The sequence below is a fragment of the Gobius niger genome (genome assembly GCF_951799975.1).
Source record: "Gobius niger genome assembly, chromosome: 24".
Classification (NCBI taxonomy): Eukaryota; Metazoa; Chordata; class Actinopteri; order Gobiiformes; family Gobiidae; genus Gobius; species Gobius niger.
The window spans coordinates 9,563,032-9,707,210 of NC_136875.1; the positions used below are offsets into that span (position 1 = coordinate 9,563,032).

Genomic DNA, 144,179 nt, shown 5'->3' on the forward strand with positions numbered 1-144,179 from the left:
CCGATCCACACACACCTCCTCCAGCTGTTCTGGGGGGACCCCGAGGCGACACCAGGCCAGCTCTGAGACATAGTCCCACCACCGTGTCCTGGGTCTTCCACGAGGCCTTGTCCCACTAGGACATGCCTGGAACACCTCCCGCGGGAGGCGACCAGGAGGCATCCGGAACAGATGCCCGAGCCACCTCAGCTGCTCCTTTCGACGTGAAGGAGCAGCAACTCTACTCCGAGCTCCTCCCGGGTAACTGAGCTCCTCACCCGATCTCGAAGGGTGCGCCCAGCCACCCTGCGAAGGAAACTCATTTCGGCCGCTTGTATTCGCGATCTTGTCCTTTCGGTCATGACCCAAATCTCATGACCATAGGTGAGAGCGGGAACGTAGATCGATCGGTAAATCTGTTCATTTCAAAACCAAATCTCCTCCTCAGTGTCTCTGCCGATGGATAGAAGGATTTTTATTTAGTATTTTGAATTTCATTTTTTTGTTTGTTTTTTTACTTTGAAGTAGTTTTGCTATTCTATTATTGTTAAATTTTATCTTCCTATCATATTATATTTTTCTTATTATTTGATTTTATTATCATTAACAGTATAGTGAGTTTTACTTTTAGTCACTATCGTAGTGTAGTATAGGCTACATTCGATCAATTTCAGACTGCCTTTACAGGGATTAAAGCGCCCACACTTTTTTTTTTTTTTTTGGTTACAGCTTGTCGCTGCGTCAGCTGCGTCACTCCCACTTCTCCTTCTCCACGAGGGCGCACAGTCCGAGCCTAAACACAAACACACGCGCTCCATTCTCTCTCTTCACCCGGTCTCTCTCTCTCTCTCCTCGTCCACGCACAACATGACAATGGCGTCTGTGAGCGTGCAGGTGGGACAGCAGCCCCCGGACACGCAGCTCCACTTCGGCGTGAAGAAAGCCCCGCTGCCCAGGAAGACGTCGTGGGAGAAGATGGTTTTCAGACGGAGCTCGGTCGGCGACAGCAATGCGAAATCCCAGTCAGCAGCAGCAGCAGCAGCAGCAGCAGCCGCCGCGGTGCGTAAAGGGGGAGTGTCGCCGAGCGAGGGATGCAGGACGCCGGGTAGTGTCGCGGAAGGCGCACGGCGGAGTCAAATCGCCTCCAAATCTGCGGAGCAAGCACTTACCGCCAACGGACACGCCACCGGGGCATGTGGGAGGAAAGCGTCCCCACAAAAGGTCTCCTCAAACGGGCAAGCCGAGAGCACAGGCGTCGATGGTGGAAGAAGAATGCCGATTTTGGAGAGGCTGACCCAGGGGAAGACCGGGGTGGTGAGGCTGGCGCGCACGGAGCCTCACCGGAGAGAGGCTTGGGCTATTTTCCCCTCTGCTCCCGGCGCTGGCGCTGGCGGTGGCGGTGGCGCGGCGACGGACCCGAGGGTGCGGGCGGAGCGCGGAGAGGGGCATCGGTTCGAGGCCAAAGCCGTGAAGCAGGACTGGTGTGACGCGTGCAGCCGCCAGGTGAAGACGCAGGCGCTCAAGTGTCGGAGTAAGTTCGAACATTCTTGACGAAATTCGTTTACGACAAGTAGGCCTGATAACAAGGTGAAGTTCCAGAACATCGTTTATTTGATCGCAGCCCAGGGGCGGACTGGCCATGTGTCCATTCTGGAAGAGCACAGAGGGGCCACTGGCTCTAGGGCCACCGGTCCCGCCTCAACCGAGCTTTACCCAAATCTAAAAGCTAAAAAGAAAAGCATCAAAATAGCGACAAAAAGAGGATGAAAAGTCAACAATAACGTGAGAAAAACACAACAAAAAATGATAGAAAAAATCTTTAAAAAAAACCCAACAAAAATATGACAAAAAAATGCAGCGACGAAAAGTTTCCATCACTTTTGTAGGCCTTAGCTTTCAAATGAGGCGTTACATTGTTGATCTCCAGTTGAGAAGCTTTTAGATTTGGGTAAAGCCCAGTATAAAAAAAAACATGAATCTAAAAGGAATTCCGTGGAGTATGGTGTACCACAAGGCTCAATTTTGGGACCGTTATTATTTATTATTTATATTAATGATTTTGCTTCAGTTTCTACGACCACCTTTCCCGTTCTTTTTGCTGATGATACCAATCAAAATAAAATAAAAATAAAAAGCCGAACTGGGGAAAATGCACTTGTTAATGTTAAGGCGGGTGGTAAAAGGTTAAAACATGTATTCGTGGAAGTGCACAATTACGCTAATTTGGGCCAGGCTGGTCAGAGTCCAGGGCTGTTTTTCAGTCCCAGTCCGCCCCTGATCGCAGCTCTATATCTCATCTGTAATTAACACAATGAGCTTCACTGTTTTCTTCAAAACATGGTATTCAAAGGTAATAACATACTGCTTTGAAAGTGATCTAAACAAACGGTTGTAGCTACTGGCCTATTACCAGAGGTTGGCTAGTTCGCTTTGTGGGGGGTTTGGGAGGTGTCCCTTTGGAAATGTTATTGGAATTGACAGTATTATAAACATATTATACTTTGACAAGCATTTGATCTCACAGCGAAAATTTAATTAAGATAAATCATTTTGTGGGCCAGATGTTTTTGAAGACTGGATTTTGCACCTGAGCCTGACGTTGCCGTTCCCTGCTATAGGCAGCAGATGGACAATTTATTATTATTCTCTCTTAATTTCACAGTAGCTTCAAAGATGCCTTTGTGCTCAGATTTTCCAAATGTCCCTAATGCATCTATTTCTATTCTTTTGTGGATCTCAATAATTATTAGCTGTTCAATGAAACTATTAAGTATCTATACGAGGTACTCTACTGCAGGGGTGGACTGGGACTGAAAAACAACCCTGGACTCTGACCAACCTGGCCCAAATTAGCGTAAATGTGCACTTCCACAAATACATATTTTAACCTCTTACCACCCGCCTTAACAATAACGAGTGCATTTTCCCCAGTTCGGCTTTTTATTATTATTTTTTTGACTGGTATCATCAGCAAAAAGAACGGGAATGGTGGTCGCAGAAACAGAAGCAAAATAACGGTCCCAAAACTGAACCTTGTGGTACACCATACTCCACGGAATTCCTTTTAGATTAATGTTTTTTTTATACTGGGTTTTACCCAAATCTAAAAGCTTCTCGACTGGAGATCAACAATGTAACGCCTCATTTGAAAGCTAAGGCCTCCAAAAGTGATGGAAACTTTTCGTCACGTCGCCACATTTATGTCATATTTTTGTTGTTTTTTAAATCATTTTTTCTATCATTTTTTGTTGTGTTTTTCTCATGTTTTTGTTGACTTTTCATCCTCTTTTTCTCGCTAATTTGATGATTTTCTTTTTAGCTTTTAGATTTGGGTAAAGCTCGGTTGAGGCGGGACCGGTGGCCCTTCTGTGCTCCTCCAGAATGGACATGTGGCCAGTCCGCCCCTGCTCTACTGCTGTTCTACGCTGTGGTTTCTGGTCTCTTGTTTGCACTTTAGTCTCCCATAATCGAGGTCCTAGTGGTTCTCAACTGGTGGCTCGGGACGCAAGACTCTTTTCATTAGATCCCGGGTCAAAGTTGACTATTGTTGAATCGTTTTTCATAGAAAGCTTTAAGATCAATGCTGGAATCGACAGTATTTTGTGGAAATACCCTGCTACAAAAATAGGGCAAAATTGTATCTCTTTAATTGAAATTCATTTATAGACAGTATATCATTTATTTATTTAGTGCTGGTCGCGATATGTTGAAGCAGAACCAAGCAAATCACAGTGTCGGCACTCACCTTCTGTTGCCATGCAGTGACATCATCTACATACCCTCTATTAAAGGCTGTTCCTTGTGGGTTTTCTCCCCTGAAAAGGAAATTCTAAATGCTTTGAGTCAACTTAAATAAGCGCCACACCCTGATATTGTAACCTTCAGGCCTGTATCTTCTTTTTCTCCTGCGTGTAAGCGAACCCAGGTCACCCATTGTTCCTTTTGCCGGGTTGTACGATTGTTTCTTCTCTAAACACCCCATTTACATAACGCAATAAGGGCATATTAAGTCTATCGATGTCTGGGGGGCCGTGTGTAAACACCAGCAGAGTGACTTTCAAGCATCCTCTATGGAAAAAGACCGATATCCTGTGCTCCCAGATTTGCTGAAGCTGTCTGCACCTCTTTGGGTGTGTTGAGAATTGGCTTTTAGTTGGGAAACCAAAGTAAAGCCTGAATTACTGAATACTTTTCAGGCTCGCATTTATGTAAACCTTTATATTGCCAGTAGAGAGTTCGTGGATTGGAACGAGTCTACACAATACATGGCTAAGTCTCATGATGATGACAATGACCTCACGCTTTATGCTACAATAATTGATCTATTGCACATATAAACCTTCAAAACATCACTATTAAAAACACTTTAAAAACCACTACACGCTCAAAATGATTATGATTTGCTTTTGCTTTCAAGTGCATTGTTCCCCTTTTTCTTTAAATAGGCCAAGTAAATCAATAACACTGAAAATGTAGAACTTATTGTTGTTGCCACTTTCTTAGTCTCTCATAAAGGAGGAAAGGAACAACAGGATTTATAGTGCCGTGTTTATCTGCTGCATCTGAAACCACTAAAAGGCTGTGTTTAAAAATGCATAGAGATAAACAGGCAGTGACGGCCAATAAAGATCCGCTGCTGCCTAATAATGGGCGCAGCATCGAGGCGTTTTTTTTTGCGTACTCTTTATTTGGCTTTGTTTTGAGCTACAATGAGGTCATTTGCACCTGCGCTACAGGCGAAAGATGACTGAATGGTTAGGTCATGGCATGTTAACTAGATCATGATGAAAGTCAGAATTTACTAACTAAACCACAGAATCAGGCAATGGTGATCAAGTGCTTAATATTATATAGCTTCAAAAATGTCGTATAATAAAGTCGTGCCCGAATTCAGCACCTGTGTACAGCATATAGATGATGGTTAGTGGTCATTGGATGCGCATCTGACCCGCAAAAGCAGAAAGTCAACTGAGCATGATTTAGCATTTAGCTCAGAGGACACTTTTAGACGCTAATCATTATCCAAAGTAAAATGTTAATAAACCCATTCATTGATTAATGATTTGTGACCAAGCTTTGACATAAAAGTTAATGGTTAATAACACTTAATAACACTTTATAAATTGGGATGTTTGATGACTAATGCTAACGGCTATAGGAAAATACACTGAGCATGCTAACAAACTCCCGGCTCATGCTAACGAGCTGGCTTGCTATCTGTCTGCATATGGTAGGGTCAGTGTTGGGGGTAACGTATAACAAAAATTATATATATATAACTTTTTTTTCAGTAATTTAGGAATATAACATATTCCTTAAACAAAATGTGACAATATATTATCATTATCATTGTCATGACAATTCAATTTACTCGAGTTTCAAGTGCATTTAAATGTATAAATGGAAAAAAATTAGAAACTCCCTCCAAATAAATTGCAGCACCAAATCAAGTTGGAAGTTCTGCAGTTGCCTGTAGCTAACAGTGTAGCTAACAGCGTAGCTAACGGTGTAGCTTACGGTGTAGCTTACGGTGTAGCTAACAGCGTAGCTAACGGTTTAGCTAACGATGTAGCTAACAGCGTAGCTAACGGTGTAGCCAACGTCGTCAAAACAAAACACAAGAGAATGGAAGGAGAAGGAAATGAAATCTTGGACTGCACTTTCGCTCGGTGGGATTTTTATTATTTTCCATTTATAATTTGCCAAAAGTAACTCAGAAGTAACTCAAAGTAGTGTAACACATTTTGAAAACATAATATGTAATACAAATTATACTTTTTAAAACTGTAACTACTAATATAGTATATATTAATATTCTAAAGTAACTTGCCCAACACTGGTGAGGAATGACCGCCATTTCTGCTTTTGAGTTCAATGAACTCGATGGGGGAAAATCTTCTTCCCTGTCATGAGTCACATGAGTCACCACATTTCAAACTCATTCAACAGAAAGGTACAAAACGTGACGCTTGATATGATTTCGATACCAAATTCCACTTTTAAGCTGAACTAGAATTTGGTACCTAGATGTAGTCCTATTGAGTGACCCCCGTCCCTGAGCATCTACACAGTGTTATCCTGGTTATTAAAATATATTATGTCCATTTTAATGGTCACAAATCTAACTGTTGACCACAACCCGGCTAGAGAACAAAGACCAGGGCTGAATCAGGACTAAAGGATCGATGACATCACCCCCACCTGCTCTGTGTTAAAGATGACCTAAGTCTTAGGTGATGACGGCGCCCCCTGTTTGACAACTACACAAATCAGGCCTAAATCTTGACTGAAAAACCTGATCAAAAACATAATCTTTTTTAACAAACTGACCAATCTGTCTTACCCACAGATAAGATTGGAACTTGAACAGGACACTCCTCGTATGGAGCCGGTTTAGCGGTAAACAGTGCTGCCTTTCGAGTGAACAGCCCGTGGTGCATTGAGAGGTGCTGAGCTGGCACTCTGTCACTGGGAGACTGGCCCTGCAGAGGAGAGGAGGAGATAAGGGGAGGGAGAAAGGGGAGGTATGAGGAAAGGGAGATAAACGGAAAGATAAAGGGACAAAAGAGAAGATGAGAAACGAGTGGAGAGGACAAGTTGGATCAGACCTTTAAGTCAGTGCAGGGACCTTTTTCCTCGCGTTGTTGCTGTGTTGTGTCACCTTTTGTATGTTTTTATTTTTTTCATTTTTGTCACATTTTTGTTTAATTTTTGTCACTTTTTGGTTGAGTTTTTGTCGCATTTTTGTTGAGTTTTTGTCACATTTTTGTTGAGTTTTTGTCACATTTTTGTTGAATTTTTGTCACTTTTTGGTTGAGTTTTTGTCACATTTTTGTTACATTTTTGTTGAATTTTTCCTCATTTTTGTTGAGTTTTTGTAACATTTTTGTTGAGTTTTTTTTACATTTTTGTTGAATTTTTGTCACATCTTTGTATTTTTTCTATCATTTTTTGTTGTGTTTTTTTGTCCGTGTTTTTCTCATGTTTTTATCCTTATTTTTCTCGCTATTTTGATGCTTTTCTTTTAGCTTTTAGATTTGGGTAAAGCTCGGTTGAGGCAGGACTGGTTTCATTAGTGCAATTCTCAATCTTCCATAATTGTCACATACATAAAAATGTAAATAAATTGCCTTTACTGGAATAACTGAATAACTGACTTCTTTTTAGTTTATGCTTCTCAATAATGTTGGAATGGAAAAAATGGATGATTCGGGAACCAGTATCGTAAACCAGGTACCATGAACTGAGCACATTTTCTCCAGTTTGGCTTTACCCCAGTCCAAGAGCTTCTGGAAAAAAAAGCTGTGAAAATAGCAACAAAACTGAGACGAAAACAATGCTGGAAATGTGACAAAAAAGTGAGAAAACATTGACAAAAAATGTGACAAAAAAATACAAAAATGTGAAAAAAAAATGTGACAAAAAATGACAAAAATGTGACAAAAAATGACAAAAAAATGACAAAAATGTGATTAAAATTTGACAAAAAAAATTACAAAAAATTGACCAAAAATTGACCAAAAATTGACAAAAAAATACAAAAAATGTGACAAAAATGTGACAAAAAATACAAAAATGTGACCAAAAAATGACATAAATGTGACAAAAATGACCCAAAACAATGACAAAAATGTGATTAAAATTTGACAAAAAAAATTACAAAAAATTGACATAAAAATACAAAAATGTGAGAAAAATGTGAGAAAAATGTGACAAAAAAAAGACCAAAAATGACCAAAAAAAATGACAAAAATGTGATTAAAATTTGACAAAAAAAATTACAAAAAATGGACAAAAAATTGACAAAAAATTGACAAAAAAATACAAAAATGTGACAAAAATGTGACAAAAAATACAAAAATGTGACCAAAAAAATGACAAAAATGTGACAAAAAAAATGACCAAAATGTGACAAAAATGACCCAAAACAATGACAAAAATGTGATTAAAATTTGACAAAAAATTGACATAAAAATACAAAAATGTGAGAAAAATGTGACTAAAAAAAAGACCAAAAATGACCACATGACAAATCACATGACAAAAATGTGATTAAAATTTGACAAAAAAAATACAAAAAATGGACAAAAAATGGACAAATAATACAAAAATGTGACAAAAATGTGACAAAAAATGACTAAAATGTGATTAAAATTTGACAAAAAAAATTACAAAAAATGGACAAAAAATGGACAAAAAAATGACAAAAAAAAATTACAAAAAGTTACAAAAATGAGTTGAATACCCAACAAAAAAATTATGGAAAAAAATCTGATAACGTGAGGAAAAAGATCCTCTCGGTTCAGGCGGGAGTTAAGAGGTTAAAGTATCGTGCCTGAGACCCTTTTGAATAACACCATGCAGGCCAGGGGAAAGTTTTTTTGGGAGTACGGAAAGGTAGTGGTTGTAATTCGTTATTTTTCTAAAGTGACGCAAAGTCTGCAATGTGGGAAATGAACTGAAAGCGAATGTTGGTTCTGCTAACTTGTCTTTGTTGAACCCGTATCGTTCTGCTCCAGTGAAGGCCTTATCTCGGCCCCAGTGCCGTGAGAACAAGCATCTCCGGGCATCTCACTCTTTGTCCGTCTGATTTCGGAAACCAATCTCAAACAGACTTTAGGAGAGGCTTTGCTACACGCACAATAGGCTAATCCTGAACCTAATTTGAGAGAACTTAGCAAACCTTAATGTTAGATAAAGGTTTTCTGAAGGCAGCGCTAAACGTCAGGTTAGGAGAACGTTAATAAAACAACCAAACCTAACCATTAGATGAAGATTTTTGGAAGCTACCTGCTAGGGAATCTGAGTATAACCAGAATATAACGTTAGTAACATGTTTCCGGAAGGTTGTTATCAATAATGTTAGGAGAATGTCCTAAAGTTGACGTCGTTTAAACGTACAGAAAACTTTCCCTAATAACCAAGAAATAACCAAATACAGCATAACCTCCAGGCAACGTTCACGTAACTTAAAAAAAAAAAACATAAAATGGGACTACTGTACTTCAAAGGAACAGACCATACTGTGATATGTTCTTACCTGAGCTTAGACGAGTTGATGTGTACCTGTCTGGTCTTTGTGCCTGTGGAAGAGCGTGGTCGCTTCCAACTTTACCCCCGTTTGTTTTTGCTTTTTGTTTGTATACTTTATTGTCCCCGTAGGGAAATTTCTTCCTCTGCATTTAACCGGTCCTTCGATGCCGCTGGGGCGACCCGTAAGGAGCAGTGGTCGACGGCAGTGCCCATCTCCATGATGTGGAGCCAGGCTGATGGTCAGAATCACCTGGCTGGTACATGTTTTTAGCGGTAGGGGAAACCGGAGTACCCGGAGGAACCCTACGCAGACACGGGGAGAACATGCAAACTCCACACAGAAAGGCCCCGTCCTGGTGGGAATTGAACCCGGGACCTTCTAGCTTTGAAGCGGAGGCGCTAACCGCTGCGCCACCGTGCGCTACCGTGCCGCCCGTTTGGAGCCATAGGAATATGCTGGGAAAGGCCAAATGAAACATCTTTAGTCACCAAAGAGCTTTTTTTCTTCTTTTTTTAGCTCTTTCCACAAAACAGCAGGAGGAATTACCTCTGATAAAAAACAACATACAAGCCACTATTTTTAGCTAACAGCATGCAAACACATTGATGGTGCTGTGATAAATGGGTAGAACCGCCCAAAACAGACCAGGTGATGCTTTGTGGACTAAAGAAGAAGAAATGAACCAAAGTATACTTGAATATTTAAAACTGCGTGAATGAAACAAAATACATCTGTATGTTTTTGACATGGGAACAATGTTATAACAAGCTGGAAACTGCAATAACTAGGTACAGTGAGCACTGCAGACCGACGTGAGTGCGGGAGGGCAGACAGATTGCAGTTCATCAGCGCGCTCAGTCAGGCGAAAACGACTATTACTGCAGCGCTCTTCACACTCCATCCAGCACACGTAGTCAAGGAGGTGCCAGGCCCGCAATTACTCAGACTTAATTAGTCAAAAAAAAAAAAGTCCATTTCCATTTCCGTTAACTTCGCAGCAAACATCAAAGTGACTACGCGAGGAGAGGAGCCCAGATTTCGCTTTTCTAACCAACCCCCAAAACTGCAGAAATAGCACGGGGAGCGCTCACAGTGGCATTCTTTTCCCAGAAAATGACAGAGCATGAAGGGAAGGCTCAAAGCAACTATAAACAGACATTATTTTAGGCTTTTGTCTCGTGCAACAACACATAGTTTTCTCTGTGTGGCTGGTTGTGGAGGATAGAGGGTTCCTATTGCTATGAATCTGGAGACTTTCGGGAACTAAAGTTAAGGCTAGGTTATACTTAGAAGCATGGCATGATGTTTATATCTTTTATCTTGTTTCTCCGTCATGGACACAAGAAATTGACCAAAAATTGAAGAAAAAATGACAAAAATATGACAAAAAATGACAAAAATGTGACCAAAAAATGACAAAAATTTGATAAAAAATTGATGAAAAAATGACAAAAATGTGACAAAAAATGACAAAAATGTGACCAAAAAATGACAGAAATTTGATAAAAAATTGACGAAAAAATGACAAAAATGTGACAAAAAATGACAAAAATGTGACCAAAAAATGACAAAAAATTGACCAAAAAATGACAAAAATTTGATAAAAAATTGACGAAAAAATGACAAAAATGTGAAAAAATGACAACAATTTGACAAAAAATGGACAAAAAAACAAACAAAAAATTGACACAAAAATGACAAAAAAATGACAAAAATTGACGAAAAAATTGACGAAAAAATGACAAAAATATGACAAAAAATGACAAAAATGTGACCAAAAAAGGACAAAAATTGGATAAAAAATTGACGAAAAAATGACAAAAATGTGACAAAAAATGACAACAATGTGACCAAAAAATGACAAAAAATTGATAAAAAATGGACGAAAAAATGACAAAAATGTGACAAAAAATGACAACAATTTGACAAAAAATGGACAAAAAAACAAACAAAAAATGGACACAAAAATGACCAAAAAAAATGACAAAAATTTGATAAAAAATTGACGAAAAGACGAGCCTGAGATGCTTTTACTTTGAGTATTTAAATGTTTTCCACAGCTAATACTTAAGCACTTTTGACTCAGGTGCTAGTTCCAAAACTCTTTGTCACAGACCGGACACGCTTGCCATTCACAGCATCATTATACGTATTGCAAAAGCAGTCAATATGAAAACTTATGGAAAATATTGCAGTGTATAGAGAAATGTGTGTTCTGTGTCAGGTGGTGCAACATCTACTGTATTTTTCTGTCTCTCTCTCTGTCTCATGTGTGTCTAGTCCTCGTGCGCCTCTGTTTTATGAGTTCAAGGCCGTGGGAACCCAGGGTGCTGAGGGCGCTGCAGCCCCCCCCCCCCCCCCCCCTGGTGGATAGTTTGTGAACTGCAGGCAATATTAACCTCTTAACTCCAACCTGAACCGAGCACATTTTCTCCAGCTTTACCCCCAGTCCACAAGCTTCTGGAAAAAAGGTGTGAAAATAGCGACAAAACAATGATGGAAATGTGAAAAAAGTGAGGAAACATTGACAAAAAAAAGACAAAAAAGACAAAAAAAATTACAAAAAAATTACAAAAAAAGACAAAAAAAATAACAAAAACATTACAAAAAAATGACAAAAAAAAGACAAAAAAAGAACAAAAAAATAAAAAAAAGACAAAAAAATAACAAAAAAAGACAAAAAAATTACAAAAAATAACAAAAAAAATTACAAAAAAAATGACCAAAAAAGACAAAAAAAAAAAAAAAATGACAAAAAATGACAAAAAATTACAAAAAAAGACAAAAAAATTACTAAAAATGAGTTGAATACCCCCCCCCCCCAAAAAAAAAGATGGAAAAAAATCTGATGACGTGAGGAAAAGATGAGTTTTGTAGATCTTAGCTTTCAAATGAGGCGTTACACTGGCCTACAGGATTTGGGTAAAGCTGAACTGGAGAAAATGCTCTCGGTTCAGGTGGGAGTTAAGAGGTTAATAAATAGGATTTATGCACAGAACAAGTATTTTGGGGGTAAATTTTGTCCCTCAGCGCCCCCTAACTACAATATCTTCCCACGGCTCTGTATGAATATGGCTCTATTTATCGTGTCCCCCAGACCCGAGGAGAGGGTTTGATGTATGGCCTCTCTGTGCTGCGGTCTGTCTTATGATAAATAAGCTTTAAGCCCCCAGCGGCCCCCTCCTTTCTAATGAGGCGTCCCGTCCACAGCACATGACCCAGTGTGACAGTCTGGACTGCGATTATGTAATGATACGGGCGTCTTCATTTCACAAACTGCACTATGGCTTAGATTTATACTGTTGTCTGTAGGGCTGTGCGATTAATCAAAATTCGATCACGATTTCGATTATTACACTAAACGATTACAAAATTAGCATAATCGAATTTTCTTTTTTTTGTTTTTTTTCAAAAAAAAAATTCAATTTTTTTTTTCTTTTTCATTTTCTTTTTTGCAAAGCAGACTTGCATTATTTCACGGCGCTGGGATTATTTTCCCTTCACATTTCACGTGCCGAGGCTCACGCTTTTGCCGAACATAAAAACATGTGTGATGATGTCATCAGGCCGCGCTGCTCAGTTTGCTTGCACAGGTGTGAGGGCTGGCCAGCAGGGGGCAGGTGTGAAGCAGGGACCTCTCTTTAATCGAGGCAAACATGAAATCAAGGCAACATATAAAGGATAAATAAGGAATAAAGGCAACAAATAATCGTTTGAATAATCGTGATTTCAATTATGACAAAAATAATCATGATTATTATTTTTTCAATAATCGAGCAGCCCTAGTTGTCTGCTGCTTTACTGCCAAAAATGCAGTTTCAGATAGATGTCAGCAGTGTTCAGTTCGTCGACTAAAATATTTAGTCTTAATTTTAGTCAAAGTGTTATTTGTGACAACTAAAATTGGACTAAAACTAAATTAAAAGTTTCTCATGAGACTAAAACTATGACTAAAATGTCCAGATGTTTTAGTCGACTAAAATAAGACTAAGTAAAAATGAAAAGGAGAGACTAAAATCATCCAAACTTCTATTGACCGTCTGAAAGAGCCTCAGATCATGTAAATTCTCTGCCAAAGGATCAGCTCTGAGCTTTGTTCATGTGGAGCAGCTCCATGAAGCAGAGGAACAAGATTAAATATGATTATAATGAATATTATCAATGCAAAGTCGACTAAATTCGTCTTAAATTCAGTCGACTAAATTTACATGCAATTTTAGTCGACTAAAACTAGACTAAAATTGAAGATATTTTTTTGACTAAAACTAGACTAAAATCAAATTACATTTACATTACAAGACTAAAACTAAATTAAAATATGTTGTCAAAATTAACACTGGATGTCAGGTTCAATTCCCTCAACCACACATTTTGACAACGCTGTGAGCACAGAACGTTTTAAAAAACATGGACAGTTTCATGTTTCACCTATGACAAAATCCAGGGAATACAGATTGGAGCGCTTCAGCAGAAGAAGAAACTACTGATCGATTTAGCATGTCTCCTTTAAAGTTACTCTTACTCATCTATGGAACGTTTTGCGGCGTAGAGACGAAATAAAAAGATCTTCGAGTAAGTGTGGACGTCCTTAATCCCGCTCGTGCGGCGGCGGCGTCTCAGAGCCCGGATTATAAACATGAAGCAGCAGAGACGAGGATTAGCGCTCGCAGACAGAGTTGGACAGATTAACCTTTAATTAAACCTCCAGGGAATCACCGAGTCGGGCGCGAGAGCAACTCCGTTATTGTTACAGTAGGTTTATGCTAGGATTTGACTTTAGGAGGGTTGGACACAATGTAAACAAGTAATATGGCTTTCTATTGTTCGATGGCGTCCATTTGCTGCTATATCTGAACAGAGTAAAGTGCTGTAACTCCGGCTTGCATCAATACACATACAGCTTTCATCGAGAGCTCCTTATCATGATGATTGAAGTACATTAGTCGTGTTCCTTCCTATAGACGCCCATTTGTGTCAATATCTTTCCTTCATTCTGTTTAGAAGTGTTTTATGAAGCTACTTCCTCAGACCGATCCTTTTGACTCCACTGAATAAAGTCCTCTAGAAATAAGTCAAATGTTCTTAAAATTTCCCCATGATCTGAGTTACTAATTTCAAGAAATCTGTCATTGACCACGTTTTTGAAGTTTTTTCTTTCTCCTCTTTATCTTCTTTCTTAACTTCTTTTTTAAAGTGATAGTTTGGAAGTCTAAGGGCCCGATCTTGTGTCTCAAAACGCAGATGATAGCGTGACATTTTGCGCTCAGTAGGAGCACTTTGTGATCTTGCCACTCCAGACTTGGCGCATTTAAGTGGGTGGAGACGCACACATTTTCCTCCAACCAGATCGACTCCGCGTCCAGGAGAGTGGTTGTGTGGGAGTGTGGGGTGAACATGTGCTTTTGTTTTGCTTCGCGTTCACGCCAAGCGCGGCCGATCCGCGCCACAGCGGACGCTGTAGCTCTTTTTCTCTCGAGACGTGAACATGGTTTAGCTCACGATGGGGTAAATAAAGTTTTTAGTTTGACCTGTGAGAGCCTCAGGCTTAAGAAAGAACGCAAGACAGCGCAATGTAAACGAGGAAGTGAATGTCAGCCGTGTTTCCATCAGTGCAGTCACCTCCTCTTGTGACGCCCCCTCACAGGTGGCGGAGGCGAATGGCTCATATAGCGCCGCCACTCGGAAAATAATTCGCCAAGAGCCTGCGCCGCCCCGTGCACCGCCACAAGATCTGGCCCACTATGTTTTACACATTTTATAAATTGCGCTTAATTGACCACCTGGTCTTGCATTTTAATGTAAAGTAAGTAATAATAATATGTATATTTTTTTTTTTGTAAAGTCCCTCCTTCCCGGATCTCAGCAACTAATCAGAGTCTAGCATCCTCCCACGTCGACCAATGAGAGGAGCTTTTCCTGTGAACCCGCCTGTCAGGTCCAATCAGGAGGGGAGGGAGAGGAGCTTAATTTCATTAACGTCACTCTATCTCTCCTCACTTTGCAAACTTACAGACCATCACTTTAATCTAAGTGTAAAAAACCTGGACAGATTTCTTGACTAGTTACTCAAATCAAGGCCCAGATTTACTTATTTCACAAACGTTTTACTTATTCCTCGACAGTGCACAGATCCAGCTAGATATTTAAAGATTCTCATTCTTTGACCATAATTTGGCTCTGATTGCCGGTTTGACTGGTTTTAAAACATCTGTGCATTACGTCAGCTGTCTGTTCGAGACATGAACATCCTGAATTATTATTATTTGACTATCTCTACACGACGTTGGAAAATAGCTGGTCGACAGAGAGCTTTTACAAACACAGGGTCAAGTAGAGCAGACAAAATTCCCTAAGTCTATAACTGCATATCGTTGCCAATGGAGAGATTCCTGTGCCTATTTTCTTATTCTCCCCCCACCGTGCTTTTGGGCAGCTGTTTGCTTTTGCTGTCAATGACCGTTTGAAGGTGAATGACCCGCAGCACAGCTCAGACTCCATCACTGCTTCTACATCAAACTCTGCACTATACGATCGATTTTTCTCTCAGGATTTTGGCGAGAAGTTGTTTCAGTTTCCACCAGCTCCTCCTCTGTGACCCCGCTCATACATACTCCTAGTGCATTCCCCCCTCCTCCCCTGGGAACAGCTTTTCCCCCCTAAAACCGCATTTGCTTTATTTTCTTGCCCCCCCCATCCCTCACAGTGCAAGCCTTGTATTGCAATAGCGCATAAAGCTCCATTCACACGGCGAGCGGAAAGACGTGTATTTTTAGCGGCTCGTGATCCTCGCGTTCCAACTTTGCTTTTCACAGACACGTTTGTTTTTTTATTTAGCGAAAACGTTCTTGTTATAGTCTGCAGAAAGTTGAATTCCAATCACGCCGCTGTTTTGTTTTCCGTAGTAGTGGGTCAGAAAGAGACATTATTCTGGAAAGTTTCTATCTGTACATGTACACTGCGGCATTTCAGGGGCGTCCGGCCTCGTGTGCTGCTTTTCCACTGGAAAAACTTGCCTGGAACGAACAGCGCTCCATCGACGCTTGTTTAGCTGCGTTTCTACTGGGTCCAACTGGGTCAGGACTAGGGATGTCACGGTTACCGGTGTAGCGGTAAACCCCGGTTAAAATGTTGACAATAATAATTACCGTCTTGTTTTTGAAAAAATATTTTACCGCGGTGGATTAAAGTGAGCCTCATGAGCTGGAATCATGTCCGACACGACAGCGCCATAGACTGTAGAAAAATGGACGTCTTATGCTCACTCCTCCCCGTTTACCAGAATGACCACGGCCGTGGGGGAATTCATGGAGGATTTACAGACTCCCCCTCCCCAGCTCTGACGAAGCATGTTCCTAAAAAGGACATACGGGCGGGATTTTCACCGTAGACTCGGCCCTTGCGTGACGTGTAGCTCGCGCTGCTCCAATGCTAACAGTCCGAGCCTCATTAAATAGAGATTTCAAAAATTCATATTACGAAAACCAGCCTGGTTTCATATATTGTTATTAACCCAGCGTGATCTCAGGAGGAAGATCTAGCCTAGTCTAATGTTGAAACAATTGAAACCAGGCTTTAAAGTAGTTTTTAACGTGTCTAAAGTCCAATGCTTTTCAATGGGGGCCTAGTGGCGATATGGAGGTACTGCAGCAACGGCGGAGCAATGGCGGCCCCCACGTTTGTGGTCAAAAAGCAGGGCAGCCAGCGGCCATTGGACAGCGCGCAGGATCTTTCAGCCTTCAGAGACCAAGCCTGAAGTCTAGGCATATCTTGGGTATTTTAAGAAAGCTGAAGGACAGTTGATAGAGACAGTTTTCCTGTTAGTGGAACGTGCAGGAAAAAATGTCTCCAAATGCAGCAATACTTCGAACCTCTGACTCTCCTGCGTGACCGTCTCCCACAGCTCTATAGCAGTAAGCTAATGTTAGCGTTTTAGCTGAAATGCTGATGTGGGACTTTGTGTTGAGGGAGAATGTAACGAGTCGCCTCATAGTGCGGCTGCAGCGCCACCGCCAGCATAAGCCGTGTCCGGATACCTCCGCACGATGGCACAATGCATTACGAGGCTCCCGGTGGCAGATTGCAATAGATTCACTCTCGCCGCAGTTTTATGAATTTAATAATGATGGTATTTCCCCAAATCTGCAAAGTGAAAGCTCACTGGACGGACAACAACAATTTTCCTGATATAGAGTTATAGTATAGATATAGTTTATCTTCGTTTCTGACGCTATAAATAGTACATGTAACACCCTCGAAACATCAACAACACATCGTTATAGTTCCTTTACTTTGATGAGAAAAGGCTTTGTCTGTATTTTTTTTATGTAACAAGCACACACAACGATTTCAGTTTGTGTAGGACTATCAATGCTTTCTGAACATAGTAACACACATTTAAAAAAATACCGCGATAATACCGAAAACCGTGATAATTTTGGTCACAATAACCGTGAGGTAAAATTTTCATACCGTGACAGCCCTAGTCAGGACCCAGGATCTTCCACCTCTGGCAAAAACCCACAGTTGTAAAGGTGATTTTGCCGATCGTAGCATTTAGCCGCTGTTAGCATAACATCTGCACGTAGCTTCTTTGTTTGTCATTTTGCTGCTTCTTCTTTCTTCTAGTTTTTGTCTTATCACCTCTGAACAATGTAGTAAACTCCATCAAAAGGTGGCATTTGTCCACAATGTCCATCCCGCGGCCCTTGGATTTATTTTAATTGTCTTCAATTGTCTTAAGCGTAATTCACAAACCTGCCAAATTCCTCTTATGGCTGAAAGATCTGTCATCAAATCACATCATTTTTTTCACAATAATGTGACCTTAGTTCATGCTGATCCAACAGAGATATTAACCATAAACCAAGTCCAAAAATCTGTATTTTGATGGTTACCATAGTTACCACAATAGAATTCTTTGCTGCACCAACCATAGACTCCTCACTCCTCCCCGTTTGCCACAATGACCATGTTCGAGGGGGAAATCATGGCGGATTTACAGACTCCTCGTCCCCAGCTCTGATGAAGCCTGTTCCTTAAAAGGTCATAAGGGCGGGATCTTCACTGTAGACTCGGCCCTTGCGTGAAGTGTAGTTCGGTCATAGCTGCGCAGCTCCAATGCTAACAGTCCGGCCCTCATTAGTATAAAAGATTTCTACAATTTTTCTTACAAAACCCAGCCTGGTCCCTTTAATTGTGCCTAACCCAGCGTTTTCACAGGAGCAATCTCTAGCTGTAGAAAGTTTTTTTTAAAATAGGCACCAGGCTTTACAGTTGTTTAGAACGTGTCCAATGCTATGCAATGTAAAACTAGCTCATAGCTGCACTATATGGCGGTGCTACTGCAATGTCGGCCCCTAGCGTCGTCGTTGTGAATCTCTGCTACAAGCGGCCATTGGCACCAACTCACTGCTTAGAATGTTGTTGCAATCTATAGATACAGACGGCATCTCTGGAATCGCCCATATAGAGTTCGGGAATGTGACGTCATATCGCTAAGCATTATGGGATTAGCAGCAATTGTAAACTAATGGAGATTTTAAAAGTTAAAATACTGGAGTTATTGTTCACATTAAAACACTTAAGCACCACAGTGAGTTAGATGTATTTACCAGCAGTAACTCGGCAGCTAACGGAGTCGTTCCACTGGTCTTTTCTCCACTTTTTATACTGTTTTTAGCTAATGTTAGTCTATGGAAATGTATGCTAACAGCTGCAAAGATGGCGGATCTCCATGGTAACTGTGGACTTTCCCGAACTCTATACTGTATGGTCATGTTTGAAAACAGTTAAGTGGGAAAACAATTTTGAACAAATCTAAACTTTCTCTAATTATTCAAAAACTGCTGTAACAAATGCTGAAATATGAATATAGTTTTCTACTAAATAAAGATACAAAGACATGGGGAGGAGCAAAGTGGTTCCACAGACCATAAATACATGAATAACGGAGAATGCTAACTTGATGCTACATGTTAGCATCGGGCTAATGGTAACGGTTAGCTAGCGCTAGCTACAACTGCCGTTTTTTCACTTCTACAGAACAATCTGCTGAGAGAAAATATCCATATGGGCCCGATTGACAATGGACTGTATTTGTATGTGATAAATGAGTTGATATTGCACCAGAAAATGGCTAAAAAGAGTGGAAAATTGAGTTTCCCTAAAGATCCTATTTTCCCCCTCGACGAAGCCACGCCCCCTTCTATGACGAGATGCCGTCTGTATCTATTCAAACACATTCATGCCATTATCTAAGACGAGATGGCATTTTTTCCAGTGTAGGTCAAATGCAGAGAACTGTTCTGAACCTTATATAAGCTCTTTGAAAAAAACAAAAAAACATTGCACCAAATATCAGATAAGACATTTCTTTATGGTGGTGTTCTGTGCCCCGATATCCTCAACTTCTAATTTAGTCTTAACACTTTAATTTCCCAGTTTTGATCTGCCTCTTGGACAGAGCAGTGCGTCCCCATTGCCGTGGTTGTTGTGGTTTGCATCTTGGAAACGCGCTTCACAGTAAAAAAATCATTTTGACAGTCCCCCCGCAGATAACGGCGACTTCAAAGAGGAGCCGGGGTTTGTTTATCGGCCGAAGGCTTGACGCGGCGCGCTGAGGGCTCCCTGTACATCCAGTGCATTGACTCTGTATCGCCTGCATTGCCTGCATGTGCGGCAGAGCTGTGGGGACTCACACTGGGGCTATATTTAGGTCGCCCTTGCCTCGGTGAAGAGGGACTGCAGAAGAAGAGGAGGTAGAGGTGAAGGAAAGGACAAAGTATGTGCATGACGTCAATCTAAAACACTAAAGCCAAGTTGTGCCATGGAAAAGTGGTTTGCAAATTTAATCAAACTAAAATGACACAAGTGCTGTTAAAACTTCAAGGTAATTGGATTGAAGTTCTTTGTCTGCAATGACTGTATGTGCTCATAGTGGTTAAGTGAACTTGCCTTAAACTGCATGGACACTAGCACAATTTAAAAGCTAATAATTAGGCTCAGTGCACAAAATCTTTTTGGCTAACTTCCTGTTGGCCAGTGGAGGGTAAAGACCTGGCCTCCTTCCTGTCCTCATTTTAAAGCAAATGTAAAATGAAATAATATGACAAAACAGGAGAAAAGTTAAATAAACTGCAAGCTGATTTCAGATAGTGGCAATTTGAATCTTAAAGCAGTACTAAGCAACTCGTGCCCCTAGAGGCCATATGCGTCACTGCAGGTGTTGTAGCTACTACGTTGACAGAAAAGACAAAGGGTGAGAGGGATATTGTACATCCAATTACACGATGAAAATAATTGTTTTCACTCAAACTTGGCTGTAAATAAGTGGCGCTAGCCCACAGTTAGCTTTGCCCGTTAGCCTGTTAGCTTCTTCTTCATGATTCTATTAGTGTGTATTGGTGCCTCCGGTCTGGTGGCAGTTAAGTTACAAGTGTGGCTTTCACTTAACACACTACGGAAAGTATATATTAAGGTAAACAAGTTACTTAGTATTGCTTTAATTAGCATAGAATTGATGCTAGCCTTCAGGGGCGGACTGGGACTGGGGAACAGCCCTGGACTCTGGTCAGCCTGGCCCAAATTAGCGTAAATGTGACACTTCCACAAATACATATGTTAACCTCTTACCCCCCACCTTAAAGCATTTTCTCCAGTTTGGCTTTGCCCAAATCTAAAAGCTTCTTGACTGGAGAGCAACACTGTAACGCCTCATTTGAAAGCTAAAATCTAGAAAAGTGATGGTAACTTTTTGTCACGTTGTCGCTGCATTTTTGTCATGTTTTTGTTGCTTTTTCATTACTTTTTTGTGGTTTTATGGCGTGTTTTCGTCACTTTTTTGTCACTTTTTTGTTGCTTATCCAGCACAGCAGTCCGCCCCTGCTAGCCTTTAGCTTCAAGGCTAAAACGGCTACATTTATAAACAGAGACGTCTCCTCCAGTGAAGTATTTGCTTTCTGTGTAAAGTCTTTACCTTGTTGTAAGTCATTTTCCAACAGCTGCTGGTTTTCTGGCTGGTTTGTTAAAAAAATATTTAGCATTTATTTCAGCAAGACACGGCTAGGTCTCACTGGAACAAAACACAGACAGGAAATTAAATATATCGTGGTTTAAATATATATTTTAATCACTATATGGCAGCTTGGATAATCACTTATAACATGTTCAAAGCTTTTCTTAGGATTAAAAAGCTTCACCATAGAATACATCTGTGTTTTAGCCTTGACGCTAAGGGCTAACGTTAATTCAGCGCTAACAAAAGGTAAAATCTTTATCAAACACACTCTACTTGAAGTTTATTTAATTTTGTCCTATTTTGTAAATGTTATTTTATTTTCAATTTACATTAAAATGTGGGCACAGGAAGTCGTCTTTACCCTACATTGGCTGACAGGAAGTTAGCCAAAAACAGTCCTTGCACGGCGCCTATTATGACTTCACTGATGTATTCCTTGATCACATATTGTATTAAAAAGGGCATCTCTCTCTGAATCTCTAAGTCTTAGCACAAGTGGGACATAAGGAGTGTTCCCAGGCCCGTTTCTTATGTGTCTACATGCGAGTCGCTGCAGCACATACAGGAGTGGTGGTCACTAATGCAGGTTTAAGGTGATGCTGGTCATTCCTGATTTGTGAGTTACAGAGAAAGATGCTGAGTCTGTGTTTTTTAAATCAGGACCATGGCTTGACGTCAAAGGTGGAGAGAGAGAGGTTTACTTAAAGGGACATTGCCTCTCCCTGCTCATAGATATCTGTCTGTAATACAATATGGACAATATGGTTTCATACTCGATTAGTCATAGCACAATGCATTTAACATTACTGTACATCATACAAAGGTTATTGTGTCACATGTGCGTTTTGTGTTCGGACTGACCCAAACTCCAGGGCAAAACACATGACTGTAAGGGCTGGGGTATTGAACAGTTTGATAAACAACCAAGATATTGATTCATATATAGAAAAAGAAAAGTGATCTGTAATCTGCTTTTGTACTAAAATACATATACCAAGCACTTTTTTTTGGGTTAAAATATTGAAATTCCATCCCAGCCTTTTTCTTCCCATTTTCTAAAGATAAAGATGATCTACTTGGATAAAATGAATCCGCAGCATAGATATTTTGTATTGTGAACTTGCACAATCATTAGTGTATACCCAGTGTTTGAAAATCTTGCACACGTTTATGAATGTGTGACTTACCGTAAATGCTCTAATATAGGCCGGGGCCTTTATTTACTCAAGGACATCTAGGACCAGGCCTTTATTGGAACCTTTATTGCGCAAAACGGACGACGAAAAACGAGATTTGTGCCCAATTGCACCTAAAATATTAGGTTCATTTATTAATTAACGTTTCAAACCCTCTCCCAGCGGCTGGAACATTGACGCCGTTTATTTTGTCGGGACAACAGGAAGTGTTTCGTTGCTGTTAGCGGAGCTTTGACATCAATGTCACTGCAGGTTTCTGTTTCGTTTTTACCGCGGACCGGATTATTTGTTGTTTTCTTGTGTAAAAGGCGAGTTTAGACGGAGCGTTTGTGTTTGTGATCGATCATGAGACTGACCCGAGAGAAGACGAGACGCTCGCGCTGATGGGAGGAGTTATTTTGAGGCGTGGGACTGACCTGCACACGGAGCAGCTGGACGTGCTTTGAAGACACGATGGAGACTTTATTAAAACCCTGGAGGATCACACAACATTTGTTGCTTTCCCTGTTTCCACAAATAGTCACAGGAGGTTTGAAAAGTGGCTAAATCTGTGTCTTGGTTACACTCGGATCAGCTCCTCCGCAGCGTCCTCCTCGGCCTGGGTTCCCGTTTGTTTACTTCCTGCACGTGAGTTATCTTTTACACCAGTATGAGACAAATTCCTAACATGGGGAATATTTTTACCGCTATAGTTTCTAATAAAAGCCCCGGCCTGTTTTAGAGACCGGCTTTAATTTGCCTCCGCCAGCCGCAAACCCGGCCACTGTCAGAGATCCGGCCTCAGTCAGAGACCTGGCCTCTGTTAGAGACTCAGCCGCTAATGGAATACATGCCAGTATTAGAGAATTTACGGTATTTCTCATTTGGGCATGAGCTGTTTCCCGGATTGAGAGTTTACCCAAAAGAGGAGCAGAAACATGCAGAGGTTATATAAGAGACTTGAGAAGTGGACTGGTGTAGGTTCATAACCATGAGCCTTGAATATAATCCAGTGCCCAATTGAAAATTATAAATTCATGATAAAAGAACAACAACAAAGGTTTACCCTGTTTTTATGTATATGTCAAAATACAGCGTCAACTTTTTATGTTGAAAAAACCCTTGATATTTGTGAGTAATGACCTTTCTGTGACCCAATGGTTGTGTGGGCGGTTAACATGGCGCCTTTACTTTCCATCACGGTGGCCTCGACAACGCTCCAGGATCAACTGTTTCGTAGGTTTTCTGGCCAGAGGGTCGGTCAGCAGTGAAAACCTCCAGAAACTCTGAAAACAACTGACCCAGGAGCCACCGTGACGGAACGTAAAGGCGTCATGCTAACCACTCGTACAGCCACTGGGTCACTAAATACTCAAACAATAGAAAGGTGTTGCTTTTCTCACATAATAAGCTCCATAATGCACCTTTAAGGCCAACGATGTATATATATATTAAAAAAAAAAAAGAAAAACTATCAAAACAATTGCAATTTGAAGTCCTGTGGCCCACTGGAAATTGTCGCTTGACCCACCAGTTGAGGATTGTTCCTTGAAGACGTCCAAAGAGGAGATGTATGGGGTGTAGTAAACAATCGCAGTTTCAGCATCATACTGGCATGGGATAAATGTGAAGCGGTTTATAGGGGCGCCTGTCTCTTTAAGCCCTCTGTTTGCTGCTGCGGAGTGTGGGTGCTGCAGCAGACAGAGAGAGAGAGTGAGAGAGTGGGAAAGACGATGAGGTTCCATTGATTCAACACACAGCTCGATCCTGCTCCTATCCAAGCTCCATAAAACATCCCAGGACCTGATAACAGAGCCGGGGGGAAATCGCCGGGGTGCGTTTGATTTCCATCCGCCTGTAGCACCGGCAGACCCAGACACTTCCAGGTGGAGTGGGACAGGCTGTTTGTCCGGAGCGTCGCCCCCGTGGGAGAGTGGCTTCGCTGGGATGGCCACGGGGGGTTCTGGTGGGGCGGTGTCAGCGGCGTTGGCGGTAGCGGCGGCGTCGGCGGAGGAGGCGGAGGAAGCTGGAGATGGGGGAGCCCACAGAAGGCGGACCGGACGACGACGAGGAGGAGGCGAGCCAGCGAGGGGTACGCCAACGCCAACGCCAACAGGACCGTCCCGAGCGAAGAGTGGAGAGACTGTCAGAGAAGCGATGGCTCTTCGATGGACGAGGTAGCGCCGCTCGTGTCGGAGAAGGCGCCGGCGGACGGAGAGGGGTTCAGGGGGAGGTTCAGGGGCGAGGGCAGGGAGGAGGCGAGGGGGACGGCGGCGTGTTTCGGACAGGTGTCCAAGCGGCTGGGGCGGTTTCTCAAGAGGCTGCCCAAGTCCAAGTCGTGGAGCGAAAGTCTGAGGATTCTCAAGAGGTCTGCGTCCAACGGGTCACTCCTGCCCAGCTCAGGTAGGAGGGGACGGACATTTAAATTATTGTACAATGAATTAACATCCAGAATTTGACTTCTTATAAAACAGTAACAACCTTTACCTTTAAATCTGTGGGATTTGGTGGAACTTCTTCAATTGCACCAAACACATCCAAACTTTTCGCGAAGAGCCATGTGTGTTTCTGGGGCGGTGCTTCCAGATCGTCTTTGATATTGTAATTTATTGCCACTGTTAAACTGTTGAAACTCCGAAAACTCCTGCTGCGGAGTTCTTTAGCAGAACTGACAAAGTTTCTTGGATGAGATGCAAAAACTTCCAACACCTCAATTACAAACGACAACCCAAGAGCCTTTCTTTACAATCGACAACTCCTGCACAATTGAGAACTTGCAAAACTAGATCTTGAGTGTACTTGGAACAGTTTTCTAAAATCGGCAAACCCCAAAATAGCATCTACAGTATGAAACTATCAAAGTCATTTCAATATTTTCCACAGAACTGCACCCCAGACAGATTTAGCCAATTCGGATGGTTTGAAGCGTATCACAGTTCAACGTCATAGATGTTGAAAATCTTGATATGTTCTGGAGTAGTGTTCGATTAAAACCCTACTGGAACTATATTATATCATTGACTTCTTAGGTGTGTTGTGTAGTCTTGAATGCTGATCTTTGGATTTATTTGCTTGGAGATGTTGTTCCACTGAGGCCGACTTCTAATGGGAAGCATTTGATTTGGACAATACGGACAGTTAAAGGTGTTTCCAAGTTGCTTTTGCTGAAACGTCACCACGCAAACACCTTCCAAAATGACCGACTTGACAGATTCGCGCGGGCATAGAAACTCTGAGAACGCCAGTTATTTTGACCAATTTACCCGAGGCCCCTAGGTATTGCTTATCCCACGCGAAGGCAATTTAAAAATGGAGAATTAAGGAGTAAGTAATTTAGTCATGGAGCATCCGAGAAGAATCCGAGAAAGGGCTTTGGATCAGTTTGAGGGATGGGTGGGCTAGAGGTGCTATTGCCGGCTTCATAGCTTCCACTTCATATTTCATGGAAGAGCGAAGAAGTCCTGAAGAAGTAGAAGTTCTGGTTCAGGTGTGTTGTTTCAGTGAAATGAAACCGAAGCAGCATTACCTCAGCATGTCTAAAAGGTGTACAGATACATTATAAAACGGGACACCCCCTTAGATAAACGCCCAAAGCTGTCCGATAACTTTATGTTGCCAGGCCGTGGAGGGAGGGGAACACATTGTTTCGGCAGGGCGGATGACTGGACGATTTTGCTTGGTGTTGACCCCAGTGGCTGCTGTCAAATGCATTTTAGCAGCGTATGCAACTGTTGTCACTAACTCCAACACGCACTGCCTCCAAACCCCGCTTCACTGACTCTATGTGTCTCTCTTTGTCAACATCGTGCACCACACAGTTTTGTGGAGTTTTGAATAGTTTAAAAGGGTTGATTTGTAACGCTTTTATACAGTAGTTACGTGTTTTATGTGCAGGGTTAATCAATTTGAGGGTATTGGATATTGTAGACCATTTCCTCAAGAAGCATTTCACAATTTCATGTTTTTTATCCCAAAAACTAGACCAAATTGTTGTTGTTTTTTAAACTTTATTTCTCAAATACTAGTTTGCTCAATGAACAAGATATGTTCCTTTGGACTATTTGATCATTTACGTTATGTCAACAAAATAAACATATAATTTTCAAACCTGGCTCTTTCCAGTATTGTTTTTAAAGAAAAAGAGACAGTTTCAAATAGACAAAAGCAGCGATTAGAAAGATTCAATGACATAAAGGTTCTGGCGATCAGAAGAGCCGGTGAAGGGGTGGAGGTGGGTCGCAGCACGGCTGGGACGCTGACAAGCCATGATTGGCTGCGACAAATGTGTGGCTCTGCGCTGATAGGCTGAGGTGGAGGTGTGACCCTCGCAGACGTGAGGCGGTGCTTCCAGATCGTCTTTAATATTGTAATTTATTGCCACTGTTGAACTGTTGAAATTCAGAAAACTCCTGCTGCGGAGTTCTCTACAATCGACAACTCCTGCACAATTGAGAACTTGCAAAACTAGATGGAAATCCGATCCTGAGTGTACTTCGAACAGTTTTCTAAAATCGGCAAACCCCAAAATAGCATCTATGAAACTATCAAAGTCATTTCAATATTTTCCACAGAACTACACACCAGACAGATTTAGCAAACTCGGATGGTTTGAAGCATTGGTGAGCATTAGCTGGAGGTATAGGTGATGCTGAAATTAGTCTTTGCCTCGGCTTCATATCTCAAAACATTTTGTATAGTCCATATTTTAGTAAAGAAATGCTCTTGGGTTCTTTGGGAATGGCATGTTCTCGGTTGTCGCTCGTATCATTGTTTGAACGGGGCTGTAAACATTGTCATAAAATGCAGAGCAGACTCGTAAGCAGGACATCAAAGCACTGAGGTCAACCCAGTCTTTCCGCCAAACTAATAATTTAGGCTCGCATTGAAAAAAAAAAAGCCCTGTATTTTTAGACTGTCTGGGAAGCCTGCGTGAGTGGATTATAATATCGACTTTCATATTTGGAGCATGAATCTGAGAGCAGTGCGCTCGCTGCAGGCGCGACCGCATTGATTTTTCCCAAATAAACAGCGCGAGATGCAGCTTGTTTCGGAGGAGGGCATTAATATCTGCATGAAATTCTAATGAAGTCGTCTTGCATTTAAGGCGAGTTAACGGCTTCTTTATGGGACTCAGAGATGATCAGTAATGGAATTGAAATCGCAAATTGGTTAGAAAAGCACAAAGATTGAAATGTGTGATGTAATGTCACCAAACAACTCCGCTTGTCTTGGCTCCAACCATAAGTTTAGGGATGGGGTGAAATATTGTTTTGTAATATATATCACACTATGGCTTTGTAGCGATACATCTATCATATCGTAATACTTTTGATTCTCAACTCATAGGAAAAAAATGATTCAATTTTTTTGACTTAAAGACTGTTTTGTTAAAAAACAGATTTCATGGTGATAGGTTTAAACAAAAGAGCCAGACGTTGCAATTTTCAAAATGTTTGAATCACTATCAGACGGATCTTATTCAATTCATTTGGGGTAAAATATGGCAGTTTGTTACAATGAAAAATCATAAATGTAATACTTCGTGCGTAGGTTTGTATTGTATTGCAGTATGTATCGTTTTGGGACCTCACTATCGTGATGCGTATTTGATCATGACAAGAGTATAAAAGTATCATCCCAGCCCTAATAAAATGAGTGTCAATGTCCTCTGCATTTTCAATTAAAGTGCATTTATTTTGCCGCCATTGACGCGTTAGCTAAAAATACTTGTCTCAGGCCCCTTGTCACTCTTCCACAGTATGGACCCGATGAATTCTGGCATATTCATCTTGGAATAAGCTGTAGTTATCCAATGCCTTACACCTGTTTGCCGTTAAAACCAGGCTGTGTATTTTGGGCAGTGTCCCTTTAAGGAGCGTGTGGTTGGGATGGAAAAAGGCAGAGTTGAATATCTGCAGGAGTATTGATTTACTCACAACACTGGAGTGACGGGTGGAAAACAGCCACCATTGCGGCGGTTCACTCATGTGCACGGGCCATAGACTGTATAAAAAAATGGACGTCTTATGCTCACTTCTCCCCGTTTACTATAATGACTACAGTCGAAGGGGAATTCATGGCGGATTTACAGACTCCCCCTCCCCAGCTCTGACGAAGCATGTTCCTAAAAAGGACATACGGGCGGGATCTTCACTGTAGACTCGGCCCTTGCGTGACGTGTAGCTCGCGCTGCTCCAATGCTAACAGTCCGAGCCTCATTAAGTACGAGATTTCAAAAATTCATATTACGAAAACCAGCCTGGTTTCATATATTGTGATTAACCCAGCGTTTTCTCAGGAGGAATATCTAGCCTAGTCTAGTGTTGAAGTTGTTTTTAAGGTGTCTAAACTCCAATGCTTTTCAATGGGGGCCTAGTGGCGATATGGAGGTACTACAGCAATGGCGGAGCAATGGCGGCCCCCACGTTCGTGGTCAAAAAGCAGGGCAGCCAGCGGCCATTGGCACGGGCGTTATGGCGCGGACCGTATGGCAGGTACCTCCACCCTGCCGAAGTTTAAGTATCGGAAATACAATCGTACTATCATGAAATACAACATGAAATAACTTTATTGGCTTCATGCTATTTTTTTAAGCTTCCAGGTGTTCACCAGGTCTACTCTTCGTTTTGCTTCTGAATTTAGAAATGACTAACTCAGACACACAATAAATGTTTTTAAAGCAGTACTAAGTAACTCTTCCCCCTAGAGGCCATAAGCACAACTGCAGGTGTAGTAGCACGTTACGATTTTTTAACTTATTAATTGTCTTGGAGAGTAAATACTACGCTGACAGGAAAGGCGAAGGGAGAGAGGGTTACTGTGCATCCAATTATACAATGGAAATGACATTAGCCCGCAGTTAGCTTTGCCCGTTAGCATGTTAGCTTCTTCTTCGTGATTCCATTAGTGTGTATTGCTTTCTCCGCACCGGTGGGAGTGAAGTTGCAAACATGGTTTTCTGGTCAGAGACACCAGGGGGAGATGAAAGACCCTCCAATCATCCCATAAACACTTGTATTACCCCCACAGGGCCTACGAAAAGGATTTATTAAGGTAAACACGTTACTTAGTACTGCTTTAATAAATCTCATGTTTGCTAATAATGACTGTGTTTTAAATCAAGCCCACTTTATCTTTATTCTGTGACAGTGGTGGCTCACTGCAGCTGCTTTTAGATTCAGGATATCAATCAATAACCTTTCCTCCTCCTCAGGAGTCATCAGTGCATCCAAACAGCTTCTGTCTATTCTCAACATAACATTATGTGCTTCATGTAGTGAGCACTTAATGTGGCGCTGTGGGAGTGGGAGGAAGCTGAAGGGAGAGAAAAGGCCACAGCACTTAACTCCTCACTCCACTGTTGTGACATGACACTTTTCATCGCTGATGCTATGCTAGCTTTGCAGGGCCATGGGGTTGTAGCTTTTCCAGCACATGATTAGCTCACTACTTTCTGACAGTCTCCCACCTAAACTGTTTTGTCAAAGGGGGGGTATTATGCATAACTTTTTCAAGCTTTACATCATGTTATTATGTCATTCCCTCATTAAAACATGCCTGAAGTGTTGCCTTGGCACATTCACGTGTTTTTGAGTAATCTGTAAAAACTCTGATGGCGGCCATTTTAGGGATAGGTTTGCCTGAGTCCTCCTAGGAACGCCCCCACCTCCTGGAGACGCCTCCGAGCTTTCGTCACCAGCCGAGTAATGATGCCACACTGATGCCACAGACAGCGTGTGGAGGGGGCGTGTCTGAAAGGGTCAGAGGTTCTTAAAGAGACAGAGGCCTATTTCAAGACATTCACTACAGCCATTTTGAGAGAGCAATTTTATACAAGGCAGTTATTCTAATTTACTGCATTTACAGAAGGTTTGGTCATCATTGTAGTGTGATATAGACTGGTGCTATGTGATTGAAAAAAGCACAAGTTAATCATTTTATCGGCAGGCAGGTTATAAGTGAGAAATCATCACAGGGACCAACAAAATGGCCTCGTGGGTCGCCTTGGCCACAGTGATTCGGAGCGTGTAATTTATTGTTAAAATGCAGATAAAAGCCCTTACAAACGTGTGAGATGGGCTCAAATCCGAGGGGACTCCAAAGTAAGATTAAAAGTCGCCTTGACAGGATCTTCGTATAATTTATTGTATTTAAAGTGTCTCTTGTGTAGGTTGTGTTGAGGAGTTGGAAAGTCCTTGTTGCTGCGGTGGAGATCAGATGAGAAATGAGAGGTTGTTATTGTAAATACGGTCTAGTATACTTTAATTCATACTGATTTCTTTTCCAAATGTTGATTTATATTGTGTAATAATACTTTGATGGAGTGCACTCGGGACTAGACCGGTCTAGACAGGATCCCCTCCTCTCGTCACCTGAACAGACGCGCCGCCGTCTCCTCACATCAGGTTTATTCTGAGCCGGTTTACCTCGGTTTTCCCCGTAGGAGAAAAAAACCCTGCAAATCCTTTTCAACCACTAGCTTCAGACAAGCATTTGATCTATAATTACCTCCATGAATGTGACGTTTTCAGCCTGAGAATTCGGCCTGTAATCCTCAAAGACGTTAGGAAATGACAGAGATGAGAATAGGTTTAGCGTTCTGAGCGGAGAGGGAGGATATCACCGTGTGCAAAGACGGATCAGGAGGCAGGGGGTAATTGGATTGGAAATATAGTTATTCAGCTTCCTGTCATGTGTCTGTTTGTTCTGTTGAGATTATAGTTATTTTTATGCTCAGTGAGGGAAGTGAAGCCTGTCATAATAATAATATTAGATAACAATGGAGACCTGTTCAGAGTCGTATGTTTTGTAGGAGGTCGCCCCAGTTGACTCGACGTACATCGATCTACCCGGCCTGACATATTTATATATTTAGCCACATTATTGTAAGTAGAGTCATGGCGATGGAATTTTTTTTTATTTTTTTTTATCACCAACGTGTTTAGACTAGTTTTCATCAGGGCTAAAATGTGTTGGAGCTTCTGTGATTCATCTCTGCTACATTTGTCCTACAACCTGTTTTACTACAAGTTTTTTTTACAGCTTTTTCCCCCCTTCTTCCTTAATGTGGCTGCTTTTAGCTCTGTAATGTGCATTGAGTTATTCAAGTCAACAGTAACTTCACTTTCGATTCAATTCCTGTCGATGCCAAGACACAACTTTTTCTGTTGTTTTTGTCTTTCTGTTTTTCAATTATTCAAAAAAAAAGGATGCATGTTACAAAATATGGCAATTTTATGCCATTGGAGCAGCATATTATTGTCACATCGCCGTTTCCCAACCATGGGTAAGCAAGCACTTAAAGCTTGCATGGTAAGCTTTCTATTAGTAGAGTAAACTTATTTTTTCACCACATGTTGTAACTACATTGTAAAGCTAACATTTGTGGAGGGGGGAAGACCCTGTTTGTTGCTGTGAGTATAAATATCTCTACAACTATTGAAAAAGTAATTGAAGTCAAGTGTAAAGGATATTCAATACCTTAATTATACGGTACGTGCTTTCATATCACTCCGCACGTACGTAGTAGCAACACTATCTCTGTCCCCGTCACTGCGAGAGAAGTTGGGGGAATCGCTCGTGAAGTTAGCGGGAGTGACTTTCAACTTACCCAGAGATTCACCACCATTCCTCCTCCCGAACTGCGCCTTTATCTAAGTCGCTAGGCTAGCTACTAGCCTTGCTGCTTCTAGCCTAGCAACTTTTAGGAACTATTTGTCGCGGAAGTCATTAAATAAACCTTTCAGCCTTCATAACAGTGTATGAAGTTTATGTTGTGTGTGTTCAGTTGGCAAATGGCCTTCAGGGCGAACCGGACCCCGACGTGAAGCGGAGGGGTCCTGTCGGTGCTTATTTTCCCGATAATGACCAGCGTTCTATACATTATCCCTTACTTATTTAGGTCTGTTGGGTTTACATTGATTTACAAGGATGTTTTTATATGCCTTTATATTATTCAATGCCTGATGTAGCAAAAATATTTATTAATTAAAACATATGCAAATTTACTTTATTTTTATGTGTCAGTTGTTCAATAGACACTCCAGATGAAAAATAAATGAATAAATCTGGCAATCACTTCATGGTCTGGGCTCTACAAGGTCTATTGTTTCCCTGTTTCAAATAGTCACTGATATCAAAAGTATAGATTTCTTACTATCAGTCATTTTTCCCGGTCCTTGGTACTGTTGGTGGTGTTGACACTTCATCTTTCTCCTAAAGCTCCGGCCACACTTCCACACTCACATCACCAGAGTGACACAGGGATACAGAGGTGCCAACAGTAAACTCAGACAAACACAAATCTCTCGTGACACATTGCACAGCTGTCTTTATTTACAGCTCGGTGCTTTAATGTGAGCTTTTCAAACACGTCGGCCTCTGCTCCGGTTTATGCGGCCGCCTCAGACAGACAGGCCGACAGATGGAGAGGGTGAAGAACACGCTCGTTCATATTCTCCAGATGTCGCCGTAAATAAGGTCAGGTTATATTTGGGTTAGACGGGATTTAAACCTCCATGAGCTCTTGTGAATGTATACTGTACACTGACCCAGCCTCCACAAGCGGTCATTGTTTGTTTTATCACACAACAAACACACAATAAAATACATTGTGCAGGGAATATTTTTGGCTAACTTCCTGTGTAGGGTAAAGACTACTTCCTGTCCACAGTTTAACATAAATTAAAAATGTAATAATACTAAAAGAGAACTTAGATAAGCATCAAGCAGGTGTTTTTTGTAAACATTTGTTCAGATGGCAGTGCTATTTCACCATTTGTTAGCATGATATGAATGTTAGCCTTTAGCTTCAAGGCTAAAATATCACATAAGATTCCTCCGGTGAAGTATTTACATCCCGAGTGAAGTTTTATCATGTTGTACTGAGTAATTATTATGGATAATAACCACATCTTCACTGTATGGGTCTTTTTATTGTTTTACTGTAGCATTGGAGTCAGCGGCTAACGTTAATTTGATGCTAATAAATGTTAAGCTAGCACCACAATCTGAACAATTTATTTTTGAAACACACTCTGTTTGACATTTAAGTTTTCTTCTGTTTTATTTTAATCTAATTGTATTTAGAATTTACTTTAAAACATGGAAGTCTTCGTGCTACACTGGCTTTACAGGAAGTTAGCAAAAAACATTATGTGCACAAATCATTATGTGATTGTTGTTGTTCTTGTGATTTGCATATCGTATTTCATTTCATTTCATTTATTCTTTTTTCAAGGCAATGCAACCTAAAATATAGCAACAATCCAACAAAAAACAAACAACACATTCCATGAAAAAAAGAACAGGGGTTGGATGAAGAAAAAAAATCTTATAAACTCCTACCCCATTCTTGAAAATACACATATACACTCATATACATTTACATATACATACACACACACACACACACACACACACACACACACACACACACACACACACACACACACACACACACACACACACACACACACACACACACACACACACACACACACACACACCAGATGTAATCAACTTTCGATTTTAACTTTTTATTTATTTATTTATTTATTTATTATTATTATTATTATTATTATTATTATTAGCATGGAAAAGCATGTCGATTTTGATGGCATCATGCAGATTCATGAGGCATGTTTAAAGTCAGGACTGGACAGAAACAGAAAGAGCAGCAGCACTTTTAGTTACTCAGTGCTAGACAAAAAGATGCTAATGTGTTTCGCTAAAGTTGGTTTGTTAATTCCAGTTTAGGTACTGATTGGTCACCACAAAAGAGCCATAGTTGCTTCTTTACGTTGGAACATTTAAAACCTTCGTAAACTCAATCTAATCTAATCTTATCGAATTCATTTTCAGTTGCTTTTCTTGAACAAATGAATCATACTTTGCCCTGATGCCCCATTAACGCCCTCCTGTATCTGTTTTCTTTCCACTCAGGGATTTTTTTTAAAATTCATGAATCTTTCGCCCCTGTAATCTGAGAAGTTCCTGTTTGTTATCTAAACTAAACCAGAGACTCCTCTGTGTGAGAGCGAGGCAGGGTGGACCCGTCATTTCATGGGACAGCGGATGAGTCTGAGATTAGACATTTCTCGGTTTGAGAAACCACATGTCCCAGTTCAAAGCCATCTTTCTGCCGTTTTCAGTTGGGGGGGCTTTGGTTTAGGTGCCATGGATGGAGTTAACTGGGGGATGGATTGTTATAATTGGTGGCCGAGGATATTAGCACGGGGGCGCTAACGTGGCTAAAGGTCCGGACGGGGCTCGGGGGGATCAGGGCAGATTTAGGGGCTTAAAATGTCTGATCTCGTTTAAACTGTTATTCGTGATGTCCTTCTGTGAGGGGTGGGCTTAAAACAATAGGTCTGTCCACAGACTATTTTCAAACTATCTACAATGAAAAAGACTTTAAAAATACAATCATTATAAGGCATTATTAGGCCCTAGCGGCCTGCCGTCGTAAGGGCCTAAAGCGTTGTCCCCCAGTCAAATGTAAACTCACCGTGTAAAACAGTGACCTCTGGTATGGGCCCTTTAGACTTATTATTGCAGGAAAATGAATGGGGGCATATGGCCAACTGTCATATTGTTATTATGTTATTCTAATGGGAGGGACACATAAATCTCACATTAGACAAAATCCCAGCACGTTAGCGCCCTCTGTTAGGAGCGTTTGGACAGTGGTCAGTAAAACCATCTGCTCGGGACACGAGAGGGCAGCCTGGCCAGTCTGCCCTGGCCAGAGGGGAGAGGAGTTATAGGGTGAAGTCCGTCAAAACACCTTCAGGTGCATTAGACCTATACAGATCACGAGTAGACTGTCGTGCTCTAACACCTCTTGGTGTGTATTTGGGATTATTCTGCCCACACGCCAAGAGTTCCCTATGGTTCACATAGGAGAGGGCCTGCTGGCCAGTCTGCCCTGGCCACAGGGGGGAGGGGGTATGGATTGAAGTCCTTCAAAACACGTTCAGGTGCATTAGATCTATAAGGATCACGAGTAGACTATCGTGCCGTATCACCACTTGGTTTGTATTTGGGATTATTCTGCCCACACACCAAGAGTTCCCGCGGGTCATGGAGGCGAAGCAAACACTTTCCTGGAGGTGAGTTCCCTGGGCGTGGGAGACTCCTTCTCAGGTTTTGAGAAAATTATGTCAAATATCATTAAAACCCTCTTGTCGGGACACGAGAGGGCCTGTCTGCCCTGGCCAGAGGGAGTGGGGGGGCTTTTGAGTGAAGTTCGTCAAAATACCCCCAGGTGAATTAAATCAATCATCGGATCACGAGTGGACTATCGTGCCGTAACACCTCTGTATTGGTGTGTATTTGGGATTATTCTGCCCACACACCAAGAGTTCCCGCGGGGCCATGGAGGCGAACTGAACGCTCTCCTGGCGGTGAGTTCCCTGACGTGAGAGACTCAGCTTTTGAGAAAATATGTGAAATGTCATTAACACCCTCTGCTCGGAACACGAGATCTAATGCACCTCCAGGTGGATTAGATCTCACCAATTCTAAAAACAGCCCACAGCAAACATCTTTCAAAGAACTACAAGACAAAGTCAAACGCTCAACCAGACGAAAAACGTATACTCAGATCAATCCAGACCTGTCCCCGAATCCTGTCCTCGGCTCCAGTACCTAAAAATGAGAACAGGTGGATGGTCAAAGATGCCTCTGGACTGAAGAACTTGTCCATGCGGTCTGGACATCCAGAGTGAGATCATCTATCTGCCGTCTCACCAAACATTTGCGTGACCAACTGAACACACAAATCTGCTCTCCAGCTGACCTGTTCTGTACTCCTGCAGAAAACCTTTGTACTGCAGACAAATCCTCGTGCTCATCTGGACTGGTACATTTCTGGACGTATCTTCAGTTATTATATGGATCTTCTGTTGTTGTTTTAACTATAAATGAGAGTGTGAATGGGTTCCTTGCTGTAAAGCGCTTTGGGCCTGATGAAGGTAGAAAAGCACTATATGAGTTCAGACCATTTACCAATCACCCACCCCCCTCTGGCCAGGGCAGAGGGGGGTGGGGGGATTGTAGGTTATAGGGTGAAGTCCGTCAAAACACCATGGGGCCATGGAGTCGAGACAAATGCCCTCCCATCGATGAAGTCCCTTGGCATTCTGACAGTCTTGCGATCCTATGAGGCTCGGAATGACCACTTTGCCGTTGCTCTTGGCAACACTGCCAGAAAGCAGGAAGTAAACTCTGTGCACGGAACGTTGCAGCAAGGCGAATGCGTTTAAGTGATGATGTCATCGCTCTGAATAGATACAGAGGCATCTCGTCATAAAAGGGGACGTGGCTTCGCCGAGGGGGAAAATAGAATCTTTTGGGAAACACAATTTTCCCCTCTTTTTAGCCATTTTCTGGTTGAATATGAACTTATTTATCACATACAAATCAAGTCAAGTGTAAATCGGGTCCATATGGATATTTTCTCACAGAAGATTGTTCTGTAGAAGTGAAAAAACGGCAGTTGTAGCAAGCGCTAGCTAACCGTTAGCATTAGCCCGATTCTAACATGTAGCATTCTCCGTTATTTATGTATTTATGGGCTGTTGAACCACTTTGCTCCTCCCCATGTCTTTGTATCTTTGTTTAGTAGAAAACTATATTCATAATTCAGCATTTGTTAAAGTAGTTTTTCAATAATTAGAGAAAGTTTAGATTTTTTCAAAATTGTTTTCCCCCTTAACTGTTTTCAAACATGACCATATATGGACGATTCCAGAGATGCCGTCTGTATCTATGCATATTTTCTGCTAAATAAAGATACAGAGACAATGGAGGGGGCAACGAGGTGGTCAAATATTAGCCTAATGATTCTGGTAAAGTGAGAGAAATGTTTATTGGATGTTTTTATGACAACGGGAGGGCCGTTCGATGCCACTTGCGTCTTTAATTTACTGTTGATATTAAAAGGCTAATGAAATCGAAAGGCTAATGAAAAATGATATTTGCGTGAAGTGCACACACACACACGACTAGAAGCACTTTTTCTCAGTGGCATTTCTTATTCATTTGAGTTATTTTTATGACCATCACCGCCGGTAAGCGCAACAAACTGTGGGGAACAAAAAATAGACCAGAAGTCTAAAATATAGGCCAGTTTATAGATTACTAACACATATTTCTGCAGTGGTGTAATTTATGGAGCACATGACTCTACTCAGACATCAAATTGAGGGCTTTGGACTTGGCAGTGGCTCATCATGAGGCTCAGGATGGAGGACTTAGGACTTTGACTGGCAGTACAAACCTCCTACACATTTTTATTAACAAGCTTTTGAACGATGCATGTAAGTTCAAACGTAAGTGCTGTCATAATTCATATAAAGCTCCATTGAGAGGACACTGCTTGGAAAATGATCAAAAGTAAAACTCTTCTTAATTGCATGGGCTGGACTTCTGACCCGGGCTGGGACTTTATTTTTCACATTCAGAATTTTGACTTGGAGGTGAATCTAACTAGTTCTTAGAGACCTGAGACTGGACTAGTTGTGGTCTTGTACTTTTAAATATGCTTGTTTTGTGTTATAAGAATGTCCTGACGTCCCCCCCTCATATTTAGTGATCAGTGTTGTGGTGTGTTCCGGTACACTGGCCTTTCCGCCCTCCCTCTCTTTCGTCCCGCATGAGTCTTTACAGTTCACCGCTCGGGGACGCTTTGTACCAGCATCGCCCGGGTGGACACAGTTACAGGGCGCAGTAGAAAAAGAGTTGGAGCGACTTACACATACAGATCTATACGCGGGGAGTGCTTTCACTTCCACTACAGCAGCAGGTCAATACTACAGGCGGCACTGGCTTCGGTCACACCGGAACCTGACGCTTAGATTCAAAATACATTTGTAAGATCTAATGGCCATGCTGCAATAAAGGCCTTTTACCAGCACCTTTTCTTTGAGTGCCTCAGTTTTGTATCTTTTTAAAGACATTTGTAAGATGGCTTGAAGTAGGGCTGTGCAATTAATCGAAATTCGATTACAATTTCGATTGTTACACTTAACGATTACAAAATTAGCATAATCTAAAATAAAAGATTTTAATTTTTTTCCATTTTTAATTTTTAAATTTTTAATTTTTTTGCACTATTTCATGGCGCTGGAATTATTTTCCCTTCGCATTTCACGTGCCATGGCTCATGCTTTTGCCTGACATAAAAACAAACAGCGCTGTGTGATGATGTCATCAGGCCGCGCTGCTCAGTTTGCTTGCGCAGGTGTGAGGGCTGGCCAGGAGGGGGCAGGTGTGAAACAGAGACCTCTCCTTAATCGAGGCAAACCTGAAATCATTTGTACTTTTATGACTGTTCAGAAAATAGAAAATATTTAGCATAGTTTTTTTTATTAATAAATATATAAATAAAATAAAGGCTTTTTAAAGACAACAAATAATCGTTTGAATAATCGTGATTTCAATTACGACAAAAATAATCGTCATTATTATTTTGTCAATAATCGAGCAGCCCTAGCTTGAAGCTGAACCTGTCCAGGATCTGTTGGTAGAAATTCACATTTTTTCCTATAAATCATGAGTTCCTGGACCTTATCTTTTTATGCATAGGTATTGACTCTTTCCACAAGCACTGTCTGTCTGCAGGATAGAAGCTACCTGTCATGATTGCTGTTCATTATGAAATACCTCCATCTTATTTTGAAGGACAAAACCACAGCAACAGCACATCAAGACAACACGAGCCAAAACCGAAAGCATACTTCATTCCCATCATAGCGTTTTCTTTGCGAATAGGGAAGTGTGTTTTCAATCTAATGTCAGTTTCCTCTTTGTGTTGTTTCGTATTCCGTGTAGCGTAACGGGATCCCCCTCAGATTTCCACCCTTTTATTTCAGCTTATCTTTCATTTTCAGTGCAGCGTCAGCAGACAGCCTGACCTTCAGAAACCTCTTTGTCTCCTTTATTATGGCTGAGACACTAACTATAGGCCAAAGGAAGACTGCACATATGAGTCACATGCATTTGTAGCTATATTTAACTGAAAGTGAAGCCGGCTGAACATGAAGTTGCGTTATTAGATCCTGTGTAAAATAGTCAGCAAAATGCACAGCTGTTTATGACATTGATTTTCTATACGTGCAATAGATCCAGTGTCGGAGTCAGTGTGGGAAATAAGTTTGCAAGAGGAGTCATGAATCAATTTATAGTCACATTCCAGGTTTCAACTAAGGGGCAACAGGCCAATAGCCTCCAGTCTTGACCTGCTTTTTACACGAACATGACGAAACAAACACATTTTGGAACTTTGCCCAACTCTTTTCCACACGCCGCGGGGGGAAAACATGTCAGCTTTATCTTAGATCAGTGTTTCTCAACCTCTGGATACTTTTCCGTGGGCCACGAGCATTTCCCAGAAAGACTTCTTTCAATATCCCGTACTGGCTCCCGATCCGTTTTCCGATTGATTTCAAAATTTTAATGTTTGTTTTTAAAGCCCTCCATGGTCTCGCTCCGTCGTATCTGACTGAGTTGGTGACCGTACATCGCCCCAGCAGAGCTCTCCGGTCTGCCGATCAAATGGTTCTGGACGTGCCCAGGTCCCGGTACAAACAGTGGGGCGACCCTTCTTTCAGGGTTGTAGCGCCAAAACTGTGGAACAGCCGCCCCTCTATCTGCGTGTTCTCACAGAGCTGTCCCACACATACAGCTCTGCCCAAAAGGTATGCAGAAGACCAAACCGGACAGCCCGTGCGTGGAGTGCTGCTAACCGGTAGCATGCTAACGTCTTGAGCAGCTTACACACTGACTCACTGGTTTCTTCACATAAACATATTTCACTGTTATCTTCTTGAGCAATGATTAATCAGTTGTCTTTCATTTTAATCCTGAGAAGAGATATTGTTGCATGTTGCAGTACTGCATAATTCTACTTTGGTATTCAAACTGGCCGCCATAACAACAAAGTCACATGACTGAAAGGCATGTATAGTATCTCCAGCAACATTAAACTGAATAGACGTAGCGAATGTTTCATTTACAGTGATTTGGTCAAACTTTCCTACGACCAAACCAACTATCCATCTGCTGCTTCACTGCTGACTGTTTATTTGGACTCTTCATCTGTGTGTACGTTTCATTGTTTGATAGTTGCCTCACATTTGAGTGATTCTCGTGACGCCCTTCGAGACGACTGCTACGATATTGGACGGTACAATAATAGGCTGGTTGCTTGACAGTTGATCTCTCACTTTGGCGAAATCCATTATTCTTGTCTTATTCAGGGACACTCTGGTCTCCATCTCTTTGACTTGGACATGAAACTTGCTCTGCCTCCCCCCTGGCAGGACACAAAGGTTATAGACAGATAGCACTGGACAACACCAAAGTAAACACTCCTCATCGTCAAGTCAGGGCGGCGCAGGAAAGGAGGAGTCCGTGACCTCTGGCATCATATCGCAATAACCTGTCACACTCTTCCCCCACAGGAAAAAGATGCTCTTCGTAGCATGAGCCAACCCTCGAACACAGGTCTGAAATGTCACAATCTCTCCTGTTAACTTGGAACGGGACAGTCCTGTTCAGGGGCGGACTGGCCATATGTCCATTCTGGAAGAGCACAGAAGGGCCACTGGCTCTAGAGCCACCGGTCTGGCCTCTTTACCTTACCCTTACCCCTGGGCGTAACCGAGCTTTACCCAAATCTAAAAGCTTAACCTCTAAACTCCCGCCTGAACCGAGAGGATCTTTTTCCTCACGTCATCAGATTTCTTTTCCCATCATTTTTTTGTTGGGTATTCAACTCATTTTTTTTTTTTTTTGGTTGGTCATTTTTTGGTCAAATTTTTATCACATTTTTGTTATTTTTTTGTCACTTTTTTTGGTCTTTTTTTTTGTCATTTCTTTTGTCATTTTTGTAACATTTTTGCCACTTTTTCATCAATTTTTCGTCACTTTCTTGTCAAACTTTTCTCACTCTTTTGCCACATTTCCATCATTGTTTTCGTCTCAGTTTTGTTGCTTTTTCAGCGCATTTTTTTCCCAGAAGCTTTTGGATTGGGGTAAAGCCAAACTGGAGAAAATGTGCTCGGTTCAGGTGGGAGTTAAGGGGTAAAAAGAAAAGCATCCAAAAACAAAAATGCGCTGAAAAAGCAACAAAAAAGTGACAAAAAAGTGACAAAAACACAACGAAAATGTGACGAAAACGTGACGACAAAGCAATGAAAAAACAACAATAACATGAAAAAAAAAAAACGAAAAACAAGAGACGAAAACACAACGAAAAAGTGATGAAAACACGCCAAAAAGCCACAAAAAAGTAATGAAAAAGCAACAGAAACATGACAAAAATGCAGCGACAACGTGACAAAAAGTTACCATCACTTTTCTAGATTTTAGCTTTCAAATGAGGCGTTAAAGCGTTGCTCTCCAGTCAAGAAGCTTTTACTGGAGAAAATGCTCTCGGTTAAGGCTTAACACCCTGGTATGGTCCCTTAACACCCTGGTATAGTCCCTTAACACCCTGGTATAGTCCCTTAACACCCTGGTATAGTCCCTTAACACCCTGGTATAGTCCCTTAACACCCTGGTATAGTCCCTTAACACCCTGGTATAGTCCCTTAACACCCTGGTATAGTCCCTTAACACCCTGGTATAGTCCCTTAGCACCCTGGTATAGTCCCTTGACACCCTGGTATAGTCCCTTAACACCCTGGTATAGTCCCTTAACACCCTGGTATGGTCCCTTAACACCCTGGTATAGTCCCTTAACACCTGGTATAGTCCCGCAGCACCTTGGTATAGTCCCTTAACACCCTGGTATAGTCCCTTAGCACCCTGGGTCTGAGGTTAACATATGTATTTGTGGAAGTGTCACATTTATGCTAATTTGGGCCAGGCTGACCAGAGTCCAGGGCTGTTTTTCGGTCCCAGTCCGCCCCTGGTTCTGTTGTTCTGGAGATTCTGGCGAAGCTGTTGCTGCTTTTGTCTCTGGATCTGGCACTTTATCTGGGTTTGGAAAGTTTAAGCGTCGAGTTTTATGACGGATTCGTTGCTGCCGGGCAAAACAGAACTTGGAATGTTCCACAGTGCGGCGGGTTTAACTAGTCTCGGTCATCACAACAAGACATTTCACAGTAAAAGTATGAAAATATGGCGATTCACACTACTGCCCTCAACATTCTGCCTGTGGTTTTTTCCCTGTCTCTTGTATGGGCCGGTTCCATCCACAAAAGCACGAGTCATCCTCTCCCTCCGTCTTCTGTCTTTAATGTGGCGATGTCCCGAGAGCGGAGCAGCTGCCTCAGACCACAGTGAAAGTTTCAGACAGGGCTGTCCTCTGTCACAGCAGCGCAGCAGAGAGTATTCTGGGACGTTTTGGGGGGAAGTACCTAAAGCTATTCTTTTCTCCCCGTGTGCTCTTTTTAAAGTCTGCATAATGGATGCAGCCGGTACTTTTGGTTTTGGATCGTGGACGTTACCTAAGACGACACATGCAGTTTGGACTTTGGGTATGAGTGCAGTGTAGGGGAGCAGTATAAGAACACTAAAGGGTAGATTTTATTGGACATTCCTTTTGGGTTGATTGGATGACTGTGGCGAGTGCAGTGTGGGCTTCTTCAGGTGGTTCTCCATTTTAGATTTGATTCATTTTTTGTTACTATTCTTTCACTATTCTCAGAGCCGTGGGAAGATATTTTAGTTAGGGGGCGCTGAGGGACAACATTTACCCCCAAAATACTTTTTCTGTGCGTAAATCCTATTTATTAACCTCTGAACTCCCGCCTGAACCGAGAGCATTTTCTCCAGTTCAGCTTAACCCAAATCCTGTAGGCCAGTGTAGCACCTCATTTGAAAGCTAAGATCTACAAAACTCATCTAAATCTTTTTCCTCACGTCATCACATTTTTTTCCATCTTTTTTGGGGAGGGTATTCAACTCATTTTCTTTTTTTGTCTTTTTTGTCATTTTTTTGTCATTTTTTTTGTCTTTTTTGTCTTTTTTTTTGGTCATTTTTTTGTCTTTTTTTGTCTTTTTTTTTGGTCATTTTTTTGTCATTTTTTTGTCATTTTTTCGTCACTTTTTTGTCACATTTCCATCATTGTTTTCGTCTCAGTTTTGTTGCTATTTTCACACCTTTTTTCCAGAAGCTTTTGGACTGGGGTAAAGCCCCTGACTATATTGATGTGACTCCACACAGGCAGATAGAGCTGAATTTACACTGGAAACCGTGTGTGTGCACGTCTGAACATGACCACTAGATGGAGCTGCTGCACAGCACGTTGTGAAGGCTGTGTTTGATCAAATGAATGGATTCAGCAAATCATGACAAAGAGCAGCATGTGATTATTAGAACAAAAATAGTTCAATAATAAAATAAAAATTCCGCTTGCTATAAATAAAACAAAAATATATTTTGAATTTTTTTCCACACATTTAATCCTGAAGAATACTGGCTCCAAAAACAACACAGAAAGAATTGAATTGTCTATTTGCATCAGCTGCACCAGACAGAAACAAGCCACTTTGAGAAGCAGGAAACAGGAAGTGGTTTCAATTCAGTCCAATCACAGACGAGCGCCACAATCCTCCTGTTTTGTTTACGAGTCGATTTGAAACAGAAACTGTGCTTTGTGAGTTGTACTTAAAGTGATGGTCTGTAAGATTGCAAAGGGAGGAAAGACAGGGTGACATTTGATCAAGTAAACAACCAACCCAAAAGACCATTGACCTCTTAACCCTCACATTATCTCCAGTTTGGCTTTACCCAAATCTAGAAGCTTCTCGACTGGAGCTCACAGCCTACAGGCCAGTTTAACGCCGCATTTGAAAGCTAAGACCCACATCATCACTTATTGTCACCTTTCTTGCTGCACTTCTGTGGCCTTTTTTGGTTGAGTTTTCACCACATTTTCATCATTTTTTCATAATTTTTGTCACTTTTTTCGACTTTTTTCCAAGAGGCTTTTATATTTGGGTAAAGCTGAACTGGAGTGTATGTGCTTGGTTAAGGCGGGGGATAAAAAGGTTGACCAAAGAGACCTATAGTCAAATGCAGGGGCCAGACTTTCCTATATTTGGACAACCTCCTTAACTGTAACGTCTTTTCTCTTCCAGACTGCAGCTACACCTGCCACCCGGAGTGCGAGAGCCAAGTGCAGCTCGACTGCAACCAGAAAGACAGGAAGCATGAACGGACTCCACCTCCCAGAATCCCCTGCTCCACGCCGCCACAGACGAAGGTAATGCAGTCTGTAGTCGCACGCTCGGCTTATTGTGGACGAAATCTAGAAACTGTGTATTATCGGCTCGTGTGGCCTCTGATTGGCTAAATCCAGAGTTGTGAATGATGAGGTCCATGCTGAGGTGTGCATGAGTCACGCCTGCTATGTTTGGTTCATTCAGTCGCTCCTCCACTCTTTATATATATATATTTATATATATATATACCCTCTGACGCTCGACCTGTGAGTGAGTTTGCAGGCTCCGTGTTTGGAGACAAAATGTTCCTAGATCTTTGAAGTTGTCACGTCAGCACTCGCCACTTTTCCGAGTCTTTTTGAAAGCATTGTTACGTAAAGAACACAGCTCAGAAAGAGATCATTTCTGAACTCTCAACTTACCTTTTTTTTTTAAAGATATTTTTAAATGTAGACATGGTTTTAAATGTTTGGATTTTGGGTGAGTTAGCTTTCTTAACATACACGTTCACTTGGACACAAACAGGGGTGGACTGGGACTGAAAAACAGCCCTGGACTCTGACCAGCCTGGCCCAAATTAGCGTAATTGTGACACTTCCACAAATACATATTTTAACCTCTTACCGCCCGCCTTAACATTAACGAGTGCATTTTCCACAGTTCGGCTTTTTATTATAATTTTTTTGATTGGTATCATCAGCAAAAAGAACAGGAAAGGTGGTCGTGGAAACAGAAGCAAAATCATTCATATAAATAATAATGGTCCCAAAATTGAACCTTGTGGTACACCATACTCCACGGAATTCCTTTTAGATTCATGTTTTTTTATACTGGGCTTTCCCCAAATCTAAAAGCTTCTCGACTGGAGATCAACAATGTAACGCCTCATTTGAAAGCTAAGACCTACAAAAGTGATGGAAACTTTTCGTCACGTCGCCACATTTTGGTCACATTTTTGTTGTTTTTTCAAATTATTTTTTCTATCATTTTTTGTTGCGTTTTCTTGTCCGTGTTTTTCTCATGTTTTCATCCTCTTTTTCTCGCTGTTTTGATGCTTTTCTTTTAACTTTTAGATGTGGGTAAAGCTTGGTTGAGGCGGGACCGGTGGCCCCAGAGCCAGTGGCCCTTCTGTGCTCTTCCAGAATGGACATATGGCCAGTCCGTTGCCCCTGGACACAAAGAAAGGCCGAATTTTACAATAAAGTGAGATCTTTAAAACATTTCCCCCCCTATTTACCAGCACTGTCTTGGCTTAAATCAGTTACACAAGTTGCAGGGCATGACTCGTTTCGCTTCAAAACAATGTAAACGATCAGGTAGCGCCCGCCTTGTGCCTTTGGTCTCTGTAATGACGGCGTTGCAGAGGAAGAGGTCACGCTAAAAATGCTACCTACTCATTTACGTCAAAGACAATAACTCCAAAGCATGCTGGGTTATACTGCCTCACATTCACAGCCTGTTTCAATGCTGTCAACGCAAAGACAAAGGCTCAAGCAGTCAATACTAAAGAACTAAAGGTTTAAAAATGCTTCCGTCTGTTTTCTGTCAACGTGATTAGAAATTCTCCTGACCAAAGTGCGGCGTTGTTATTGCCAGATAAGGCTGTGCAGAACCCAGTGTGCAGACGAGAGCGGAGCTGACAGCGTTTCCTCGAGTCACTGTTGTCTCCTCTGTGTCCTCCTCTCTTCTTTTCAACAACCTCAGAGCTCAGTGTCTACCAGCACAAACAGATTGTCTCCTTTTCCCAATTTCCCGGTGTGTTTTTTTGAGACTTGAGTGTGATTGGCTAAAACGAGGTGCACTTGATCCAATTGGTTTGCTGACTGAACGAAACGACCCAGTGCCAGGTAGATTCCTGTTCATTTTTATCATCAGATTAGTGTGACTTTCATCTTCATCCCCACTGCTGTCAGACTGTACAATAAGACTGTAAAGTAACATGTGCAATAATCTCTGTATCAGCTGCACTTTATTAACTCTGAGTGATCTTCTTGAACGCCGACTGTAACAAGTGAATTTCTCCTTTGTGAGTTCAATAAAGGATTATCTTATCTTACTTTACTGTAGCATTAAGGCTCATCCGCTGAGGTCAAAAACATATCATTGTAAAAATAAATGTGCTTAAACCACAATTCAAACACTACTTATTCTTCTAATACAGTATAATGCAGTGGATTTGACAGTACAGCTTTGTGTTCTGGAATGTCAAATTGAATTAAACTTTTTTACTTTTCCTTCATTACTTTCCATCACTGATTCACAAAGGCCTCTGCGGCAGATTAGAGCCGAGTTGACAGTATTCCCTCGAGTCACCTCTGTCCTCTCTCCTCGTTTTCACTACCTCAGAGCTGCTTGTTTCCTATTTTCTCCATCTTTACAGGCCACCTTCATATTGTGTCTACATCAGCACACATTGATTGCCTTCTTCTCCCGATGCAGCCGTAGCCTATACAAACATTGACTTAATAAGGCTGGAGTGCTACATGCTTCCATTCTGACTAATTATATTGATGGATGTTTGCAGTTGAACTGTTGGCAAACACAAACCAATAGATGGATAAGCAATTAGCAACCAATGGTAAATGTGGTGGTTATGGCTAATGCTAACTGACTGAATACATTACGACAGCGTTTGGTTAATGAACAAGTGGCTCAACTATTTGCTTAATTAATCTTTCCAATGACCGCTAGTTAAGCTAGCAGCTATCTCTAGTTTGTCTGAAAACTCCTAAGAGTGAAACATTCCGCTCTCTATAGAATCTGCCTTCCCCCTTGGCCAGGCCACGCCCTCTAGTGTGACACATTGCCGTCTGTATCTATAACTTATAAAATATTGACCAAGTTGATCAAATATAATGGCATGGTAGAAGGTGTTGCATTGAGGTTTTATCCGATTATAATGTTAAACTCTCATCAAAAACACATATTTTGCATCATCCGTTCATGTTTCCTTAAGTAAAGCACGATACAGGACCTTTAAGATACAAAACGGTTAATAAACCCATAAAACAATTCACTTTATTACCTTCTTTAGTTTCCTCAAAAGAAAAAAGGCCTCTGCTTTCAAATTGCACTGCGATTGTTCCTCAAATAGCATCATTGTTGTTGAGGTTTTCGCCTCTTTTTGGACAGAGGTCAGTGTCGAGGTCAGGAGGCAGGTGGTCGGGGTCAAAGATCACGGTGATCTCCATCTGAAGCCGATCGCTCATTATTTTCTCACCTCCGGCGCTGCCTGATCCCCCCATAGGCCATGACATGTGTCCTTGTTCTGTTGCGGACGGTGCTTTCGATTCACTGGCAAAATACGATAACAAAACATTCAGACAGGGGCGGACTGGGACTGAAAAACAGCCCTGGACTCTGACCAGCCTGGCCCAAATTAGCGTAATTGTGACTTCCACAAATACATATGTTAACCTCTTACCACCCGCCTGAACCGAGTGCATTTTCCCCAGTTCGGCTTTTTTTTGTTTTTTGATTGGTATCATCAGCAAAAAGAACTGGAAAGGTGGTCATTAATATAAATAATAAATAATAATGGCCCCAAAATTGAACCTTGTGGTACACCATACATTCCTTTTAGATTCATATTTTTTTTATACCGGGCTTTACCCAAATCTAAAAGCTTCTTAACTGGAGAGCAACAATGTAACGCCTCATTTGAAAGCTAAGACCTACAAAAGTGATGGAAACTTTTCGTCACGTCGCCACATTTTTGTCATATTTTTGTTTTCTTTCCATTATTTTTTGTATCAGGTTTTTTTTCTGTCCGTGTTTTTCTCATGTTTTTGTTGCCTTTTCATTACATTTTTTGTCACTTTTTCGTTGCTTTTCCAGCACATTTTTGCTTTGTTTTCATCCTCTTTTTCTCGCTATTCTTTTTAGCTTTTAGATTTGGGTAAAGCTCGGTTGAGGCGGGACCGGTGGCCCTAGAGCCAGTCCACCCCTGCATTCAGATGTTCAAAACTATCACCACAAATTTTTTCTTTTCTATTGCCTTAACAATGATTATTAATTATTATTTTGCAAAACTGTTTGTAGTTAGGGTAATGACTGTTTCCTGTCTGCGTTTTATTCCGTGTCACGCTGACATAAGTATATATAAACAGTATGTGGCAGAAAACATGTTGAAGTTGGATAATTACTTAACATATTAGAGACTTTACTCATGATGTAAATAAACCACTGGAGGAGACTTCTGTGTTTATAACTAAGTGATTTAGCCTTGAGGTTAGCATTAGCATTCAGCTAGCTAAGTGAGCTTACTTATTCTGATGTGTTGATAAGATATGTAGACCAACTATCAATGCTTTTTTTTTGGGTTCCTTTTTAATCCGAAGCAAATGTATGGAAATATGTGCAGATTTTTACATACATCTTTACACTGGACACCGCTCTCGATCATGTATTTGTTTTATAATATTTCATTTCATCAGGAATGCTTTAATCAGAAATCAGCAACAGTTTGAAACAAAATGAAGCTCAAATTATGAAAGGAAATACATGAGTTCTATAGATACAGACGGCATCTCTGAAATCGCCCATATATGGTCATTTTTGAAAACAGTTAAGGGGGAAAACAATTTTGAAAAAATGTATATTTTCTCTAATTATTAAAAAACGACTGTAACAAATGCTGAAATATGAACATAGTTTCTACTAAATAAAGATACAAAGACAGGGGGAGGAGCAAAGTGGTTCAACATCCCATAAATACATGAAAAAGCATCGGGCTAATGCTAACGGTTAGCTAGCGCTTGCTATGACTGCCGTTTTTTCACTTCTACTGAACAATCTGCTGTGAGAAAATATCCATATTGGCCCGATTTACACCTGACTTTATTTATGTGATAAATAAGTTGATATTCCACCAGAAAATGGCTAAAAAGAGTGAAAAATTGTGTTTCTCTAAAGATTCTATTTTCCCCCTCGGCGAAGCCACGCCTTCTATGACGAGATGCCGTCTGTATCTATGGGCTCAGACGGTTGAGGTCCTGTATTAATCAGGCGTTATTTGACCATGTCTTTTCCCCGTGTGTGTGTGTGTTCTGTTTACCATAAATCAATACGGTGCCTGCGATTCATTAGTGACAGAGAGAGAAAAGGCTCGACACTGGGACGGGCCCGCTGTGGGGGTCAGGCATTCTGAGACCGACCGCCATGTTCGTCCTGTTTAGGGTTTAGATTTTATTTAGTGCTGGATTTACACCCGGTCTGTACTTGTTCGGTCAAGGGTGGATTTAAAGTGAAGGATTAGTCCTGCTTTAATACGAGACACTGCAGGTGAACAGGAAATCGCAGGAGTAGAATACTGTATGAATATAAGTGTGTGAAAATCATGTTTTAGACTTGACCAAAATGGATAGAGCCAGGTTTGAATGTATTGTTTTCTTTGTTGTTGGCACAGCATTTTCAAAGCTACCTATGTCCGGTTATGAATTCTATGTCTCTGGAAAATGTGTTGTCAGTAGGAATTTGTTGCTTTAATGTGAGATAATGAAGTTGTGTAAATGTAGTGAAACCCTGAATCAGCGCAAACACAAATTGGCAATTTCTTTGTTTCCAGGTGAAAGCTTGTGTGTGAAAATTGAAATTTAGTCGATTATCCACTTTTAGTTTAAGTTTCAACAGAGAGGAGTTAGTCCTGATTTCGTCCTATGGATTCCCGTCATAATTATTATTCATTTATGAAACAACGAATCGATTAATCGACGTCTAATTGATTATTGAAATAGTCGACGACTATTTTAGTAATCGATAAATCGTTTTCTGGTTCACACAAACGCACATAGAGCAAAAATGACATGAAAATATAGTGTTTTTGATGAAAACCTACTTTGTTTTTAAAGTTAGGGTCTGCAGTGTTTTGTACATAATACATTTCATGAATATACAAACATTTACTTTAAGTTTACTCCGTCAACATATCTTCAAACGGTCATGTGATAAAATTTTCCTACACCATTCACGTACCAACCTCAGAGCAGACCATTAATCACGAATCGATTAATCGTAAAAATAATCGAGTACAAAATAAAAGAGTGGTGCGCACTGAATGGGTGCTGCTGTAATTTCTCCATCTGTGAGATCAATAAAGTATCATCTATCTATCTATCTATCTATCTATCTATCTATCTATCTATCTATCTATCTATCTATCTATCTATCTATCTATCTATCTATCTATCTATCTATCTATCTATCTATCTATCTATCTATCTATCTATCTATCTAATTGTTGCAGCCCTAGAAAAGACTTGTGTCAAACATTGAAAAGTCAAAAACTGTGAGAAATGCAGCCCTTTTGACATTTCAAAAATATTGGAGACAAATCAAACCTTTTGTTACCAATAACCAACAAGGCCGTAAGAGGCAAATTTACAGACTGAAGATTAAAGCGTGGAGCCAACAGGAATCTATTGTCTATAATGCAACCATTTTCAGCAGCTGTAACCGAGTGAAGTGTCCAGAAGGTGTTCAGAGAGATGTTTGCCAAAGCCCGACCACTGTTGAACAAAATAACAATAACAATATGGAAAAAAGAAAGCCTCACTTGTGTGATAATTATGTCACAACAATCAATTCCTAAGATTACAGTGCGAGCTTGCGGCAAACATTTTCTTGGCTGGTATTTTGGACGTATATAACTCACTTTAAAGAACACTAAAGTTGCTTGACGAAGACCACCGCAAATTCATCGTGTTTTTGTTTTTTGTTGTTTTTCAATGACGTCGCCTCAAACCTTTGCCACCCTCAGCCCCACTTGTGCCTACTTCCTGTCAGTTTGATGCACATGCAAAACAAGCCTCCATATCTTTTTGAATCATCTCTCACTCCCCCCCCCCCCCCCCCCCCCCCCTCGCCCTGTCTCTCGCGTTTGTGCTGGGGAGGAAGTCGCTGCCGGTGCTTTCATTGCGGCATTGCTTCAGCTCACAGGAAGAGCGTGCGAAAAGGATAGGGAGGGGGCGGGGGGAGAGTTAGTGTGTGCGTTTGTGTGTGTGAAGGGGGGGGGGGGCACACAGATGGGCGATCAAGCCTGCAGCAATTAGACAGGAGAGAGAGAGAGAGAGAGAGAGAGGAGGAAAGAGTCTGTGTGTAGGAGGCATCACTCTACGCTTACGCCGCTACATGAGCACAGCAAAGAGGGGAGCTAGCTGGATTGATACATTGTTTTTTTTTTGCTACCGGAATGGGAGTCAAGGTCGAGACATCTGAAAATTGTAGGATTTGCGGATACGCTTTTGGAAGCTAGTGCGATGGGGAAACGACGAGGGCAAGCTGGATGCTGCTAGCGAGACGAGATGCAAATTGTGTTTTTTCGAATAGAGAGAGAGCCAGGTGCCGGTTTTGACTGGCAAAGTTTGAACCAGGAACAAAAGTACTGAACCAGGACTGAAGCAGGTCTGCATTTTGTGGTCTAAAAACGGCTTTTTAGCTACTGGATGTAAACAAAAGCAAGATCAAGGACTAAGCCAAGTTCTGGGACTGTTCATGACCAAGATCTAGAAAGGATCTTTTTCTATGTTTTACATTTTGGAAACTAAAGAAATTGACATCATTTGGCACAAAACTTGACCCTTAAGCCCTTTTAATCAGGTGTATGTTTGGCGAAACAAAAGCGGCATTTCTTTTTCATTCAGCTGGATGTAAACCAAGGACTAAAGCCAAGAAACCAGAAGTCTCAAGTAAGACCACAACAGAAAGGTTCTCTTCCATGTTCCACGTGTTTTGAAATTGCCACAAAGCTTGACCTTAAACCCAGAACTTAGCCTTTCTACATATTTTCAGTCTCCAACTCCGTCTCAGTCTCCCCAATTTCTGCTCCATTGACTTCTCTTTGACATTTCTTTGCTGCAGCCGTGAATCCTCCATCGATTGCGTGATTCCCGGTTCGTTTTACCTGCTCGTGGCTATAGCAGGTGCCTCTCAAGTTCCACTGTAACGCGACCCGACGCCCGCCGCTATGCTCCGTCCTGACGAGGTGGATCACATGACTGACTTCTTGCATGTTTTGTACCGTCGCATGCAATCTTTCTCCGTCTAACCAGCGGCGCTACACGTCAAGAGGAAGTCGAGGACACTGCTCGCGTTTCCGTGTTTCCGATGGCACGTTGAAGAGAATGCAATGCAAAGATAACTTCACCTGTGCTGGATGACAAGGCGCCGCTAAGGTGCTCGGATGTTGAGGCAAAAGAAACCATCGGTAGTTTGTAAGACGAGGATTCGACCTGGACGTAGGGTAAGTCGCAAAAGTGGCTTTGTCTGAAGTGAGTTTTTGACGCAACTTCCTGGTTCATTTTGACCTTTTGGAGATCTGAAATGATGGCGAACGTGAGAAGAAAACTAGCGATGGATTAAAGAAGCTCTTTGGAGAAACTCTTCCTGGTGGCTTCTGTTTGAAGAGTGTTCATTTTGGGCAGAACTATCTGTAATCATCAACTAGCAAAGGATTCCAGTTGGAGACCATAGCCTTTCAAACGTCTAAAAACGGGACATCTTTATATTTGGGCAACTTTTTAACTGGTTGAAACTAAATACCAGTGAACTTTGGTGCTACCAGAACTAGAGGGTGAACTTTTTGAAGAGTTGTTTTCTTTCGTGGCCTGATAAAGTGATAAAGAGCCTATGCTATACAAGAACAGCATATTGCTAAACCTGGACTCTCATAAAGTTGGCTATTCTGGAGTTTTTTGGATGCATTTTCCAGCGATGTTTTGACCCAGAATTGGTTTCAAAGAAGACCTTCAATCAACAACCGAGAACTCTGAAGTGCTTGACCTTCAGATTCTTCAACCCTGGTCTATTTCACTGCTGGAGATACATTTCTTGGACAGTTTTTTTGGAGCCACTTTCAGAGTCTAAATGACGGTGAACTCGGTGCTGACGCCCTGCATGAGCACCAGTAACAGCATGAGCAGCGGGTACTGCAGTCTGGACGACGAGAGCGAAGACTTCACCTTCTTCACAGCAAAGACCTCGTTCTTCCACAGACCGAAGCATGGTCCCAAGGTACAATAACTCACGCTTTCTCACAGAGTTGAAGCTGCGGATTGATGTTTTTGTGTGTGTTATTTTGTGTGTCTATTATTACTCTTTGTATGACGTGCGGAACAGCATCTACATACTTTTGAATTTCAATGTTTAGATGTGAGTCCTAATGGAAGATCTATATTCTAGAACAAAAATGGCAGAAAGCTACTTATGCTTCGAAGACACTTGTGTAATAATGCGACTTCGCTAGCCTGGTAAACATCCACTTCTTTACTGCGTGAAAGAAGACGGGTCTAGACTCACACGGTAAACAAGTGACTGAGGCCGAACCAATCACAGCCATCACCGAGAAGGTTACGTCACTCGCTGCGCCGCTATGTCGTAGTTCAATCAACAGTGACATGCGCAGAAGCTATTCGCCAAAGCTAATCATGGGTGAAGGAGTCGAGGGTTTTGCCTCCGAGCTCTCGTCAGTTTATACTCAGTTCATATTTTGTGAATTGTCCTCCTGCTGTCGTCAGGTCCGCTAATTGCTGATTGGTTTATTTCACCGTGTGCGTTAGGCCCGCCCGTTCAAACCGCTCCAAGTGCTCCGTTACCAAACTAGCTTCCCTGTGTGGAACAGTGTTAATTTCGTCGACTAAAGTCTTAATTTTAGTCAAAGTGATATTTTTGACGACTAAAATTGGACTAAAACTAAATTAAAAGTTTTTCATGAGACTAAAACTATGACTAAACTGTCCAGATATTTTAGTCGATTAAAATAAGACTAAATAAAAATGAAAAGGAGAGACTAAAATCATCCAAACTTCTATTGACAGTGAATTTACATGATATGAGGCTCTTTCAGACTGCCAAAGGATCAGCTCTGGATCAGCTCTGAGCTCTGGGAGAAGCTCCATGAAGCAGAGGACCTGATTAAATATGATTATCATGAATATTATAAATGCAAAGTCGACTAAATTAGTCGTAAATTTAGTCGACTATATTGACATGCAATTTTAGTCGACTAAAACTAGACTAAAATTTAAAAGATTTTTTTTGACTAAATCTCGACTAAAATCAAAAGACTTAGACTAAAACTAGATTAAAATATGTTGTCAAAATTAACACTGGTGTGGAATGAACAGGGAATAGTATGGCAACGACTTAGTATGAGTTGACAACAATTATGGAAGAAAATGACTTGAGCTTCCTCTTTATGCTTTATGGCAGGGGTAGGCAAGTTTGTGTCATGGAGGGCCGATTTTCTTCATTGCCAAAACACCAAGGGCCGAAACACACAATAGATACAGACGGCATTTCGTCATAGAAGGGGGCGTGGCTTCGCCGAGGGGGAAAATAGAATCTTTACAGAAACTACATTTTCCACTCTTTTTAGTCATTTTCTGGTGGAATATGAACTTATTTATCACATACAAATACAGTCCATTGTAAATCGGGCCCATACAGATGTTTTCTCACAGCAGATTGTTCAGTAGAAGTGAAAAAACGGCAGTTGTAGCTAGTGCTAGCTAACCGTTAGCACTAGCCAGATGCTAACATGTAGCATTATGTTAGCATTCTCCGTTATTTATGTATTTATGGGCTGTTGAGCCACTTTGCTCCTCCCCATGTCTTTGTATCTTTATTTAGTAGAAAACTATATTCACAATTCAGCATTTGTTAAAGTAGTTTTTGAGTAATTAGAGAAAGTTTAGCTTTTTTCAAAATTGTTTTCCCCCTTAACTGTTTTCAAACATAACCATATATGGGCGATTCCAGAGATGCCGTCTCTATCTATTGTAGTACCTATGACCTAATGGGTTGTTTTGCTGCGAAAAGTGAAAATACTGACAGGATTTTCCATATTTAGAGTCCTTTTCATTGGTCTCTGATTTATGAATAAATGTTTCTTAAAAATTCTCTTGGGGGCCAAAGGTTTTATACTGGAGGGCCGGTTTCCCCCCCCCCCCCCCCGGGCCTGACGTTGCCTACCCCTGCTTTATGGACACCACCATATACTTTATCTACCTAAAGGTTTATAGATTGTGCTCAACATGTTCAGGCTTACACAACATAGAAGGTGCAAAAACACATCTGTCGCACAATTCAGCAGTTCAAAAACAAGTTAAAAACAATCAAAAATGCTAAGCTGCGCAGTGGGGACAATTTGAACACTAACATAACCAGAGCCACTCTTTTCAACTGTACATATGACTACTTTAAAACCCCTTGAACACCACAATAGGAGATGGGATTACACAAGAAACCACAAATGAACACAAGTCTTTTTTGCATAATATTAGAAGCGTGAAATCCCCATCCCTGTGTGTCCGTGGGTTCTCTGGGATTCCCAAACCTTTTCTCTGTGTGGAATTTGCATGTTCTCAACGTATACTTTTACAGAGCACAGTTCAGCTCCACGGCAACGTCTGCGGGGCCATTATTTTAGCGTTTGCCTGCTGCAGCAAACACGTTACCTCTTTGGAAAGCAGAAGTGCGCAGAGGAAGTGGTTGCCGCGCGTATACGTTTACTGTGTGTGCGCGTCGTGGGGTTTCTTGTGTAACATTGATCCACTCCCGTCGGCTCCAGTTCAGAAAGCTCATTTGTCAAGAGCTCAGACAGTTTCAATCCCCGGCAAAGATACTCGAGAAGGTGACGGCCGATAAACGGTTAATGGGGGATAGTGAGTTAAAGCCACGTACGCACAACTGCACTGCCCGTGTTGCTGTGCTTTTAGGTCATGTTTGGTGTTGCGGTCTTGTTGTTTGTTTAGCGTTACTGCAGTTTAGCTGCTCTCGTGAAGGTAGTAGCAGCGTAGAACCCAATGGCCGCTGGCTGCTCTGCTTTATACCCACGGCACTGGAGGCCGTCATTGCTCCGCCATTGCTGTAGTACCTCCATAGTTCCCCATTGAAAAGCATTGGAGTTTAGACACCTTAAAGCAGTACTAAGTAACGTGTTTACCTTAAAAAAATCCTTTCCGTGGTCCCTGTGGGGGTAATACAAGTATTTATGGGATGATTGGAGGGTCTTTCATCTCCCCCTGGTGTCTCTGGACAGAAAACCACGTTTGCAACTTGACTGCCACCGGTCCGGACAAAGCAATACACACTAATGGAATCACGAAGAAGAAGCTAACAGGCTAACGGGTAAAGCTAACTGCGGGCTAACGTCACTTTAAACAGTATTAACAGCCAAGTTTGAGTGAAAAATAATATTTCCATTGTATAATTGGATGCACAGTAACCCTCTCTCCCTTCGCCTTTCCTGTCAGCGTAGTATTTACTCTCCAAGACAATTAATAAGTTAAAAAATCGTAACTTGCTACGACACCTGCAGTTGCACTAATGGCCTCTAGGGGGAAGAGTTACTTAGTTCTGCTTTAATAAATGGAATGCAAAACTGTCCTCTTATATTGACTTTAAAGTGTGGTCACCTCAGCCTCAGCGCCATCAATTTGTTTGGACGCTGTCAGCTAATATGCAAGCTTGTTTTTCCGGTTCTAGCACACGTCATTCCCACTGCCGTCAAATTGGAAACCCTGACCAGCCCAGCCTCGCACTCCTTACATGTTTTTATTCCCTACACAGACATTATTTCAATTTATAAAAGTCAAAAAGAACAATGTGATTATGGATGCCTGATTAAAATCTTAAACAGCAAAGGTGACTTATTTTAAAACATGCAATTGAAAACTCTGAAAACTCGCCGATCAAAGTGAAACCCTCCGTAGCGTTGATTGACCTTCCACCACTGAAGTCTCTCGTCCTGTCGTTGCGTGGGAGATGTTTTCGCCGATACTTTTGCTCCACTTCAGATACAGCAGTAGTCTTATGTGACTCTCTCCCTCTCCACGGCTGCCTGCTCCCGTTACCATGGAAACTGTGCTCTCGTTCTGATACATAACACTAATACTAGAGACTCGTTCAATGAACAGATATAGCCCGAGATAGCCCGAGTGTAGATTATCGGATGACAGATGCCAAAACCGTTTTTGATTATTCATATTTTTGGGGGGAATTAGAGGAAGAGCTCGGGATCGTCTCATCAAAACCGCGGCACATTCCATAAACCAACGAAGAGATAAAGAGAAGTGAAATGAGAGAGATTGTTGGGTTTGCTGCATTTGCTGTCAACAAAGAGGGAAAAGTCCAAATTGATTGACTTTCTATTCAGTTTGCTGATGAAATTCTAATTGCCAAACTGCAGCTAAGTTATGACACAACACACATATTTTTATTTTTATTATTATTTTTTTAATTTTAATTATTTAATTTTTTATTTTTTATTTATTTTTATTTTTTTCAAATTCATATATTTTTTTCTTATTCTAGAACCTGCAACCCAGCAATTGTTTTGGAATCTGATGATGAAACAAACTCCCCCTAAAAAGCCTACTAAACATAGATATATCAGCACTGACATTTTACAGTTTAGGACCATCATACACAGGATTATAGACAAAATATTTGGAAAAATCGGCCAAATAATATAATAGGCTAACAAACAAGGCCGTGGGAACCCAGGGTGCTGAGGGCGCTGCAGCACCCCCTGGTGGATAGTTTGTGAACTGCAGGCTATATTAACCCCTTAACTCCCACCTGAACCGAGCACATTTTCTCCAGCTTTACCCCCAGTCCAAAAGCTTCTGGAGAAAAGGTGTGAAAATAGCAACAAAACTGAGACGAAAACAAGGATGAAAATGTGAAAAAAGTGAGAAAACGTTGACGAAAAAGTGACAAAAAATGTACAAAAAATGACAAAAATTTGATAAAAAAGTGAGAAAAATTTGACGGAAAATTGCGAGAGAAAAAAAGGACGAAAAAGTGATAAGAATTTGCCAAAAAAATACAAATAACTTGTCGAAAAAGTGACAAAAAATTTACAAAAAATTTACAAAAAAGTTAGAAAAAATGGACAAAATAATGATAATAATTTGACAAAAAAATGCGAATAATTTGACAAAAAAGTGAAAAAAAAGTCAGACCACTGCCCAACAAAAAAAGTGAGGAAAAAAAATCTGATGTGAGGAAAAAGATCCATTTAGTTTTGTAGGTCTTTCAAATGAGGTGTTGCACTGGCCTACAGGATTTGGGTAAAGCTGAACTGGAGAAAATTATTTCGGTTCAGGCGGGAGTTAAGAGGTTAATAAATAGGATTTATGCACAGAAAAAGTATTTTGGGAGTAAATTTTGTCCCTCAGCGCCCCCTAACTAAAACATCTTCCCACGGCTCTGCTCGCAAACAAAGGTTTCACGGACTAGCCGGCTTTTTAACGGTCCGCATACGTTGCTTCCCCTTTTTATTCTTATGGTCATAGCAGCCATTTCCTTGTGCGTACGAGTCGAAAAGCTTAGCCCATTTTGCATTTGCGCCTTTGCTCTGCTTATGTCTTTGGTGTCTGATTTGCACATTGTAAATAATTGACCGCCTGCCAACCGTGATTTACTTCACGGAGAAGGAGAACGCTTTCCAAAACGAGGAAAAATACAGCCGGCGACAGTTCTGTGGTCCAAACAAAAGCCTCGCTGATGCCAATTGGTTTTCTTAAGCCTGTGGGCGCATTGCACGGTCAGCCTTTTGTAGCAATCAAGTAGATGGCTTTTCCTTGCACTGTAGCAAAAACACAAGACCGATAGTGTCCTGTCCTTTGGGCGCTCCTTTTCTTTGAATATGGAAATGTTCTATGCAAACTTACAATGCCTTGTTAAAGGAATAGGCCAGCGTTTTTTACATACTGAGATATGTTCTTACCTTAGCTTTGACGAGTTCTTTAGGACCTGTCTGATCTTCACCCGTGCCTTCAGTCACGTAAACACAGCGCAGACGGCGTTAGCATTTAGCCTCTCCCCCTCTCCTCTACCAAGCTCTTCCACGTTTTCCCTATTTAAACATGGTTAGATGAAGTGTTCCACTATAAAGTATAATTACACAAAATTAAACAATGTGGATTATCTAAGCGGATAAAAGGGGGAACTGTAATGTAAGGCGTAAAAATACCAGGAGTAGTTCGAAATCCGCGCAGTAATCTTCACTTTACTTTTCACTTTTTTGAGATACTAGTCAATGGCAGTTTTATTGTTACTACACTGCAAAAAGTAATGAAGTAGATTAGTATAAAAGTCTCAACTTGAGTATAATAATCCGAATTTGAGATGTTTTGACAATGAAAGATGTAGTTGGGCTCCTGACCCAGATTATTTCACTTGTTTTGAGACGTTTCTGACTCGTTTCAATACGTTTTGTCCTTATTTCAAGTAATTTTCTTTGCCATCTTCACTTTACTGTGCAGTAACCTTCACTTTACTGTGCGGATGCCAAATTACTCCTGGTATTATTACGCCTTACAATATAGTTCCCCCTTTTATCCGCTTAGAAAATCCACATTGTTTAATTTTGTTTAATTATACTTTGTAGTGTAACACTTCACGTAACCATATTTAAATAGGGAAAACGTGGAAGAGCTTGGTAGCTTCTATCTTGACCTGTTTTGGAGCTATAGTGGAGAGAGGGAGAGGCTAAATGCTAACGCCGTCTGCGCTGTGTTTACGTGGCTGAAGGCACGGGTGAAGATCAGACAGGTCCTAAAGAACTCGTCAAAGCTAAGGTAAGAACATATCTCAGTATGTAAAAACGGTGGCCTATTCCTTTAAAGTGTGGATTTTACGTTGTGGCTAAATGCGATTGTCTCTATGATGTTAGATGGAGAAACTAGACCTTATGAATAATTTCCACGGCCGGGTCTTTTGCTCCAGATAAGCCAGAGAGCCTTAATGTGACCAAGAGAGATGTGAAGTGAGCTGTGTTAGGTTTTGTCCACTTTTGCCTACAAGGGAAATGACTTGACTTGAGCCTGTAAGAAATAGTTATGGAGGTTCATTATGTTTCTTCGTCTTTGGTGGTCAACAAGGAGCCTCAAAAAGCAGTGAACTTTGACTAACCTTCTGCCTATTGTTTTGTAAGCTAACATTTTGATAGAAAGATGACAAGTTGGAGTTTTGAGATACTTGTCAATGGCAGTTTTATTGTTACTATTGGTCTATGACAGGCATCTGCAATGGTTTCAGAACTACTTTGCTCCTTTTGCCTTTCTCTTGCGCTGTTGAAGTCCTGTTTTGGACCTGCTCCTGGTCTAACCTTCAGTGCTTGCTCAGCCTCACGCTTACATTTGCAGTAAACATTAAGGAATACACTGCCCGATAGAAAACGATAAGATCACACTCTCTATTACTTGGTTGTAGCGCCTTTAGCTTTGATTACAGCACGCGTTTGTTGTGGCGTTATTTCAATTAGCTTCTGTAATGTCAGAAGATCCAGCTTCGCATTGATTTGTTTTGATGATGGGAGAGTGTGACCACTGCACAGAGCAAAGCCCTCTCCAGCACATCCCAAAGATTCTCAAAGGGGTTAAGATCTGGACACTGTGACGAAAGTGAAAAACTGAACCACTCTTTTACAATGACCATTACCATTATCGACCATAGTCTTTCAGAGACTTCAAGGAATAGGCCACCATTATTCCATACTGAGATACAGTTCTTGCCTGAGCTTAGACGACTTGATATGTAACTGTCTGGTCTTTTTACGTGCACTCGGTCACGCACAACGACCAAAGATGTTGTTAGCGTTTGGCCTCTCCCAGCATATTCCTATAGCTCCAAACAGGGGGGAAGTTGGAAGCTATCACGGTCTTCCACGGACCAGACCAGACAGGTACACATCAACTCGTCTAAGCTCAGGCAAGAACATATCTCAGTATGGAAAAACGGTGGCCTGTTCCTTTAAGGGGAGACACTACAGGCAAAACTCAATTTTTTCAGTTTTCAGGTTTTGGGCCAAATTGGTCTCTGAACATACAAGCTTTCACCCGGAAACAGAAAATATGCCTAATCTTCACAATAACATGTTTAAATATTGCGCTGATTCAATGTTCCCCCATAGACTTATATGGGACAATGCGATTTCAAGGGCCTTTTTCTCAAAACACATTTTTCTGTCATTGTGGCGACACTATGTCCACGTCAGTCGGACCTAAAGACTTCACATTTTCCAGCCTTGGACTGAACAATATTTGGAAGATTTTTTCAGAGGGATTTTTTATTATTTAATCCCTAAGCCCCATTTATTGAGTTTTGAATGTCAAAAAATAAGGCGAAAATTACATTTTTACATTTTTTTCCACTAAAAAACAGCTTATTTTAAAACTAAACAAGAAATCCTAAATCCCCTCTGAGAAAGTCTTGGAAACTCATTCATCAATAAAATGAAACCATAAATTTGAATGTAGCTCTATCCATTATTCAGATTTCGTCGCCGAAAAGATGGGAAATTTGGGGCATTTTTAGGCATAAAACACCTTGTTCTTATATGAAAAGATAAAATGACAGAAAACTTGCAATGTATTTTTCTCTCACATTTATGCCAGTAATCTACAGCAAACGTTTTAAATTGATATCTGTAAATATACATTTTTTCCCCTATTCACCTGCAGTGTCTCGCCTTAAGTCTCTGAAAGACTATGGTCGATCAGATCACTTCTCACAAAAGTATTTATCTTCCCTGAATTCCGAAAATTCGTTTTGCGTGCATCAAAATCAAGCGGCTGCACCATAGATTCACAGTTTCTTGGGATCGGCGTGCAAAACGTAGATGGCGTGTAGCTTGTTGATCACCATGTGCCTGCCATGTTTCGGTCGGCTAATGCTAATGTGTATAATTTGCTGTGGTGTTCTGGCTCTCTCTTTAAATTGCCTACAGTGGGTGTTAATGGAGTCGTCGCGCTCTGTGGGCTGACTCGCTGCAAAAGCTCATTTAGTGGATAATGATGTTTTGTGGAGGCACGTGTGCATCTTCCGCATCACTGTTTGACCCATTAACCCAGAGCTGTGACTGTAGTTCCCTGATGTAGAGGTAGAGAAGTCTAGTTTTGAAGTCCGTACTCAAACCTGGGTCATTTAGCTGCATATCATGACTTTTCGTAATGAGTATCAGTCTCTGGTTTTCTCGTGTCCTTGGATTTTGTGGAGCAGGCCCCCACCATTGTCCCATAGTATTGTTTCAAAATGTCCGGGAGCCCTGTCTCTCTCTCTCTCTCTGTCTATGGTATGTTGAAAAGGGAGGGTCCCGTCAAGAAACTCTCTCACAAATACAGGAAGTCCTCCAGTAAACTGCACTTTCGGCCGAAGTTCCGGCCCTACACCGACATCGAAAGGGAATGTCGGATCAAGGACAGAGTCGCGTATAGTGCAAGTGCATTTTCTGTGATCAAATAAAGAGTGAAAGGGGTCGGGCATGAAACCAAAACTAAATCACGGATTTCCTCAATATTTATCGTCTGTAGTTGCATTTTTCCCACATTTTTTATGAATTTGTTTTTAAATTGTGACAAAATTGAGGCCTTAATGGGACTTTACGGAGTTTAAAAATATTAAAACGATGTATTTTCATCCCCCTACATGTTCCAGCAATGTCCTATGTGTAGAATGAGCCCAGACCTGTTCACCACAACTGCCTCTATAATCCTGCACTGTCACTGTAAAAGTTGTTAAGGCGAGACACTGCAGGCGAATAGGGAAAAAATGTATATTTACAGATATCAATTTGAAACTGTTGCTGTAGATCACTGGCATAAATGTGAGAAAAAAATACATTGCAAGTTTTCTGTCATTTTATCTTTTCATATAAGAACAAGGTGTTTTATGCCTAAAAATGCCCCAAATTTCCGATCTTTTTGGCGACGAAATCTGAATAATGGATAGAGCTACATTCAAATTTATGGTTTCATTTTATTGATAAATGAGTTACCAAGACTTTTTCAGAGGGGATTGTGGATGTCTTGTTTAGTTTTAAAATAAGCAGTTTTTTAGTGGAAAAAAATTGTAAAAATTTAATTTTCGCCTCATTTTTTTAACATTCTAAACTCAATAAATGGGGCTAGGGATTAAATATTAGTCTTTAGGTCCTACTGACGTGGACATAGTGTCGCCACAATGACAGAAAAATGTGTTTGAGAAAATGGCCCTTGAAATTGCGTTCTCCCATATAAGTCTATGGGCAAACATTGAATCAGCGCAATATTTAAACATGTTATTGTGAAGATTAGGCATATTTTCTGTTTCCGAGTGAAAGCTTGTATGTTCAGAGACCAATTTGGCCCAAAACCTGAAAACTGAAAAAAATGAGTTTTGCCTGTAGTGTCTCCCCTTAAGTGCCGTCATGCAGCAGCTTAATATAGAACCTGCAGTCACGCGTACGACCTGAGGTGGCAGTAGTGAGTATAAAATGACCAACTTGCATCTAGTCCCTTTAAACGTCATTAAAAATAATTCAACTGGATTCAAACGGGCATTAAATCTAAATTTCTTGGGAAACTATGATATGGATCACCCATTTTTAAAGTTCATTGAATACACCGAACTTATGAAAACTTATAAACAGAGCTCTCCAACAAGTAACTCAGCTCCACATTTGTTTAACGAGTCCCATTTAAATACGTTTTATTTTTGTAACAAACATGTTGAACACAGTCAAGTGCAACCAGCCCTTCGCCACTTTTGTTATATGAAAGTAGTAGTTGTAAAAAATGTTGATACCCCTGATATTCATTTGTTTTGGCTGAAATTGACCACATTTTCTTTTGCTCTTAAAGCTGCACTATAAAACTTTTAAGTGTGTAAGAAAACAGTTAACATTAATACGTATTTGACCTTTCAGTGACCCAGCGGATGCTTGGGTAGTTAGCCTAGCGCCTTTACTTTCCATCCCGATGGCCTGTAGGACACTCCAGGATCCACTGTATTTTAGGTTTTACACTGCTGATTGAACTGTATCCATGGCTACGTATACATCCCATTCCGAAAACCCTAAAGAGCATGAAATATAATTGATCCTGAAGCATCACAGGAGCCACCGGAATGGAGAGTATAGGCGCTAATCTAACCACCCATGCAGCTACTGGGTCACTGAAAGGTCAAATACGTATTAATATTAACTGTTTTCTTACACAAAAAGTTTTATAGTGCAGGTTTAAGAGCAAAATAAAATGTGGACTGAAAAACAGCCCTGGACTCTGACATGTCTGGCCCAAATTAGCGTAATTGTGCACTTCCACAAATACATATTTTAACCCTTTACCTCCCACCTTAACATTAACGAGTGCATTTTCCCCAGTTTGGCTTTTTATTATTATTTTTTTATTGGCATCATCAGCAAAAATAACTGGAAGGGTGGTCGCAGAAACAGAAGCAAAATCATTAATATAAATAATAAATAATAACGGCCCCAAAATTGAACCTTGTGGCACACCATACTCCACGGAATTCCTTTTAGATTCATGTTTTTTTATACTGGGCTTTACCCAAATCTAAAAGCTTCTCGACTGGAGATCAACAATGCAACGCCTCATTTGAAAGCTAAGACCTACAAAAGTGACGGAAACTTTTCGTCACGTCGCCACATTTTTGTCATATTTTTGTTGTTTTTTTTAATCATTTTTTGTTGTGTTTTTCTCACGTTTTTGTTGACTTTTCATCCTCTTTTTCTCGCTATTTTGATGCTTTTCTTTTTAGCTTTTAGATTTGGGTAAAGCTCGGTTGTGGCGGGACCGGTGGCCCTAGAGCCAGTGGCCCTTCTGTGCTCTTCCAGAACGGACATATGGCCAGTTCGCCCCTGATTTTGTCCAATTCTCTCTCCTCTGTTTGGCGAAATGTTTGCAGATCTTAAGAAATGAAATATGCGATTGCGGCATAAAAATATAGTATGAGTAAAATGGCATTAAAAAGCATTACATTTGATTTGCTTCTGCCTTAATGTTCCATCGCAACAACAGAAGCATTTGATTTACACAGCGCTTTTTTAATGCAACCCCCGGGACTCCCTTGTACTGTATTACCTGTCCCCGGATTACTCTTTTTTGCCGAAACAGAGATTCTCCCACTGCCCCACATTCCCGCTCCCACTCTCCCTGGGAATAAAAAAAAAAAAAATTACTATTGTGAGGCCGCATCCCTCTGTACTATAAATAACTCGCTCAAACTGTGTGTTGCTAAGGCTGCGCGGCTCAGCTCTTTCATCGCCGCTGTAGCCCCTCGCTTCCTCTCTCAGCCTCCCCCCTTTTTCCTCCCTCCTCCGTTCCTCGCCTTATCCGCATCGCTCGTGTATGCAAGTCCCACTTTTGATTTTTCTATTTCCATGCCACGGCGGGCTCCATTGAGGAAAATTTCCGGTCGTGAGCCTGCTGTGCTCGGAGATTGGGCTGCGGCGCTGTACCGGCTCTCGCTCGGTGTGGGAAGCTTCCTCTCCCTCGCACAATAACGGGCAAATGTCACTCTGCAGAGATCTTGTAGCCATGTTCTTGCTGATGTTAAACGTACCCGAATATTAGTGCATTTAGTGTATTTTTGATATTCATTTTGAGATCACAGTACCAAGATGTAAGTGCAGTGCGCTCTTGTCTGCTCGCCTGTAGATTATCATCCTAATTGAGAAGATTTAGTTGAGATCAGCCCTTCCCCAAATGTCCAGCACGTCGCAGCCACAGCCAACAATACAACTTCAGTCTTTTCAAAGAATATGTCATGGTTTCTTCATAGCTTTACATGGCAGTTCACACATAACAGTGGCTGCTAACATGGCCGGATTTAACTAAAATGGGGCCCGGGGCTAACGTTTTTTTCAGGGCCCCCAATTATCAATCAATATTTATTTATATAGCTTAACAACATCTGTACTAGTATAAAAAATGACACATTTGTGAAAAAATTGAGCTCCGTGGCCCTCGTAGCAGTGTTAATTTTGACAACATATTTTAGTTTAGTTTTAGTCTTAGTCTTTTGACTAAAATGTAATTTAATTTTAGTCCATGGTTACGTATACATCCCATTCCGAAAACCTACCAGAAACCCTAAAGAGCATGAAATATAATTGATCCTGAAGCATCACAGGAGCCACCGGAATGGAGAGTACAGGCGCTAAGCTAACCACCCATACAGCCACTGGGTCACTGAAAGTCAAATAGATACAGACGGCATCTCGTCATAGAAGGGGGCGTGGCTTCGCCGAGGGTGAAAATAGAATCTTTAGAGAAACAGAATTTCCACTCTTTTTAGCCATTTTCTGGTGGAATATCAACTTATTCATCACACAAATAAAGTCCAGTGTAAATCGGGCCCATGTGGATATTTTCTCACAGCAGATTGTTCAGTAGAAGTGAAAAAACGTCAGTTGTAGCAAGCGCTAGCTAACCGTTAGCATTAGCCCGATGCTAACATGTAGCATCAAGTTTGCATTTTCCGTTATTCATGAATTTATGGGCTGTTGAACCACTTTGCTCCTCCCCATGTCTTTGTATCATTATTTAGTAGAAAACTATATTCATAATTCAGCATTATAATTCAACAAATGTAATTTAATTTTAGTCAAGATTTAGTCAAAAAAAATCTTTTCAATTTTAGACTAGTTTTAGTCGACTAAAATTGCAAGTAAATTTAGTCGACTAAATCTAAGATGAATTTAGTCGACTTTGCATTGATAATATTCATTATAATCATATTTAATAAAGCTCTTCTGCTTCATGGAGCTGCTTCACATGAACAAAGCTCAGAGCTGATCGTTTGGCAGAGAATTTACATGATATGAGGCTCTTTCAGACGGTCAATAGAAGTTTGGATGATTTCAGTCTCTCCTTTTCATTTTTATTTAGTCTTATTTTAGTCGACTAAAATATCTGGACATTTTAGTCACAGTTTTAGTCTCATGAAAAACTTTTAATTTAGTTTTAGTCCAATTTTAGTCGTTAAAAATAACACTTAAAATTAAAACTAAATATTTTAGTCGACTAAATTAACACTGCCTCGTAGAAGAACCTTTGCTACTGCCAGGTTGAAGGTGGGTCTGGGGTTCCTCCCACAGAGATCCTTTTTATGTTAATGGTGCATTTTGGTGCATTTTCATGCATTTTAACATACCAATAGGTACAAATTTTGGTTCCCAGTGTCAACTTTATGAAAATGGCTCAGACCTTTGACCTTTGACACACTGGTTTAGACCTGGTTTAGACCTGGTTTAGACCTGGTTTAGTCCTGCTTTTGTCCTGGCTTAGTCCTGGTTTAGACCTGGTTTATTCTTGAGTAAAAAAAAAAATCTGATAAATGTGAGTATGCAAAGAGAGAGGGAACTAGTTTACAGCCTGCACTGAGCACGCCCACGGGCCCTTCAACCTGCTGGGCCCCTTGGCTTAGCCCCTGTAAGCCCCTTCATAAATCCGGCCTTGGTTGCAAGCTAAATGCTGATTATAATTCATCGACTGCACCAGCCATTCACAAAGTCCGGGACATCGCGGCCCCTTTATCAATACGAAAATCTCTAGGGGGCCTCCCAATGATAATAATTCACTCTATTCAAAGGAATTTGTTATTATTTTACAGCAAAAAATACATGAAACAACCTGTAGCAATGACTATTTTTAAGCTGCTGACAGGAAGTAACATAAATAAAGGTAATGTTCCAAAGCAGATTAACTCATTTCTCATTGACATAGGTTAGTTTAGTTTACCTGGGCAGTTTACTTTCTTAATTCGTACAGAATTCACATTATACAGTACATTTACGGAAGCTGAAAAGGCCGGCGTGAGAAAGCTTATGTTCGCCTGCCCTGTAAACATGATTCAAAATGAGGCCCGTATTCACAGACGATGAAAAATTCAGAACAGAATATAAAATGGGCCCTGCACACAGAATGTTGCTTAGAAACAACTATGTTTCTGTCTGTGTTTTTTTCCTATGGAGAGTGGCTTTGTCTCGCTGAAATACATATATATTTAAACAGTACATAGCAGAAAACAAGCAGCTGTTTGACAATAACTTCACTCAGGACATAAACACTTCACTGGAGGAGACTTCTGAGTCTATAGCTGTTGTAGCATTGAAGCTAAAGGCTAACATTCATTTTAATGTATTTTTTTTTACAACCTTAGTTTTTCTACCAGTACTACCATTAGATGCGGCTTCTAATGTTCATGCTTGGTATTGTTACTGCTGCCTATCACTACTACAAAACACAATGAGCACAAAGGACACCCTGGACCTGAGACAGCCGGTCTTTACTGTCGTCTTATCTGCTTGGATTCAGGTGGATGTGACTGACACAAACATGTGAGAGAATGAATACATCACGAGTGAGAAACAGGAGTGCTGAGAGGAAATGCCCTCTTCTGCATGTGAGTGACATGCATGGGAATGATGGGCTATAGCAGGGTCCCAGACAGTTCTGATAGTATGAACAGAAAATAATAGTGTCTGCCGACTCAATGTGCACGTGGTACAACTGCATTAGGCTGTATGACTACTTTTAGAAGAAGTAGTTAATAAGGCAGCATTTACAACTGCGACTGCTAGTTATTTGTAAACCTGCACCTTCCACTGCTGTGCCTGAGCATCTTCTGTCTCTTTTCACAGTCACATTTTACCTTCATCAGGCAAATGCAAGTGTGAATTTATCATCACATTTAATTTACAAAATGAATTCATGTTTTGTTTATGTTATTTTTGGTCAAACCCGCGTGGCACATGGTTTATAAATGTTACTGTTAAAGCAAATAAAAGCAATCAAGTAAGAAGGACATTGAAACTGCAAGTGCACAACCCTTAAAAAGCAGGTTTTAAAATAAAAAATAAAGTAAAAAATCATGAAATCAGCTGGAGTTTCATATAGAGCTGGTCTGGATGAGTGGGGTGCTAAACTTAAACCTTGACAAAATAATGATCATCTATGTGCAGATATACCGTACCCTTGTTTTGTTGTATAAAACAAGAAACAGTGGGAATGTGTGTATATATATATATGTGTGGAAGCTTGTATGTGTGTGGTGTCTGCTTGTACAGGAGCCATTGATTTAACTATTTGTTTATCTGTTTTGCCGCTGTTTTCTCCTTCTTTGTTGTTAAGAAGAAGAAAAAAAGGTGAAAATAAAGCAGGTTTAAACCATTCCTTCAAGACAGTGGCCAAAGCTGCCCTCTGCTGGTGAGAATAGGAGTTGAATTGTTTGTGTTTGTGCCTTTCAGGTTGAAGCAAAAGAGCAAGAGGAGCGAGGCGCGAAGGATCTCTCTGAAGAAGAGGCGCGACAGAGGATCGAGGCGTACAACTCCCAGGTGTCTGAGAACGGCATGAAACTGGTGAGTGTCAGCGGTGCTTGTGCATGAGCCCAGGAGCCGTCATCAAAGCTTTATTAAAGGATCTATATCATGCTATTTTAGCCATTCCAAAGTGAAGTATAGGCATTTATATGAATGATTGTACCTCTACCACTATTGAGCACTCATTTTTGTGAAAAATATATGTGTTTTCTGGAAGTAGTTTTCAAACCCGGAAGACACAACACTTCGATTCAGTTAACTCCGCCCCCTCTCTCCGCTCATACAACTTTACCGTAATATAAATAAAGAGCAATAAGTGAAATTACTTCACGATGCAGTTATACGGAGTTGACATCTGCAACACAGCTTCATAAATGGCTAACACACATGCTAATATGCTAACACACAAGCTAACACGCGTTTGGACTGACTCACCACTCTGGTCCATCGCTGTTTACATAGTGGGACTTGCGTTGGTTATAAAAGTTAATCCACTTTGATTCTGGCGAAGGTTCACCAAACATCCATCAGAGACAGTCACAGAAAAACAATATTTTGGTGATAGTCGCTGAATCCCGGAGGAAAAAAACAACTTCGATTGGCCTCTTCTTGAAAAAGGTTGAATAAACTCCTCGTCCTCGTAGCCAAACGCGCTTCTTTCTCTCCGTCCGTGACGTTATCGTTAGGTAAGAATAAAGAACAGGTGTGTCCAGAATAGGTTATAACGAGCTCCATCTTCACAGCTGCAGCGCAAACATGACTGATCTGTTCAGACGCTCAGGGGTGTTTGTTTTGGCCACAGCTGACCTGGAAGCACCTCGGGCACATCCTTTCTTTTTTTTCTTCTTTTTTTTTCTCTTTGTTTCTCTCTTACGACAGAAATAATGAAAAAGCTGTTTTACAAATTAAAATCAGGCTGTAAGACATTACATTACAGACGTCGAGCACTTCCGTTCCGCTGTGACGACACAACTGAACACTCAGTCGTTCACCAGGAGAGGGAGGAGCAGCTGCTCAGAGAGCAGGATTCAGGAGGATTACTGAGAGCTGCGTGAATGAAGCCACAAACCACTCTGAGGGTGTTTTTGATAAGGAAATAGCATAACAACATGGCTAAAAGCTCTAAAAAGTCGATTTTGCATGATATAGGACCTTTAATGCTATTTTGTGACCGTACTAGAATACAATAGGACCTGATAAAAACGATCAAATGTCTCATCTTTCCAGGCTTCAGACGGCTCTTACACCGGATTCATCAAAGTCCACTTAAGACTGAGTCGACCCGTCACCGTCCCCGACCCCGACAGACAAACGGCCAATCAGAACGCTCGGCTCTGCCCGGAGGGAAGCGCGGAGGAGTCGAACGGCGTGGACGACGCGGAGAAGCGGACGTCCTTTTACCTGCCGTGCGACTGCGTGAAGCAGCTCCACATCAGCTCCCACACCACCACGCGGGAGGTCATCCAAGGACTGCTCAAGAAGTTCATGGTCCTCGACAACCCGCGCAAGTTCGCCCTCTACAGGCAGACGCACCGAGACGGGCAGGGTGAGGGCATGTCAGGGATTTTAGCGGCACCATGGTTTCGATGGGGAAACGGTGGACAGCTGAGGCGTCACATAGGCACAGGGTTTTTCATTAGAGCTTTACCATTACAGCTGCAGACTGTTGTTTTGCCCTTGGGTATTGTATGTCAGAGGACTTTTTAATGAAGAAGCAAATTTGCAGATAAAGGTTTTCATAAAATACGCAAGTGATGTATTCTTTACTTGCACTCTTTTGCCTTGACTCTTGGAATTTGTGGACAAAAAAGCCACTTCTCTTAGCACAAGGCATGTCAATATATTGTCAAGAAAACTTTAAGTATTTTTTATTTATTTATTTAGCACTTTAGCATAACTAGTTAAAAAGAAAAAAAAAACAACAATTAAATAAGGATCAGAGTAATGTAAACCCACGCTAAGTCACTACATAGTACAAAAATACAGAGTCAAATACAAATACAACGTGTCAAATATACAATACTCATACAATCATTTCCTTTATGAGTCTCTGCTCTATACTCAGCACAAATGCTCAGCCAATAATTTATGTTTTAGTTTGATTTTATACATGTATAATGAGGTGGATGAATCCAGAAGATGTTCCAGACTTTAACTCCATCATATCTGACTGACCGTTGATCATGAGATGTTTTATATAACGGCAGATGAAGGGGCCGTTTTACAGCCTGCCTTGTAGAATAACGATGAACCTGATGGTTATGCATAAAATAATGTTTTATATACGAAGGCCAGTCCTCATCATACAGTGATCGAAATACAAAAATACAAGTCATTAAAGTATTTATATCAGAAATGTTCAAGAGTTTCATTTCAAAAAACAAAGCTGCACTTGGAGCATCAGGTTTGGAAAGAGTAGCTCTACGGACAAACTTCTTTTGTAGAATGAACATTTTGTTGTGAAAAAAAGTGGTGAAAGTATTTCCCCAAACAATATTACCATCATTTAAATAGGGATAAATAAGACTGTAGTAAAGTGTTAACAGACATTTACAATTTACTAGGTTTCTAACTTTACTTATGATTCCAATAGACTTAGTTATCTTTTTGCAAACTTTTTCGACCTGTTCCTTCCAGCACAGAACTCCTAAAAAACATGTAGATGACACAAAATAAATTTAATCACTAAATAAATTTTGATTTGATCTCTATCATATGTTTTATTACGAGCAAACAACATAAAATTTGATTTATTAACATTTAATGACAATTTATGCCCTCTGAACCATTCTGAGTAGATGTTAATGGTTCTCAAAATGTAAGGGTGGACACAGGGGTGTGGACTCATCTCTTGTACCGTTTTTCATCTCCAGACCTGTTCCAGAAGCTGCCTCTGTCGGAGCGCCCCCTGCTGTTGAGGCTGATCACGGGTCCAGACACTGACCAGCTCAGCTTCGTCCTGAAGGAGAACGAGACGGGGGAGGTGGAGGTCAGTCTACATAACGGTGCACTGTGAATATGTTAATAGTTGGTAGTATAAGTCGCCCTGCTAAGAGAAAAATGCTACGAAAATGAGAATGCAGAGGTTTTAGGGCTGTGCAATTAATCGAAATTCGATTACGATTTCGATTACAACAGTAAACGATTACAAAATTAGCATAATCGCAAAAAAATGATTGGATTTTTGTCTTTTTTCTGCTGGATTTTTGTCACTTTTTTGCTGGATTTTTGTCTTTTTTCTGCTGGATTTTTGTCACTTTTTTGCTGGATTTTTGTCTTTTTTTTAATGGATTTTTGTCACTTTTTTGCTGGATTTTTGTCTTTTTTCTGCTGGATTTTTGTCTTTTTTTTGATGGATTTTTGTCACTTTTTTGATGGATTTTTGTCTTTTTTCTGCTGGATTTTTGTTACTTTTTTGATGGATTTTTGTCTTTTTTTTATGGATTTTTGTCACTTTTTTGATGGATTTTTGTCTTTTTTCTGCTGGATTTTTGTTACTTTTTTGCTGGATTTTTGTCTTTTCTGCTGGATTTTTGTCACTTTTTGCTGGATTTTTGTCTTTTTTCTGCTGGATTTTTGTCACTTTTTTGCTGGATTTTTGTCTTTTTTTTAATGGATTTTTGTCACTTTTTTGATGGATTTTTGTCTTTTTTCTGCTGGATTTTTGTCTTTTTTTTGATGGATTTTTGTCTTTTTTTGATGGATTTTTGTCACTTTTTTGATGGATTTTTGTCTTTTTTCTGCTGCATTTTTGTCTTTTTTTTGATGGATTTTTGTCACTTTTTTGATGGATTTTTGTCTTTTTTCTGCTGGATTTTTGTCATTTTTTTGCTGGATTTTTGTCACTTTTTTGATGTTTTTTTTTAAAGGCAACAAATAATCGTTTGAATAATCGTGATTTCAATTATGACAAAAATAATCGTGATTATTATTTTTTCAATAATCGAGCAGCCCTAGCTGGTTTTCTCTCTTTCACCTCTTTTACATATTTATCCTCATCTCATCTTTCCTGTCTTGCCAGTGGCACGCCTTCTCCGTCCCCGAGCTGCAAAACTTCCTGGTGATTTTGGAGAAGGAGGAGGCCGAGCGCGTCCGGACCGTGCAGCAGAAATACGCCGTTTACCGAAAGAAACTACAGCTGGCTCTCCAACAGCCCGACCCCCCCCAATGACCCCTGAACGCTCACCGCAATACGACCTTACCAGCCCAGAGGAACAGCCCGGCCAATCACATTTCCCCTCCACCTTGACACCAGGAAGTGAACGGACCAGTCAGCTTTCTCCACCCCTTACCCCTTGTTTCTACAGCCAATGGTTCGATTCTAGTTTCTACTTTCCAAACAGGCAATTTTCTCAGGCCCTCGGGGAACGTTAGCTTCATTTTGAAACGTCGACTGCAGAAAAAGAAAGTACCGCATGAGTTTGAAGTGTTTGAATTCACAATATGTGTCTTGATTTGAGTCGTTTTTTGCTGAAACCCAACAGCCGACACCTAGCTCAGGATTTGGAGATCAGTTTCTGCGCGCTGAAGCGAGACATGATCGCCCCACACACTACAAATAATCACGTCAAACACGTAGTAACTAGACAATCGACCACCTGGCACAAATAAATGTGTGCAGGACAAATCCGGGCTTCAAATGCGCCCGTAGAGTGGTTTGGACGCCACAACAAAATGGGGTTGTCTGCCCGAGCTTGAGGAGAGAAAATTTGGACTCAAAATTGCGTTCAAACGACCCCAGCTTTAGTGAGTCACAATAGTCCGTTTTTCTTATGTTTTACCAACAAATTGCTGAATATCTCTCCACCCTGTTTCCTGCTGTCCTTTCGAATACAGAAGAAAGAAAAAAAATCCTCATAGAAATAACAATTGACCTTCTTTTAACCGAGAAAGTCCCTCTGAGATTCTGAATCGCTAATGTGCCCTATTGTACATGTCAGGGGCGGACTGGCCATATGTCCGTTCTGGAAGAGCACAGAAGGGCCACTGGCTCTAGGGCCACCGGTCCCGCCTCAACCGAGCTTTACCCAAATCTAAAAGCTAAAAAGACAAGCGTCAAAATAGCGAGAAAGAGAGGATGAAAACAAAACAAAAATGTGCTGGAAAAGCAACAAAAAATTGACAAAAAATGTGATGAAAAGGCAAGGAAAAACATGAGAAAAACACGGACAAAAAAAACTACAAAGACGTGAGAAAAACACAACAAAAAATGATAGAAAAAATTATGAAAAAAAATAAAATAAATGACGTGACAAAAAGTTACCGTCACTTTTGTAGGTCTTAGCTTTCAAATGAGGCGTTACATTAAAAAAATGTGAATCTAAAAGGAATTCCGTGGAGTATGGCGTACCGCAAGGTTCAATTTTGGGACCGTTATTATTTATTATTTATATTAATGATTTTGCTTCTGTTTCTATGACCCCATTTCCAGTTCTTTTTGCTGATGATACCAATAAAAATAAAATAAAAATAAAAAGCCGAACTGGGGAAAAGGCACTCGGTTAAGGCGGGTGGTTAGAGGTTAAAATATGTATTTATGGAAGTGCACAATTACGCTAATTTGGGCCCGGCTGGTCAGAGTCCAGGGCTGTTTTTCAGTCCCAGTCCGCCCCTGGTACATGTTATGTATATGTACAGACAATGGGATAAGAACAAGAACCAAAAACAAAACAAAAACTCCAAACACGACACATATTGTCAATTCCAGGACTTGTAACTCATGAGTACGACCTTTTTGTCTGCAGTGTCCCTCTGTGAACGGACAGAGAAACGAAAGCAGGAGCTTAGGCACATGTAGAAATGGACACGCACAATACGAACTTGTAAAATGGCGATCGCATCGGGGGACTACTGATTTAGAGGCATTGGAGACATTTTGTTCTGCTGCTGCTACTGCAAGTGTTACTTACTGTATGCATGAGTCCCCCTCAGCTCATCCAGAGACGTTTAAGGAGACGGCATGTGGTTATTTTTCTTCTGCATCTTTTTTGGGATGAAACAAAGACAATCTTTTTTGTTTTTTTTTTGTTTTTACTTAGACATTACGTGATTCTTCGATGGACTTGTATAGGAATTGGCAAACGTTGAGATGAAAAGGATTGTACGGTTGCTTCAAAAGGGGCTTGACATTAATAAGGACTACATTATGTTTCGTTTTGGCCTTTCCTTTTTAGTTTGATGAGAAAAGGCCTGTTGTAAGTGTGAAAGTCATCGTTTTACACCAGCGCAGTGGCAATTTTATGAAGTAAAAGCAGAAACAGAGACGCACTGAGAGGAACAAAGTACAGTTGCGGAGAATGCTAATGAAGATGCTTACGTTAGCTGCATATATAGCCTACATATAGCATCGCGTCACTCTTTTTCCCACTCTTTATGAACGATTTCTACGAGCATATTTGGCTCACACAAATAAAGCTGAGTTAAAATTGGGTCCATATGAATGTTTTGACTCATTCTTATTACACAATTTCGCAGATATTCTAGTATTCCGTGTTAGCATCATGGTTAGCATCCTCCGTTAATTATGTATCGACAGACTGTTGAACCACTTTGCTTCTCTCCATGTCTCTGCATCTTTATTTGATAGAAAATACATCCATAATTCAGCAGTAGTTGTAGTAGTGGTGTCGTAGTAGGTGATTTCCCACTCTGCCAGCTTTGAAAGTGACCGTTTGTGCTACTCTTGACGCTAGCTCCAAATTGCTAGTTTTTGTTGTTGTTTTTTTTTTGCATTTACAGGACAATCGGTCTTTCAAAAACTGAAACAATTAACGCAGCTGAAATGCTACGCTAACGGCAGGACAGTCATGGACTCATCATAGGCAGAAACTGATCAATGTCTATCTTCAAAAATTCAAAATTATATAGTTAAAACAAATTGCCATTTGGGCAGCACCACTTCCACACACATAGATACAGACGGCATCTCTGGAATTGCCCATATATGGTCATGTTTGAAAACAGTTAAGGGGGAAAACAATTTTGAAAAAAATCTAAACTTTCTCTAATTATTGAAAAACTACTTTAACAAATGCTGAATTAAGAATATAGTTTTCTACTAAATAAAGATACAAAGTCATGGGGAGGAGCAAAGTGGTTCAACAGCCCATAAATACATAAAAAAAACGGAGAATGCTAACATGATGCTACATGTTAGCATCGGGCTAATGCTGACGGTTAGCTAGCGCTTGCTACAACTGCCGTTTTTTCACTTCTACTGAACAATCTGCTGTGAGAAAATATCCATATGGACCCGATTTACACTTGACCTGATTTGTGTGTGATAAATAAGTTCATATTCCACCAGAAAATGGCTAAAAAGAGGGAAAACTGTGTTTCCCAAAAGATTCTATTTTCCCCCTCGGCGAAGCCACGCCCCGCTCTATGACAAGATGCCGTCTGTATCTATGGAAAGTTTCAAACATTTACTCACTATCTTTCAGTTGCCATAAAACTAGCCTATTGTAAGCTAGCCACAGTTGCTAATCACTTGTTAGCATATTAGCTAGTACCGTACTTGGTAATTAGGCTCAGTGACATCATTCACATTCGCGATACTATCCGTACTCTCTATATGGATCGATTTTCTCACGTTACTCATAAACATTGGATGTTGGACACAATGTTGACTCACATTTGTTTGATTGGGCTTCATAAGCTAACGTTCCACCAGAAAACATGTAAAGAGAATGAAACATTTGTGGTTGAACATGCCACTGTACCTGCCATCGCATACTTCCAGGTTTATAATTAAAATATCTGCTTTCACCGTCAACTTCTGTTAGGAAAGGGTTTTCATCAAGAAAAACAAACCAATGTGTCCACCAAATATGTTAATGTCAAGCCCTGACGAGATGCAAAAGTGTGACTCGGTGTGAGAAAGGAAAGAGGAGCTGTACTTTTTATTTTCTCAGGGAGCAACATGGAGAAAGGAGACGTCTCTTCCACTGTTCACTTTTTATCTTTTTACGTCAAAATGATAACGGTCTGTTTGTGACGCTTAGTAACTGCGATTTTATTCCCAAAACTTCGGGATGTTATTTTTCTTTGCACAGCTTTTTAAAATGGAAAAAAAAGTAAATCAAGGAGAAAGTCACTCAACAAAATGTATAGAAGTTTGTTGTCACCAGTGGGCAGGTTTTGAATGTTTAAGGTTACTGCACCAAAGTTTTGAGAGCGATCACTGGCCGCGATTATTAGGAACGCCAAGCTCTTGTATGAATCCCGATTTAGTCCTGGTTTAAATAATAGCAACTCTACTAATGCTTTAAGTTGTTCCTAATAAACTGGCCCTTGATTTTATATATTGTGGGGTTTAGGCAAAGGATCTTATATGTATAAGAAATGTGTTGTTTTGACTTTTTGCACATTTAAGCAGCACAACGTCCTTCCTGGTTTCGCTTTTGCCCCAAAATAATCTAAAAATGTCCACATCTCTGTGAAGACCAGTGATGTTATATTGCCTGTAAAACTCTGTATACACTGAAGGCAAGGCATGGAAGACCCCAATGCTTTGGCATAAATGCATTAATTATCATAATGTGAACATGTTTTGATTTCATAATTAGCCCCCGTGCGTCATCCTTCCGGACTTTATGAAATTGGCGGTTCATTTTTAGAAGTTACAAATACTGGTGCTGTGGTGGAAGCCGGTGTTCTCTGACCAAAGTGCACGGGGATTTTTCTCTTTGGCTTTGGCTCAGTTTGTTAATATTTCACTCCATTGCAATCTAAGTGTGCACACCAATTATTTGTTTTAAATGAGTGCATTTGACAGGTTTTCGTAAAAATGATTTAGCTTAGCAATAAGTGCTAATAACACGTGCAAATTAGCAATTGTTTTGAAAAAAAGTTCATTAAAGTTTGTTTTTATGTTCTAGAACATAGTGAAATTGGAAGAGAGAAATTCCAACAAAACCCACTTTTTTTTTTTAGATTCTTGGATGAAATGGGAGCGATTGCTGTTGTTGACTTGTATCATTTCCAGATGTTTTGGTGAATGGCGGGCAAACAGCTGATGCAGCGCTGTTCATTAAAACAGATCTAATAAGCTAGTCTCTTAAAGGAATAGGCCACCGTTTCTACATACTGAGATATGTTCTTACCTTAGCTTTGACGAGTTCTTTAGGACCTGTCTGATCTTCACCCGTGCCTTCAGTCACGTAAACACAGCGCAGACGGCGTTAGCATTTAGCCTCTCCTGCTCTCCTCTATAGCTCCAAAACAGGTCAAGATAGAAGCTACCAAGCTCTTCCACGTTTTCCCTATTTAAATATGGTTACGTGAAGTGTTACACTACAAAGTATAATTACACAAAATTAAACAATGTGGATTTTCTAATCGGATAAAAGGGAGGACTATAATGTAAGGCGTAGTAATACCAGGAGTAGTTTGGCATCCGCACAGTAAAGTGAAGATTACTGCGCGGATTTCGAACTACTCCTGGTATTATTACGCCTTACAATATAGTCCCCCCTTTTATCCGCTTAGAAAATCCACATAGTTTAATTTTGTGTAATTATACTTTGTATTGGAACACTTCACGTAACCATATTTAAATAGGGAAAACGTGGAAGAGCTTGGTAGCTTCTATCTTGACCTGTTTTGGAGCTATAGAGGAGAGAGGGAGAGGCTAAATGCTAACGCCGTCTGCGCTGTGTTTACGTGACTGAAGGCACGGGTGAAGACCAGACAGGTCCTAAAGAACTCGTCAAAGCTAAGGTAAGAACATATCTCAGTATGTAAAAACGGTGGCCTATTCCTTTAACATTGTTTTTGACCATCATGGAGCTAGTTTTATTGATTTCTACATTCATGTTGCCCACCAAAGTCCATCGCTTTAGCTCACATGGCTCATCATGAGAATTATCATTGCTAGCTTAACCACTGTGCTAATTTAGTCTTGTTTAGCCTTTTGATGAAAATATAATTTAGTTTTAGTAAAGAGTGAGTCAGTGGAAGCAAAATGTGCATTTTTGTTTCGTTTAATGAACTTTACCTTCATATGTCCGACCGTGTTCAAACATTTAGTTCATTAGCCTCGTGGATCCTCTCTCACGAAATGACAATCTGAGTGGTCGCCAAATACAAATTGCACGGGCGTGTATTTAAGTAATGTAACCAACCATGTAGTTTGGTCGTCTAAAAACACGCTCAAGTCCATGTGAGTATAGCAGTTACTTTAGGCAAAAATATTTCAACACGTGAGCCAAAGCCACTGAGGGGAAAAAAACATTCTGTAGTCCATAAGCACATGTACTGTATGTCCCTAAGCTGTTCCTGCTGCAGTGCCTTTAGTTCCCCACGTTTCTGAATGGACTTGTTGTCTTTCTGCTGTTTGTCCTTGACTTTAATTTATTTTATTTTATTAAAAGAAAAAAACATTTTAGTCCTGTGTTGTCCTCCTTTGTCTGCGTCGCTGTGTGGATGTGGATAAAACGCACGGTATTTATTTATTGAACGGCGTCCTCTTCGCTCTGTTTGAGACTGAATGGCGAGGGCGCGGAGATCTACGCTTTTATTTTGAAAAAAAAGTTGTGTAAAATATAGAGTGTACAGAGTATTGAGCTGAAAAATAAAATGTCATCCCTTTATATTTGCCTGATTCTTATTGAGTAACTTCACGTTGTTTGTTATTACTTTTCTGCCGCCACATTTGAGCAGCATCAACGGAAAAAAGGGGAAAATAAGCTATGAAAGCCAACAACATCAAGGTGCAATGGTGTTAAAAGACAGACGTTAAAGTGATAGTATGGAAGTCTAAATGTTTCACAAATTGTATAAAAGTAAGTATAGAAGTTGACCACCTTGTCCTGCGTTTTGAGGCAAAGTAATAATAATATATTTCTTATTTTTTGTAAAGTCCCTCCTTCCCAGATCTCAGCAGCTAATCCGAGTCTAGTCTCCTCCTGCATCGACCAATGAGACGAGCTTTTCCTGTGAACCGGCCTGTCAGGTCCAATCAGGAGGAGGGGGGAGGAGCTTGTTCCAGCTCTCCTCGTTTTCAAAACTAAGAAGTGCTTTCTGATTAAAGAGGGAGGAGTCTGATTGTTTACTTTCAAATTTCACTCTCTCTTCTTCAAACTTACTTCTTACTTACTTACTTACTGACCAGTGGTTCTCAACCTGGGGGGCCGCGAGACAAATTTGGAGGGTCGCCAGATCATTTAGATAAAATATACATATTTTCACTAGTATATAATCTAATGTTTTATTGTAGCATGTGTTTGCTATTTTACCAGAGTGCCATTATTTTTCACGATAAGACCCGGGCTGGGGGTCACGAACCCCTTTACCTGTTATAATGGGGGTCGCGGCTCCAAAAGGTTGAGAACCACTGTAGGGTAAGCTATTGTTATTCATGAGGCCACTGTCCATAACGGCCCGCGTCCCGCCGTGGGGGCTGAATTTCGGCCCAAACGACTTCGACCCTGCTTTACAGTCTTGTTGTCTGACAACAGTGAGGATGAAGGACCTGCCACTGAAAGAGCAGAAACAAAGTAAGAGCAGTTTAAGTGTCTTTTAAGGCGAGACACTGCAGGTGAATAGGGGAAAAATGTATATTTACAGATATCAATTTGAAGCTGTTGCTGTAGATTAACTGGCATAAATGTGAGGAAAAAAATACATTGCAAGTTTTCTGTCATTTTATCTCTTCATATAAGAACAAGGTGTTTTATGCCTAAAAATGCCCCAAATTTCCCATCTTTTCGGCGACGAAATCTGAATAATGGATAGAGCTACATTCAAATGTATGGTTTAATTTTATTGATAAATGAGTTACCAAGACTTTCTCAGAGGGGATTTTGGATTTCTTGTTTAGTTTTAAAATAAGCTGTTTTTTAGTGGAACATTTTGTAAAAATGTAATTTTCGCCTTATTTTTTGACATTCAAAACTCAATAAATGGGGCTAGGGATTAAATAATAAAAAATCCCTCTGAAAAAATCTTCCAAGTATTGTTCAGTCCAAGGCTGGAAAATGTAAAGTCTTTAGGTCCGACTGACGTGGACATAGTGTCGCCACAATGACAGAAAAATGTGTTTTGAGAAAAAGGCCCTTGAAATTGCATTCTCCCATATAAGTCTATGGGGGAACATTGAATCAGCGCAATATTTAAACATGTTAGTGTGAAGATTAGGTATACTTTTGGTTTCCGGGTGAAAGCTTGTATGTTCAGAGACCAATTTGGCCCAAAACCTGAAAACTGAAAAATTGAGTTTTGCCTGTAGTGTCTCCCCTTAAGGTGAATAGCTTTGGGGTTTGAAGAGTATATATATATATAGCCTATGTAAAAAAAACTTGTATAATTTCTATCTCTCTAATGCGCTTACATCATACATATTCACATTCATGTGGGCTACAAGTTACAGACAGTCAAAAAGAACACATCACTTGTTTGCACATTTTTCTGTCTATCTTGCACCCCCTGAGTGTTTCTTGAGAACTAATATAATATACAAGTAACTTTCTCCATTGTGAGGTCAATAATGTCGTATGTATCTTATCTTATCGCATCTTATCTTATTTAACAATAGTTCTTTTTGTAGCAAACAATAAGGGGGTATGCTAACTCTGACAAACTCTTCAAGAAGCCTGATTGCTAGCTAGTTGATCTGAAATATATGTTTCTCTCTCTCTCTGTCTCTTGGCGCTGATGTTTGATTTTTTCCAGATATTTGTAAACACAGTAAACACAGCCAGTGTATTTACAAGTATACCCCAGCAGATGGCAGTGCATCCCTTTTTAACACAAAGTCATGGGCCTTTTTTGGAACCTGTCTTGAATTCAATGCAAACCTGTAGACAGGGGCGGACTGGGACTTAAAAACGGCCCTGGACTCTGACCAGTCTGGCCCAAATTAGCGTAAATGCGCACAGCACAAATACATATTGACATTACCCAAATCTAAAAGCTCCTGAAGAGCAACAGTCTAACGCCTCATTTGAAAGCTAAGACCTACAACTTTTTGTCATGATTTTGTTGTTTTTTCATTACTTTTGTGGCTTTGTCATTGTGTTTTATCACATTTTTGTGGCTTTTTCATTGCTTTGTTGCTGTGTTTTTGTCTCTTTTTTGTTGTTGTTTTTTTTGTCATGTTTTTGTTGGTTTTTGTCACGTTTATGCCACGTTTTTGTCACATTTTTTGTTGCTGTTACGGCACATTTTTGTCTCGTGTTCATCCTTGTTTCTGTTTTTCTGTTTTGGCGCTTTTCTTTTGAGCTTTTAGATTTGGGCAAAGCTCGGTTAAGGCGTAAAATTAGAGATTAAGGAGAACATTGAGAGGCCAAACCAGTGGCCCTAGAGCCAGTGGCCCTTCTGTGCTCTTCCAGAATGGACATATGGCCAGTCCGCCCCTGCCTGTAGGCTCACTGGTCTCTTTGAAGATTTTACTCTTTTTTTTCTTTTAACCTTTTATTGTTTTTGGCTCAGTTTCACTTACATAAATGTAAATTCTATAACCATAAACCACCCTTTGAATTCCTTGCAAAGAATCCGATATAGACTCTAAAACTGTCATACCATCCAATACATCAAAAGCTATAAAAACTGTATTTTTGAATTGTCATCTGCCGTATGTTGTGTTCACGTTATGGAATTTGATGATGTCACGGTCCCAGGTGGAGAGCAGGGGGTTATGTAACTCTGTGGTATGCAAGTCGTGAGGGAAATATTCAAAGAGAACATTGACATATGTTTAAATGGGTCGTTGTTTGGAGGTGGTTGGACTCTCAAGCCTGTCAAATTCAATCTTGCGGCTGAGGGTGTTTTCCACAGGAACACAAACGTTTTTGGACCCTTGTTTGTGCGTGCTGACAGAGAGGACCCTGTCACTCATGGATTGTCCTAGTAATGCCAGAGATGAGGGATCTGCATTTTCAGTCAGTCCATGGTGTGTTTGGAATTGCCCATATATGGTCATGTTCCAAGCAATCAGAGGGGGAAACGAAGAAGACCCACAAATATTTAAAAACGGACAATGCTAACCAGGAAGCTCATATTAGCTTCATGCGACATAAGCTAATATTAGCAACTAGTGCCATTTTCCGCGTCTACTGAGCAATTTTCTGTTAAAAAAACATCCAAATGGACCCGATTCTGGCTTGACTTTACTGGCTTGAGATAAATATGTTTATAGTCCGCCAGAAAACGTTTAAAAAGAGTGAAAAATTGTGATTCCCATGAGAGGTTCTCTCCCCCCTCAGCTAGGCCACACCCCCGTGTACGACGCGTTGCCGCCTGCAGTGTTTGTGTTTTTTTCTTTCTTTCTATTATCTTGTTTTTTTTTTTCCTGTGGTTATTTCATTTTGTATTATTAATTGCTATTACTGTCCTCTGTTCACTGTTACATGATGTGTTTCTGTTGTTTTTGTGTAGGCCTACTGGGAGATTTCTCTGCTTAATAACAAAACAGCTTCTCTTTGTAGAAGCGTGTCTACAATTACAAAAGTAAACACCTAAATAAATACATATTAACATAAACATAGTTCTATCCATTGTTCAGAGTTTGTTGTCAAAATGTGGTCATATGTTTTACCCATACAATGCATTTTGAGGGTGAGGAGCTCAGTTACCTGTGTGGAGCTCGGAGTAGAGTCGCTGCTCCTTCACTTCAAAAGGTGCCAGCTGAGGTGGCTATAGGGCATCTGTTCCGGATGCCTCCTGGTCGCCTCCCTCGGGAGGTGTTCCAGGCATGTCCTAGTGCAGGGGTCACCAACGTGGTGCCCGCGGGCACCCAGGGGCCCTTTGGGGCATGTCCAGTAGCCCTTGGGACTATTTCTAAAGTGTAAAACACATTTTCTTAAATCTATTTCTTAAAATTACAATTATTTCGGTTCTTGTGACTCGGTATGAGTTTAAAATAAAGCTATTTTAATATAATATGGGGTCAATATCCTATAAGTGAACAGTGTACGTTTAAGTCTTTAGGATTTGTTTTTAACTGGTAGCCCTCGAACAACTTAATGCTCTTAAAGTAGCCCTCAGCTGAAATAAGGATGGTGACCCCTGTCCTAGTGGGACAAGGCCTCGTGGAAGGCCCAGGACAAGCTGGTGGGACTATGTCTCCGAGCTGGCCTGGTGTCGCCTCGGGGTCCCCCCAGAACAGCTGGAGGAGGTGTGTGTGGATCGGGAGGTCTGGGCATGTCTGCTGAGACTGCTGCCCCCGCGACCCGGCCCCGGATAAAGCGGAAGAAAATGGATGGATTTATTTATTTTATTTGTTTATTTGTTTATTTGACAGGGACAGTACACATTAATGAACATTTCTGTAAATGTCAGCATTAGCAGCAAAGCTAGTTTTCAGCTGTTGTCCCTGGGAAAGGTGTATAATGCCAACAACAATTATAAAACATAAAACAGTTTAAAAGTTGAGGCTACACACTTACATAAGAAATGTTGATGCAATTCATACGTTGATAATATCAGAATGTTCGTTCTGTGATTTGCACAATAGAACGGAGATTTTTGTGCAAGGGCAGGTCATACAGTTCAAACATAGGACATTATAAGGATAAATATGTACTGTTATTATTTACAAGAAAACCCCTGTGCAGAGGATCCTGACACTTGGCTCAGTCCTGCACCAAGAGATCTGTACAGGGTCTAATGAACACATCACTGATTGGATTTCAAACCCTTTTTTAATTGAGTCCAATGGATGAAAATATTTAGCCTCATGTAATAAAACTTGCCAAATATTTACATCAGTAATCGACATTATATCTCATTTTCCTTGTGAGTCAACAATAACATTTATTCATTTAGCTCATTCCAGGCCAAAGTGCGGTCATTACCAGGTCAATGAACTCCAGGCGCGAGCGTCCGTCTGAAGGTCACGGTCCCAAAAGCCAAGACCAATACACACACAAAACTATTCAAATAATTTTAACAACTGTACAAGACAATTTATGTACATCACTGTATGTGTCTGTGAAGAGGATGGTAAGTCTGTGTACTACCTACTAATATACTGATGCTATTACTAATGCTCTTACCATGACACTAATATTAGACTACTACTGCCTTACTACTCATACTATCACTATCCCTACAACTACCAGAGGCCTTTCACAATCATCAGTATAAAAGACTACAATAACTCTACAATTGAACTTTGCCTTTAAAAGGCAATCAGTGGGGTGCGGAATTTCTATTTCTGTAAGTAAGGCAGCACGATTTGTACAAATATTGCAATTCGATTCGTACTGAAGGAAGTTGTGTTACTTTTAGACAGTCATATTCCTGCTGAAATTGCACCACATTAGAACAATTACACAATGATTTACTTTAAAAAATATTTGTTTTTATGTGGACAGCGCCCTCACCTTCCACCTTTTCCCTTAAGTAAACAAATAGCTAGCTTATGAGCTAAAGACATTTGAGACCTACAACTTTCTTCTCCTGAAACACTGAAGAGGCACCAAGAGCCCCCACCTGCAGCACAGTGGAGGCGTCACGAGAGATGCTGCAGGAAACAAAAAGGGCACAAACGAGGAGGTATCCGGGCAAGACTCAAGATGGTGAATGACTGTTGTGGAGCGGGGGAAGCTGCGCAGGAGGAAGAGGAAGGAGGAGGTGGTGGAGCCGACCAGTGCGGGACACCACGCTCTTAAACAGGGACATACAAGGAGGCGGCACCGAGGAGACTGAAGGCAGCCAGCCAGGCTTCTTCTGGGTGCTGTGGTTTCCCCTACCTAACAGCTCAGGACTAACCCAACACCTGATCGACATTTCTTCATTCAATTGTACAATGACAACTTAAGGCGAGACACTGCAGGTGAATAGGAAAAAAATGCATATTATTTACAGATATCAATTTGAAACCTTTGCTGTCGATCACTGGCATAAATGTGAGAAAAAAATACATGGCAAGTTTTCTGTCATTTTATCTTTTCATATAAGAACAAGGTGTTTTATGGCTAAAAATGCCCCAAATTTCCAATTTTTTTGGCGACGAAATCTGAATAATGGATAGAGCTAGATTCAAATTTATGGTTTCATTTTATTGATGAATGAGTTGCCAAGACTTTTTCAGAGGGGATTTTGGATTTCTTGTGCAGTTTTAAAATAAGCTGTTTTTTAGTGGAAAAATGTGTAAAAATGTAACCTTCGCCTTATCTTTTGACATTCAAAACTCAATAAATGGGGCCAGGGATTAGATAAGAAAAAATCCCTCAGAAAAAATCTTCCAAATATTGTTCAGTCCAAGGCTGGAAAATTTGAAGTCTTTAGGTCCGACTGACGTGGACGTAGTGTCGCCACAATGACAGAAAAATGTGTTTTGAGAAAAAGGCCCTTGAAATTGCATTCTCCCATATAAGTCTATGGGGGAACATTGAATCAGCGCAATATTTAAACGTGTTATTGTGAAGATTAGGCATATTCTCTGTTTCCGGGTGAAAGCTTGTATGTTCAGAGACCAATTTTGCCCAAAACCTGAAAACTGAAAAAATTGAGTTTTGCCTGTAGTGTCTCCCCTTAATCACATTAGAATCTGCTTTTTAGAGACTCAGACCGTTTCATGTGTTGCAGCTAAACCTGAGATCGCGTCAATCTATGGTTTTGTATAGCCCAATATCACAACAGGAGCCTCCTCACAGGGCTGCACCAAACATCAAGGCAATAAAACAGAACCGTGAATAGGACAATGTAAAGCTCAGGCAAATCAAGCATCCGGGCAAACATAGAGTCCAAATAAGTGTCAGCGGCAGGTGGTGACGGGCTGCGTGGGTGTCGCAAGGCTCGTCAAGTCTGATTGGTGAACATCTATTACTCAAGTTCCAGAGACAGAAGAAGAATTGAGATTAGGTTAGTGCAGGAGTCAAAACCTCGATTGCCCTAATGTGAGCAATGAAGCAAAAGGAAGATGAAATGATCTCCAAAAGGCGTGAAGTTACGGATGAGCCAACGAGACAACATTGAAGACAGTGTTAATTTCGACGACTAAAATTGGACTAAAACTAAATTAAAAGTTTTTCATGAGACTAAAACTATGACTAAAATGTCCAGATATTTTAGTCGACTAAAATAAGACTAAATAAAAATGAAAGGGAGAGACTAAAATCATCCAAACTTCTATCGAGCGTCTGAAAGAGCCTCAGATCATGTAAATTCACTGTCAAAGGATCAGCTCTGAGCTTTGTTCATGTGGAGCAGCTCCATGAAGCAGAGGAACAAGATTAAATATGATTATAATGAATATTATCAATGCTAAGTCGACTAAATTTGTCTTAAATTTAGTCGACTAAATTTACTTGCAATTTTAGTCGACTAAAACTAGACTAAAATTGAAGATATTTTTTTTGACTAAAACTAGACTAAAATCAAATTACATTTTCGTCAAAAGACTAAAACTAAATTAATATATGTTGTCAACGCTGATTGAAGAAAAAGTTTTCATCTTTTACACTGCAAAAGTATTGAACTAGATCAGGATAAACATCTCAATTTGAGCATAATAATCCACATTTTAGTTGTTTTGACTAGTTAAGAAGTTCTTGGGCATTTGTTCTAGATTATTTCGCTTGTTCTGAGATGTTTCGGACTCGTTTCGATACATTTCGTCCTTATTTCAGGTCATTTTCTTTGTCAATGGCGTAAGAAAATTGGTCTTATCTCATTGGCAATTTTACTTTCTTATTTCAAGCGAGATTTACCCTAGAACTGGTCTGAAATGTCCTCAAACAAGCAAAGTAAACTTGGTCCGATCAGGAAAAGAGTCTAAATGAGTGAAAACCGCTCAAAACAAGATACAATTCCTCAATTCAAGTCATTTAAGCCAATGCTTGATATTTACTTTTTGCAGTGTACATTTTCAATATAACATTACTGTAAAGAAGGCCACAGCAAAGGTTTGGGCCCCTGCAGAGTTACTACCTCGTAGCCACGCAATATGTCAAGCATCAGAGCTTCAAATTCTTTACTAGGCCGCCAAGATTGTCTGGAATTTGTTGGAATTTATTTGATTCCGTTCTTCGTTCTACCCATGAAATGAGAACAGCCAAGATCACAGGAGTTAAGTGTCATATGTCAACGCAACATTCCCTCACTTCGATGGTTTTATGTGACTTTTCATTGCTTTAGTGCATTTTTATATATTGCACCAAAGCAAATGAGTAAAAGGCCTCTGCCCCGTCTGTCCCAAGTCGAGAGCAGAGGCCAGCGGGTCTAAAGCGCCCCTGCCGGATCTGTGCCATGCCCCATGCCGCGTCTCATATATAGCCGCCAATATAGACAAGCTCACTTCTCACCTCCGAGTTGGAGCTAACTTTAGCCCGGCTCGGATCAGCGTTTGTATTTAGCCAGCTCTCATGCCTGTGCGGTCTCACTGCGTCTGTCCTAAATATACCGCTGCATGCCCCCGGCCTTGTACCCCAGGGCTGGTACCATCCGGGATCCGGTTACAGTCCCAGCTGGACCTCGAGACTCGATGACCAAATGCACAAAAGCAAGGAGAGCTGAACTTGCTGTTTGAGAGGGAGGTTTGAGGAGATGTTGGAGGTCAGATGAGGAGTGGAGTGCAGCCGTTTGTATTCCTGTGCAGTTGCAGTGTTTGCCTATTGATTGTTCTCGAGCGTTTCTTGACGAGGTTGATTTATTTTACCACAATATCAATTGAGGGTGTGCAGCTGACGTCACAGCATGGCCACATTAAGGCAAATGAATGTCAATGTTGGTTTCAGACAGTTATTAATATTGTGTTTGTTTTTTGTTTTTTGTGACGGACTCGAACAAGGGCATCCAAAATGCGGCCCCCGTGCCAAAAGCGGCTTCAGACCAATTTCGAATGGCCCTCAGGCTTCTTCCTGCACCAGAGATGCTATTTATATACTCCAAGTTTGTTCATTCTAGATCAAATACATTTGAAAAATAAACTATGTATCTATGTATAACTGTATAGATACAGACGGTATCTCTGGAATCACCCATATATGGTCATTGTTAAAAACAGTTAAGGGGGAAAACAATTTTGAAAAAATGTATATTTTCTCTAATTATTCAAAAACTACTGTAACAAATGCTGAAATATGAACATAGTTTCTACTAAATAATGATACGAAGACATGGGGAGGAGCAAAGTGGTTCAACAGCCCATAAATACATGAATAACGGAGAATGCTAACTTGATGCTACATCTTAGCATCGGGCTAATGCTAACGGTTAGCTAGCGCTTGCTACAACTGTCGTTTTTTCACTTCTACTGAACAATCTGCTGTGAGAAAATATCCACATGGGCCTGATTTACACTTGACTTTATTAATGTGGTAAATAAGTTGATAATCCACCAGAAAATGGCAAAAAAGAGTGAAAAATTGTGTTTCTCTAAAGATTCTATTTCCCCCCTCGGCGAAGCCACGCCCCCTTCTATGACGAGATGCCGTCTGTATCTATATTCGAACATGTTCTAATTATTATTCCTATGTAAAAAGTAAAAGTTGACTGCGTGTTGTCTCACAATAAAACCCAATAGGTGGCGCTGTGCAGCAATACCAACAAATGTCACTAACTCATGATGAGTAAGAAGGTTTGTCCACAGTGTTTTGCCGTACAGTGAGGCCATCATGATTACAATTTCAAAGCCGCAAAGCGATATCTATTTTATTATTATTTGTTATTTTTACTTTGAATACTTAATATGACACATTAAACATTTTTAATGTTTATAATTATATTCAAAGCAGAACTAAGTAACTCATGCCCCTAGAGGCCATAAGCGCCACTGCAGGTGTCGTATGTTGCGTTTTTTTTACTCATTAATTGTCCGTGAGAGTAAATACCACGCTGACAGAAAAGACAAAGGGAGAGAGAGATATTGTACATCCAAATACACAATGGAGATCATGTTTTTCACTCAAACTTGGCTGTAAACACTGTTTAAGTGGCGCTAGCCCGCAGAGATGAATTGTATTATTGTATATGCTTCACTGATATAAAATGATAATATGCAACTGATTAACTTGCATCTGATGTTATCCTTCTAAAAAAGTCATATTTTCATTCAAACCTGTCATATGCACTTTAATGGTGCATTATGTAGCTTTTTTATCCAGAAGAGACATTGACCTTCGTGCATATTTGACTCTTTGGTGACTTTGTGGCTGTGTGTGGTTAGCACGGCGCCTTTACTTTCCATCACAGTGGCCTCTATGTCGTTCCAGGATCAGTTGTCTTTCGGGTTCCTGGTAGGTGTTCTCTGCTGATGGAAACATCTCCATGGTTACGCATACATTCCATCCAGAAAACCTACTAGAAACCCTAAAAATAATTTGTCCCAGAGCATCATAGAGGCCACCGTGATAGAAAATATAGGCACCATGCTCACCACCCATACAGCCGCCGGGTCACTGAAAGGTCAAATATGCACTAACATCTTTTTCTCCAGAATAGTTACATAATGCTCTTATAAATATTTTCTACAACACATGCTTAAGATTTCTAAATTCACCAACGTAGTAATTTCACAAATCAACTTTTACTTGTATTGCAGTAAATTTCACCTGTAGTATCTGTGCTTTTACTCAAGTAACAAAGCCATGTACTTTACACAGTACATATTTTCTTTGGTGAAATGGTATCGAATGGCTTTAGAGGCCTTTCCCAGCATTGGTTTAACAAGACGCACTGACAGCCTCACCCCAAGTCTCCACTTTACTGTGTGTCGTTTCTAAAAGTGTTACATGGAAAATACCAGTGAGCCGTCACCGCTGAACTCTCACCTCTGGGAAGGTGGGGTTAACTAACCGTGTGAGCGATATAGGTTTACAGCCGTGTTTTGCAACACGTCTGAACTTTCAAACGTTATGGTTATGTCTGTTTCAGTAACTGCACTGTAAACCCGAACAGTCATACGAACTCATAATTTTTTTAGGCACCTGACTCATAAGCAGACAATTCGTTGATTGAATATTAATATTTTGAGTACAAAATGTGATTGATTGAGATTTACGTTGAATACAGATAATGTTAGAAACTTCATTTCAAAACTTTTGCGTTTTGTCCTCCTTCAACGTCATGACGTCACCAAACCATCGTCTGCTTTTGACGCACTGATTTTGAAAAAGAAAGATGGCGGCCCGATGCGGAGATGACTCGCTCTCATCCAGAAAAGAAATTTAAAACATTTACACGTTTCTTTTGCTTATAATTGGCCACGCGATGTTTTTCTTCAGACTATAATACCAGTAAGTTTAAACTAGAGTCAAACGAAGCCGTGGAGGCTCCGTGCTTTTGAACTAGCATAGCAAGTTTAAGGCTAACATCTCCACGGACGTTACAAGGAGACACCGTCATCGTCACTTGTCGAGAGGCTGCAGCCCTTCTCATCTCTCCTGGTCTAATTTGGTAAGTAAATTCATTTCACATTATGAAACGTTAAATCTGTGTTGTGAGGTTGTTTAAACCATCGGTAATGAGTCGCTGTTTGTGAGGTCCCTGGCCCGGGCGAGCAGCGAAGGCAACGGAACGGCTAGCCACATTCGTGCCCCGCGTTTCTCTTCGTTGTAAAGAACCGCGGAGCACGAATTCACTTGCTGAGTTTTGTACACCGCGCCCAGCGGCAGGTTTAACGGAGACGCCGACCCGGTGTATAGGTTTGAGCCGTGGCCGCTGCGCGTGGCAGAGTGTTGAAACATGCGCCGAAACGGGGAGTCGGTCTGTCAGAACTGGGTCGTTGCGATATCTCTTCTTCTCATGACTAAGTGTAATGTAATAATAGTTGTATGAAAGTGCATAAATGGTGCAGTGAATGACAGAGTAGGAAGCAGGAGATGAGAGAAGCTGTGAAGGGAACAGCTTTGAGGACGAGCTCATTGGTACTTTTCTCCTGGACAGGTGAAAAGCAACAGGGAGGACAATCGATTATTCTGGAGGCAGCCAATTCTTCTAAAAATACTAAATTCTGCAATGAGCCAAAACCAATTCTTCTGTTTAGTCCTGGTTTAGTCCTGGTTCAGTCCAGGTTTAGACCAGATTTAGACCAGATTTAGTCCAGGTTTAGACCTCTTTGTTTAGTAGTAAAATTTACAGTAAAAAAAAAGCACTTTCAGGACATAGAAACTACGCTGTAAATTAACAATTACATCAACAATTATTTCTATCATATTGGAATATTATGCTGTCCAATTGCCTTTGTGTGATTTTAGGTGAGAACATCAAATGACATGAAATGAGTCAGTGCTGGTCTTTTAAAATGCATGCTAATTTCCCCCATGTCTTGCAGATCGAGGAAGTGCTTGGTTTATCTATATCTGGCTGTGCTGTGGTGACTGTCAACATTGGCATGAAAAGAGTAAAACCTGGCCAGTGAATCCACATTCATATGAACGCAAGACTGCAAGAGAATGTAGAACATCTGATAGAGGATCTCCAAATGCAATGGCCCTGCAGATCGATCACAGGTAACACATGTTCTTGTTCTTTCTGTTTGGTTATGTATCATACTTGTAATACATGTTCATGTATTTGTAGATGCAGTCGGCTTCTCTCTGCTGCCCAGGAAAAAGTGACCCTGGACCTGCTTTGGCTACAATGGGATGGGGAAATCCTGAGCCTGAGAGAGGAGATGACCTGAAGTAAAGAGGTACTGTGTTGAAAAAGTAACTACTGCTTTAGCGCTTAAAACTATCAAAATACATCACTCGTTACTTAAAGGAATTGGCCACTGTTTTTACAAATTGAGATATCTAGCTTAGACAAGTTGATGTGGACCTGTTTGGTCTTTGTGCATGCGCTCAGTCACGCAAATGTCCTTCGACAATATCATTGTGCAGATGTCGTACTCCAGGTGTTATTACGTCTCACAATATAGTGCCCCTTTTTATCCTCTTAGAAAATCGACATGTTTAATTGTGTGTAAACAGACTTGGATCGTGTAAAAGCTCATGTAACTGTATTTAAATTGGGAACAGCTTGGTAGCTTCTGATTTTACCCCAGTTTGGAGCTATACCTTTGCTGGGTTAGGCTAAATGCTAACATTTTCGTGACTGAGTACACGCTCAAAGACCAAACAATTACGCATCATCTCGTCAAGCTAAGGTAAGAACATCTTGCAGTATGTAAAACGGTGGCCTATTCCTTTAACAAAGTAATCGGAGTTCTCTAATGGTACTGTATTATCCCTGTACTAGCCTTTGCTCTTTATGGGGCTGTGTGCACCTGCTCTTTGCTCTTTATCTCTTAACTGTATGTCCAACTTAATTCTTAAAGTTATGACCCCATAACTAACTAACTAATGCGAACAATGGTATAACCAGACTCCAGAAATCCATACACAGACAAAATGTCATGATTGGCAAGACCAGTTGGAGTACTTGGTTCCTGCTTCACTTCTCTCCTTTCCTCCTTGTAGGAGGATATGTAGATTTTGAAGTTTTGTAGGTTCAAGAAAAGTATATGCACAGTGCACACTGTTTCTCTTTTTCTTTAAAATTTTCATATTTACTTTTTTGTTATTAGGAAGATGACAAAAGGAAGCCTTCGCCTTGTTTGCATCTACCTGAAGGAGGACGATACATATTACTCTGAATGCTGCAATGTAAGTATATTTGTGCTTTGTAAATATTTTGGTGAGCCTTCGTACATCGGCAGAATGAATTTTCTCTGAAAATTCCCTGAAATATGAACTGTTAACTGACACAAGGATCACATGCATTTCAGAGCATGTTTGTGGCGCTATAAGGGCTCAGGATTAAGAGCTTGGCAATTTGGCCAAATATACCAGTTATTTTATTTAAAACACAACACACAGCCTTTTGCAAAGTCATAGTGGATGTTTATAAAGCTTCTAAATTGGCCGCACTGCACACATGAAGTGGTGATAGTGTGTGTGATCTGAATTAAGCCATTTTTTATATTGTTTAATGCACACATTAATCAAATGTACATTAAGAGCAGACACACACAGTCTTAACATGCATAAGGAATGCCAGAAGATGAAAATAATCTGGAGGAATCCATACTCAAATTGGGAGCTAAATCTGGAGAATACTTGTGTAGTGTATTTAAGCAAAGATAATGACAGAACGGTCAGGTCTTTGCATTGTATATATTTATTGCTGTCGTTTTCTCATCTGCTTCTCTTATTTAGTCCCTTATTTTCTTCCTATTGCTTAATTTCTTGCTCCAGTATTAATGACACAATTTTGTATCTTGCAGCACAATGGTGAACTGAATGTGGCTGATCGTCCCCTTGTCCTTCTCATTGCTTCTCCTGATTTCTTCACACCTGGGAACATCTAAAGGCCCTTTCAACGCTGTAATCTCCAGTCGGGAATGGTCAAGCAGGTTTTGGCTAAAATCAGGACACGTGTGTTTGGTGTGGACAGCACCGTCGGCTACAGACAGCGTTTTTTTTGGAGGTCGGTGAAGCTAGTTTTGTCCGTTTGGATTCGTCAAATTGTCATCTATCTGTCGCCGCACCAGGAGAGGTTTGATTTGCCTTGTGTCACTGGCAATTCACAGAAGAAGCTGCAAGTTGGAAGGAGAGCTTTGTTATTTTTTTTTTTTTTGTTATTGAACTGACAAAATTTGTCTCCCTGTTCTAATTTTGCCATACATGTTTCGCACTGTTTTATCAACTAGCTGGAAATGTATGAACTTCTTCGGGACATAAACAGAAATAAAAAGGTGACTGGACTGAAAATCCAATTCACACGTCAGAGACAACCACCACAGAGCGCACATGCACTCTGCAGCTATTGTTCTTGGTCTTGGGTTCATGTTACTTCAGTGTAGATGTTGCTCTTAGCAGGTGAGGGGGGCAGAAGAGGGGAAACCTCAGCTTTATATGTAGTTGCTGATGGGGGCATTGCAATGAGTGCGAGTGAATGTCCAACCATGTCTGAAGGGTTTTTGTTGTTGATTTGTGATTAATATAGAGATTATGCTTGGCTATTGTCTACAATGTTATTCTTTTGTTTTACTTTGAATTGTTCCTTAATTTGAGGTTCCAGTTATATTTCAATAGAAATGGATCATGCTTCACTTCTATTGAGTACCTAAAGAAACTCGTTACCCTGTTTAACTTCATCTTAAAGATTATGGTCTGCCGAGGTGACCACTGCTCTGATCCCATGTCTGCTCTCCTTGATTAATGAACACTTTCCACTTGGTCACCATACCTTGTTTTCTGTTTCGATTAAAATTATGCAAACTGAAAAACATTCACAACAGTTCTAAAGTTTTAAGGGTTTGAGTTATTACAGATTTTTGTATCTTTGGTTTGAGGGCTTCACTTAAAGCCACACTGCGTAGCATTCCATCCAATAAATAGAATAATATATGCATTTATATCATTACAGATAGTGTTATTTTTGAAAAATGTATACAAATATAAATAAAACGTTCCTGGGAGTATGGACGTCTCCAGCTCATCTCCATGGAGATGTTCACAAAAGCATCTAAATATGAGATTTAAATAGGTTAGGTTCTCATCCAAATCCATTCTTTGATTATCGACTACATATCTGAACCATTTACAGTGTTGAGTTGGTCATTAAGAGCATGTTTTGTATTGCTGACAGTGATCCAAAATGTTTGGCAGTGTGCCTTTAATAAGTTTATTAAGGTTATTTCATGCACTTTTCTCCTGGTACCAATAGTATGCAGAGCTTTGATAGCTATGCAGTTTGCTGAAGTTACATTGTTACAGTTGAAATGGTATGTAAATGCAAGGCAAAACATTAATAAATGTCATTGTATTAATTCTATGGCTTTGAATACTTGGATGTTTTTTATGTATTTAATGTTCATTATTGGTAGTACTTTTGTCTAAGTGGAGTCTGCTAAACTTATCAATTATAGGTGGAAAAAGACATGCAAAAGATAATATGAGTCTGGTAAACTTTAAGATTTTAGGTGGAAATAGGTGCATAAAGGTAAATTTATTGAGTCTGCTAAACCTTAAAATTTGAGGTTGAAATAGTCAAGAAAAAGTTAATGTTATTAGTGTGTTGAACTTTAAAATTTCAAGTTCAAATTGTCAAAAAAGTAATATGGATAAGTCTACTAAACTTATAAAATATACATTGGACGAGTGCACTGAACTTGTAGGTATAGATTTGATATAACTTAAAAAATTTAGTTTGTTAACTCAAAACATTTGTGGAAACTTTATTACGACATAAAATTTGAGTTCAATGAACTTGTTCGGGTTTACAGTGTGTGTGAACCGTAGTCTCTGTGGCCTATTTCCTACGGATAACCCTGCTGTGATCGATACTGTCCGACATCCAGGGATCGATCTGCAAAGCACGGTCGTGAAAAGCAGTAGAATCAGTGGTGGAGTAGACCTAATGTTGCTAATACTTTGCAAGATTCCAAATAACTTCTTGAAACTTCTTCCATATTCTTAATATAATGCAGGTTACTGCACCAATACTGCAGGTCAAATATTGCAAAAAAAAAAAGTTTATGCATGTTAAAATTGGGTGGTTAATTTCTCATAATTTCAGCTTTTTGGCTTATTCAGTGCTTATTCAACAACGGCTTGTCATCCCAGGTTGACTGTGGATCCTGATGCCATAACAGTTGAGAACCACTGCCCTAGTGTGCATGCTTTCAGTGATAAGGGAAACTGGAGCACCTGGAGGAAACAAGAACGCTAACCAGTGTGCCACCAAGTTCTAGATATGGCCGTTCTTGTAAGTATTTTCTAAAAATTCTCTTTCTTTTGAGGGACTATACAGAGTTTAAAAATGTTAAAATGAAGTATTTTCCTCCCCTTTATGCATAGTAAATGAATGTATCTATTTCCTAAGTACAAAAGGGGGTAGGCGCTGACAAGCTTAAGCTTCTGCCTACTCCTTTTGAGCATCATATCGTTATTTATTTATCTATTTGGCTATTCACCTACGCATGTATCTTTTGCTTTGATTACTGTGCTGAACTCTGTTCCTATGAAGAACTTTGTGGAACTCAAAAAATATGAATTGAATGAATTACATGTTCCAGCCATGTCCTAATGTGTAGAATGAGCTCAGATCTATTCACCACAACTGCCTCTAAAATCCTTCACTGTCACTCAAAAAGGTGTTACTTCAGTGCCGTCATGCACAAGCTTAATATAGAGCCTGCAGTTACGCATAAGACCTGAGGTGGCAGTAGTGAGCACAACATGACCAACTTGCATCTAGTCCCTTTAAAGGTGCACTATGCAACTTTTTATGTGGAAAAAAAGCTGATATTAGTGCATACTTGACCTTTCGGTGACCCAGCGGATGTTTGGGCGGTTAGCTTAGCACCTTTATTTACCATCCCGATGGCCTGTAGGACGCTCCAGGATCAATCATTTTAAAGTTTTCACTGCTGATTGAAGCATATCCATGGTTGCAGATACATTCCACTCCGAAAACCATGGAATCCTAAAAAACCTGTAATAAAATTGATCCTGAAGAATCATAGAGGTTACTGGGATGAATGGCACAAGTGCTAAGCTAACCCCCCATACTGCCACTGGGTCCTTGAAAGGTCAAACACGCAACTTTTTCTTTACATAAATTGTCACATAGTGCAGATTTAACTAATTTCTTTTACAACATTTTTCTTTGATTGGAACCAAGAATCAAGATAAAAACAAAACAAAAACTAAACTATTCAAAAGTGTTCCATCGCCAAAGCTGACTAAGCGTTTTGACTTAGTCAGCCTTCGTCAGGGTTGGGTGTCACAACTGTGCACGCACTTATTCTGAATCAAAGTCACAGGTCATGTGACACCTAGATCACCTGATAGCTCTACGGCTAGGCTGTATACATAACATCATTTTAGAGGCGAGATATAATAACCTTTCGGAGCAAAAACAAAACACTAACACTGTTAAATCATTTTGTCTTTTTCAGACGTGTGATTCGCGGAGGTCACCATATTGATGCCAAGTCACGACACCCATCCATCGCACAGTGATTGGTCCAGCCGGCCCCGGTATGATGTCTGTTGCTGGGTTTCAAGTGACATCACAGCGTTCTAAAGGCCTATAATATTATATAGAGGTCAAATTATTAGGAAATGTTTGGTCTTGTACAGAGAGATCATGGACCCAGTGACTGGTATTAATGATCATTTTTGTAATTCATAAATCTTCTTTTTAGATACGACTTGTGAAAGTTTAATGCAGTTAAGGGGAGACACTACAGGCAAAACTCAATTTTTTTAGTTTTCAGGTTTTGGGCCAAATTGGTCTCTGAAAATATAAGCTTTCACCCGGAAACAGAAAATATGCCTAATCTTCACAATAACATGTTTAAATATTGCGCTGATTCAATGTTCCCCCATAGACTTATATGGGAGAATGCAATTTCAAGGGCCTTTTTCTCAAAACACATTTTTCTGTGGCGACACCATGTCCACGTCAGTAGGACCTAAAGACTTCAGATTTTCCAGCCTTGGACTGAACAAGATTTGGAAGATTTTTTCAGAGGGATTTTTTATTATTTAATCCCTAAGCCCCATTTATTGAGTTTTGAATGTCAAAAAATAAGGCGAAAATTACATTTTTACAATTTTTTCCACTAAAAAACAGCTTATTTTGAAACTAAACAAGAAATCCAAAATCCCCTCTGAGAAAGTCTTGGCAACTCATTCATCAATAAAATGAAACCATAAATTTGAATGTAGCTCTATCCATTATTCAGATTTCGTCGCCGAAAAGATGGGAAATTTGGAGCATTTTTAGGCATAAAACACCTTGTTCTTATATGAAAAGATAAAATGACAGAAAAACTTGCAAAGTATTTTTTTCTTACTTTTATGCCAGTGATCGACAGCAAAAGTTTCAAATTGATATCTGTAAATATACATTTTTTCCCTATTCACCTGCAGTGTCTCGCCTTAGGAAAAACTATCCGCCCCCCACTGGGTACCGTGACATCATCACATTCTGGAACCTGAAAACAACCAAATTATTATGTCTATTGGTGTCGCCCTGTCAGCTGCATATAACCAGACACTAATCAAAATGAACCAGTGTATTTTCATACGAATGAATTGCAATGACAGATAAAGATGTGTTCACTTTTACCATAATGTAAATCACAAATGTGTTCCTAAAAGCAAAAATGTGCAGTGTCTGAAAGATAAAGTGGATTTTGCTGCGTGCAACTTGTGCTCAAGGTTGTTTTTTAAAGAAATATGTTCCTGAGTTCTCAATCAAGAGCAGAACATTTATGTAAAAGAAAAAAAAAAGTAGTTGAATGGGTGTGCTCCTGTGTTCAGACTTGGGTACTTGGAGTTCCTGTACATTTGTGTCACTAGGACAAACTGCATTGATCCCATATTCCCCACCGCTCTCACTAGGGGGCGCTCCTTTGCCTGCTCTCCTCGTCCCCCTTCGCTCGCCCCGCCCCGCCCCTGGGCTCTTCCCTCCGCTCCAATGTGGTCCGCACACAAGCACCGCCCCTCCGCGCTGCCTCGGTCCGAGCTCCTCCAGCCGCACTCAGCGAAACGAAGACGCCCTCAGCAACAGCGCGTCGACACTCCGCTCCAGCCACTCACCGCCGCGGGATTAAAAAAAACCCTTTTTCCACACCGAGCGGCTTTTGGAGCTCCGTCCGCTCAGGCGAACCTCACCCCACGGCGAGAACAACCGAGCCCCCTCCTGATCCTGATCCCGAACCATGGGGCTTCTCGATCACAGCTAGCCCGAAGGGGAGCGCACGGTTGTCGGGTTCGCCCAAGCGGTCGAGTCGCCGCTGCGGTCGGCTACTTGCTGTTTTGCTTTAGCCTTCGCGAGATAAACTTCAAGGGGGATTTCCTCGCTGTTATACGGGAATGGTGCTGCGAATCGACGGCTTGTTCAGACAGAGAAAGGCGTGGGGAGCCAGAGCACCGAGCGGCACCAAGAAGCGGACAGGGGGTGTTTTTTTGACCGAAGGGAGCGGCTCTTGTCGGGAGTGTTTTTGTGGTTTGAGCTAGCTGCCGTTGGGGCAAGGCTACCGAACGGGCGACCCCCACAAACACACGCACACAGCCTTTTTTTTCTTCTCTCAGGGTTTTCAATCTTGTTTTATGAGAGGCTAATTCTTTCACCAGCCTCTCGCCACTCGGAAACTACAAGGAAATCGTTTTATATCTTTATTTCCCATCAGATCATGGACAGTTTATGATAGTAAAGCTGATAATATCACATAAGCTGCGCTCAAGCGAAACTACCTGGACTGTGAGTTCTTGCTAAATGCTGTTAGCGTGAATGTAGTCGAGAACCTTTTGTTCATTTGACTTGTTTTGGAAGTTTTTTTTTTCCCCCACTCCCCTTTTTTTTTCCTCCACGTTGGATGCTGGCATCACATTTTACATTTTGCAATCATGATGATAATAACCCGAAAACCAGAGGGCCCAATAGCAACAGGTAACTCATTTCAATATTATACCAATGCTTTGAGTTGTTGTGTTGTTTTGCGTGAGTTCAAAAAAGTGTGGACGGATTATTTAATAGGCTTTTCACAAATATGTTCGTATTATTTGAAGCTAAACTACCAAAACATCTCGGTTTCTTCATGTTTTTGCCGCAGCAGGGGACGCACCTTTTGCACTTAACTTCATTTACGTCGTCTTGAACTCATTTCCGAGCTCATTCCTAGCTTTCGAAGTATATTTGTAGCATCCCATAAGTATTAGATGCACGGTGTGTATCTCACAAATGTCTCGAGTTGACAATATACTGAAGGAGGACTGAACAAATGTCACTCCGGCGCTACAAAAACAACGACCGTATCATGTCGCGTGTCTATATCAGTGATTCGACCCAAAACTTTAGGCCGCATCTTAATTCACAATTGCGTTCGGTGGACACATCGAAGTAAATCTCGTTTTAGCCGCGTTACTATTTTTTCCCCTATGTCTCGAAATCTTGTCACCACCGACTCCAAATTGCAGACTGTCGAGACATCTGTTCAGTTTCCACCTTTCGCGGAACCGGCAACCCCGCCGTGGCATTTACAGAAATATCTCGCGCCCTGAAAATTCGCTTTGATCGCCCGTTTATTTTCTCGGCCGGTCGTCTTCGGTGTCACGTCGTGTCACGCCGTAGACAGGGCACTTGACTGATGCGGACTTTCCACAGAGGTCCTTCAGGTCACTTCTTCTTCGTCTTTTTTTTTTTGGTCAAGAATAGCCACCAGTCGAGCGTGCTGCGTCGTAAACATGTTTTCTTTTGCTTTTTTGTTGCCATATCGATCACGAGACCCACGCTTTCTCTGCATAGTCGATCATTGTTGTGGATTATGCTCTGCCGTGCTTTACGCCTGCCAAGTAAGACTGTCTACTTTTGTGCAACTTTTCTTTTTCTTTTCTAGCATTGGAGCTGCATGACGGGAGGGGAATTGCAATATTTGATAGCTGGCTTAAACATCTTTAGTGTGTTCATTCATCGTATATGCAAAACTTTGCGGAACTGCTCACGTGTGATGATGATTCATACAGTAACCAGACCTTATCTTTATGACGGCCTTGCTGAAACAGTGATGTCACGTGGAGAACCTGTAAACTTAATCAAGTACTGTGGCAGCACAATACTCTTATCTCAAAACGACCTGTGATCAAATACAATGTAAGTTGATCAAAAATAATGGCCATAATAGAGACTTCTGTAAAGTTTTGTGATACCGTTCTTTGAAAAGGGTTTGCACTTTTAATTTCTATATTTGGTGGATGTTTACGCCCAGGTTGACACTAGCTTAAGTTTAGTATTGGTTAATCATAATATTTGCTCAAAGCCTGCCTTGAGTTTAGGATATCCCAGCAGCGTCCAGCAAGTTTTTCCAGATTCCAGTCTTTATCTAAGCTCTTTTTGACAAACCCTTCATACTTTTTATGCTTATTTTGACTTCTGTTAGATATGACATGTTTGTGGTTTTCAGAAATCAATTAACTGCTTGGTTCAAGACTGAAACTGGTTAAAAAAACTTTGTCTCTTATCCAGAACCAGGGCTAAAGCCGGTCAAAAGAACGATCCAGTGTTCTAGGACTAAATTGTGCTTATATCTGTCGGCTTTTTTGCTCTGGGGAAATATTGTTACACCAACTTTGAAACTAGAAACTCTGAACCAGGAGAACTGGAGAAGCTGCCTTTTAGCTCAGCGCGCGTTAGCCAACACATGCTCAGCTGTATTTGTGAGGAAGGAATTTCAACGGTGCGATCCCGGGGCCAGATGGACAGAGGCGTCTGGCTGTTTGCTGTCACAGTGGTTTTCTCGCTGTTTATTTCCCTTTTCCTCTCCAGTGTGCTCCAACAACAAACTCCGATGTTGGGAAAGAGAGTACTCCAAAAAAAAAAGATTGTTGGAGATGAGCAAAGTGGGCAAGAAATGTTAAACCACACTGCGAAACAGTTTAGTACTTGGAAGAAAGTTTGTTGGCCGCAAAGTGTGATTTATGATGCGATGTCGACTTGTGCCCATTCAGTCATTATCAAATTCACAATTACAACTCGGAGCACTTTTGGGAATAGGTAGAGTTGACAATAGTTGTTCGCATGTAGGTGCTGAATGAACGCAACGCGAATGCTATGCTAAATGTACTTCTTACCATACATTTGCAGTGAATTATCAAAATACAGCATCTGGAAAAGGACCTTTCTCTAGTTTATTGGCTAAAATGTTGCGCCAAATGACTAAAATTATGACTGACTAGGGCTGTGCAATTAATCAAAATTCGATTACGATTTCGATTACAACAGTAAACGATTACAAAATTAGCATAATCGCAAAAAAACGATTATAATTGCGCTATTTTATGTCGCTGGGATTATTTTCCCTTCGCTTTTCTCGTGCCGTGGCTCATGCTTTTGCCTGACATAAAAACAAACAGCGCTGTGTGATGATGTCATCAGGCCGCGCTGCTCAGTTTGCTTGCGCAGGTGTGAGGGCTGGCCAGCAGGGGGCAGGTGTGAAACAGGGACCTCTCTTTAATCAAGGCGTACTTTAAATCATTTGTACTTTTATGACTGTCCAGAAAACATAAAATGTAGTGTAGTGTTTTGATTAATAAATGAATAAAATAAAGATAGACTTTTTTTTAAAGGCAACAAATAATCGTTCGAATAATCGCTATTTCAATTATGACAAAAATAATCGTGATTGTTATTTTTTCAATAATCGAGCAGCCGCATGACCGACTCTCTCTTCTACTCGGCTAATGCCTGTGTGCAGTTGTCATTTGTGTAATAGAGTAATCTCATATTACGAGCCCTGGTGTAGCCTGTGTTTGCAGGCTCTGTCCCGGGCTGATGCGTTTGTTTCCAAGCAGCCGCAGCAGGTTAATCTGTCCCAGCGCTGCGCCCCTCTGACGCACCTGAGCACCGGAACTCCTCTCATGGGCCTGTCCCGTAGAGCGCACTGTTTACATGTTTCGAGTTTACTGAGGTAATAGGTAGAGATGCACCGATACTGCGGGTTTGAGTATCTGCTTATATCCGATAGATACCGAGAAGCTTTCTTAAAAGTGTCTTTCTCGGAGTGAAAAAGTGCATCATTTCTCCAGTGTGAGAACAATGAAGTCTTATCTTTTCTTGCAAACCAGCTGTTGCAGATCAATTATCAATGATAGGCTATTTATTAATAAACTGCAATGGGAAATTGCGAAACAAGAAATACTGGACTTTCAACACTACATATTGCGAAAGTTGTGTTTTTAAAGCGGTGAGAGTCAAAACGGGTATAGATACAGACGGCATCTCGTCATAGTAGGGAGCGTGGCTTCGCCAAGGGGGAAAACAGAATCTTTAGAGAAACACAATTTTCCACTCTTTTAGCCATTTTCTGGTGGAATATCAACTTATTTATCACATACAAATAAAGTCAAGTGTAAATCAGGCCCATATGGATATTTTCTCACAGCAGATTGTTCAGTAGAAGTGAAAAAACGGCAGTTGTAGCAAGCGCTAGCTAACCGTTAGCATTAGCCCGATGCTAACATGTAGCATCAAGTTAGCATTCTCCGTTATTCATGTATTTATGGACTGTTGAACCACTTTGCTCCTCCCCATGTCTTTGTTTCTTTATTTACTAGAAACTAAGTTCATAATTCAGCATTTGTTACAGTAGTTTTTGAACAATTAGAGAAAATATAAATTTTTTCAAAATTGTTTTCCCCTTAACTGTTTTCAAAAATGACCATATATGGGCGATTCCCGAGATGCCGTCTGTATCTATCGCTCAGTATCGGATATATTAGCCGATGCCCGATATCGGCTACAAATTGCTACAAATCGGTATTGGATCGGTGCAACCCTAGCAATAGGTTGGCTTTAGGGGAGAACGGTTGGGACTTCACAGTAAAAGCCATGTCTGGAAATAGTTACATTTCTTAATCTTGATTTGCCTGACCTAAACCAAGGGGAAATAATTGGGATTTAAGGTGTGGGGGCTCGCACTTAAGTGTCAAACAGCTGTGAACACTTGGCTCAACAATAGGGTCAAATCTAGGGCAAGGAACCAGGAACAGGCTGCACAATTTGAGGGGGAAAAAAAGCGATATTCATTGAATGTTGAATACCGTTAATATTATTACGATTATTTTGCTTAACTGTAACATTAACTTGTCGAAACAAGGCAAAAAATACAATATTCAGACCAAATCAATGGTAAAAAGGGAGCAAAATGATTTTTTACCCCCCTTTTGAAGTCGGGGAATCAAAATATCTCCACAATATTCAATTTGTCAACTTGACGCCTGTGTAAATATCTAGATATGTGTGATTTATAAGACTGGAAAATTCCCAGGCTGGTTCAAAGTGACACATGGGCTGTATCTCCTGACATACACATGATCTGATGAACAGCCGGCGCGCGGAGTTTGTCATTCGAGAAACCACCTTGTCCCGCAGACCCCGAAGGCATCACCCTGCCCACTCCACGCGCCAACTCCTAAGACCAAAACAAGCACTCGAACAGCACCCGAGCAGTATTTCCCACAAAGTACTTTTCTTTGTCCACATGGTTGATAATTCTCATGACCACGTTGTAATTCCATTTGACGAGATCACATTTGAGGCTATTTTAACTCTGCGTGTAAGTACAAGTAAATAGGCAACTGAACCATGTCATAAGCCAGCGCCAAATGTGGGAATTGGGTCACATTAGATTCAATTCAATTACCAAACAAACCATATCAAGTTTTGTGACCCAGCGCTGCCAAAGCGAGCGTGCCTGGCCTTGCTCTGACGGGGGAAAGTCATTTGAATAGCACTATTTGTGTACAAAATAAATAAGGCTTTGCGAAGAAAATAGATGTGGAATAAAGTTCCGTAATGCATCTTTAAGTAAATGCTCAAATAAAGTTCACAGCATTTAGGCAAGTTAGTTGAAATGGAGCTGCACAGTAAAGGAAAATGCACGAATTGAGTGCTAAAGTAATACTGCAGGATGATATAATACTACATGCTAACTGCGAGATGGAATATCCTGAACTCTACAGGGATTCCAGTTTGTCGCAGCCCTTCACATTCGATAGCCACGGATCTTTGCATCTCAGTTGTTGTGACACAGGTATTTTTCGTTTTCCTTGAGCGATATTGGCACCGATATCGAGTTATGTGACCCAGTGCCGCCGGGGCGAGCGTGCCTGGCCTTGCTCCCCGTTAGCCGCGCTGGGTGTCGATGTCGCGCTCGCGTATTTGAACGACACACCTGACGACCGGAGCACGGGGACAGATGGGCAGGACGGAAAGGCACTGCCGTCACCGCGGCATCTGTTCCCCTCATTATAAGGCCAATAATACCTCGCCGCCACCGTTGGCCGCGCGCTAGCACAATTACAGCGCTAAGCCGTCCCTCTGAGCCGCGCAGGTGAAGGCTAACGGACGTGACTAATTAAGACGGGGAGGTTATGTGCGCTTTAGGGCACCTCAGCGTGGATATTTTAACATTTTAGAATCAGCACTCTTGATCACGAAGGACTTTGCATGGATTTGCATCTTATTCAGTTGGAAATCAGTATAGCTAACGGCATGCTAGCAAAAAAGGCTTGTCAATATATCCACAACAAAATGTATGTTAGCTTAAAAATGTTAAAATTTTGTTCAGTTTTATCCTGGTGTTGGTCCTGATATTGTCTTTCTTTCCCCCTCAATGACATGCTAACAAATCAACATGGCTAATAATGAACGTAGTCTGAGTACAGTGGGAATTGTCTAGTGGAATATTCGTACCAGCTTTCATTTTAGCCAACGCTGCGCTAACAAATATAGCGAATAATAAACGTAGTTGGCGTTTAGTGAACTTGTTTTAAATGGGATGTACAAGCTGTCATTTTAGTTAAGCATGCTAACTAATAAACATTGTGAATAATAAACGCCGAAGTGCAGTAGGAGTTGTTTGGCTTAAAATGTAATATACAAGCTGTCATTATAGCTGACTGCATGCTAACAAATCAACAGTACGGATAATAAACAGTGCAGAACTAAGTTGTACAGGGTAGGGCTGAACAATATGGACAAAATTTCATATCTTGATATTTATGCCAGATATCGATACGAGATGATGTAACTATGGGTTAGGTGAAAATCAAGCATTTTTCAGAAAAATAAAGACATAATAAAGAGTGCAGTTTTATTGATGAAAATCTATATATGTTCATATGTCGATAGTAATACGATAACGATATATCTCTCTAGTACAGGGTCACCTAAACTTGCACACATGTATATTATGATAGAACGATGTTATAACATGGTTGAAAGGTTGATTTTGCACGACATGTCTCTAAACTTGTTTACTTCTGCTGCAGCTGACTGCGGAGCAATTATTCAGACTGACAGTTTCATTAAGGAGGCATTAATTTCATGTGTGTGAGTCAGTTTTGACAAGTTGTGTAACCTGTACGTGCGTAATAACCCGTAAATAATGTTGCTGCCTTTCTCGTGCCTGCTCTGCGTCCAAAATGCAGACAGAATAAACTGAACTGATAGTTTGTTTTGGACTCCTGACATGGCTACCGGCAGCTTTTATATTTTGGAGTATTTTGAGCTATGATTTAAAGCAGGGGTCGGCACGTTTGCTCGGTGGAGGGCCGGTTTTCTTCATCGTCAAAAGACCAAGGGCTGGACCCTCCAATTGAAGCAATTGAAGTAAAGCATCACTTTCTACATATGCCAGTGTTGTACATCATATACACTGGAAAAATGTCCATCGTAAATGAGATTAAATTACTTATAATCGCTTGAATAAAGGTTTTTGAACTAATCCAAGATCAGATAAAAACACCAATGCCAATTGAACAAATAGAAATCCCACTGGAAATCAAACAAATTAACTTTTACTGTAAAAAAAAAACTTGAAATTATACAAAATAATCTGAATTAAGAAAAAACGTGTGCTTGTTCCATTGGCAAGAATAGTTTGTATCTGCTTTAAGACCAGACCAAATCCACTCAATCTTTAGATTTAATGCCTTAATTCAAGTATTCTTAGAGTATTCTTTTAGGATTATAGCCTAAAAGGGAGCTCTGCTAAGACATTTTAAGGAATTTACAGTATTTTTTAACATTTCTAGAGTACTTTAACAGGCATTTGAGCTCTGATTTAGGTCATAGTATTTCTCAAAATCATCTCGAGGGCCAGAGTTTGATTATGGAGGGCCGTTTTTGACGTTGCCTACCCCTGATTTAAAGCCACACAGTCTAACATTTCACCACATAGATAGAATAAAACCCAAGCCTCCATTTGTTAACGGCTGGTTCTTCAGTTCTCGTGACATTGCTCTGTGGTTCGTAGTCGTCCCTGGGAGGTAAACACGTTTCCTCCAGCGCGTTTGGTCGTAATCGTCGTCATACTTCAGCCTCTTACTCACAGCTTTATTGACCTCATTCCAAAACTTCCTGCCTTTTGTTTCCCCGCAGCGCGTCACGGCGACGGCCTGTATGACTCCTACATGAGAACGGAGCACATCCTGAAGGAGGATTCGGACCCCAGCAGCCCCAACGGACTGCCCCCCATGCCCAAACACACGGTGAGCCCACACTTCCTGTCTGCACGGGCCACTTCCTGTTCAGAGGCCAGCTGTAGTTTCCACTCTCTCTCACGCGTGGTGTGTGTGAATCAGTTCCAGAGCAGTCTTCTGGGTCATCTTTATTTCAGACTTTAATGGTCCTTATCTAAAATAGTTGCTTTTGACATGGTTTACACACAGTTAATACAATTTAGTTGTCCATATTTGATTTTGATGTAGGCTTTGCACTACTTGTAAGGTGAAATATTTTACCCAATGTACTTGATGAAAAAACTCTGAGAATTACTTGACTACAGTGCCCACCCTGATTTAAATACTTTATATTTTAATTTTACTAATGAAGTGCCCCCTGAGACGAGCAAAGGCAATAAATTGTTGTTAAAGGTAACAAATAGGGCTGCAACCAACGATTATTTTGGTAATCGACTAATCTACCGATCATTTTTACGATTAATCGATTAATCGCTTTAATCGCTTAACTGTGAAAGGTGCATGGAAATTGTATTTTTCTTTATTTTTTTGTATCACATAGAGCTAAAGTGGTGCCGTTTGAGGACATGTTGATGGAGTAAACTTAAAGTAAACGTTTGTAGGAGGCTCTTTGTGCTAATTCTGCTTTCTGATTGGACGAGACAAAGACAGATATTTGTGAAATTTACGATGTACAAAACACTGCAGACCCTCACTTTAAAAACAAAGTAGGTTTTCATCCAAAATACATAATTGTCATGTCTTTTTAGCTCAATTTTAGTCTGTGTTTACTAGAAAACGATTAATCGATTACTGAAATAGATGACAACTATTTTAGTAATCGATTAGTTGTCGATTAATCGATTAGTTGTCGATTAATCGATTAGTTGTTTCAGCCCCAGTAACAAATTTGTATTTTATTCTGCTCAAACAAAAGGTCTGCAGTCGGGGAAGAACGATGCAGGTGTGCAAACAATATTAAAGCAATATCTTACTGTTCCGTGCCATTTCAACACGAATTGTAGCTTTTTCACAATTTTTTGTCAAAACGAGACTTTAAAAAGCAAGAAATCAAGACCAAAACGAGTGATATCGAGATATTTCTTGGCTTCCATACGGATAGTGCATCACCAAATATTGTAGCACAGTATATTTGGCAGTGCATTTCCTGAAAACAATAAATTTGCTTCAGTCTTCTCTCGAATATTTTCTTATTGCTCCTGGATCTGTTGGAATATCCACTTCTCGCCATGTATGTTAGAAAATCCCCCCTCCCCGAGATGGTTGTGGTTTACAGTCTGTCCATTGAAAGGGGGCACGTGATGAGGACATATTCGCCGTTAATCCCCTCCCCCCGCACTCTCTCCGGTCACATGCGGAGCAGGCAGTTAACGTGGATTGATTGACGCTCGAGGCGGCGCAACAAATCAAACAGTAAAAAAAAACTACATTCTTGTTGGGTTGCCGTTTGCTTATCCTGGCAGCCATTTTGGTTCTCGTCTGGAGCAGAGACTATGCAAATCACGTTCAAAGGTATTCGTTTGGAATCACTTTGGTGTGACTGAGATTTGCAAATGATGTTGTGGGAACACTTTATAATTACTACACCTTTTTGTTAGCCTGATTAAATTGACTTTACTTAATTTTACACAGTTCAGTCCAAAATCGCAAGTGTTTTTTTTTGTTTTCCAGCAAATTGTGTCAAAGACCAAAGATTACGGACACGTTTCTGTATCGCGACCTGGACTTTTTGTCTTTCGACTTTGACCGAGCCGTTGCCTTATCTTATCTGACTGCTCATATACAGTAGCCCCCTGCACCTTTTCTCTTCTCAAAGACCAGTTTTGGTTGAATACTTCAGTACCAGTAAGAATAAAAGGGATGGGGATATTTTGTAAAGAGTTATTGGGCTTGAAAATGTGACCCACAAACTGTTTCTCCGGGCAAACATGGCCGCCGGCGCCCTCCCCTCTCCTGGCCTCTGTCGTCTCTGTCCCGGGCACGAGCGGGAGCTTTTATTTAGAGCAAACGTGACTATGGTTTGTCCCAGTTCAGCGGAGGATAATGTGCAAATGCGTAGTGGCATCTAAGGACGGTAAAGCTGTCGCTGAACTCACTGAGCACAAAGAAGTCAGATTTTCAAAAGCACTAAAACCTGCCATGTGCATTTTAAATAAGTACTGAGTCAGGACCAAAATGGAACTTTTGTTCTGTTTAATGTTTTTTTGTTTAAAGCAGAACTAAGTAACGTGTTAAACCTTAATAAATCCTTTCCGTAGTCCCTGTGGGGGTAATACAAGTGTTTACGGGATGATTGGAGGGTCTTTCATCTCCCCCTGGTGTCTCTGGACAGAAAACCATGTTTGCAACTTGACTGCCACCGGTGCGGAGAAAGCAATACACACTAGTGGAATCACGAAGAAGAAGCTAACATGCTAACTGCGGGCTAACGTCACTTTAAACAGTATTTACAGCCAGGTTTGAGTGAAAAAAAATATTTCCATTGTATAATTGGATGCACAGTAACCCTCTCTCCCTTCGCCTTTCCTGTCAGCGTAGTATTTACTCTCCAAGACAATTAATAAGTTTAAAAATCGTAACTTGCTACTACACCTGCAGTTGCGCTTATGGCCTCTAGGGGAAAGAGTTACTTAGTACTGCTTTAAGACTGTGTTGGCAACAACATGTGTAAATCTCAGCCAGATGGAAGACCTCATTTTCAGTTTTGTTTTTCAATATCTTGCAGCTTCTTGTGGATGTTTTGTCACGCTAATACTGTGGTGATGCATTGTTCTTATACTGTGCAGCCTAAATGTGATCTAAACCTTGGCTAACACATGGACTAAAACTACTGAATCAAGCTGAGAATGGGGAAAGGACGACTCCAAGATTAGATTAGACAATACTGGACCGATACCTGTTGTTTTAATGAAATCTAAGTCAATATGGACAAGCTCAGAACCTGGAGAATTAGTTTGAACTATTATCTTTGATCGACTAGTAACAGTATGCTAATGCTAGTGGAAGCTAATCAAGGCTGGGACAGAAACTATGATTGGATCACCTCAAGTAATGAAAGTAACATTGGCCACTGCTGGAGTGTGGTTAGAGAATAACAGATAACACATTATACACGAGTAAATAATCAGATCACTTTAATGCAACCTAAAGCCTGGCTAAGGATAGTTTGTGAAGAAAAGCCCAATTATCCTTGTTTAATGTCTTTACTTAGTTTATTAACAGGTATAATTGATCTGTAACATCTTGTTTGAAAGAAAAGATAAGACTTTACTGATGCAATGGAGATGAGAGGACCATTCACTTTTCTGTATTTTGATATTGCAGATTGGGAATTAATCTGTGTTTTATTTCGACTGTTGTACCTGCATTTCAGTTCGTGAAGCTTTCCCTGTTTCACACTTTGCTGTTGTGCTTTGGGTGCCCCTCTCAGTGTAACCAGCTGAACAGGTCTTCAACAGAGAGCAATAGAGTCTTGAGTTGAGTGATTGATACTGACTCCCTGCTCACTATGGAAGAACATCAAAGCAATCACTCAATTCCAAGACGTTTGCATAACATTTTTATCAAAGAAATCGTAATTATCAGAGCTATTTAATTTAAATGCACACCTAGCAATCATTGAATTATCTAAGTCTCATTTTTGGTTTATTTTCTTGCGGTCGACTTTACAAAAGGCTACTATCGAACATTATGAATCTCTCACTCTCAAACGTGTCTTTTCTTTTCCCCTGATGAGTATCTGTTTGTAAAAAAGAGTGTCTCTAGTTCATAGGTGCATAAATCCGTACCGTGTTACTTGTCTTTGAGTCACAGTAATTACTATATCGACCTGGGTTTCAATAAATGATATATATCTTTGGGTTTAATCATCATCGGTCCGTTTATTTATGTATTGAATTCCTAATTTTGTCATGCTTTTAAACATTGTCATTGGAAGCTTCGATCGTTTAGTTCCTCCTCTCAATTTTTGTTCAGTTTTAGTCATCGTGAACAAATAATGAAACCCTGACATCTGTTTAAAGCGTAGTCGTCCAGCCTGGGCCGGTGTTACTAGCTGATGTAGCTCTCTTTTTCGAGCGGAAACCCCTGCGTTATCCCGGCCCGGAGATAAGCTTCGCCACCATCTGCCGCAACGCACTGATTTACCGTCGGCCTCCGTCTCTGAGACACTTTCCACTGGCCCCAGAGATCAATGAAGGCCCGAGCGTCCGTCACGGTGGCAGACGGATTCGATTTGACCGTGCTGAAAAGGGGGAATCGATGGCGTTCAGTCACTACGGCGCGGATTAGGTCAGTGGTGCTTTTAAGGCTACGGATTTGCCTCTTTCTTACGACTCGCAGCTTCGAATTGCGATTTTTTCTGACCAGTATCGGGAGCGTTGATGTTTGTGAGCGCAATGATACGTAAAAGGCTTTTCTAGTGTCCCACAACGTAAGACAAAATGAGCCCTCTCTGTTATTCCTTTTTGTAAGCCGTGAAAAAGATGGCCGCTTCCTTCCCGACTGGGTGTGCGAGTGCGGTTACAATCACAGCAAGAGCATCCCAGTTTATTTTTTGTGCCAAAAATGAATGACTGTTGGCAAGTTGTTTAATGGATTTATAAACCGTCCTATGTAGGGTTTAAAGCAACAGTCTGGAAGGTTAAATGTTTTACTGATTTAACCAATTGCATATAATTGACCACCTGGGCCTAACATTTGACATAGCGTAAGAAATATCCATTTTTTTTTCTTCTAAAGTCCCTCCATTTGCTGAAATCCGCAACCAATCAGAGTCTCCGGTGCTATCACTTTGACCAATGAGACGAGCTCTCCGTGAACCGGCCAATGGTCCAACCAGGAGGGAGGGCGGGGCAACGTTATTGTTTACTTTTTAAGCAACTCTTTAAATACTTTTTTAAAAATCGTTTTGCAATCTTACAAACTATCATTTTAACCTCTTAACCCACACCTAAACCGAGCACATTATCTCCAGTTTGGCGTTGCCCAAATCTAAAAGCTTCTTGTTAAAATAGCAACAAAAATGAGACGAAAACAAAGATGGAAATACAATAAAAGAGTCACAAGTGACAAAGAAAGTGATGAAAAAGCTTAAAAAAACAAATAAAATAATATTAATTGCTCGTTTATTTTACTGTTAGTTTGTCGACCAGTTTTGCAGCACTAATCGTACACATTTATTTCCAAACGTTCAGTATATCCAATTTGCTTTAAATATCCAAATGTTCCCACATTCCCCTGTTTTTTTGTATTTTCAGCTGAATCCACAAATCTCGATTGACCGAAAACAGGGTTAATCAAGTTAACGCGTGGATCACAATTCAAAGATTCAAAAAGATTGTATTTTCAATTCATATGAATCGAAGTTTTCATTTCTCTCAAGTCCTTGGCGTAGGCGGGGTTGGGTGGGAGTTCAGCTTCCTCAATCACTCAATGAAAATAAAACCAAACAAAAAGCGTTCAGTGCATTGGGTTAGCATTCACATTTGAACATTTGATATTGTTTGACCACGTACAAATTGAGTCCCATCAAAATACAAAGCTCAAACCATATAAAAGGTTGACGCACACTTTAATTTGACCTGCGTAGTGTTGTCCCGTGCTGACATGCAAATTTCCACGTACGTAAAGAGTTTGTTTTAAATTCCCGGCCACTTCCCCTTTAAGGCTGGTGACCTGTCTGCGTGAGGGATTCCCACAGAGCCACATCACCAGCGGAGCAGCCTCTTCAGTCTGAGAATATAATCTAACTTTAATGACTGGCATTTCCCTCGAGCTCCATAATCTTGCGGAGCGCCGTTTCCGCTGCACAGAGAGAGAGAGAGAGAGAGAGATGGGTGGATAGAGAGAAAGAATGAATTCCTGGGGTTCCTCCAAGAAAATGTTTACACCAAGAGTTCCTTGACCATCAGAGTCATACATTTTCTGATCTGATTTTACACACTTGGCTGCTGAAGTGCTACGACTTGTCCCATTTGGCGACATATTGTGGGCCTATTTCTTTTTTGTGTCCTTTCTCATGTTTGTTTGATGTGTTGAGACAGCGGACGGTTGAGAAATTGTGGTAGAGATGCCAGAATATCACTGAATTGATTTATTTGATTTGATTTATTCTTATTATTGTTTCTTTCACATAAGTGCTCAGCTCTCGTGGGCTTACAAGACACATTTCAAAACAGAATTAAAACACCTGCTTCTGAAAAACTTTCTAATTGAACCTCTTAACTCCCGCCTGAACCGAGAGCATTTTCTCCAGTTCAGCTTTACCCAAATCCTGTAGGCCAGTGTAACACCTCATTTGAAATCAAATCAAATCAAATCAATTTTATTTGTATAGCGCTTTTCATACATGTCATGTAACACAAAGTGCTTTACAGATTTAAAAACATTCTCTCACACCCACTTCCTTCCAAAAAAAAAAAAAAAAAAAAAAAAAAAAAAAACAGACACATTGTAGACCTACAAAACACATTGTAGACCTACAAAACTCATCAAAATGGATCTTTTTCCTCATGTCATCAAATTTTTTTCCATTCCATTTTTGGTCATTTTTTTGGTCATTTTTTTGTCACATCTTCATCATTGTTTTTTCGTCTCAGTTTTGTCGCTATTTTCACACCTTTTTTCCAGAAGCTTTTGGATTGGGGTAAAGCCAAACTGGAGAAAATGTGCTCGGTTCAGGTGGGAGTTAAGGGGTTAAAATTCAAAGCTAAAGCCAAAACGTCTTCCATGTTTATGAAAAAAAATACAACTGGTAAAACTAGTGGTAAAACTGGTAATATCCATAGGCAATAATATATATATATATATATATATATATTATATAAAAATCTAATAATACAAAAAGACTATCGGATCGGTATCGGCCAGATGAAGTGTCAAAAATATCGGATCGGGAGCTCAAAAAAGCGGATCGGTGCGTCCCTACAGAAGACTACAATGACACGATTTTGTCTCTTAATATTAGATTTTGGCATGTCCAGATTGTTCAGTTTTACAATACCTCCCCTTGGATTAGCTGGGGAGAAAAGTAGTTTTGGTGTAGTCTGTACAAAAATGGTGTCAAAATCATTATCTTGTCCGTTTATCTTTTGTAGCTGGACATGCTAACCGTCGGCGATTATATAGATACAGATCTTCTCATAGAAGGGGGCGTGGCTTCGCCGAGGGGGAAAATAGAATCTTTAGAGAAACACAATTTTTCATTATTTTTAGACATTTTCTGGTGGAATATGAAGTTTTTTAACACATAAATAAAGTCAAGTCTAAATCGGGCCCATATGGATATTTTCTCACAGCAAATTGTTCAGTAGAAGTGAAAAAACGGCAGTTGTAGCTAGTACTAGCTAGCCGTTAGCATTAGCCCGATGCTAACATGTAGCATCAAGTTAGCATTCTCCGTTATTTATGGGCTGTTGAACCACTTTGCTCCTCCCCATGTCTTTGTATCTTTATATAGTAGAAAAGTATAATCATAATTCAGCATTTGTTAAAGTAGTTTTTGAATAATTAGAGAAAGTTTAGATTTTTCTCCAAATTGTTTTCCCCCTTAACAGTTTTCTAACATGACCATATATGGGCGATTCCAGAGATGCCGTCTGTATCTATAGATGGGATGAGCTCGCTTTCCTGTTGATAAGAATCGCTCGCTGCTCTTTGCGTAAACCCGTCGCGCTCGTTGAACGGCCATGGCTCGGTCGGTGAAGCGCTCGGGCCTCTGGAGTTATAAACATTGTCCCTCTTGTAATGGGTTGTAATCTGACGCCTCATCTCTGCCACATTCAAATGAAGCCTTTGTATTTGCCGGAGATGTGAATGGACACAGTGCTATTGTTTGTTTTTTTCCCTCCCCTCCCCAACCTGCCTCTTAAAGCAACAATTAACCGTCAACTGTAACGACCCCAGACCCAACTCCGTCCGACAATGTAGCTACAGTATCTGTCTGCTCATGTTCTTTCAGGGTTTTTTTTTTTTTGCTAGCCTGGCAAATGTACTACTTGGAAAATGTGCAGAAGTTCAGTTTCAGTCGTGAATTTCCTCATTTAGTTCCATTGTTGCTTTGACACAGTTTGATGACAAAACAAATTACTTCATTGAAATGGTTCAGCAAAATATCGGCATTATACCTACCACCATGTTTTAGGTTAAAAAACGGATTTCCAGCTAGATAAATTATTGTAATATTCAGAAACAAATATATGTCTCTTTCATATATACTGTAGGCTCTGTGTGGATGTTTTTGGCTAACTTACTGTTTGCCGATGTAGGATGACGACTACTTCCTGTCTACATATTAACGTGAATTTAAAAAAAAAGGGATTTAGAGAAAGAAAACTTAAATAAGCGTCAAGCTGAGTGTGTTAAAGGAATAGGCCACCGTTTTTACATACTGAGATATGTTCTTACCTTAGCTTTGACGAGTTCTTTAGGACCTGTCTGATCTTCACCCGTGCCTTCAGTCACGTAAACACAGCGCAGACGGCGTTAGCATTTAGCCTCTCCCTCTCTCCTCTATAGCTCCAAAACAGGTCAAGATAGAAGCTACCAAGCTCTTCCACGTTTTCCCTATTTAAATATGGTTACGTGACGTGTTCCACTACAAAGTATAATTACCCAAAATTAAACAATGTGGATTTTCTAAGCGGATAAAAGGACTATATTGTAAGGCGTAATAATACCAGGAGCAGTTCGAAATCCGCGCAGTAATCTTCACTTTACTGTGCGGATGCCAAATTACTCCTGGTATTATTACGCCTACTTTGTAGTGTAACACTTCACGTAACCATATTTAAATAGGGAAAACGTGGAAGAGCTTGGTAGCTTCTATCTTGACCTGTTTTGGAGCTATAGTGGAGAGAGGGAGAGGCTAAATGCTAACGCCGTCTGCGCTGTGTTTACGTGACTGAAGGCACGGGTGAAGATCAGACAGGTCCTAAAGAACTCGTCAAAGCTAAGGTAAGAACATATCTCAGTATGTAAAAACGGTGGCCTGTTCCTTTAACTTTCATGAAAAAAGTCAGTTCAGGTGGTGGCACTATTTTACTAGCGCAAAATTAGCGTTAGCCTTTAGCTTTTGGGCAAAAACATTGGCATTTGCAAACACAGCACAGAGCCAAAAGTGTGTTGCTTTACTTCATCATATCGACAAGTTCCACAAACAATCATCATTTCTTTTAAAAGTGGATCTCACAAACCTCTGGGATACACCATGCAATGTGAAGCCAGATGAGAATCTCAGGGCTTCTCTGGATATTCATTGACCAGTTGTTTGAAAGAGCGGAAAAACACGAGTTTAAACGTGTTTCAGTTTGATGTGGAAATGGCCTTTCAGCATTTGCAAGCCTCCTGCGGTCCAGTATAATAATTGGACTTCCTCATGCTACTCTTGTCGCCTAGCACTTCGTCTATCGAAAGTCTTCCGTGAACGCACAGCCATAACGAACGATCTCTGTTGTGTCTGCTGCAGGTGGTCAGCAACAAGTCTGTAATGAGGGACCAGGTTTCGATCCGCGGTGGACAGCTCAAGGTCAAGTACCTGTACGAGGACTCCACCAACAACCGCAAAGTCAACGCGATCTCCACCGCGGGCGCCCAGAACGGAGCCACGCCCAACAAGACGGTGCCGGCCTCCACCCTGGCCAAGGAGCACAGTGTGGAGAGGTAAGGGCTTAAAGATGCAGGAGTGTCGGGAGCAAAGAAGACGTGTCTGTTGATTGTTTTTCACTGAACTCCTCATTGTTCTTCCAGCACTGAATCCAATAAGGGCTCCAGCGAGTCGTCCAGCGGTAATGGCAGTAAGTGCAGCCCCCTCACTCCGGACCAGGCCCTGAGGCTGTACCGGACCCAGCTCTTGCCCATCGAACACTCCGAGATCCTGTCGTTCCCAGACGTCTACTTTGTGGGTCCCAACGCCAAGAAACGCCCCGCTGTGGCCGGAGGGAGCAACAACTGCGGCTACGATGACGAGCAGGGCGGGTACATCCACGTTCCCCACGACCACCTGGCCTATCGATACGAGTTCCTAAAGGTATTGTTCAACTTCTTCTTGACTGTAGATCGGTAGATGGAAGTCTGAGACCTTATTGCACTTGAAAGTATTTTGTAGCGTTTACAGACTATGGCTCTTCTCTTGTGGGGCGTATACAGTCCAGGCCTAACTGTATCTCCGCCTTGTCCTCCTCAGATCATTGGGAAGGGGAGCTTTGGGCAGGTGGCCAAAGTGTACGACCATAAGACGCAGCAGCACCTGGCTCTGAAGATGGTGCGCAATGAGAAGCGTTTCCATCGCCAGGCGCAGGAGGAGATCCGTATCCTCGAGCACCTGCGGAAACAGGACCGTAGCGGCGCCATGAACGTGGTGCACATGCTGGAGAACTTCACCTTCAGGAACCACATCTGCATGACCTTTGAGCTTCTCAGCATGAACCTGTACGAGCTCATCAAGAGGAATAAGTTCCAGGGTTTTAGTCTGCCACTCGTCCGCAAATTCGCCCACTCCATCCTGCAGTGTCTGGAGGCTTTGAGCCGGCACCGCATCATCCACTGTGACCTCAAGCCAGAGAACATCCTGCTGAAGCAGCAGGGCCGCAGCGGCATCAAGGTAAAGCCACATCCTCGCTACACACTGTATACACATATACTTTATCTGGAGTGGTTTTCACAATGGTCTTTTCTCTTCAGGTGATAGACTTTGGCTCCAGCTGCTTCGAGCACCAGCGCGTCTACACCTACATCCAGTCTCGTTTCTATCGCGCCCCGGAGGTGATCCTGGGCTCACGGTACGGCCTTCCCATCGACATGTGGAGCTTTGGCTGTATTTTGGCCGAGCTGCTGACAGGATACCCGCTATTCCCCGGGGAGGACGAGGGCGACCAGCTGGCCTGCGTCATGGAGTTGCTAGGCATGCCTCCACAGAAGGTGCTGGAACAGGCCAAACGAGCCAAGAACTTTATCAACTCCAAAGGCCATCCGCGCTACTGCGGGGCCAACACTCTGCCCACAGGAGCCACGGTCCTCACAGGCTCCCGCTCCCGACGGGGGAAGATGAGGGGTCCTCCGGGCAGTAAGGAGTGGAGCACTGCTCTTAAAGGCTGTGAGGATGCCACCTTCACTGACTTCATAAAGAAGTGTCTGGACTGGGACCCCTCGTCCCGCCTGACGCCCAGCCAAGCACTCAGACACCCCTGGCTGTACCGCCGGCTGCCCAAGCCAAACCCCGCTGACAAAAGCCAGGGGTCCACAGTCAAACGACTGCCCGAGCAGCACAGCACCTCCTTCCCCTCAATCCTCGCCAAAGGGGGGCCCAGCCTGGGGACTACCACCACCAGCAACAAACTGCGCAGCACCATGATGGGCGATTCAGCAGACGCCATCCCCCTGCGCACAGTGCTACCCAAACTGGTGACTTAGAGAGCGAGAGAGAGATGACTCCTCTTCGCTCCGCCCCGCTCAGCTCCTCTGGAGGAGCGCGGGGCCCAGGACACTAGGTTTTTAAACTGGTTTGGTTCTTTTATTTGTTTTGTACTGCGCGGTGTCGACACCCCAGGTTTTGTTTTTAATATTAGTGAGCTCCGAAGACAAACGCTCATGAGTTTTTTACAGAAGATTTTGAAAAAAAACTGTGGAATTTTCTGTATTGAGCCTTGTTGATAAGGTTTGATTTAGATAATGCTTTTAAAATGTTTGTGTGAGTGGACGACATCTTTCTGAGCAACTGTTCGTAAGTGTTCTCACGAGTGTCACCCCACAGCATCCTTCAGCAAACAGAGACTTCACACTTGAAAAGGGCTACAACATCATCACCCGAGCTACCACTGAAACCTAGTCTCGCACCATCCTCCACACACTGAGGCCCTCGCAGAGCATTGGCAATTATGTAGGCAACATTTTTTAGCAATAACCCATTTCTGTCCCATCTTCCCTGATCCGAGGTGCTTGCATGGGAGCTCGATATGTTACAAGAGGACGCGTGTGTGATTTTTAGCTTCTCGGTGCTACGCTGACGTCAGTAGTTGGCACGTGTGGGGGCAGGGCGTGGGGACAGTTGTCTCTTTCTCCGTCCCTGTCACCGTAGTGTCATGGCCGACGCAGTTCAGATAGCTGCCAATTTTATTTTTATTTTTTAAAAGAAAAAAAAAGTTTAGAGAAGAAACGAGCTTGCACATAAAGACTGTGAACGGTGCCAGGAAAGTTGACGTTGGGAAGTTTAGACGGATGTTCTGTCTGCTGCCTCCGATGGCCGTAGATTCACTGAAAGAGAGTAAATAAAGGTGATGTGGCCTCAAGCTTTGTAATCCTTTTTTATTATATGAGCCAAGTTTCTAATAATGGGCCAGTGAAAATGGATAGGTTTTATGGTACGCGAGAGAGATGGTGTTTCTCAGGGAGTCATACTTGATACATCCCTTAATCCTCCTTTTGTTTGACCCTTTTGTTACGGCCGCAGGTGCATTTTTGGGGCAAGTGAAGCAATGGTTTTGGGGCGGAAGTGTTAGCATTAGCGACCAAATATTTATCATTGTAAATCCAAATAAATGTGATGCCTGGTAAAGAATGGACTGTGCATTAGCATGAGGATCAGTGTCATGAACTAAGCTACTTGCTAAAAACTCACAAAGTCTTACTGATCTGGACAAGCAGGCAAACAAAAATGGCAATTCAGCAGTTCTGTATTGACGAGCTTGGTTTGCTAAGCTATGCTACAAGCTACCGTGTTGCCATTTGAAAAGGAGTAAAGACGAGGAACACGCTACGACGACTTGTATAGATACAGACGGCATCTCTGGAATCGCCCATATATGGTCATGTTTGAAAACAGTTAAGGGGGAAAACAATTTTGAAAAAATCTAAACTTTCTCTAATTACTCAAAAACTACTTTAACAAACGCTGAAATATGAATATAGTTTTCTACTAGATAAAGATACAAAGACATGGAGAGGAGAAAAGTGGTTCAACAGCCCATAAATACATAAAAAAAACGGAGAATGCTAACATGATGCTACATGTTAGCATCGGGCTAATGCTAACGGCTAGCTCGCGCTAGCTACAACTGCCGTTTTTTCACTTCTACAGAACAATCTGCGTGAGAAAATATCCATAAGGACCCGATTTACACCTGACTTTATTTATGTGATAAATAAGTTGATATTCCACCAGAAAATGGCTAAAAAGGGAGAAAAATGAGTTTCCCAAATTATTCTATTTTCCCCCTTGGCGAGGCCACGCCCCCTTCTATGACGAGATGCCGTCTGTATCTATAGTGTCTGCTCTCTGCATGGGTAGTGTGTTCCAAACTTTACCCACCAAAATATCTCAAATTAAGAACCAAGAGAAACTTGTGCGTTGTCTACAAGTTGGTGGAGAAATTTGGCTAGGTTTAATATTTAGCCACCACACATTTTGTTTGGCTAATTAGCAAGTTTATCCTCCTGAATGCCTCAGTTCCTTGTTGATAAGCTAACTTTGGCTAAAACGAGTTGGCCAATCTTTACCTGTGTTTTGTTGTCAGTGCCTGGGAAGCAAACATTAGCACGTGTAACGCTGTTTTTGACTTGTTTCCTTCCATTTTAAAGGCTACATGCTAATACTGTCATTTGAATCAGGGTTGTTGAAATACCAATGCTGATTTTATGCTCGCACCACAGTGTTATTTTCTGGTCTCACTATTGGCAAATACCCCGATCAACACTGTGTTATTTAAACTATGGGCCCACAGAGGCTAGCAGTGGCCGTTTACCGCATCGTAGCTAGTGCTAAGCTAGCGCCTTAAATACTGATGGTCAGGGCTCGGCGGACACACGAAAAAACTTTAAAATATCCCAGAGAAAGTTGTTGTGTTTACTCTTCACTTAGTCTTAAAAGTGGAAGAAGAACTTTGGCAGAATCGAGCACACGGTCTTTGTTATCATGCATAATTAGCCATGTGCTCTTTGGCTAATTAGCCGTGTGCTCCCGGGCTTAGCGGGCCTTGCTGCTGTTTTTACTCACACACATAAGGCACTCTGGATTATTAAAGTTATTTAAACAACCCTAATTTGAATAAGCAAACTTTTACTACAGCTGATTTCAAGCCGCCATCTTTAAAACACTGTTATTATCACTGCTTTTCTTGCCACCCGGGTGCACGTGCGGCTTGTGTTTCTTATCAAAGGGTCGCCCGCTTTGCTCCGCTCATCTTCACCGTCCCTGTTTTTTTTTTTTTTTTGCTATGAATGACCGTGCATGCCGTCGTGTCCATCACCGGAGAGAATGCAGTTCATGAGCACGGCTGCTGCAGGAAAAAGGGGGGGATCTGCATGCTCCAATATGTGACCTAGATTCCCTCTCCCTCCCTCCCTCCCTCCCTCCCTCATCCCCCTCTCCTGCCTCATGTAGGGCAGCGTTCCTCACTCGAACTAAACTACGGTGCTGCTGCTGATGTTTTATCGATGCACACACAGACACGAGCTAACGCCACACCACCACCACCAGAACCAGTCACTTTTTTTCAGGTGCATGTTGAGCGGACCACCACTGAGAAACCACACTCTACACACTACAGTACTGCTATCAACAACAACAAAAAACAAACAAACGTCAGGGATTTGTACGCTCCACTTTTGTACGACGGTTTCTTATGATTCTAGATCCGCTCCAGAGAACCAGAGGATGCCGAGGAGAGCGTAGTAGCGTCTTGTCGAGTTAGCCGTGTGCATTTGTGAAAGGGGTGTTTGGTGTTTCCAGCATGAAATCCAACCTGTTATCAGACCGAGTGACTATGAAGAGAAACTGTACAGTAACCAAATGAGAAATGAGATAGTTTCTTTTTCTAAAGAAAATAAAAAAAAACATTGTTAAATGACTCTTTGTTCTGAGTGTTTCTTTTAGGTGAAGTGCTATCGACACTCCAACATGGTTAAGTGGATTTTGGTGAGCTCATTAACATATTAGTCTCATAGGTTATAGTCTTAGCGGGCATCCAAAAATAACCAGATCTCACTTGTTGACAGTAGTAGTCGAATACACCTTTTTATGGAAGGTTTATTATCCTATCATTCTCTTGTGACTCATTTATCATGTAGTAATTGATAACAGTGTTAATTTCGTCGACTAAAATATTTAGTCTTAATTTTAGTCAAAGTGTTATTTTTGTGACTAAAATTGGACTAAAACTAAATTAAAAGTTTTTCCTGAGAATAAAACTATGACTAAAATGTCCAGATATTTTAGTCGACTAAAATAAGACTAAATAAAAATGAAAAGGAGAGACTAAAATCATCCAAACTTCTATTGAGCGTCTGAAAGAGCCTCAGATCATTTACAATCACTGCCAAATGATCAGCTCTGAGCTTTGTTCATGTGGAGCAGCTCCATGAAGCAGAGGAACAAGATTAAATATGATTATAATGAATATTATAAATGCAAAGTCGACTAAATTCCTCTTAAATATAGTCGACTAAATTGACATGCAATTTTAGTCGACTAAAACTAGACTAAAATTGAAAAGATTTTTTCGACTAAATCTCGACTAAAATGACATTACATTTTAGTCAAAAGACTAAGACTAAAACTACATTAAAATATGTTGTCAAAATTAACATTGATTGCTAAGGCTGTGCTCAATTTATCGTATATATAAATATCGTGTACGTATTGTCAAGTAATTATAACTTTTAAAACAAGGAAATGTATTTAATATGCTTGTTTGAGACATTTGAACGTATCAGCACACCAACTACTGCTATAAAAGGCTGTACAATTTTTTTTTCTAGTAGAGAAATTAAATCAGTTTTGTCCTTCCGTATATTCCATATAAAAAAAGTATTTTCGTGTAATCTGTGTAGAATTGGGATGTTTGGAAGGTGCTGGGAAAGTAAGAAATGCATAAACTAAATAAATCAGGTATAGGGCCTTTAGCTTACTGAGCATATGCAACCTAAAAAACTACATTTCCTTAGCATGCCAGCATATATGTTTAGCTGATACAGACGGCATCTCCGGAATCGCCCATATATGATCATGTTTGAAAACAATTTTGAAAAAATCTAAACTTTGTCTAATTATTCAAAAAACGACTGTAGCAAATGCTGAATTATGAATGTAGTTTTCTACTAAATAAAGAAACAAAGACATGGGGAGGAGCAAAGTGGTTCAACAGCCCATAAATACATGAATAACGGAGAATGCTAACTTGATGCTACATGTTAGCATCGGGCTAATGCTAACGGTTAGCTAGCGCTTGCTACAACTGCCGTTTTTTCACATCTACTGCACAATCTGCTGTGAGAAAATATCCATATGGGCCCGATTTACACTGGACTTTATTTATGTGTGATAAATAAGTTGATATTCCACCAGAAAATGGCTAAAAAGAGGGAAAATTGTGTTTCTCTAAAGATTCTATTTTCCCCCTCGGCGAAGCCACGCCCCCTTCTATGACGAGATGCCGTCTGTATCTATAGTACATTTTCAATAAACAAATTAGCCTTAACTACTAAATTATTGATAGAACACACCTTTGCCATTTGACACCCAACCACGTGTGCCTAATAAAGATTAGCAGGTGGCTTTGAATTTTCCAGTTCCATTTCCGAAGCTCTAGTGCTGGAGGGTTTGTTTGGTGTCGGAGCAATTTCTTTCCTTGTCTAAAGATGGAGAGCCAAGCCTCCCCAGTGGTCAAAGCTCAAGCACCACTTTAACCAAGAGGGAAGGGAACTTTATTTGTATAGCACTTCAACACAGGATCAAATACAGTGCGAGTGTTGTGTCGACAAGTGGTTTTTAAACTTTCGAGTGCCGCGAAAGAGAAAAGAAGTTGTTTACTGTCAGTAAACACCACATCTACACAATGAGACTAGACCAAAACTAGGGCTTCATCAGATCTAAATTGGGACAAAATCATGACAACTGTCTAACTTAAACTTCGGACAGGGTTTCCGCAAAGACTTAAGGGAAATGTTTTTAGTTAATTGTGGCAAAAGTTGGATTCCAATTTGGGGGTGATGGGTGGGCGTGACATTGGTCAGCTATTATTTACTGCATAAATAAATTAGAAAAATATGCGAACTATGGGCTACTCTACAACACATTCAACTGCAGCTGCTTGTTGTATCCAATTTGTTTGTGAACATCGATATTCCCCTCATGTTTTCTTACCATCCATCCATTTTCTTCCGCTTTATCCGGGGCCGGGTCGCGGGGGCAGCAGTCTCAGCAGAGATGCCCAGACTTCCCGGTCCACACACACCTCCTCCAGCTGTTCTGGGGGGACCCCGAGGCGACACCAGGCCAGCTCGGAGACATAGTCCCACCACCGTGTCCTGGGTCTTCCACGAGGCCTTGTCCCACTAGGACATGCCTGGAACACCTCCTGCTGGAGGCGACCAGGAGGCATCCGGAACAGATGCCCGAGCCACCTCAGCTGCACCTTTCGACGTGAAGGAGCAGTGACTCTACTCCGAGCTCCTCCCGGGTAACTGAGCTCCTCCCCCGATCTCGGAGGGTGCGCCCAGACACCCTGCGAAGGAAACTCATTTCGTCCGCTTATATTTGTGATCTTGTTCTTTCGGTCATTACCCAAATCTCATGACTAGGTGAGAGTGAGAACGTAGATCGATCGATAAATCGAGAGCTTCGCCCAAGTCTTCGCTCTGTCTTGTTCACGAGTGTTTTCTTACCAACAAAGCGTAAAATAGGATTGGGCTCGCTGCTCCCTGCACACATCCTTTCAGTCACGTGACTTCTGTAGGTGTGGAGACCTCTGGCATGTCGGCCCTGTCCCAACACCCACACTGCGCCCTACGCTCCTCTACAAAGTGTGGACTTGTATGAAGTGCACGTAAGGGTTCGAGTGCGCAGGTCACAAGCTGAAGCTAAGATACTACATCCCCAAAAAGCACCTCATGCAGTAGATAATAAAAGAAAACTGAAAACTGGATGTGCCACATGGAGAACATTTGAGCACATTAGCTACAGCTGAGCTACAGGTCGTACAAACCTCCCCAAGAGAAAGCCCTGAACCACTCTCCAAACATCTAGCCTCAGATACAACATGTGACAGAGGTAAGAGCTGAGCTGTTACTGTACTTTTCTTCAGAGGGTCCGTAGATGTTTATTGTGTCGAGGCTAAATGCAAACCGCAGTAGGACGCTAACGTCTGGAGCAGCTTAAAACACTGACTCAAACTGAGGCTTTGTTGACAATCTGTAAAAATGACAGAGAAAGGCTTTCTGTTACCTCTTCGATGCTAATTTAGTCTTGGGGTGGAACTAGACATTGGGCAAAATTCTGCTGTTGCTGGACTTGACAGCACTACTTCTTTCCTTGTGAACATAACCGCACGCTGGTTTGTTTAACCATGTGCTCTCTGTTTTTTTTTATTGTTATCTCCTTGAGCAATGCTTACCATCACATACATAACTGTCAATTAAATATCCTTCATTTTCATCCTGAGCAGCGATTGTTACTTGCTATAGTACATGCTGTAAGTCCTAAAGGAGCCCTCGTACCACAGCTTACACTTATATAGACAACAAGGGTTAGGGAATTCTACAGAAACTGACCATTTTGCTGCTTATTTTGAAGGACTTACAAGTTTCTACATCTTTGTTGTGTGGGTTATTGAAATATAATATGCATCCATCTTTGAACTATAGTTTTCTGAATTGGTTTATTGTCCAAATGAACCTGCGTCATCTCTGCTTTGCCTTTATCTCCTATATGAGTCAGCATTATTTGTTACATCACGGGCGGAGATCGGTGACACGGCTCTCCCCAAACAATGCACATTATATGAACCACTTCCTGGTTACCTGTTTGATTCTGACAACAGGCACATGTTGCGAAACCTTTGTGTCCATTGACGTTGCCTTACTGTAAAAAAAAAAACACTCCTGATAGAGGCAGCGATAGCCTTGTTCCCGTGTTGGTGCTTTCTGCTGGTAACATGTGGTTCCCTGGGGCACTTCTCGTCACCCGACCCGCCCTGTGTTATGAAAGCCTCCAGACGGCGCGCGGCGGTCAGTATAAAGTGAATTGAATTTCAGGTGATTGGGTTTCAGATTCGGCGAACTCTGCGCTAATGGTGACTCACGCGGGTCTTATTGTGCGCCTCTCAGTAGGTCATGAAAAATAGACGGCATAAAGGCCGTGCCCCTTGTCCACAAAAGCACTAAACAATTAGAATAGGTGTGACAGCGTTCTGAAGAGACTAGAGTTTAAAATGGAGTTGGTGGGCAGCTAAAGGTTTTACAGTCTTTCTTTGAGAGCATCTGCCATTACCGGGTCTATTCACGTGGAACAAAATCTGTTACAAAAAACATCTTCTCTGTCAGCACAGTTTTTATGAGTGAAGTAAGTTTATGCTTTTGTTTTTTTTTAATAACGTTTTGCTTACAGACAGTAGACGACAGTAGACGACAGTAGACGACAGTAAAGGACAGTAAAGGACAGTAGACGACAGTAAAGGACAGTAGACGACAGTAAAGGACAGTAAAGGACAGTAGACGACAGTAAAGGACAGTAGACGACAGTAGACGACTTTAAAGGACAGTAGACGACAGTAGACGACTTTAAAGGACAGTAGACGACTTTAAAGGACAGTAGACGACTTTAAAGGACAGTAGATGACTTTAAAGGACAGTAGACGACAGTAGACGACTTTAAAGGACAGTAGACGACTTTAAAGGACAGTAGACGACAGTAGACAACTTTAAAGGACAGTAGACGACTTTAAAGGACAGTAGACAACAGTAAAGGACAGTAGACGACTTTAAAGGACAGTAGACGACTTTAAAGGACAGTAGACGACAGTAAAGGACAGTAGACGATTTTAAAGGACAGTAGACGACAGTAAAGGACAGTAGACGACAGTAGACGACAGTAGACGACTTTAAAGGACAGTAGACGGCAGTAAACGACGGTAGACGACAGTAAAGGACAGTAGACGATAGTAAACGACAGTAGACGACTTTAAAGGACAGTAGACGATAGTAGACGATAGTAAACGACAGTAGACGACAGTAAAGGACAGTAGACAACAGTAAAGGACAGTAGACGACTTTAAAGGACAGTAGACAACAGTAAAGGACAGTAGACGACTTTAAAGGACAGTAGATGACAGTAGACGATAGTAAACGACAGTAGACGACTTTAAAGGACAGTAGATGACAGTAGACGATAGTAAACGACAGTAGACGACAGTAAAGGACAGTAGACGACTTTAAAGGACAGTAGACAACAGTAGACGATAGTAAACGACAGTAGACGACTTTAAAGGACAGTAGACGATAGTAAACGACAGTAGACGACTTTAAAGGACAGTAGACGATAGTAAACGACAGTAGACGACTTTAAAGGACAGTAGACGACAGTAGACGATAGTAAACGACAGTAGACGACTTTAAACGACAGTAGACGACTTTAAACGACAGTAGACGACAGTAAAGGACAGTAGACGACTTTAAAGGACAGTAGATGACAGTAGACGATAGTAAACGACAGTAGACGACTTTAAAGGACAGTAGACAACAGTAAAGGACAGTAGACGACTTTAAAGGACAGTAGATGACAGTAGACGATAGTAAACGACAGTAGACGACTTTAAAGGACAGTAGACGATAGTAAACGACAGTAGACGACAGTAAAGGACAGTAGACGACTTTAAAGGACAGTAGACGACAGTAGACGATAGTAAACGACAGTAGACGACTTTAAAGGACAGTAGACGATAGTAAACGACAGTAGACGACTTTAAAGGACAGTAGACGATAGTAAACGACAGTAGACGACTTTAAAGGACAGTAGACGACAGTAGACGATAGTAAACGACAGTAGACGACTTTAAACGACAGTAGACGACTTTAAACGACAGTAGACGACAGTAAAGGACAGTAGACGACTTTAAAGGACAGTAGATGACAGTAGACGATAGTAAACGACAGTAGACGACTTTAAAGGACAGTAGACAACAGTAAAGGACAGTAGACGACTTTAAAGGACAGTAGATGACAGTAGACGATAGTAAACGACAGTAGACGACTTTAAAGGACAGTAGACGATAGTAAACGACAGTAGACGACAGTAAAGGACAGTAGACGACTTTAAAGGACAGTAGACGACAGTAGACGATAGTAAACGACAGTAGACGACTTTAAAGGACAGTAGACGACAGTAAACGACAGTAGACGACTTTAAAGGACAGTAGACGATAGTAAACGACAGTAGACGACTTTAAAGGACAGTAGACGACAGTAGACGATAGTAAACGACAGTAGACGACTTTAAACGACAGTAGACGACTTTAAACGACAGTAGACGACAGTAAAGGACAGTAGATGACAGTAGACGATAGTAAACGACAGTAGACGACTTTAAAGGACAGTAGATGACAGTAGACGATAGTAAACGACAGTAGACGACTTTAAAGGACAGTAGACGACAGTAAAGGACAGTAGATGACAGTAAACGACAGTAGACGACAATAAAGGACAGTAGACGACTTTAAAGGACAGTAGATGACAGTAGACGATAGTAAACGACAGTAGACGACTTTAAAGGACAGTAGACGACAGTAGACGATAGTAAACGACAGTAGACGACTTTAAAGGACAGTAGACGACAGTAGACGATAGTAAACGACAGTAGACGACTTTAAAGGACAGTAGACGACAGTAAAGGAAAGTAGACGACTGTAAATGTGTTTCTGACTTATGGACATGCAATTGTCTGGAGATGGCTGAACAGCTGCATAGGAATGAATCGGTCCATCAATGTTTTGGGGATACAGATAAGGCTTTAGATTCAGACATGAGTTTTAGAAGTTTCATCATATAGATATGATCAATTTCGCTGAGCTTGCTCTGCACATGCACGTGTGTCAGACTCACTCAGTTTAATCCAAAGATTATCCATCTCACATAGGCCTTTATAATACTTGACAAATTGACATTGCAAGAGAGTAGTTACAGGATTTAAACACTTGAATTCATAAATACATCTGTCCCAGGCCATTGTTCTACATCAGACCAACATTTCAGCAGAAACTGTCTGAGCCTAAAGTTAAAAATAGCTTAACTGCTTGGGGATATATGCACTTCACTTACTACTGTTCGATGTGTAGGCGACTGTCTGTCTGCAAGTACTAAGTTACAAATAAAGTCACAAAAACCGAACTGAAATACAAATCTCAGTTAAACAGAAACTGAAATGAAAGAAGTTTCCATGAGATGTCATTGAAGAGATGCCGCACCAGCAGTTCATACCATTTTATTCATGAAAACAAACCCATTTCTCATAACAGGATTTAGTCAACTCATCAAAACAAAAAATACAGTGTAGGCTCATTTACCTCCAACTTTCATTACGTGTGGAAATGGGTAGTGCAGTCTTTACCTTTAACAGTGACTAGAATTGCTAATCGACCCCCTCCTGAGTACAGAACAAGTCGCCAAACCAGTTGAACATCTCAAACAGTCGACCTGTCATAACCCATGCAGTTGTTGTGGATAAATCTGTCACTTTACAGACCAATAAAAGTGATGATGCAGCGTGGTTTATTGAGCAATGATGAGTAATCGCTGACAGTATCGCTGCGGTTTTACAACTGTTTTTGTTTGTGTTTCTGACGTGTTAACAAGAAGGATCGTCAGGCCTGAGCACAGAGCGAGTCACCGTTTGTCATACGAAGCTGTAGACTGACTTTTCTAATTCCCTCTGACCTGTGTTGACTTTACTGGAGAGAGAGTCATTCTCAAAACCTCCTGGGGAAAGTAAGACATTTGAATCCTTCTACTACTGCTAAAGAGGCTTTTCGCTGACATAACTTTTTTTTTTGTCGTTGTTGAATTGTTTTTTTGGCCAGACAGGGTGAAAGGTACAGAGCTAGTTCACAAGTTGACGATGCTGGGACTTGAACCCATGACAAAGAGAGCAGAACAGTGTTCCACTATATGTGTGCGAGTACTTGCTGGTGCTTGGAAGGTGGATGGATATTGGGTTTAAAAGTTAGGTGTTTGTCTGAATTAGGTCCAATCTAGTTCCATTTCAAACCCTTTTAGGCCCAGTTTTGACCTTCAGCTCGCACTAGGGACACTTGGAGTTCTATTTGAATGAAATGCGCTCATTTGGGCAAAAATGTCTTCCACATTTCAGAAACACGCCGCAGATTAAAGGCTGCGATTGTTTCGATACCAAACATACTTCTGAAATGATATGCTGCGAGGAGAATCCCAGACGCTCCTGCTTTCAAAAACAAAAAGTAGAAGAGTTCAGGCTAGAATTATACAAGACTCGATGGTCTTCAGCTTTGTATAACAGGGTGTAGGTTTGTCTGCCTTCTCCACTTTCACTCAAGGTGCAAAAAGTGTTGGTCTGGCCAGAGCGTTGTAATGTTTTTAGTGTTGTTCCGGCGCGTCATGTGTTTTCAGTGTGACATTTAAATCTGGCGCAGGTATCAACGATGACTAAGTGTTTGCAGACAGGATCGTGCCCTGAGGGGGAAAAAAAAAAGCAAAACAGACCTGGATCCATCCGACTAACCGGTCATACCAGTGAGAGAGAGAGAGAGAGGGAGGAGGGGAAATAGAGACAAGAGGGAGAGAGTTTGAGAAAGACACAGATCTGCAACAAAACTGCATAAAAAACGTGGCTATTTTGTCACATTGTTGCAACTAAATCTCCACTTGAGTCGCTGCTACAGACGAAAAACTTTCCAGTCTTAAACATACCAATACTTTGAGGGTTTGCTGCAAAGGATTTGTCAATATCCAATTTCTGCCTGATTTTCTGAGCTTTGAACCACAAAAAAAAAAGCAAAATTTAAATGTTTTCAAATTTCTTTACATGTAACTTATTCAAATAGTTAACATGATGAAAATGCAACAAAAACGTGACAAAAAAGCGACAGAAAAGTTACAAAAAAGCGTCAGGAATGTGCAAAATGTACAAAAACATAAACAAACCAAAAAGTCCTGGAAAAGCAACAATAACACGACAAAAAAAAGTGATTGAGCAACAAAAATGAGCTAAAAATGAGAAAAATGTTGTAAGTCTTAACCGAACTGGAGAAAATTGGTTATGGGGGTTAATAATATTTGATTGTCAGGATGTAAATAATTCACCAGAGGAGACTTCTGTGTTTGTAAAGGTTGCTGTTTTAGCCTTGATGCTAAAGGCTAACTAGGCTAAGGCTAAACAATCACAAAATAACTATCTGTTTTTTTTTTCTTTTTTACAACACAATCGGCTTTACATGGTTTAAGTTTCTTCTGTTTTTAAATCTAATTTTATTTGTATTTACATGTTTATTTTTATTTACATGTTAAAGTGTTGACAGGAACTAGCCTTTACCCAACACAGGCCAACAGGAAGTTAAGTTTCAAGTTTCAAGTTTAATGGTTTTGTATAGCCCAATATCACAACAGAAGTCGCCTCACAGGGCTGCACCAAACATTAGGGCAATAAAACAGAGCAATAAATATGACAATTAAAAGTTCAGGTGAATCCAGGCAAATATAATGTCCAATAGGAGGTAGCGACGAGCGGCGTGGGCGTCCCCCGTCCTTAGACTCTCCAGCACGGCAAGGAAAAACTCCAAAACCCGGCAGGAGAAAAGAGAAACCTTGGGGAGAACCACAGAAGGAGAGATCCACTCCCATGGACGGACAGGCTATAGAGACCCAGGGCCGAAGGATCCCTCAGCAGACGGGCCAAAATTGCAGACCGTCCAGTCCTCAGATTCCAGAATGCCGGTTCCTCCGTTCAGCCGGGTTCCTCCTTTCAGCCGGGTTCCTCCGTTCGATCTAGACAGGCACTCCCGAGGGGGTGGGGGGTGGGGGGGGGGGACAGGAGACACCATGTGAATAGTGATGAACAGACTACAGATAAATTAAATATTGTATCATGATAAGACAAAGTCTGCAGTAAGAAGAAGAGGATAGCCAAAAACATTCTATGCACAGAGCCTGATATACAGTAGATCTGTGGGGGAGAGATTATTGAAAGAGAAGATCAGATTGTTTTTTTCGTGGCAGTGTGAACAAGCCTTAGATTTCATCTGAACAACAATTTCGCTACACAGCTAGCACAATCAGAAAAAAAGTGCTAGCAAAAAATCGGACCTACTATATGTCCCAATTGACCGCTTGTTTTTAAGGGACGAAAATGACGGCAGACGTTGCATCACCGCCGACCCGCTCAGGTGTGCCTTACCTGTCGTGAGCTTATTGCTGGTGTTCCCGCCATATTCAGATTACAGGAGATCTGGTTACGAGCGAGAAACCACATCGCTACGATCGAGTGGAGATTCCAATAACGCCACACTAAACCTCACTTGAAGTTCAAGGTGCACAGGGCACGCTTCACTTTGTCAGGGGTGTCCACACAGGGCTGCCGGGTGTCAGCGGCTAAGTTTGCGTTATTTGCGTCATTGAACATCACTATCTGGAATCTAACCCCATATAAATGAACCTTGAAGCCATTCCTTACATAAAAGTACCTTCACAGAACCACCTCCTGTATTTGCCTTGAAGCCCCACCTTTTTTTTCCAAAGGCAGTCTTCATAGGGATGAGTTTATAAGTACCTTTTAAAGAAGCAATATGGTTAGAAACGGTAAGGTAAACAACAACAAGCAGCTGCTAGTTTACCATAGATTAAAAACATATATAATTAGATCCGCAGCACTCACAAATATCTGCTTATACAGGTTACTGAGGGTATAGGGCCTTGGCATGAGGGCCTGTGAGTGCTTTGTTTAGATGTTGTTGACTTTGAAACACAAAAAGGTAGTTATGCCTGCAGTGTTTAGATTTAGGGTAAACTTACTGCAGAATGGTTGACCCAGTATATGGAGCAAAACAGGGGCGGACTGGCCATATGTTCATTCTGGAAGATCACAGAAGGGCCCCTGGCTCGAGGGCTAGCGGTCCCGCCTCAACCGAGCTTTACCCAAATCTAAAAGCTAAAAAGAAAAGCATCAAAATAGCGAGAAAAAGGGGATGAAAAGTCAACAAAAACATGATGAAAAACACAGATAAAAAAAACCTACAAAAACGTGAGAAAAACACAACAAAAAGTGATAGAAAAATTAATTAAAAAAACAACAAAAATATGACAAAAATGTGGCGACGTGACGAAAAGTTTCCATCACTGTTGTAGGTCTTAGCTTTCAAATAAGGCGTGACATTGTTGATCTCCAGTCGAGAAGCTTTTAGATTTGGGTAAAGCCCAGTATAAAAAAACATGAATCTAAAAGGAATTCCGTGGAGTATGGTGTGCCACAAGGTTCAATTTTGGGACCGTTATTATTTATTATTTATATTAATGATTTTGCTTCTGTTTCTACAACCACCTTTCCAGTTCTTTTTGCTGAAGATACCAGTCAAAAAAATATTTTAAAAAAAGCCGAACTGGGGATAAGAGGTTAAACAAAAATGTGTTAAAAAAAAGTGACAAAAAATTGTTCAAAATGTGACAAAAAAGCAACAAAAAAGAGTTGAAAAAGTAGCAAAAATGTGTTGAAAAAGTGACAATAATTAAACAATTATTAATTTGGGCCAGGCTGGTCAGAGTCCAGGGCTGTTTTTCAGTCCCAGTCCGCCCCTGGAGCAAAATACAATACAATTATTGAAACAGGTGCTTTTCTTTGGTTAAGAACTACCCCGCGAAAAGCTGGAATGCTCGGCTGTGTGGCTTAAAGTGCTTCTTAACCAGAGCACACATAGACTGTGCTCTGGGTTAGTTATGAGATCCCTAACCCTGGATCCCATAACTGTGGAGAATTGCTTCAACCACTGAGCCACAGTTGCTGGACTTTAACTACAACAAGTGAACAAGCAACTGCTAATCCTAATTTCCTTTATGAAAAATGCTGATTCCTCGTGTCCTACTTTAACGAACCTGTTTCACTGCTCAGATTCCCAAAACATGAGGCGTGTGCCAAGTTCTCTGAATGCTTTGAATGACTTAAATGATTTTCGAATTGCACAGAGGTCAGTCCGAAGTGTGTTTGTGTTATGAATAAGTCAGCAAGCGAGCAAGCAAACAAAAAAAAAGTAGGGTGAATATGGGTAAAGTGGGACACTTTTTGAAAATTCAGTTTCCACCTCATTTTTGGTTTGGAATTAAATGCCAAAGTCTTTAATGTTGTATATTTTAAAAAAAGCTTTAGATGTCTATTTTACACCAGTGGAGGAAAAAAAGTCAAATGTTTAACACAGAAGTTATAATTTTGCCTCAAACACAGGTTGGTCCAATGATACATTTTTCGAGGTGCTATTGGTAAAGTGGGACACTACTAAAATGGTATTTGTTGTATTCAAAATCATTAATATTATTGTAGCAACTACTTTTTTGAATATGTGAAGAGGTTATGAATAATAATAACAAATAACAATAATAACATTGTCCCACTTTGCCAATATGAGGCTGTCCCACTTTACCAATAGCACGTTGGTAAAGTGGGACAGTGATAAAATCGCCTATAAAAATAAAAGTATAAAGAATAAACATGTGATTTTGAGATGTTTTGTTTGCAGATGCATTCCCTTATATAATTTATCAACAAAAATCTGCATGTGTGTTAGTTTTAAAAAGTTATAACCTTAAGATCATAAATCCCCAAATGCTATGTCATTGGACACACCTCTGCTTTTTTACTACTTGGTCGTAGATTACGGTTTGCCACGCCATATGAAGGGAAGTTATATCCACAGAACCATTATTTTCTTATCCTGCACATTCCAATTATTGGGTGTGTTTGTATTTTTTATAATAAAATATGACACATTAAAAAATAATTATGATTAAAGTTAAGTGTCCCACTTTATCCATTGTCCCACTTTACCCATATTCACCCTAAGTCAAAACAAGTTGTGAACTCCTCTTGAAACTGCAAACCGTACGGTGGATTTTGGGAGTTTTAACAAAATTTTTTAATCCTTTTTAGACCCGGTTTAATTGTTTTGGAAGGTCTTACACACTATATTTTGTGAGTTTGTGGTGTGAAAGGTTTGAGAACCACTGACTTAGAATAACAAAGGCATCAGGTTTACAAACTATTCCAAGTAAACAGAACTAATTGGATTGTACAGTTACAATTACACAGCCTATGGCGCTCGATATTTCAAATCTTGTTTGCTAACGAATCACAAATGTTTTTCCTCCTTCTCCCTTTGCCCCTTTCACAAACTCCTGCATGACCGCCTCTCCTTGAATCAGTGTAAGACTCAGCTTAGGGACCAATCCCATTACAGCGTCCTCCCGCCCCATCTGTCTCCCTCTGTCCCGGTGTCCACTTTAGAGACGAGTGGCACACTGACTCCGTTCCCTTCATCTCAAACTTCCCCTGCTCCCCTTTTAAGACCTCTCTGAACAGGCCTAGAGCTCAGCACCAGATGGAGCATGGTCTGGAGCTGACAGATCGTTCTATAAATGTGGCCGGAGATCTTCAACCCGGGATTACGCACTTCACACACGATGAGTTTCCACGACTTTAGCCAGGTGTACTGACCAGTACAAGTATTGTTAAGGGAGAGAGAGACATTACACTGCAAAAAGTATTTAACTAGATCAGTATAAACATCTCAATTTGAGCACAATAATCCAAATTTTACTTGTTTTGACTGGTTAAGAAGTTGTTGGGCATTTGTCCTGGATTATTTCACTTGTTCTGAGATGTTTCTGACTCGTTTCGATACATTTCGTCCTTATTTCAGGTCATTTTCTTTGCCAATGGGGTAAGAAAATTGGTCTTACCTCATTGGCAGTTTTACTTTCTTATTTCAAGCGAGATTTACCCTAGAACTGGTCTGAAATGTCCTCAAACAAGCAAAGCAAACTCGGTCCGATCAGGAAAAGTGTCTAAATGAGTGAAAACCGCTCAAAACAAGATACATTTCCTCAATTCAAGTCATTTAAGCCAATGCTTGATATTTACTTTTTGCAGTGTACTAAACACACACTGCAAAAAGTGCCCTACTAAAAACAAGAGAAAAAAATCTTAAAATAAGACATTTTGTTTTGTTTTAAGGAAAAAATTCTGCCAATGGGGGCAGCATTTTTTTCTTGCTAAGAATTCTTATTTCTAGAATATTTTTCTTATCATAAAACAAGAAAGAAACACTAAATTTAAGCAAATAAATAACTAGAATTAAGCAAAATGTCCTCAGAAAATGGAATAATTTAAGGAAAACATTCTTATTTAGTGAAAAATTGTGGGATATTTTACTTAAATGTTGCTTGATTTAAGCAAAATGTTCTAAATTACTCACATTTTTGATCAAAATGTTCTTAATAAATACTAATATTTAAGGAAAATCTTGCCCGCGCCCAGAGACCCATCTCCATGATGTGGAGCCAGGCTGATGGTCAGAATCACCTGCTGGAGGATTCACCTATTGTACATGTTTTAGTGGTAGGGGAAACGTATGCAGACACGGGGAGAACATGCTCCACACAGAAAGGCCCCGTCCTGGTGTCTAAAGCTGAAGATTCAAAAAGTTTTTCTTTCTTGTTACAAGAAAAAATATCATGGTTTTAGCAAATTTATCTGAACAAGAAATGGCTAGATTTTATTTCCTAAAACAAGTTTTTTTTTCCTGAAGAAAACTTTGCAGGTAAGACATTATTACTTTTAAGGGAAAAAATAAGAACTTATTTCTAAAAGTAAGACATTTTTTACTTGCTTAGAATCCACTTTTTGCAGTGCAAGATTTGAGCAAGAAAAATTAAACCGATTCAAGGGGAAAGGCGTTTCCAGAGATGTTCAGAAATGAATTCAGAGGTTCTTTTATCAGTTTCCAACTTTGTTTAGCTGAGCATTATGTTCGTTTACATTTCTTTGTCATTCCTCCCATTTAGCCTGAATGTTCCAATCCTGACCTAAAAAAAAAAATTTGATTGTGGCACCTTTAGATTCGATTACAGCACACATTCACTGTGACATGGTTTCAATAAGCTTCTGCAAAGATCTTGTATTGAGGACGGAAGAGTGTGACCACCGTGCAAAGCCTTCTCCAGCACATCCCAAAGACTCTCAATGGGGTTAAGACTCCGATCCATGTTTGAAAATAATGTCCCATTGCTAGAATAACCTGATCATTCTGTTTTCTACATAGTTTCCCGGTCAAGCTTGAATCCTATTTCCCTGTCATCTTTGCTCTTTCTTGTTTTTTTTTCCTAACCCAGTTCTCTTAAACTTGGAATAGGCCCTCGCCAAATTCTTGTACAGTAATTATGTACGGGTAAATCAAGCTGCCATCTATTTTTATCTCCTTTGTTCCTGTCATTTCTCCTCGTGTGTCTGGTATCGTTGACGCCTGAACTGACTTCTCAGAATATTCACTGCCGGGAACCACCTTTGTTTATGTGTTTATGCTCCGATGGCCTGATTAAGCCATACGGGCAGCAGCGGCTTTCCTTATTGCTGTTGGAAAGGGGAAGAATGATATTTGGGAATTGAGATTTTAATGGGAACTAACCTTTGCCCATCATAGTTATAGATAAACCGTAATAGGATAAGTCAGCTATAAATGTTGTATTATGAGAATCTAGTTATGTTTTCCAAACTTTAGAATCTGTTTATCAAAGGTTCCTCAATCTACATTTATATAATCGATATGGGCTTCATGTGCAGACTCAGAGCTTTATATTGAGGGCATTCACATTCATTGTTGTTGCTTTAATCCATGTTTAAAATGATTTGATCCTAAAATAAGGCTCTAGTAGTAAATAGATTTACTGATTGTAAACCTGCTGACAGAATCCAATAAGGAATGCTCTGATTGGTGTCAAACCACGGCCTCCAATGGAAAAAGGAGATGCTAAAACAACAACCTAGATCCAATAGAGATAACCTCTAAATGCTCTATTGATTGTCGATGTTTTTGCTATTTCAAAAGGCTATTACTATTAACAGTAGATAGATTTAGCAGTAATATATTATCTGAGCAATGGTTCATTGCTCTGACGTAGGCCATGCTGTTGTCTCTGTTGGGGATGTGTTACACTAATTCATTAAAGCTTTTTTTCTTCATTCTCCGTAGCATTTTTTTTAGTAATGGCCCCGATGCACAGCATGTTTTTGGCTAACTTCCTGTTGGCCGAAGTGGGCTAAAGACTACTTCCTGTCAACATTTTTACGTAAACTATAAATAAAACACGATTCAGAAACAGAAGAAAACTTACAAATCAACGTCAAGTCGAGTGTTTTTCATAAAAATAAATTCAGATTGTTCAGCTATTTTTACCATTCGTTAAAACGTTAAGCGTAAAATTAGCGTTAGCCTCTTACAGAAGTCTCCTCCAGGAAAGTATTTACATCCTTAATGTATCCAAGTAAGTGATATCCAACATGTTTTCTGCCACTTATTATTATTATCATGTATTATGTAAGGGATAATGTTTAGAACGCTGGTCATTATTGGGAAAATAAGCACCGACAGGGCGAACCGGACCCCGACGCGAAGCATAAACTTACATAAACTACTTAAACTTTGTACACTTTTATGAAGGTCGAAAGGTTTATTTAATGACTTCCACGACAAATAGTTCCCAAAAGTTTTGCTAGGCTAGAAGCAGCAAGGCTTGTGGCTAGCCTAGCTACTTAGTTGAAGTTGGAGAGGAGGAATGGTGGTGAATCTCTGGGTAAGTTGAAAGTCAGACTCACGCTAACTTCACGAGCGATTCCCCCGACTTCTCTCGCAGTGACGGGGACAGAGATAGTGTCGCTACTACGTACGTGCGGAGTGATATGAAAGCACGAACTCCGTTGCCATTGGCAGCGTCATTATTTTTCTCAGAGGTCCTTTATCAGAAAATAATGACCGGTAGAACGTTGGGAAATCCCATTCAAATCAACGGAGCGTTCTTCTTACGTTGTGAAGAGCCGTATAATAATATTATTTATTTCTGCAAGATGAGACTAACCCTCAGAAGTTAGCATCATGTTGCTATGCATTTGGTGAACAGTAAATACTCTACACATGACTGTAGCCATTGCTGCCCTGCGACAGACTGAAGGATATGGCGTGAGGATAGGGACACCCTTCATCTACCCACACACCTCCTCCAGCTCAACACAAAAACATTTGAATCAGCAAATTGGTGGCCAAGTGCTTCTGTCGCCCTAAAAGTAGTCATTACTCCAAAAGTTGCTCAAGCAAATGTGACTTGTCTCTATCCGCCTGTGTTTTTAACCCTGTGTGTGTTGTTTGTCCTAAAACGCCTTGAACTCAATGCCAAACCTAATATTTACCGTGCTTTGATGCAGTGCCGTGGACGGTGTTTAAGATGAGCTTACTCATTAACCCGCGTGCTAGCCCCGAGTTAGCCCATGCGTTAGCTCTGAGTTAGAGTCTACTCGCTGTTCCCTTGCCCTGTGATTAGCGCTAATGAAGCCTGTAAAAAAACAGAGAGGCAGCATTTGTGGACACTGTGGTTCGGTCTGGTCATGGTTTGGCGCACAGATGTTTGTCACGTGGAGGAGAGAGGTTGGTAGGATATTATAAACCCCGCTGGCATATTGAAACACACTGCAATAAAAATTTAGACATCTTTGAAATCACATTGACTGCACTGTACTTAGTTGGTTACCGTCTGTTGTGAACATTGTCCTTTTGCACAGAAATATATCCAGCTTATATCTATCAAAGTTATAGTTACCCAAAAGACAAGGCAAGGCAATTCATTCAAGCTTTATTAAGGACACTGAATCCTGGTCCATAGTATTAAAAGAGAAAAGAGTTTTTTTGTAGAGCACGGTTAATACACAAGGCAATTCAAGTGTTTCAAAGTTGCATAAAATTACAAGATCAAATCAATCCATGAAACATCAACATAAAAATGTATTAATTACAGTAAAAAGCTAGAGTGCAGAAAACATTGAACATTGTCAGAGTTGAGGTCTGTCTCTGGAAGACTGTTCCAGATTTTAGCTGCATGAAACTGAAACCAGTGTTAATTTCGTCGACTAAAATATTTAGTCTTAATTTTAGTCAAAGTGATATTTTTGACAACTAAAATTGTACAAAAACTAAATTAAAAGTTGTTCATGAGACCAAAACTATGACTAAAATGTCCAGATATTTTAGTCGACTAAAATAAGACTAAACAAAAATGAAAAAACGAGAGACTAAAATCAACTTCTATTGACCGTCTGAAAGAGGCTCAGATCATTTACAATCACTGCCAAAGGATCAGCTCTGAGCTTTGTTCATGTGGAGCAGCTCCATGAAGCAGAAGAACAAGATTAAACATGATTATAATGAATATTATCAATGCAAAGTCGACTAAATTAGTCTTAAATTTAGTCGTAAATTTAGTCGACTAAATTTACTTGCAATTTTAGTCGACTAAATCTAGACTAAAATTGAAACGATTTTTTTGACTAAATCTCGACTAAAATTAACTTAAAATTAACTTAGTCAAAAGACTAAAACTAAAATAAAGTATGTTTTCAAAATTAACACTGACTGAAACGCAGCCTCACCGTGTTTATTCTTTACTCTGGGAACCACCAGGAGGCCCCTCCCTGAAGTTCTCAGGGCCCGAGATGGTTCATACGGCTCTAGCATGTCAGAGATGTACTTCGGCGCTAAACCATGAAAAGACTTGTAGACGAGCAGAGCTGTTTTAAAGTCTATTCTCTGAGTGACAGGAAGCCAGTGCAGAGACCGGAGCACTGGACTAATATGGTCGTATTTCCTGCTTCTTGTCAAGACTCAAGGAGCAGAGTTTTGGATGTTCTGCAGCTCTGATAGCTCGTTTAGAGAGGCCAGTGAGCAGCCGTTACAGTAGTCTAACCTGCTGGAGACAAAAGCTTGGATAAGTCTCTCTAATCCTGGTTTTGACACTAGTCCTGTGACTTTAGCTGTGTTTTTTCAGATCATAAAAAGCTGCTGATGTTATTACTTTGATGTGGCTGTTCAAGTTCAGGTCTGAGTCCATGATTACTCCTTTTTAAAGAGAGAGACTCAAGGTGACTGACAACACTTTCTCCTTGTGTCTGTGTGCCAATAACAATGATCTCAGTTTTGCCTGAGTTTAGTTGGAGAAAGTTGTTTTTGCATCCACAAACTGATCTGTTGGATGCAGTGACAGAGTGTATCTACAGGCCCATGTTCACCAGCCGTCAGTGACACGTAGATCTGAGTGTCGTCTGCGTAGTTGTGGTTAGACACATTATTGCTGTTTATTAGCTGACCCAATGGAAGCATGTGCACGGTGAATAAGAGGGGTCCCAAGATTGACCCCTGGGGGACTCCACAGGTCATGGCAATTTTATCTGAGACACAGTTGCCGATTTCAACAAAGTACGCCCTGTCCTCGAGATAGGACTTGAGCCAGTTTAGAGCAGCACCAGAGATTCCTACGCAGTTTTCTAACCTCTGAAGTAAGATCCCGTGATCCACTGTGTCAAAAGCAGCGTTCAGGTCCAGCAGAACTAGACTTTGCCGGTGTTAATGTTCAAAAGAATCACAGCAAAGTCCAACCTCATGTGTGTAATCTTGTCAGTGCAGACTCAAATTGCTACAGGCAATAGTTTTTATTGTCTTGTTGGACCGGCACAAAGAACACTAGCTTGTTGTTCAGTGGCAAGAAGGGAGACTATTTTCACTACTCTTTTAAAGGAACAGGCCACAGTTCTTCCATACTGTGATATGTTCTTACCTTAGCTTTGACGAGTTGATGCGTACCTGTCTGGTCTTTGTGCCTGTGGAAGAGCTTGATCACTTCTAACTTCACCCCTTATGGAGCTATAGTAATATACTGGGAGAGGCCAAATGTTGACAACAGCTTTGGTCTTTTTGCGTGACTGAGGGCACACAGTTCTTCCATACTGTGATATGTTCTTACCTGAGCTGAGACGAGTTGACATGTACCTGTCTGGTCTTTGTGCGTGCCTGTGGAAGAGCGTGGTAGCTTCCAACTTTACCACCGTTTGGAGCTGTAGGAACACATTGTGAGAGGACAAATGCTAACAACATCTTTGGTCGTTTTGCGTGACTGAGGGCACGAACAAAGACCAGACAGGTACGCATCAACTCGTCTAAGCTCATGGAAGAGAGAACATATTTCAGTATGTAAAAACGGTGGCCAGTTCCTTTAAGACCAATTTCAATCAACATTTTTAGATATACTAGTCTATGACACTGTCAAGAAAAAATGTATATTTACGGATATCAATTTGAAACTTTTGCTGTAGATCACTGGCATAAATGTGAGAAAAAAATACATGGCAAGTTTTCTGTCATTTTATCTTTTCATATAAGAACAAGGTGTTTTATGCCTAAAAATGCACCAAATTTCCCATCTTTTCGGCGATGGAATCTGAATAATGGATAGAGCTACATTCAAATTTATGGTTTCATTTTATTGATAAATGAGTTACCAAGACTTTCTCAGAGGGGATTTTGGATTTCTTGCTTAGTTTTAAAATAAGCTGTTTTTAGTAGAAAAAATTGTAAAAATGTAATTTTCGCCTTATTTTTCTCAATAAATGGGGTTAGGGATTAAATAATAAAAAATCCCTCTGAAAAAATCTTCCAAATATTGTTCAGTCCAAGGCTGGAACATTTGAAGTCTTTAGGTCCGACTGACGTGGACATAGTGTCGCCACAATGACAGAAAAATGTGTTTTGAGAAAAAGGCCCTTGAAATTGTGTTCTCCCATATACGTCTATGGGGGAACATTGAATCAGCGCAATATTTAAACATGTTATTGTGAAGATTAGGCATATTTTCTGTTTCCGGGTGAAAGCTTGTATGTTCAGAGACCAATTTGGCC

General features: G+C 40.8%; 2 protein-coding genes across 3 annotated transcripts; both read left to right on the forward strand.

Annotated features, from left to right (window-relative positions):
- The first annotated feature begins 639 nt into the window (after positions 1-639).
- Positions 640-73,954, forward strand: rassf5 (Ras association domain family member 5). 2 transcript variants are annotated; one of them, XM_079582191.1, is made up of 6 exons: positions 640-1,510; positions 44,300-44,424; positions 69,420-69,530; positions 70,719-71,037; positions 72,365-72,480; positions 73,513-73,954. In XM_079582191.1, the coding sequence occupies exons 1-6, from the start codon at positions 847-849 to the stop codon at positions 73,660-73,662; spliced, it is 1,485 nt and encodes a 494-aa protein (XP_079438317.1). In that variant the 5' UTR covers positions 640-846; the 3' UTR covers positions 73,663-73,954. The 2 variants fall into 2 exon arrangements, with proteins under 2 accessions (XP_079438317.1, XP_079438318.1); XM_079582192.1 differs by lacking the exon at positions 640-1,510 and adding an exon at positions 23,904-24,607.
- A 26,139-nt stretch (positions 73,955-100,093) lies between these two features.
- On the forward strand, positions 100,094-120,538 carry dyrk3 (dual specificity tyrosine phosphorylation regulated kinase 3). The gene is made up of 6 exons (XM_079582183.1): positions 100,094-100,829; positions 108,318-108,427; positions 117,885-118,078; positions 118,166-118,445; positions 118,602-119,018; positions 119,099-120,538. Exons 1-6 carry the CDS (start codon positions 100,787-100,789, stop codon positions 119,825-119,827), a joined length of 1,773 nt encoding a protein of 590 aa, XP_079438309.1. The 5' UTR covers positions 100,094-100,786; the 3' UTR covers positions 119,828-120,538.
- Positions 120,539-144,179: the final 23,641 nt, after the last annotated feature.

Bases quoted from the DNA above. Each gene is read 5' to 3' on its own strand.
- dyrk3 (XM_079582183.1), top strand. From the start codon at position 100,787: ATGATGATAATAACCCGAAAACCAGAGGGCCCAATAGCAACAG. The intron at 100,830-108,317 runs GTAACTCATTTC...GTTTCCCCGCAG, and splicing joins AGAGGGCCCAATAGCAACAG to CGCGTCACGGCGACGGCCTG. The intron at 118,079-118,165 runs GTAAGGGCTTAA...TTGTTCTTCCAG, and splicing joins AAGGAGCACAGTGTGGAGAG to CACTGAATCCAATAAGGGCT.
- rassf5 (XM_079582191.1), top strand. From the start codon at position 847: ATGACAATGGCGTCTGTGAGCGTGCAGGTGGGACAGCAGCCCCCGGAC. The intron at 69,531-70,718 runs GTGAGTGTCAGC...TCATCTTTCCAG, and splicing joins CTGAGAACGGCATGAAACTG to GCTTCAGACGGCTCTTACAC. The intron at 71,038-72,364 runs GTGAGGGCATGT...TTTCATCTCCAG, and splicing joins GACGCACCGAGACGGGCAGG to ACCTGTTCCAGAAGCTGCCT.